The sequence below is a fragment of the Mustela lutreola genome, chromosome 18 (genome assembly GCF_030435805.1).
Source record: "Mustela lutreola isolate mMusLut2 chromosome 18, mMusLut2.pri, whole genome shotgun sequence".
NCBI classification, from domain to species: domain Eukaryota; kingdom Metazoa; phylum Chordata; class Mammalia; order Carnivora; family Mustelidae; genus Mustela; species Mustela lutreola.
The window spans coordinates 40,702,609-40,843,325 of record NC_081307.1 but is presented as its reverse complement, the minus strand read 5'-3'; the positions used below and the strand labels follow the sequence as shown (position 1 = coordinate 40,843,325).

General features: G+C 55.8%; 1 protein-coding gene across 1 annotated transcript; it reads left to right on the top strand.

The window, feature by feature from the left end:
• Positions 1–22,177: 22,177 nt before the first annotated feature.
• On the top strand, positions 22,178–95,290 carry MYOM2 (myomesin 2). The gene is made up of 37 exons (XM_059156156.1): positions 22,178–22,288; positions 26,702–26,820; positions 28,019–28,177; positions 30,008–30,146; positions 30,297–30,454; positions 31,454–31,546; positions 38,437–38,525; positions 38,605–38,655; positions 40,818–40,982; positions 42,944–43,105; positions 45,303–45,444; positions 47,541–47,740; positions 48,396–48,449; positions 53,110–53,237; positions 56,088–56,271; positions 57,022–57,196; positions 58,478–58,599; positions 60,040–60,227; positions 61,749–61,875; positions 62,975–63,153; positions 64,193–64,307; positions 65,271–65,427; positions 65,508–65,614; positions 67,635–67,679; positions 68,209–68,345; positions 72,529–72,673; positions 72,784–72,843; positions 73,768–73,835; positions 76,688–76,801; positions 76,996–77,083; positions 77,591–77,629; positions 82,904–83,009; positions 90,272–90,435; positions 90,668–90,704; positions 92,239–92,261; positions 93,304–93,359; positions 94,548–95,290. The coding sequence occupies exons 2-37, from the start codon at positions 26,714–26,716 to the stop codon at positions 94,863–94,865; spliced, it is 4,401 nt and encodes a 1,466-aa protein (XP_059012139.1). The 5' UTR covers positions 22,178–22,288; positions 26,702–26,713; the 3' UTR covers positions 94,866–95,290.
• The last annotated feature ends 45,427 nt before the right edge of the window (positions 95,291–140,717 follow it).

Below are 140,717 nucleotides of genomic sequence, written 5' to 3'. Positions count from 1 at the left end.
TTTCCAGGCATTCTGGCTGCCTCGCTGCTCCCCACACAGCACTGACCCTGGGATCCCCTCTGTCTGGGCCTCTGCCCCCTGGGCTCCCCGGGGCTCCTGGCCTCCATCCCTCCCTCAGGAGGCCTCTGACAGCAGCCCACTCCCTCCGCCTGCATCGGGCTGCGTCTCCTCACGGGAAGGCTTTGGGTTCGTTGATGGATCTTATCCGCGTGCAGCTAGAGCTCACTGTGCGTTTATCCCCTCCCGCCCGTCAGCGCGGGCTTGTCTGCTGGGCTGTCCTCCCCGAGCCAGCCCGGCTTCCCTTGCCCTGGGCCCGGCTTCTCCGTCGGGGGGGAGGGGGCTGGGAGACCCCCGGGCCCGGGTGAGAGCCCTGCGGGGAGCGCGGTGTGAGCCCCACTGCCCGCACGAGAGCGCGGAGGCTGGTCTCGGAGGACCCGTGCGCGGCCCCGGGGAGCGCTCTGCACCATCAGCCGCGTCCCGACACATGCGCGTTCTGGCCCTTGTGTACCTCCCAATCAGTGTTCCTTTCAGGGCAATTGTTATTTATTTGCAGTTATTTTATTTTATTTTTCATCCCGGCGCGCGCCTTCCTCCCCACCCGTTTCCACTGTGCCCCCGCCCCGTCCCCTCTGGGGACCAGCAGGGTGCTCTCTGCGGTTAAGGGTCTGTTTCTCCGTTTGTCTCTCTCTCTGTTCTCCTTTGCATGTTTGTTTGGCTTGTGACATTCCACACGCGGGTGAGATCATCAGGGCGATCTGTAGGAAGCGTTCGCACCCTTAGAGCACTCGACTTTAGCCAGCAGGCCCCCCGTGGGTTTGTAGGACAACCCGCCCGACACCCAGCTGCGTCGGACGCGTGCGCTCCGTCTTCGCGCGGGGCTTGCTCTCCCCTCAGCCTGTTTGTCCACGTCTGTGCTCAGCGGCCGCGCTCGCCGAGGGGCATGGGGTGACCGCACCCCAGGGCTCGGAGTTCCTGCTCCGCCCCGCTGGAGCCGCTCGGCCCGGAGGAGCCTCTGGATTCCACCCATGTGTCCCTGGGTGTGTCCCGAGGCGCGCAGACACACAGACGTGTTCGGGGTGTGTTTAATCGATCTCCGTCTTTTCTCACCGTCTCTACACGTTTAAGAAAGAGCCGCCCCTGGTGCTTCGTGTGGCTCCCGCGGCCGCTGCCTGCGACACACAATGCCCTTCGCAGCGACCGCTCCTTCGCCGTCCTGTTGAGGGACTCGCCTCCCCGAGCTAGCCGTGGGGAAGGAGCAGCCCCCGCCCCGCAGCCGGGATGGTGCCCTGCCCGGCTCTGAGGCCAGACGCACCCGGGAGCCCACCGATTCTGTGAGTGAGGACGGGCCCTGCACCAGGAAGCAGTGAGGTCTGATCCAGGGTCTGTGGTGTGCTCGGGCCACGGCTGTGCCGGCCCGTGTGGACGCAGGTCGGGGCAGGACACTCGTGGCTGCCATCGGCAGCTTCTCCGCGTCCAGCCCGGAGCCCGTCCTCCCGGGAGTGCTCCCGCCTCCTCATTCCCGCCTGAGCCCCAGGACCGAGAAGGGAAGACCTCGGTTCTCCTTCCGTCAAGAGCTGCCCCAGGGGTTGTTGCTGTTTAGAAAACGTTTTTACTCCTCAAAATGCCAGGTGGTTTTTCTGATTCGAGGGGTAACCGTCTGACTTACAGCCTGAGGGCGTCCCCCGTGTGGCTCTAGAGTCAGTGTTCCCGTGCGTCCGTCTGTCCGACCGTGTTGGAGAGGAAGTGTGCAGTGTGCTGAGCGGTGCCCAGCCCCCACTACCCCCCACGGGACCGGGGCCCCTGCGGGGCCAGAATGAGCACACAGGCCTGGTTTCCATAGTTCCCGTCTGGCGGCAGAGCCCCGCCAGCTCCTTGGACGCCGCCGTGGGGCCAGCAGCAGGCAGGCAGCGCCGAGAGGTGGCGGGCCGCCTACCGCACCGCCTCTGCGTGTTCCGGGGGGATGGGCGCGGCCTGGGCAGCAGCCGCTTGTCCGCCGTGTGTGCTCCGGCCGTTCGGCCCTCGCTTCCTTTTCCTGGAAGGATTTCATACGTGATGTCACTGAGTTCCCAGGCAGTGTTCTGAGCACAAGCTGCTTTCTCCACCCCCCGTCTTGCCTGTCACAGATTCCCTCTGTACATCCTGGGAACAGGGACACAGAAGGCCAAGTGTCCATTGTCTGTGTGTGTGTGTGGAAGTCCGCGGACAAAGGCCCTTTCTCCCCGCCGGCCCTGCTCTGACTCTCCCGCTGTTCCCTCCTCCTGCCGGGCCGCTGTCCAGGAACAGACGGGAAGACCGTGGCCTCGGCGGCTCAAGGAGGCCGCTGGACTGGAGAAAAAGAACATTTATTGTTAGTTCCCCACCATTTATGTTGACAGAGCGTTTTCTTTGATGTTGCTCGCTGTGTTTTTTCCAAAGAGCTGCAGGTACGAGTGATGTGTCACTAGAGACACGGCGGGCTTTGATTCCCGGCCCTGCAGGGCGGCTGCCCCCACCCTGTCTGTCTCCGTCTGCCTCTGTCTTGGTCTCTAGCCGTCTCTCGCCGTCTAGGTACTGATCGTTTATCTGGCACAGTTCAAGGGCCCCCGTGCTTGGTTTTCCTGCACCCGAGATGCAGGCTCTCGGAAGGGAGGGACAGTGCAGCGGTGTCACGGCCGTCACTCCGGCAGACGTGGGGTGTGTGTCCTGGGAGAGCGGAGAAGATGCGGAGCCACAGCTGGGGGGGGTGCACAGATGTGAGACCCCCCCCGGGCAGTGAGCGGGGGCAGGATGGACAGGACAGGGCCTGAGAGTCAGGGGAGGCCGCCCTGATGCCCCTTAGATTGTGAGCCAGGCTGGGAGGAATTACAGTTACAAACCGGAATGGAAGAATGAAAACCACCCGAGCTTAGCCCAGGATGTGAGGGGAGATGACTGTCACGTGTGCACACACACTCGCACACACACGTGCACAGTGGACGGTGACACACGTGCACACGCACAGAGCAGACAGTGCACACATACGTGCATACACGCACGCACGGTGGACGACGGTCACGTGTGCACATGCGTGTGCACACACTCACACTCGCAGTGTGCACCCTGGCCTGCAGGCAGTGTGTGTTCCTTACCACAGGTGTGCAAACCGTCGAGGAGCAGCTGCTGCCACAGCAGAGACCCCACCCTGGCCGGGTGATGGGGGTCTGACCCCTGCGCTGCTTGCCGTCGGCGTCCGTCTGTCTTCCCTCCTCCCCGGACCCGGAGATGCGCTCCGGCACGCCTCCCAGTGTGCCGGCGAGGATGCAGTATGCTGTAGGCTCCCCGGAGCCACCGAACCAGCAGGAAGCCTCTATTTCTAGAAAGCGGTTTCTGAGGAGGTGCTGGCGGCCACGTCATGGGGCTGGGACGCCGAGGGATCCTGTCCTGCAGGCTGGAGGCCCGAGGCCGGGCGTGAGGGTCGAAGGCCCCAGAAGCAGGCGTCTGTTGGCAGAAGATGTGTGATCCTGTCGAGCAGAAGGGCCCCGAGGACGGCATGCGTCCCACCCGCGCCAGCGACGGTCCTCACTCATCTCTGACTCAGTGCTGGGCCCGTAGGGAAACGCCCTCAGCCCTTCCGCGATCGTGTTTCATCTGGGCATCCTGCAGCCCAGTCACCTTGACACGCAAACCCACGGAGGCAGACAGAGGACGGGGCGGCAGCGGCTGCAGAGCGGCCCAGGGACCCAGGCCAGCGGCTGCAGAGAGACCCAGGGACCCAGGCCAGCGGAGCTCGGCCACGCGGCCCGCCCCGTCCCACGCCGCCGAGGCTTCGTCAGGGCTGCTCTCCTGCTTCTTGCTTCGGAGTGCCGCGGCCGTGTCTGTGCACACGCGCACATCGGGCCCCGCCCCTGACTTGAAGCCGTCGTGAGAGAGGTTTTGTCTTCTCCTGTTTCTGTCATGGTCCAGGTGACCCTGAGGCCATCAGTGCCAGCTTTGGGGTCTGGATTCTCACGGCAGGACGGGCGGGCAGGATGCCGTGCTCAGCAGGGCCCTGTGACCCCAGGGTCGCCCCAGAATGGCGAGGACCGCGTGGCCCACGGCGGGCTGTCCTCCTGCACTACCACCATCTGCTGGACAACATGGAACATTACACTCTGGGGACGGACGGTGACACTGGGGACATGGAGTTAGGTAAACAGCAAAATATTTGAAATGACGTTACAGCCACTGTAGAGTAAACCAGCACATGTCATGTATTTCAGAATTCTTTTCCATACATGTCACGTTATTTTAAATAGCGTCGTGCGACAAGTGCTTGTCAACGCAGGCACGGAAATGTGCGCTTCTTTTCAAAGGTGATGCATGTCCCGGACGGGTGACCCAAGTCCTGGGGCGACACGTGTTTGTGATAATGACCTAACACGCGAGGGCCCCTGTGTGTGCCTGTGAGGAGGGGTTGGAAGTCATTCTCGTGGGTGACGTAAGTGGATTCCTTTTGGAAGAGCCCAGCTGTCAGCCTCCGGTTATTAGAAACAGTCCAGAAAACTTCCACCCAGTGCGGGCGACGTAACCAACCCGCCGGAGGGGACGCCTGCACAGAACGTCACTTCCCGCAGCCAGTGTCACCGAGTGTCGAGGACGACAGGCCTGCGTCTCGTTCACACCCTGCCCTGGAGGCTCCTGGGCGCCTTACCTGTCTGTCCCCAGCACAGCCCGGGTCACCAACCGTGGCAGCTGGTTCGTGTGGACAATCGTGGGTTGTGTCTCGCTGTGGCCCCTCGGAGGGCGTTTCGAGGCCAGCCTAGATCCGGGTCCCCTGTCCTGCAGTCCTCATGCCGCAGGCTTTTCCCTCACAGCCATCGCGGCTTCGACGCTGACCCTTCCGCCGTGTGGTTGACACTGAACCGGGAGGGCCGGTACCCAGCAGGGCGTGTGCCCGAGCCCTCCCGGGAGAGGCACGGCGGGAGCCTGGGTGGGGGGCGGTTGTCAGAGCGCGAGGCTCTCTGGGCAGCTGGCCGGGCCCCTCGCTCTCCTGGAGGCTGAGCCAGGCTGAGGTGGGGCGGCGAGCTGTGGGGCTTGGCCCCGGGATGCCGGCTCCCAGTCTGGGCACGGACACAGGCTCCGGCCAACTCTTGGGTTAGTTTTATCCTACGGGCGTCCCGGGCGGCCTTTAGCAGGAAGACCCGCGGGTTTTGACGCCATTGCCTTGACGTGAGCGTGGAGATAAAACGGACGTCCTGTTTGGGGTGGCACCGGCGCCACGGCTTGACTGTTTCAACTGTATTTTGCTGCTGGAAGAATCGAGGGAAGAAGCCAGCTTTTCCCTTTGCCGCAGGAATCACCGAGCGGGGACACGGCCCCTGGACTGCGGCGCGCACGGTGCTAGTGCTGTGTGAAGGAGGCAGGCTAGTGGTGTGGTCTGCGGGCTTGTCTGAGCTCGTTGTGCGGCTAAACCAAGCGAAGGTTTTCCGTGTGTGTGTGTGTGTGTGTCCATATATTTACATAAATTTGCATACATTTGTGTATATTTGCATGCGGAGTATCCGTGTCGGGGAGTTGGACACGAGACCGTTTGCTACACGAATCTAAGGAACAGTGAGTCGAATCGAGGTTCTGGAGAGAAGAGTTAATACTCAGGATCTTGTTTTCTCCCCTGCCAGGGCCTGCACACGCGTGTGTGACGCGTCATGGAAATGGGGGGTCGCTTGTGATTTCACTAAAGCCTGGTGGCGGCCCCAGAAACGGACGCTGATGTGTCATGGGAATGGAGTGTTCCTCAGTGAATTTACAGCGTGTGCGCGTGCACGTGTGTGCGCATGCATCTGTGTACATGCGTGTGCGCGTGTGCATGTGCATGTGCATGTGTGCGTGTGCATGCGTGCACAGAGCACTCTCAGGTCACATTCTGAGCATCCTACGAATCCTGATCTCTAAGCACTTGCACTTGAAGTTGTCGGGAACACGTTCCCACGCACCGGCAGTTGTGCCCCGCCGTCCGAGCTCCATGTGCCGAGAAGCTCCCTTGCTGTGTGGAGCGCGGCCGCTGGTGGGGAGCACGGCAGCCGGAGCCTCTCGGAAGTGCCCGATGACCGTGTCCGCAGAGGAAGGACGGCACGTCCCCCCTCGGCTCCTAGGGTGGAATCCGTGAGTCAGCCCCTCCCACACACTCCCACAGAGAGCGCAGAGTCTGTGCCTGAGAAAACAGGCGCTTTTAGTTGAGAAACAAACAGTTCTTTTAATTGAACATGTTTTTGCATCAACGACAGAGAAGAAAAGAAATACCCCCCCCCCCCCCCCCCCCCGCCAAATACCAGGTAATTTAGATAATTGAAACCAGCAGTCAGCAAACTCTTTCTGGAAAGGGCCACATAGTCAATATTTTAGGTTTGGGGAGACCATGGGTTTTTCTTTGTTTATGTTCGGTTTTGTTTTTATGACCCTTTAAAACTGTAGATGCCGTTTTGACTGAGGGCTGTGTGCAAAAAAACCATGTTTGGATTTGGCCCCAAGTAAAACCCGTCAGTCTGTGCACATCTCCTCTTTCCCCAAAATAACTAAGTCCTGCAGATGAGGGATTCCAGCGCGGTGGGCCGTAACCCGTGATCAGTAGCTTCTTAGGACATCACAGAAGTCTTAAAAAAAGTTCACCCCAAATAAAACCAATTTTCCATGAATTTTATGAAGTGACATTTCTATAAAATTGGGGTCATTCGTGAATTTCTTTGTTTATTTTTTTTTCTCTTGCAGGTTGCCCCCCTGGAGTCACTTTCCTGTCCGAATCACACCCATTAGTGCTTTCTGCTGGTGGCAGAGTCTCCGGGTTTCTGCTTGTTGAAAAACCAACAACTTTGCCTTCGATCTGGGGAGAGATGCTGTCTGTGTATCAGAGACGGTCCCAGTGGGGCGGAAACCTCTGTGCCACTGCTCTGGGGTGGCCAGGGGACTGTGCTGCCCCCTGCCCAGACTCCTTTCTGCCTTCTTAGCGAGGTTTTCTCTCTTTCTTTGCTTTCCAGATTTCTTTTTCTTTGTGCGATCATTTAGGTGTGCATTTCTTTGTGCATCTTCTGCTTGGAATTTGCTAGGATTGTGGAATCTGTGGATTTGGTATTTTTCATCCTTTCTGGAAATATTTCATTGTCCTTTTATGTTTTGGCTCTGTGACAGTCTCTAATAAAGCATATTTTAGAATGTCTTACTCTCTGCCTTTTGTAGCTCTTACGTCTTTCTCTATATTCTTAGTAATTTTTGTCTCTGGATCATGAATTCTGATTTATATTCTGGATCTTGCGTTGTGCCAAAATCGGCAGTTAAATCCCTGCATTTTGTGGTTGATTTTGGTTATTTCACTTTTGTTTCTAAAAGCTCTGTTTACTTACTTTAAAAATCCGATCTGTACCTATTTATGGCGTCCTGTTTCCTTAGGCACTGTTGGGAATGTCCTCTATTTATTTCAACGGGGCAGCACGTATTTGAGCTCTGGGAGGGCTTCATGGAGCTCTAACTCACACACCGTACGTTCACCTGTTCAGAGCATAGGGTTCCCTGATTTGCGGCACCGTGGCTGGGCCCCCATCACAGGGTCCCTTGTAGCACGTCCTCGTCACCCCCAAAAGCAGCCCCGTCCCCACCAGCACTCCCGGCCCACTGTCCCTCAGCCCCCCGGCCATGAGGCACCCTCAGCCTCTCCCGCGGACATCTCACTGAGTGGCGCTGCCCAGCGTGTGGTCTTCCCGGCGGACACCCCGCACTTCACGGTGCCTGCTGCCAGCTGGCGGGACAGTGGAGTTGCCGTGGGTGCCGCGTGCCGTGCTGCTGGGGTGTTCCTGCACTGGTTTCGCGTGGACGCCTGCTTCTGTCTTTCTGGAGCGCGTGCCTGGGAGTGGAGCCGGGGCACTGCTCTGGGCTTCCCGTGCACAGGACCTGCCGTTCCCTGACGTGCGGCCGTCGCTGGAACGCCCACCAGCAGGGGTGCAGGAGGGCTCCAGGTTCTTCCTCCTGCCTTTGCCGTCACAGCCCTGCAGTGGGTCTGCGGGGCTTTCCTTGCCGTGCAATCCGGGTTTCCCCGACGGTGGCGCTGGACGCATGATGGCGACGTGTTTCGTCGGGTGGGCGGTGACGGAGGTCTCTGTGAACCTGCTCTCCGGTCCTTTGTTCCTTACGCAGGGGCGCAGGGGCCGTTTCCACGGGTCGTTCCTTCTCTTTGACGACAGCCTAGAATTGTGTCTGGAAGATCCCCTGGAGGGAAAACTCTTTCCTGCCCATCGGGTTCCGTTTCCAGGGTTCATGGACATTATTAGGGTTCATGGCGTCTGGTGGGTGGGCCTTTACTCCGGGGGCGCCCGGGCGCCAAGCTCGAGCCTTAGTCTTCCCTGGATGGTGCTGATGGTTCGCCCCCAGCTCTGCTCCCAGCCCGAGCTGCACCCCTCTGGTTGGCGGTGGGGAGGTCGCCCACCCGGCCCCCACCTTCCTCAGCCGTGGGAGTTTAATTTCTGCCCCCGAGGTGAGCCCGTCAAATCAAAGCTGTTCAAGGAAACTGGTTCCAGGTTCACCTTGTAGGACTTCTTATTCCTTTCTGTTCCAGGCTGGTATTGCTTATGGGACTCCTCATCAGTTTTCAGTGTGTGTGTGTGTGTTGGGGGGGGGGGAGTTCCAGAACCAGCAGGAGGTGAAACACAAGATCAAGCGTGAAAACCAGGCCTGGAGAGAGAGTTGTTAGGAACTTCTCCCACAGTTGTAGGGGTTTGGCAAGTTCAAAATCTGTAGGGTGGGCGGCAGGCTGGAGCCCCAGAGAGAAGCTGCCGTTTGAATCTGCAGGTGCCACTGGCAGAATTCCTTCTGAGGGCGCCGGTCTTTGTTCTCTCAGTGCCTTCACCTGATGGGACGAGGCCCACCCACACCGGGCAGGTTCATCTGCTTAACTCCAAGTCTAGGGATTTCAGTGTTAATCCTGTCCAGAAAACACCTTCACAGCAACGTCTACACTGCTGTTTGATCAAGCATCTGGGTACCACGGGACGGCCAAACTGACACATTACAGTTAACTGTCGCAGTGTATACACAGCATACATGTGCCTTCGTATATTCCCAAACGTATTTTCGGTGTAGGAGCTGTTACAAGTGACTAACCTGCCGTTACTCCACTCGACGTCTTACACGGATGCGTCTCGGTTAGATACTGCGACTGTGACGAGATGGAGCCCAGTTGGGGTTAATATAATCTTTTTTCCAAAATTGCAAAAGATGGCTGGCAACACAATTACTTAAACGTGTTTCTAATTTTTCCCTCTGTCTTATAAAGCGGATTTGGATTTCTTCTCCAGTTCCGGGTATTGATGGATTTTCCCCTTAGCAGGACAAGGACAGTTCCGGTGGCTCGCGGCACCACCTAGTGGCTGCCGGTCACAGTCTCCCTTCCGCAAGGTTCCCAGGGCCGGGAAGGGTCGAAGCTTCCCAGGAGGCTGCCCAGCGCGGCTCGAAGTGTGACCTGGGGTCCCCAGGAGACCTCCGATAGCTCTTCGGGAGGCGAGGGGTCAAAACCATTTTCATAATACTCGTGAGATCAGTGATCGTTTCAGTGATGCGGCCGGGGGTGGAATTGGACGGTTTGCACAGTCCCGTGTGTGACGTTCCAGGCTCCGGCGGGGGGAGGACCCGGCCACGTGTGGGCGAGAGCCCCCGGGCGCACCGTGGCCCGATGAGAGCGCTGCTGGCGTGGCTTCGGATTCTGAAATCGGGGTCGTGGCTCACCCTCGGGATGTCGCCGTGGGGCTGGGCGTGCGGGGGCCAGTCCACGGCTCCCCGCTGGCTTTCCTCCCCACGCAGCCAGAGCTTGGACCGCCACAGCCGCGTGCGGCCCACGCGCCCACCGTCTTTCCTTGAGCCGGGCGTCGCGGAGGTTTGCAAAAATGTGGACGCTTGCCTCTGTAGCTGTTTTCTTGTTTCCAGAAATGTTGTTATTTTTCACAGACATGTTGTTTGTGTTAACATTGAACAGGTCTTTCATTTTTGTTACTTTGTAATGAATCCATAAATACGCATTGTAAAAACGTTCTGGCTTAAATTTCTAGTGTGGCAAGCACAGGTAGGTATGACCTACACGAATAAAAGCCGTTTGGGCATCAGTAATGTTTGAGGGTGCCGGGGCCCTGGGCGGATCTGACCCAAGAGCCCGAGGAGGTTTAGAGCGACGGAATGAGACTTGATAATCTCGGATAATTAAAAACAACATGTAATGTGGAATTCAGGAGCTGGGATGATTTGAGTCCAAGGATAATAAATACTGATTTATGGTTAGTTTTGGATACTTTATACCATTTCATTTGTATGTCCAAACAGTTCATGGCTGATCTTTCTATTTGTACTTTTCATAGTTTTAAAGCAGGTTCCGTTCCTGACTTGACCACACGTCTTACCTCTTTCCTTCCTTTTCAACAACCAAGTCAAAGAATACTTACTGGCTGTCTATTCTACGCCAGGCCCAGGGAGAACGGTGAACTCTACAAAGAGAAGGAGACTAATTTCTGCCTCTCCCGGGCTGGAATCGGAACAACTTGTTTATGTACACATTCAGACATTGCCCAGTTTTCTAAAATTACTCCCAAATGTAACAGGTCATGTTATGAGTAAGTTATGAGTAACGCAGCGCCCTAGGGCCTTAGGCACTGGGATCTGCAGTTTTATGCTCAACGGGCCGCGTGGAGAATTTTATCTAAATAGCCCGTCCATTAGCAGGATGCTTTGTCGCTGGTGTAGCATGTGTGTTTCCCCCCGCAGAGTCTTCCGTAAGTGAGGAAGTTCTGTCCTCATAGGAGAAATGCTTTTTGAGAAGAGTGACAGTCGGAGGCCCGAGTTTCGTGACGTGACCCGAGGGAAGCCGCCTGTAGTTTACAAGAGAGAACAACGTACAGAGCCCAAGGGGAAAAGAGGCTGAATGACATGAACTCAGCAAAAATACCGTGTTTTGGAGACAGAAGAGCAGTGCCACCGAGAGAAAGCCTTCCCCTTCCGTGTCTTATGTCTGTGCCTCGTGGCTCCTGGGTCACTGTCCCTCAAAGTGCACAGGGACAAGGCCGTCCTGTTCTTGGATGATTCTCCTGCGGGGGCACAGCTGGGATGTGGGACCGAGTCTTGCGGAGGAAGAGAACCGGTCGGATGCAGATGGACAGGGTATGTGAGAGATGGATCGTAGGAACTGGTCCCTGGTATTGTGGGGCCCGGGAAGCCCCCGGACCTGCCGTCCGTGAGCTGGATGGCCGGACCAGCTGGTGCTGGAGCTCCATCCAAGGCTGGAGGTCTAGACCAGGGCAGCCATTCCTGTGGTTCTGTTCAGGCCTCAGTGATGGCCTGATGGCCACCTGCCTTCCAGAAGGGGGGGTCTTTACTCAGTGTCCTGATTCACAGACACCCCAGAGGTTGGGTTTCACCAGCTCCCCCTGCTGCATGGTCAGGCATCTGGAAACTACCCTCCTGGGGTGACAGTAGGTACCTGCCTCTGACCCCAGGGTATTTGTTAATAGGTCCCAGTTTGGATCCTAAGTTGTATGGGCCCTGCATTCCCGCAGAGCCACGGACACTGGGAGGTGAGACAGATCTTAGTGACTCATTTGTTTGAAAGCTCTGCTCTCCATGACTTTAGTGGGTTAGGAATCTGCACTCCTGTGTCAGCCAATGTCACAGAGCTCATCGATGTCAGTCTTTGGGGTGCAAGCTTTGACCGTCAGTCCTGTACCAAATATATGGCCATTTATTTGTTGTTCTTATCTGGTTCTTCTGGTCAGTTTGCCGTGGATGAATGAGCAGCTTGGCACGACGGCGGTGAACCCAGACAGACTTGCCGGGAGCAGGTGCACGTGCTGGGGACCCCTCGGCATGAGAGGCCCCTGATGGCAAGTTCCACTGCACCAAACGGAGCCGGAGAGTCGGGGAGTGGTGAGGACCCAGTGCCTGAGAGTGCGGGAGAGCCGGGCCTCGGTAGCTGGGCCGGCCTCGTGTGAAGCCAGGGCGCGTTGCAGAGCTTCGCTGGGTCAGTGCTGTCTTGACCTTCGTTTAACCCTGAGAAGAAAATTCCTTCATCCCACATCTTCACGTGGGCTGCCAAAGCCGTGATCTTGTTGTGCTGGGACAACTGGGGACAGCTGTTAACGGCAGGTCTTAAAGGTTTCGTGGGCCAGCGGCGGAAGACGGAGGAAAACCAACACCAGCAGACTCTTGATCTCAAGTCCAGATCTCCCGCCCCTGGGGAGATGTTTCCATGCCTTGTGCAAAGGCCCGGATCTTATCCCCCAAGCCCCCTGCCCCCCTACAGCACCTCTGAAGTGCGAGACTCAGGCAGACCCCATGGCTGGGACCAGAAATGCCAGGGAAGACACTGGATTCTAGTGGCTGTTCCTGACTCCTGTGGACTGAAGACTTCGGCCCTAGAGCCTCTGCTGTGAGCCTGTCAGCTGACCTGACCCGCCTGCAAACGACCCCATCACTCACCCTGGGGTTTGGCCACCATCCTGTGCTGAACTGGACAATGGCCTTCACCTTGACCTTGACCTGGGAACCGCTTCTCCCTCAAGGCTAAAGGGAGAGGGGCTAGACACCAAGCTCTCTAAATTCTAGCTCAAACTCCCTGCATAGCCATGTAAGGCTGGACAGTTCTTTGTTTTTTTAAGTCTGTGTGGTCTTTGATCTCTGCACGCGTGGGGCGAAGCCAGAGGACCGGGCAGGCGATTGCCACTTGTTCCGTCCAGTGCTGAGAGTCCGCGGGGGGCTGGCCGGCTTCCTATCAGCAGCCCCCTCCCCCTGCCCACCGGAGCCCAGGGGCACTTGGCTTGTCTCCTGCTCGCAAGGGCAGGGCCCGCCCTGCCAGCCTCATGGACTCGCGTGCCCTCCGTCTTTTCTTATTTTATTACAACCACCATTCTTTCAGGCACATGGCTGGGCTGCATGGTCCGTAATCTCGAAGCCATTAAGGGCTTTCAGAATGGAATCCTCTTGGCGCGGCTGGCCGCGGCTCTGGTGCCTGTTTCCTGGATCCTGTCCTGCGCCCGGCAGCTGGTGACCCTGTCCCGGTGCGGTAACACTCCCTTCCCTGGGCCTGAGCGTTCCGGATTGAAATCATAGCATATGGGGGCTTAAACCAGGATCATGTCACCTAGACTCTCGCTTTACAGATGGGGAAGCCAAACCCCGGGGCGGTCGGACAGATTCTGCCTGGGTCACGAAGCTTTGACAGCAGATTAGCGAACTTAGCGGCCAGGCCTGGAGCCCGTGCCCTTGATGCCCGCCCCAGGCGCTGTGGCCAGATCTCAGCGGCGCTAACCTCCTCGAGATTACTTAATGACACCGTCGAGATAAACTTCCATTAATGGAGGGCCGCGTCTGTAAATAGAAACCTGTAAATAGAATCTACAGGGTAAAAAAAGGCGCTTCTTGCGTTCCTCCCCCATGCAAGGCACTATTTCAGTTGAGCTCGGGGGTGGTTCTGAACCCACTTCTGTGTCTACACAAGCCTTTGGCCCCAGGTATGGTCAGTGTACAAAAACGGCAGGTGGGTGGTTTTGACCCGCGCAGATGGGCAGTTCTCATAGGTTTAAACTGAAGCATGGAGATCGCATGAAGGGCCACACTGTAATCTTAAAAATACCAATAGAGTGGACACACCGTGTTCTGTGGGCTTCAGGTCTGCACCGCAGTGACCCAGCAGTTCTGTGCGTTGCTCACGCTCCTCTGGAAGGGAGCGGAGACGTGGAAATGCACGGTTGCCCGTACAGCCCGAGGGACCTCAGTCTTAGCTTTCCCTCCGCATGCCCGGGTCTTCGTATCTCCCGGGGGTTTCCTCCCTGCTGGCACAACGTCTGTCCTGTCACTGGACCAGAAGAGCCTTGTGAGTCACAGAGGAGCTTGTCCCCACTCAGTCCGTGGGCTCTGTGTTTCCGTGGCTCTGGCCTGTGGCTCCCAACACCCCCCATCTCACTGAGGGTCACAGTGGAGGTCACACCAGGCAGAACGCACATGTGATACAGCTCGGGCCTCCTGCCAGGCTTCCTAGGCTATGTTTTGATCTGCAAAATATGGAAAAACTTTGGGCTCCATTACAGAGACATGGAGTAACGCCTGAATACCAGACAATCCAGTTGCTTTGAAGTTTGGGAGGACTCTCGGTTTTGTCATTCTCGGTTTCTTGTTAACGCAGATGCGGGCACGTTAATGGCTCTGTTGGGCTTGTTCACCCGGGAAGTGGACGGTTCTTGAAATGTGTCTCTAGTCCCGTGGCGTGGCCACGGTGTGGGCCGTGAGACGGATGAGCAGGTGGTTGCCACAAGGAACGTGTGGTTACCGGCCGATACAGGGCTCTGGAGGAAAGAAACGTGGCTTTTGGGGTTGTGAACGGAGAGCCCTAACGTAACTCGGGGGTCAGAAGAGGTGTCTGGGGAACTGGTGTTCGAGGGGGAGCTGAGGGTTCCCCAGGAGACAGGCAGATGTTGCGGGAGGTGACCCAGCGGAGGCCCTGGGGCCAGGCGGGGTGCTGTGTGGGACCAGGGTGGCTCCGCAGGGCACAGCTAGGCACGACCAGGGTTGGAGAAGGTCTGGCCGTGATCCTGAGCCCGTGGGCAGAGGCGGTGGCAGAGAGGGTGGGGGCGGCCCGGTGCTCTGACACCGTGATGCTGCACGGGAAGGAGGTGGCAGGGGCAGGGGGACCAGCAGGGCTGAAGCTCGGGACGAGGGGGTGGAGGACGGTGGGCAGGGCTGACGGCTCGGCCCCCCAGGGGCAGGGGACACTGGTGGCGGGAAACATGGAGAGCCTGGGCCCGGCTTTGTCCTGCCGAGTCTGAGGTGCTTGAGGACAGCCTCCCACGCGGGCTGGTTCTGACCGACGGCAGAGTCAGCGTGGGCCTCGGGAGGCAGGAGCGGGCCCTCCTGGCTGGCGGCTCGCAGAGCGCGCCTGACCCTGTGTGACCTCGGGGGTTTCTGCACAAGAGGGAGCAGAGTCCACACACTGGTGGGCATGTGGGCCGTGGTGGGGGAGGAGGGAATGTTGTCGAGTCGCTGAAGCTCTTAAGTTCTTACCATTGGTTGTATCTGTCAGTTCTAGAATTTTCCTTTTATCCTTTAAAAAGATCAATTCCAGGAGAAAATCAAGATGACTTTGGGTATGACGATGGCGTTAGACTTCGCATCAAACATATGATCCGCGACGGGAATAATCGCTGGATTTCGTGACAACGGAGAACTGCTCCGGGAAGAACAGCTGAAGAGGTTGGGCAGAAGGTCACAGTTGGAGGCAAATATTTGCGCAAGACATTTGTGTTATCTAAAATATATAAAAAACTCTTAAAACTCAACAACAAAATGATCAAAACCTGATTAAGAAATGGGCAGAAGCCTCAGACACTTCCCCAAAGAGAACAACAGACGGCACGTGATGCCCCACGTCACGCGTCATTGAGGAAATGTTAGTGAGACACACCGCACGCCTGTGAGAACGGCCCACGCCGGAGGGCCGGCCACACCGCGTGCTGGAGAGGATGCGGGTCGGCGGGAGACCCCGCTCGCGGCTGGCGGGTGCAGAGTGGAGCAGACACCTCGGAGGACAGTTTGGTGTTTTCTCGCAAAAGGAAATGCGCTCTTCCCGTGGGATCAGCAGTGGTGCTGATGAGTTGAAAACCCATGAAAATGGGTTTCATGAGTTGCAGATTTATGTTCATGGAAGAGGCTGCACACGGATGCTTACCACAGCCTCATTCACAATTGCCACAACTCAGAAGTCACCAAGACGTCCACCAGTGGGTGCTGGGTGAGCTGTGGTCCCTCTGGAAATGGAACATCATTCAGCCCTAGAACGAGCCATCAGGCTTCGAGAAGACACGGCGGAACCTGCAATCCGTGTCATAAAGTCACAGACGTAAAGAACCTCCTGTGTGATTCCAGCTCGGACATCCTGGGAAAGGCAAAACTGCAGAGATGGGACAAGATCATCTGGCGGCGGTTGGAGGTCAGGGAGGAGGGACAAGCAGGTGGCACCGGGGGTTTCGGGCAGTGAGATTGTTCTGGGTGACACCACAACGAGGGGTACCTGTGATCACACGTTTGCGCAAATGCACAGTGTTCGACACCAAGGGTGTCCCTGGTGTAGACAGCGGGCCCTGGGGGATGACGACGGGCTCATCGGTGGTGACAAGGGCACCGTCTCGCGGGGGTGCTGGTGGTGGCGGAGGCTGTGTGTGGAGGGGCAGGGGCACATGGGAATGCTCTGTACTCTGAATTTCTCTGTGAACCTAAAGCCAAATCTAAAAAATAAAGTATTTCAGAAGAATAAGCAGTAAATGACAAGAAGTGTCTATGATATTCTCTAAAAAAGTCCCATTCTCTGATGAGATTCCCCATCTTAGAATCTTTTCTTCTTGAACATGGTCACAGCAGACATTTTAAATTGTGTATGAAAACTGCATTGACTTGGGGGTCTGTGAGCTTTTGGATTATTATTTTATCCTCTTGGTCCCTGCACTGGGCCGAATGGCTGCACCCCCCACCCCCACCGCATTCAGGTCCCGTGGTCCCAAATAATGTGACCTCATTTGGAAATAAAGTCTTTGCAGATATGATTACGGATTGTGCTAAGGTCATAGTAATCACAGGGGGTCCTAAACCTGGTGAGTGCCCTGAAGAGGGACAGAGAAGACAGACTGACAAGGTGCTGTGCAGACAGACGGAGCCTGGAGTACAGGGGCCCTCAGAAGCTGGAGGAGACGCGGAAGGGTCCCTCCTAGAGCCTCAGAGGCAAGCAGTCCCCTGGCACCCTGATTTTTGACATCTGGCCTCCAGAACAGAGAGGGATTAAGTTTCTATTGTTTTAAGCCACCAAGATTGAGATAATTCACAGCGGCTGTGGGAACAAACGATCTTCTTGCGTAATGAATTGTGCTTGAATGACTGAAGTTGCCTAAGAAATACCGTGCGGTTCTGAGTGAGGCTGGTCTCATGGAGTCAACGTTCGCTGTCCGCCCCGGCGGAGCTCGGTGGTGAAAGTCGGCGCTGGCCCCGGGCTCACATCCGTGCCCCTTTCCTTCATCCTGGCCTTGCAAATCCTGGATGCGTCCTCTGGCTCCAGCTCCAGCGGCCCCGTGACCTTGCTGAAAAGCTCCACTGTTCTCTCTGCTACTTAGAGCTGGTCTGTGTGTCTGGCCAAGAGTTGGACAACGTCCAAAGATGAAAAGCAGCAAGCAGGAAGACATAGTTCCCTCTAGGGCCTTTCCCTCACATCCTGGCTGCCTGATCTGTCTGTATGTCCATCCATCCACCACCACCCATATACCTACCTGTCTGTCCATCCATCCATCCACCACCACACATATACCTGTCTGTCTGTCCATCCATCCATCCACCACCACCCATATACCTGTCTGTCTGTCCATCCATCCATCCACCACCCATATACCTGTCTGTCTGTCCATCCATCCATCCACCACCCATATACCTGTCTGTCTGTCCATCCATCCATCCACCACCACCCATATACCTGTCTGTCCATCCATCCATCCACCACCACCCATATACCTGTCTGTCTGTCCATCCATCCATCCACCACCACCCATATACCTGTCTGTCTGTCCATCCATCCATCCACCACCACCCATATACCTGTCTGTCTGTCTGTCATTTATCTTCTCTCTCTTTTCTTATTTACCTTTTCTCTGAACTTTTCGTTGTTCTGTGTAAGAGTCTTGTCCTACCAGAAAAGCCGCTGTGTCTTGGGTAGGAGAGTAACAGAGCCGGTCCCTCGCACACCAGTGGAAGTCAACGTCACTCATCTCGTATCCTGCATGACCCACAGTGTAGAGTCCACGAGAGCATTAACGCAAGCAGATGTCTTGCGATGGAGTAGATGCTCCCTAAACACTAATGTACGTATGTGAAGAATAAATTTTAAAATCTCTCTCTATAAAGTTGAAGCAGGGAATTGCCAAACACAGCTTTGTAAACTCTGGATTTCTCCGCTGGCTCTGGGCGCCATGAACTCCTGTGTCGGCTCAGTGAGTTTCTCACATCTCTGGCCTCTTCGTTTCGTGGGTGCTTCAGGCGTCCTTTCCTGAGTGCAGGTCTGGGGCGAAGGCGGCAGGGAGAAGCCGGGGCGTGTGGTGAACCTGGAAGCCCGCCCTCGGCGATGGAAGTTGAGTACGTTGTACCAACACCGGCCTCGCGGGGGACACCAGAGTCTAAAATAAGGGCAGGCTCTTGTCAAAAACAGAAAAGGAATTTAAGGAAATCTAGCATTTCTTTTCCTAACTTCTCCTGAAAACGCCAGACGTGGGAGGAAGCGTAAGCGCAGTAATGTGAGTAGGTCGATGAACCCTCATCTCCAAGCCATGGCTCGTGGACCCGTGTTGGATGGACTCGGAGCGAAATACAAGGGAGGGTTTTTTCGCGGGATAGTCATCTGTTCCGTGGGTCAGTGGGCTGAGTGGGACCCCAGGGAAGCATTGGTTGAATGTCTTGGGGATGAAAACAGGGTATTTCCTTTCTCTGAACAAGGTCAGACTCTCATGATGGACTTCTCAGAAGGTTCCCACGGAAGGACCGCGACCCATTCACCTCGCCCACGGGGGTTTCTCGAGGTTTAAACTACCCCTTCACGGTTCTGAGCAGGGAAGGTGCAGGCTCACATCTTTAGGACGCAAGAGGCCGTTGTGATGCCACAACAGTGTTTGCTGAGCACGAGGCGGGTGTTGCCAGGGTCATGCATGTTCGAACACCCGGAGACCCGGCCCTGGGCTGGTGGCCGGAGACGCCAAGGCCGGGTTGGTCCCACCATCTGTAGGGAGCAGGGCTTTTCTGTGCTGTAAGAATACAGCTAACATCATCTAAGCCACATAAGTCCGTCGGAGATCAACAGCCGTCATAGGATCTCACTCATCTGTAGAATTTAAGAACCAAAACAGAGGATCCCGGGGGGAGGGAGGGAAAAGTGAAACAAGATGAAATCAGAGAGGGGACAAACCATGAGGGGCTCTCAGTCACAGGGAACAGTGCTGCTGGAGGGGAGGGCATGGGGGGCGGGGAAACGGGGTGACGGCACGTGACGTGACGAGCACGGGTGTCCAGGCGACCGACGAGTCCCCGACCTCTGCCGCGGACACTACGGATGCTCTCGATGTAATCGACTGAAAGTAAATTGAGACAAAACACCCCCCCCCCCCACATAACACTCAATCTACTGTCTTAACATTCTAAGCGAACGGTGCGTTTTCACCATGTGCAGCCGCGGGGCAAGAGCTCCCCAGACCGTGCCCCTCCTGCCTGACGGACTCCCGGTTTCCACGGGGCAGTAACTCCCCAATTCCCTGCTCAGCCCCCGGCGGCCTGCGGTCCGTCTGCCTCTGTGAGCTGGACCCCTTCACGTGCCTCCCGCCGCGTGTCCCGCCGCGTGTCCCGCCGCGCGGTCCTGGTTCCCCGGACGTCGCGGCACGGTCGGGTCACGCCGCAGCGTGCGGTAGGCAGCCTTCTGCTCGGGCCGAGCACCACCTGTGTACACCGCATGTTCCATCGGCTCGTGCGCTGAGGGACACGGAGGTCACGTCCGGGCCTCGGCTGCAGCGAGTCGTGACGCGGTGAATGTCGGGTGCCGGCGTCTCCTTCAGATCCGCCCCGTTCTTTCGGATGAAGAGCCAGAACTGGGCTTGGCCGGGTCACACAGGAATGTACTTTTTAATTTTTTGAGGAGCCTCCGCACTGTTTTCTGGAGCGGCTGCCCCGGCTTGCGTTCCCCGCGGCCCCGCACGGCCTCCGAAGCGCTCGCGCCCGCCGACGCTCGCTGTTCTCTGGGTTTCTGCTGTGCGTTGGTCTGAGCCCTTCTGGCAGCAGAAGGCCTCGCCTGGGCCGCGGATTGGCGTTTCCCCGGTGAAGAGCGGCCTCGAGCGCCGTCGCCCGTGGCTGCAGGCCATCGGTGTGTCTTCCCTGGAGAAGTGTCTGTTTGGGTCCTTTGCGCATTTTAAAAACCGGACTGCTTTTGGTAGCGCACCTCCTGGTTTAAGGTATGTCGGGCAGATGTTGGGTATTTTAAGCAGATTAAAATGGGACTGAGGCCCAGGCGGCCGTGCGGCTCTTTAGATAATCTCTGCGGGAGTTTTCCTACTGCAGGTGGGAGGCGTGAGGCGGCCGGGGGCGGGCTGGCTCTGGGTGGGCAGCCTCAGGCCCCCCGGGCTCCCAGGCAGGAGGGAAGGTGCTGAGACCCTCGTGGACGTGACGAGGTGGACATGGCCTGTGTGGCGGCGGCTCCTGGGGAGTGGGCTGAACAAGGTGGGGCCGGGGTCCCGGGTCCTGTCCACAGGCCAGGTCGGGGGGGTGTCTAGGTGGGGGGTGGTCGTGTGTCCCCCCACAGGCTGGGGTCGGGCAGCTCCACCACACCGCAACCTGAACGCCGGGACCAAATTCTTCCGGGAGAAGCGAATGCCGTCCACACCGGCAAGAACAGTCTGGGGGGGTCCGGGAGCCGTGGTGCCGGGATAAGTGGGGTCCGTGACGTCTCGTGGACGAGGCCGCATCCTGTGTCTCTAAGCGTGCTGGTGGTTTCCTAGTGGCTGGCGGGTTCCATGCACACACACACACACTCACACACACATGCACTGCCTATGGCTTCATCTGCAGAGGACAGTCCTGGACGCACCGAGGTAGCCGAGCCTGCACGGGCGGTGCGGGAGGGTCTTAGACCTGGAGGCAGTGACACTCTCTCCGGCCAGGGCCTAGCTCTGTCCCAGCTCTGCGTCCTGCGCGGCTGGGCCCGGCAGCCTCTTCCTCTTCGAGAGGTGGCGTCCGGGGAGGTCACACCCTGCTTGGGGGAGGGGCTGGAGCGTTCGGAAATTGACTGTCGCGGGGTGTGAGGCACTCGTACATCTCTGGTCTCTCCCTGAAGCGAGACTGTTTAGTCGGGAGAGGCTGGTTTCCTGGGACGCAGGTGACAGAGAAGCCATTTGACAAGAGGTGGGGCCTGTCATCATCCGTTTGTGCCCGGAGGGGCCACCCCCGTGGGCGGGGAGCAGCAGCCCGGGCTGCTTGCTCCCCCGGGACCTCCCCAGGGAGGGCAGCACGGGCTTCCTTCTGGAGGGGTTGCTGGTCAGCAGAAGTACCACGCAGCGGCCTGTTTATTCGATGCCCCGCACCACACGGGCATTCAGTGAAATGCTGGGCCACTGGGGGACTGAAGGGGAGCAGACACAAGGTGAAAGTAGATAGCCTCGGTTCAGTATGCGGGGGACACTCGGTGAGTCCGGTCAACGACCTCTGCTCTGGCTTTGTCGCGTTTTGCGGACGCATTCGCTGACCCCGTCTGCTGGGTGGGTCCTGGGCTGTGTTCCTGATCCACCACACGTGTGAACCTGGAGAGTTTTTGGCGCGTGGGCCCTGGGGCAGGGCATTTCCTCCGATTATCGCGACAAACTGAGCTGGTGTTACAGGTGGGCCGGACGGCGAGGTAGGCCAGCTGGCCGGTGGGCATACCCTCTTCACGCCGAGCTGTGGTTCGAACGGAGTCCTCTGGCTTCTGAGGTCCGGTCCACCCCACACGGCCCCTCCTCTTGGCGCCACGTGCCCGGGTCCAGACCACGGCCACGCCAGCTTGTGTGGGACACTTGTGCACAACGATGGACACCCCACAGTCCTCCGGTGGTTACATTCCCGGGAAGCACATCTGTGCTATTAACTATAAATAAGACGGAATTTGGCAGCCGGGCACGATTCCTCCGGGCACTCTTCCTGCTAAGTCAACTTCAGGGTGAGACCAGTGACAGCTTGAGAGTTTCTGGAGAAAAAGCAACACCAAGAAACCTCCCAAACACATCACCCCCGAGAGTCGGGTCTGCCGGCCAGTACTCAGCAAACGGCACCCCAGAACTCGGGCAGCTCTCGGGCTCATCCGGAAGCACCAGCAAAGGGCCTGGGGACCCTCAGCTCGCCAGGGCTGAAAAGAAGGCTAAGAATGTGTGTGGGAGCGTTAAACAGAGTCGGAGGAGCGTCAGGCATGGCAGAATGTCGGCCTTACGCGCCTGTCCTGGGAGGAGAGAGGTGCCCTCCGTGGGTCAGGACGGACACTTGGCACTTGCCGACTTTCATTTTTTCCAGCTTGTCGATTTTTCCCTCCTAAGATCAGGCTGATGACTGATGATGTAGGTCATGGATTTGGGGCGAGGCCGTCCCTGTGGCTATATATAGCATCTTCCCAGGCCATAAATGGGAGAGAGGGCTGGGCATTTGGAGGGAGAAATAGCTGTGCCTTCTTCAGCCAGAGCCGCGTCGTGGGTGCTCTGGGTGAGGCAAGGCTGCTCTCCGCTTGGTCTTTTTCCTCTCTCTCCGGGTAAGTTTCTTTTCTCCTTTCCTTTTCTGATTCGGGGCTTTGCAGGAAGGACTAATGCCGTGTGCCGAGGCTGGGGCCGTCTGGTTTCCTCGGTGGACCTGTTTCGGGGGAAGCTGGTGTGAGCCGGCACGTTCCCCAAAACACAGAAGGCAGCAAACGACTCAGCCTGAGTCTGTTTCTTGGACCGGATTTCAGGACTTGCTTTGTTTCCCGTGGTCACGACCTTCACCGCCACCACAGGCGGTCGCTGCAGAGCCCCGGCCCATCAGCCCCTGGTCTGTGGTAGCTCCCAGGGGACCCTCAACCCATGCGCCAAGGTCTCCACGTTCCCGAGAGTCTGAGCCAGGAAGGCGCCCGTGGGGACAGTGCAGGTGTGAAAAGGTGTGAAATGTTAAAACTGGTCATTTTCTGAAGAGAAGAAGGGTCAGTAGGTCATTTGCACGCCCTGGACATGGGTATCTGGGGGACACGGGTCGCCGGGCGACCAGGCTGCTCCCTGGCTCTACAGGCTTTCAGCTGGGAGCGACAGCTTCTCACGGCTGTCTTCTCGTCTGGGCTCTCCGAGGAGCTATAATCCTGCAGAGTCGCTGGGCTCCGTGCCCCCGCTGGCGCCTGGCGCCGTTCTCCGGGCCTTGGAGCTGTGCCTGCCAGAGGGCGGTGGGGCAGGGGCCGGGAGGCAGCCGGGCTCAGGCCAGCGGGGTGTCTCCCCTGGGAGGGCTCCCCTTTCCCACCTCCCGGGCTCAGCCCTTGCTTCCCAGGCTCGAGTGACCCAGGCATCAAAGAGTGAGGGGGCCAAGGTCACTAAGTGGGTTTTTTTTTTTTTTAAGATTTTATTTATTTACTTGATTGAGAGAGACCACAAGTAGGCAGAGAGGCAGGCAGAGAGGGGGTGGTAAGCAGGCTCCCCAGTAAGCAGAGAGCCCGACGCAGGGCTTGATCCCAGGACCCTGAGATCATGACCTGAGCCGAGGGCAGAGGCCCAACCCTCTGAGCCACTCAGGCACCCCACTAAGTGGGTTTTTAAATAAACGAGGTCCGGCCTCCGCTCGCGGCCGAGTGTACGTGGAGCCAGCGTTGACAGAGGGACGCGGGTCCCTTACCGAAATGAGAGAATCTGGGGGTAAACCCTGACTGGTGGTGACGGCAGCTGTGTGGGTTGCTGGAAGGTTCTCCTGTCCAGGAAGCCAGACATGATCTTGTCGCTCGATTGAATTTGATCCTGCTGGAGCGTCAGGACAGAAGGACTCAGGGTCCTTGGGGGCCGGAGAGCTCTGTGTCTGCAGGGAGCCTCCGCAGCGCCTGCCGCGGCCCCGAAAGCTTGTTCGGAGAAACACGGCAGAAGTCGAGCTGCCGGGAATCAGTGTCCCAGCTTGTTGGACTCCTCGTGGAGGATTTAGAGGGATTTTGTGCTCGGTGGTCATCTCTTTTGGTGCTGAGCATTCGGGAAAAGCTTCGGGGAAGGAGACCCCGGGGCAGACGAGCGTGGGTGGGGCCCGTCTGGGGTCCTGAGGGTTCAGTTCCTCGGGGGCCTGGGCCAATCGTGCGCCCTCCTCTCGAGAAGCCTTCATCTGGTGTGTTCACTGACTGCGAGCTTTTAGGTGTCCTTTATGAAGTGGCAGTCACGCATGGTCGCTGAAGTGTGTCTGTGAATTAAATCCTTGCTGTCCTGAGAGATGGGTGTGAGCAGGTCCCAGGCGCACGGCCCCCGGGCCGGAGGGCGGGCTCGTGTTTCCCGCTGGTGTCGTCGTTCTGACATGTGTGCAAGGCCTTCTGTGAGCCGGCGGGCTGGGTGCAGAGTCAGGAGGGTGGAGGCGGGACACTGGCCCCGGGTCCCACGGGCCGGAGACCTGGGCGGATGGTTTCCACCCCCCAGAGCTCTGTGGCCTCGCGGGGAAGGCCGGCAGGATAGCGTGAGCTCGCACACGTCGAGCTGTGGAGCGGCCTCTGGTTTCAGACGAGGGCCTGTGCCCAGGCTGTGACCGGCTGGCATCTGCTGAGTCCGCAGGAGCCGGTTTCCAAGAGAGCTCCTCGCTCTGGCCCGGGAAGCTCAGGGACAACAGGGAGAGGCTGTGAGACCCGCGGTTCCCCGAGTGGCCTGCATGTGGGCTCGGCTGCGCGGCGGGCCTGCTGCTCTGTCCGGCTTGCCCACGCGCGTGGGGGGGAAGCCAGCCCAGGCAGGGGTGGGGGCTGGCGATGACACACTGGGCCAGGAGCCCCCTGAGTAGAAGACGTGAGCTTGCAGCCGTCCGCGGAGGAGGGGCTCTGAGGCGTCCCGTCCTTGGCAGGCAGTGCTCCGTGATTCGGACCCGGTGCCCCCGGCAGGGGCCCTGCGTGTCCGTGGAGCGGGAGACGGGTAGGAACGGGGATGACCCCGTCGGCGGAGTCCCCGAAAGCTCCCGATGCTGGTGGCCCTCAGCTTCGTCAGGTGGGAATGAGGGCGGGGCATGTTCTGAGACGGCCGCGGCCCCCACTGCCTTGGGTGGTGGCGGAGGAGCTGTAGCAGGGGAGCGGGCAGAGCGAGGAGGGCAGGAGCCCCGTGCCCTGGGCTGTTCCGCGTGCTCGCGCCTCCCCAGGGCGGTGCTGAGGCCCCGCAGGCCTGCAGGCGCGTCGGCCATGGGCCGGGTCAGCGATCTAGTGGGGGCCGGTCGGCTGGGGCGTCGACCGGGCGCCGAGGGGCAGTTAAAGGGTCCCTGGGCTGTGAGGACAGCTGGCCTTTCACACTCAGAGCAAAAACACAGGCCCCCTGAGTGTGCCCGGCCCTCTTCCGGGGCGCTATCTCCCCCGGTTTAAACCTGTCGAGGTCGCCCACCCCGTCTTCTCACCTGGGCCATCGGGGACCCTTGGCCAGACGTGCGAACAGGTCTGAAGCGAAGTCAGTAAACGCGAGCGGGTGTCGAGGCGGGACACGACCAGGCCACCCCGAGCGCCTGTGGGGTTGCCTGGCGAGTTGATTTTTAGGAGGAAAAATTAGTTTTAGTGTGGCGAAGTGTGAAAGGCCCAGAAACAGAGGTCTGGGGGGGTCAGCCCTTTCTACGCGTTTCCAGGGAAATCCTTTCTCCTCTCTGGGGTCCTGCCCGGCCCCACGTACAACGGGTTTGGATAATCCCTCGGGATCTTTCCAAGTTCTGTGACCCGGTGCTTCTAGGAAATCACAGTCTGCAGGAAATGGGCCACCGGGAGTCTGCTCGGAGGGCGTTCTGTGTTTGCTTGGTTTTCTCACTGACTCTGTCCCCCGTGGTCTGCACCTCTGTTGTCCCTGGCGCTGGGCCATGGGGCCTTGCCTTGGAGTCGCTTCTGTAAACTGGGGCAGATTATTCTAATCTAAACACCAAGGACAAGAGGAGCTCGATTTGGGTTTCCTTCAGTCCTCTCTTTCGGGACTTGGTGATCACCGGGAATGAGGGATGCCGTCGATGCGGTGTTTTAGAGAGACTCGAGTCAGCCAGGGCTGGCACCCGGCGTAGTTGGGGTGCGCACGGGTGGCAAAGAGCCGGGTGTCCCGTGCCTGCGCTCCTCCATTCACAGACGCGGCGCCCTGTGGATCTCAGTCACTCCTAGTTTTCCAAGAATTTAACCAAAATGTGCTGGCTTGCCCACCTGCCCCGGCTTTCTTGCTGGCCCCTGCCCTGCTCCCTGCCCACCCCTGCCATCCACGTCCACACGTCACCAGTGAGATGCGGTTGTTCTGCACAGTGTCCTGGAGATGAATCCCCTTTCCAGCCGTGAAGCCCCCGGCTCGCGGGGAAGACACGGAAAGCCCCCGTGTGCGGCGGCAGCCATTCCGGACGGATCTCTTCTGGCATCTCTTCTAGCATCTCGAGATCCCGTGTTTTCTGGCTTCTTCCCTTTGCTTGTGGGGATGCCTGCCCCTGCCCCGTCTCCACCGGTCAGCCTGCCCATGGCCAAGCTTCTCCTCGAGGGTCACCTCCTCGGGGGCCTCACCTGGCGGCCCCTTCCCTGCCAGCTCTGCTCTGTCTGCACTTCCTGGAGCAGCTCGGGTCTCCCTCTGCTCTTATCTTGTATTCTAAGTATCTGTTTACGTCCCTAGTCCGCATTTTATTTTTGTCCTTATCACTCACGTGGCTTTTCACGCTGCCTGGGCCCAGCGGGTTTTCCAAATGTATTTGTGGAGCTCACACTGCAAAGAAACATAGTCCCCGTTTTGGATTTTCAGAGACACAAACCCATCATGATATCCGGTCCCGGGGGAACTTACTAGGGATCCAGACTGGAAGCCAGAGACTATGTTTGCTTGGACAGTGTTTCTCCCGTCCCCCATCCCCTGAATGAGCGTCATTAGTGGAAGCTGACTGTCCCCCTTGGAACAGCTGGGGATGCTGGTGCAGAAAGTCCAGCAGCAGGACCGCATGTGCGAGGGAGCTCGGCACCGTCTGACTCACGCTTTGCTTGCAGGTGCACACCAAGATGTCGCTGGTCGCCGTGCCTTTCTACCAAAAGCGACACAAGCACTTTGACCAGTCGTACCGCAATGTTCAGACAAGGTACCTTCTGGATGAATATGCTGCGAAAAAGTAAGTTGAAATCCAGCATTCGGACTGGTAGATCTTTGTTCGTGGGGTCTGGCATTAACGGGGCTTTACCTGGTCCCCTGCACCCTGGCCATGAACTGGTTTGGGGAGGGTCAGGGATGGCACATTCCTAGCACCGGTGGGAAATTCGGCTATCCTGGTGCCCAGCAAACTCCGTGTGGAGTGCTGCTGGGACCCTGGTGGATCCCGTGGATCCAGGGAGACTGGCTCTGAGCCCCTCATTTAGGTTATGATGGCAGAGACTTTTGAGTAAGTGCTCCTTGCCGGCTCCTCCTCATGCGGCTCGCATGATCTAAAAGTCACCGGCGCAGAAGGGCAGCCAGGAGGGCCAGTGGCAAGGAGAGAGGCTCGTGGGGGCAAACGGAGGTTGCAGAGAGGCTGATGTCAGTAGTTTTGCTCCCATAATAGTAGATGTAGCAGAAAGGTGAGTGTTTTCCTGCCTCAGGGGCTGGTGAGAAGCCGCAGGTCTTGTGCCCGTGTCTGAAGCCTGGGGTCCTCGGGGACGCGCCACACCTGCCTGGGACCACAGATGCCCGTGGTCTCAGGGGCCCATGAGCCGGCCGTGCTGCCAACCGAAGGCAGTGCCGGGCGTGCCGGGCCGCGGTCTCTGGAGCTTGAGCGTGTCACCAGGCTGAGGTTATATTTAGACCCGCCCGTGGCCTCGGGTCAGCTGCCGTCCCCGTCACAACGAGCTGAACACCCGCAGCCTCCCAGCGGCCTCTGGGAGCGTTGGATCCCCGGACACGTGTACGATCACAACCTTAGGCCACAGCGCGGGGCAGGCACTCGCGCGCGTGTGTGGAAAATGGCGCGAGAGAGGAGTGTGTGTGTGAGCGCATCCGTCTGAGGACGCCTGTGTGCTGATGTGCCAATGCAGGGACGTAGGTCTCTGTGTGTGTGCGTGTGTGTGACTGTGCACGTGTGTGCGAGTGTCTGTGCATGAGTGCACAGATGGGGCAGCGTCTGCGCAGGGATGTATGTGTCTGTGTGTGTGAGTGTGCACCTGTGTGTGCACACGTGCTGGTGTGCTCAGGAAGGCACACGTGTGTGCATGTGCTCATGCCTGTCCCTGTGCCGGCACGGTTCGAGGCTGACTTGCATGCAGGAGAGAGGCATCCGGTTTTGCCGATGACTGCACATGCCTCCAACACGCCTGCTAGTTTGTTCCATGGCCCTCCAGGCGCACGTCCACCCGGTCGTCCCAGAGGTCTCTCTCTCAGAGGTCGTCCTCCCAAAGAGCGGCCGGCCAGACGGCGTCCGGAGGGATCACCTGCAGCATCTGCGCCAAGAGACTGAGCACGGACGCGCTGGAAGAGGAGGAACACGAGAAGAAGCGGAGGTAACGCCTTGTCCTCCGCTCCCGCGCCGGCTAGCTCGGCAGCCTCGCGTCTCCGTGGGTGGGGGCTCCACGAGGGTGTGCGGCCACCGCGGGAACCGCGACAGGCCATTAGCCAGGAGCCTGGAGGGTCACCCCTGCTTCTCCAGAAGGCAGTTGCTGCTGTCCGGTGGCTGCTTTCTTCTCCCCAGTCTGTCTCAGTGAGTCCTACGGGATAACCGTGTGGGGCACTTTCTGGAGTGTTCTGCACAGCGGAACCTGCCCATGGGGCCACGACGTGGGGCCGTGCTGTGTCCGTGCCCTGCCCTGTCCCACACCGTGCCCACCAGCTTTGCACAAGGAGCAGGCTTCTCCTGTGAAAGCGCCGAGACCTGACAGGTTGAGGTTCATGTCGAGTTTCCACTGATGAGTCTTTAGCCGTGAACGCGGCCAGATTATTCCCCGATCACAGAGAAGCAGGTGGAGACCTTACAAGAAGCAAACAGTGAAGCAGCCCATGATGGTTTGTGTTAGACCGGCTCTGGTGTTCCCCCTCGCCTCCCTGGACTTTTCTAGAACATTTTCTCTATACGAACACACTTAAAACCTGAAGGGAAAAATGAGAATTCGGCAGACATGTCCTGTTTTGAACGCCGCCCTGGCAAGAAGGGACCCGTGTCCCAGCCACGGGCCGCCAAAGAGATCGGGCTCTCTTGTGCAAGCTTCGAACGGTCCTTTCGAGGCCTTGTGGGAACGTTGCCGTATACGTTTTATGGTAAAACGATGATTTCTTTTGTGAGAGAATCACTTCAACATGTACACGTGACCAAAATCTGGATTTTCTGTTACTGGACTATTTAAAAAATGGTTCTGTCTTCATTTAGGGTGTGGTTGTGGGGAGTGAGAAGCCCCGACCCTTATAATCTTACTAATGTTTCCTGGTGGTGACCTTGAACACGTCACAGAAACTTTCTATTCCCCGATTTCCAGTGAATTGGAGTGAATGGGGGGAGGTCGACTCGTACTGACGGGAGGGGCTGGGCCGTGGGATACTGTGATGCACGTGGTTGTGGTGATAAAGGCTCTGGGGACCGCCCCCGCGGTGGGAGGTCCTTCTGAGACCGGCGGGGCTCCTCTCCCGGAGCTGTCTGTTGACCCCCAGCATGTGTGTGGATTGTGGCCTGGGTCTCTCCGGCTCCTTGGTCCCCCAGCTCCCTGGGGCAGATGCTAGTTTAAGGTGTGGGACAAACCTGACCTTGAAAGATGGACCCGTGGTTGCATCGGTTTGAATCACTGTTGTGTCCTCATGTGAGGGCAAAGCCAAGGCGTCCTCGGCGTGCTCTGAGCTCCCGGCATGGCCCTCCGGAGGGTACGGAGGGTTGGAAATACCCCTTTGGTGCCTTTCCATCTGTCCTAGTGGAAGACGGGCCCAGAGGCATGAACAAGTCCGTTTTAGGGGCTTCAGACTCCCCTGTGTCGCTGCGTCCCGGCGCGTCTGCTCACAGCGACCCTTCTGAGAGGGCGCTGGCCTCGGGACAGTGCCAGCTGCACCCCGCGGTGAGGGAGAGCTGGCCCGTCTTCCCCATAACTGTTTTATTGGGGAGCACATGGCACATGCACACACCCCGTACACCTGCCCTTCTTACAGCAGCTTCGGGGGTGGTATTCGCTCACTAGCTGGGCCGTAGTCTTGAAAGAAAGACATAAAACGGAGCAGAAATAGCATCTCCCCCCTCCTCTCTGTGTGCCCCACTTGGGGAAAGTTGGTGGTGAGCGTTTGTGGCCTCCAGACCTCCGAAGGGCTCTCACCCTCTCTGCGTGTCATGACGCTCATGTCCCCTCTTCGTCCGGCAGGTACCAGTCTCTGGTGGCTGCTTACGGGGAGGCCAAGCGGGAGCGTTTCCTCCGGGAGCTGGCGGAGATGGAGGAGGACGTGCACCTGGCCCGCGCCCAGGCTCAGGAGAAGCTGGACAAATACGCCATCCAGGAGATGGTAGGGGGGCCCCGGGGCTCCGTGAGAGGCGCGGGTCTGGGCGTGGGCTGGCCACGCGACGTGCGGATGGCCCGTGAGCCGGCAGCCTTGCTGGCCTGGTCCGCACCCCCTTCCCGCAGCGCACTGACCTGTCCTTGCTTCCCGGGGCAGGTGGAGGACAAGCTGGAGGGCCACAGTCACTCGTACTTGGAGCGGATGCGCCGGGCCCCCGAGATCCTGGTGCGCCTGAGGTCCCACACGGTCTGGGAGAGGATGTCTGTGAAGCTCTGCTTCACCGTACAAGGGTTCCCCACGCCCGTGGTGCAGTGGTGAGTGCGGGGTTCCTGCCCCGGGGCCCAGGGGGGCCGTCCCGCACTTCCTCTTAAGGAGCCGGGAATGCTGGGGGCCAACGTGCAGAAGGGGTCCCCTGGGGGGAGCACATGGCACACACCCCGTCCCACTGCCCACCGCGTGGGAAGCTCCACGGGACGTACATTTAAACGTTTATAAACACTCCCGAACGTCCACTGTCAGCGCCGGACCAGCCCTGTTATTTTGACTCAGCTGAGTTTTCCGAGGATTGTTGTTCAAGAGGAAGTCCCTGCAGATGACCTGAATGCAGCGGGGCGGCATGTGGGGCCGCGGCCGAGGGCCTCTGGTGACGTCAGGGGTCGCGTCTCCAGGCCCCGCAGACCCTGTTTTCTGCATCTGTCGTGTACGTGTGTCTGTTTCCCGCTTGCTGGAAGCGATAATGATCTTCCCTGAGGTCGTAGCCTGCCGCAAAGGCCACACACATTTCCTCATAACCTAACCGGGTGCTTGGTGCACTCTGAGAATCAGCGCTGGGTCCTGTGGCTGTTGGCCAGGCTGGCTGGGGAGGCAGAGACCCATCGAGTCTCAGGTTCAGGGGGACGAGGTCCTGCCCTCCTGGGTGGGGCGCGGAGGCCGGCTTTGTGCCGTGGGGATCCTGCGCGACTCTGCCGAGAGGCTGGCCTGGGACCCCGCTAGCGCGGGTGACATTCTTTTCTCGGGAGTGGTTTATCCCGCGTTCCTCACGCAGTCCGAGGACACCGCGGCGCTCTCCGTCACAGGCTGAGCGTGTCCCCGACAGGCCGGGTCCTGCAGCAGCCGCTCTCTCCTGGGCGGACGGACAGACACGGGCCCTGGGTCAGCCCCCTGGTTGCGCCGCGGTGCACGGGCCCGAGGTCCTGGGAAGCGGGGGGGCTCCCAGGGCAGGGCGATAACTTCCCCGGGGCCCCAAGGAAAGCTGGGACAAAAGGTGGATGCCAGTCTGTCTTTGCGGTGACAGGCGTGTTTCCCTCGTGCAGGTACAAAAACGGTAGTTTGATCTGCCAAGCGGGAGAGCCGGGCAAGTACAGGATCGAGAGCAAGTACGGCGTGCACACACTGGAGATCAACAGGTAAGGCGTCGGGGCACGGCAGGCTCCCCGGGGCACTGCCTCACACAGCCACCGTCCAGACCCAGGGCACCCGTCATAGAAACAGTCGCTCAGGGAGCACCACGTCCACTCTGTGCCGTGGGACGTTGGTGGTGTTTCTGTGTTCATCTGTGGGAGAAGCTTCTGGAAGCTTCCAGAAGCTGTCCTTGCCGTCGGGTTCCCGGGAGGCAAACCCGCAGCTCTGTCCAGGCTCCCGCTCTGGGAGCAAAGAGAATACACAGGTGGTTTAAGGACAGATGTGGCCGTCAGGTGCGCAGGTGACCGCAGGGGCGCAGCGCGGGCCAGGCTGGGGACCAGTCCCCAACCAAAGGAATGTATGTTTCATAACCCTGCGTACTTTCTACGGTATCTTGTCCCTAGGAGAGGCTTAATAAATAGACTGCGTAAGCTAAAAAAAAAAAAAAAGAGAAAAAGAAATAGAACTACCTTTTTTCTCATGGACTGGAAGAAGTGGAGCGTACAGATGAGGAAAAGAGAATAAAAGTCTTCCCTGTTTCCCGCAGCATCAGTGTCGTCCCGTAAAGACAACACTTTGTTTTCCTTACACAGCACGTGCACACACACACGCACACTAGATTTTTTTTTTTTCAAAAGTGAGATTCTGCCTCTTCCTCTGCTTCTGTGCACACACGGTTTGCCTGTCATCAGACCACAACATGGTGCAGCCCCTTCTCTCCCAGGCCCTCACGACGTTTTCCCGCGCTCGGCTGGTGCTCTCTCAGGTACGGGGGCTCCTTCCTGTGCTGTGATTAGGGACCACAGCCAGACCCCTGGGTTTGGATCCCTGATCTATTGTGTACCTTGTGACTTTGGATGGGTCATGAACTCTTCCTGAATTGTGGTATTTTTATCTGAAATCATTATCAAGACATAGATGATAAACAATGGAACGATCGTGAAAACCAGATAGGACCGTGTATGTTCCTGTGTGTCATATAAACCCGTGGTGAGTGTGAGCGTGTGTGTGTGGTTAAGTCAAGTCGAGGCCTTTCTAGGAAACGACGAGGGAGACTAATATACGTACAAAAAGTCGGTGAGGCATCGGGGTATGTAACTGCATTGATTTTATTATTACTAACTTGCAGAGCGACTACATCGTCATTAGGCTGGGTTTACTTAGAGGTAAGATAACCCACAATAAAAGAATTGTTAGAAAATGGTCCCACCGAAACAGCCCCCAAGGTGACCCGGAGAAGTCACGAGTTAGCACAACAGAGCGTCTGTCACGGAACCTTCCCCCCGATGCCTTCTTACACCGAGGACAGAGTTTTTAGACACTGGTTCTGTTGACCCGTTTTATACACTGCTTACTCCGATGTGCTCCATGCGCGTGACCACCGCGTGGAGCCCAGGCGCGCACGCCAGAGGGGAGGGGGTGTGCACCCCCGGAGCAGGTGGGGGCACTCGGGGAAGTCACGGAGGGGAGACCTCAGGGCTTGGGGTCCTGCTTGGGGCGGTGGGATTCATCTTGGGGGGGTGGGAGGCCCCTGTCCAGACACGCTGCGGGCAGGGGGACCCTGAGCGGACCCCGCAGGCTTCCTGTACGTGAGGACGCGCCCAGGGCTGAGGATCGGTGGGGTCTGACCCACGCTGGTCCAGGACGGAGTCCGCCAACTCCCCCTTCCCACCCCACGGGAAGTCCGTGTCACCTCCGTTCTTTGCGCTTCTGCCTCGTGCTCGCTGGGGCCTCCTCAGTCTCCTGCCCGGGTTCCCTCCTTTCCCAACTTCCGACGTGGGTCCCCTCCAGGCCCTGCCTGCCTGGCGCTCCCAGGACCACACCCGCCGCCGCACCGCACGTGGGCTGGCTTTCTCACCGGTCAGACACGGCCTTGGATAAGCCTCTGGAGGAGGCCTGGCGGGTTCCCCATCACCAGAACCAGCTCTCCGCCTGCGGATTATGCAGAACTTGTGTTAGAAAGTTGTGATTGAGATGAAAATTTGTGACAAGTCATTATCCTGGTTTTTCAGGTAAATCTGAGGCTGTTTCATAAAGCTGGGGGTCTGGGCCTTCTGGTGCCATTTCTTGGGAACCTACTGGGTGCCAGGCACTGGTCCAGATGCTTGGGATACAACACTAAAACCAAGGTCCTCTTCTTTGAGGTCTTACAATCTGGCAAAAGGAGGTGAACCGTAAGAAAAATAGAAAGGTGAATTATATAGTAAATCAGGAGGCCACAGTGCTGTGCGTGGGGAGTGGGGCCCTGTCGGTGTGGGGGTGGGCTGGCATGTGGGGTGAAGCAGGGTGGCGGTCGGGCCGGCCCTCACTGAGAGGATGTCTTCAGAGCAAGGCTGTAGGAAATGCAGAATGGGACAGATCAGGGCAGTGAGCCGCGAGGTCTCCGGCCCAAGGGGGCAGCTCTGGCTGCGGAAAGCGTGGGTCCCAGCTCCTGGGGCTGGAGCGGTGGGTGGCCATCAGAGGCCGGGAGGTCAGAGGTGAGCTGCAGCTGTGTGGGTCAGACGACGCCGTCAGGCGCAGCAAGGACGCTGACATTCCCTCGGGGTTGGGGGATGCGGAGGGTCCGAGCTCTGGCTCTGAGCACAGGGCTGGGCTGTTGGTGGCAGGCGGGCCTGGCTGGGACGACACGGTTCTGCGCAGGTGCTGGAGGGAGACCAGCCGGAGGTGGATGGTCAGACGGGGTGTTGCTGAGAAGGGGCGCCGCTGGGGTGAGGCAGGCTCGGGTCTGCACACACGCTTGCGCAGAGGGTCGGGGGGCTCCGTGCCCTGGTGGGAACACCCGGCCCCTTCTGCATTTCTCAGAGAATCACTTTCTCTGCTTGGATTTCTAGAATGTGTTAGCTGTGTAGTAGCCCGAAAGCCACGCTGTGTGGAAGGAGAAATCGCCTTCGTTGTGGAGTGAGCTTGTGTCCAGGGCTGTCTCTTTTCTAACTGGGGTGCCCTGTGGCCGGTTGGGGGTCCCTGGTCAGCCCGAGGTTTCACCCAGCTTGCTTCTGAGTTACTAACTGCATTTACAAGGGAAAACCATTTCCCGTTCTCCAGTATGAGACGTTGACTCTTATCCTGGGGATGTTAGCAGCTTTGGACCTGGCGCACGGACAGACCCGTGAGTCTGTCGGCTGGAAGTTTGTAAACTGAGGCCCGGGACATGGTGGCCTGAGGCTCAGCAGCCAGGCCCCCCGCAGACGCACTCGGAGCTTGTGGAGACGGACGTGTGCAGCACTGGTCTGCCCGGGGACCCCGTCGGCAGCTGCCGGGCCGAGGGGAGCCCGTCTCCCGCCGTCTTCACGTGACTCGGCTGGTCATGCCGAAGCGCTGAGTCGCCGTCATTTGATCCGTGGCCGTTCCGAGCGCGGCGGAATGTGCTGCCGGCCCGAGAGGGCAGCCTGGGTGACGTCTGCTCCTATGAATACCCTCTGGCTGCTGAGTTCTCCAAGTGCTTCCACCCTCCTGTGCTGGTCGGATTAGACTGTAACCGACACGGGTTTATGTGCTCGTAGGACTCCCCCGGGGACTCATAACGCGAGTTCTGTTTCTTCGCAGAATTTTAATGCTGCGCTCGTGTTTTATGAAAGCGCGTGGAGCGACCTCGGGCGGGTTTTGTTTCCAGCACCCTGCCTCCTCCCGGTGGCTCGCAGCACGGCTTCAGGCCGACCTCCTGGCACTTGGGTGTAGATGTCCATCCTCAGACTCTCATTCGAGTTAGATTGTGAATCCAGGGTAGACGTGGCTCCCAGGGAAGGATGCTGGGCCCGAGTCCCCAGCACGGGACAGGGGTGATGTGGGCACTTGTCCGAGTGCCCTCCTGGAGGGAGATCAGCAGGCATGACGCTGTTCCGTGAAGCTGGTCTGGGGACACCTCGAGACTCAGAGATGTATGAGGGCCCCACGGACATGTGTGAAGATCGGGACCCCTGTCTGTTCTGGGAAGCCGTCCAAACAGAACACGAAACCCTCTGCCTCTTAACCACGTGCTTGCAATTTCTTCCAGCCGGAGGGACGGCCCGCAGCAGGCTCCGGAGGCTGGCTGCGTGCGGCCTGGGGGAGGAGAGAGGGAACGCAGTCCTGCTGGGGTGTGGGAAGACATGTGGGTCCCCGGATTACCTGTGGACAAGATTCTGAGACAGGCCCAGGCTCCTCACAGTCTGGGTGCCGGCGCCCCGGGTCCCGTCCTTCCCGCAGCCACACACTGGATGGCACAGGCTTCCCCCCGCCGTCCAGGCAGGTGTGCTCACTGATCTTGTCCGTGTGTCCCGGCGTGTTTCATGCCATATAAAACACGCACAACGGAGCGATGCAGAACAGTGTTGTAAGAGTGACACACAAGGACGGACCCGTACCTCCTCGCCTCGTGGCTGTCCGGACACCCTCCCTGGGACGCTCGTAGGGAAGCAGTGGGTCGGAGTGTCGGGGGGAGTGTCTGCCCTGCCCTACACCCCAGAGCGCGCCGCGGGGCCTCTCCGGGAGGAAGGCGCACCAGCGGACACCCCGGCTGCGAAGGGGTCCCCGGCCCGCCCCCCGCTGCGTGGTACGTGCTAACAGGCCCCTTGAGAAGCTGGTCTGTGCGAGTGCGTCCGGTGGTGCTTCTCGCGATCCGGTTCTCAGCTGGAAAACCGGCTCAGGATCTTGTGGGACAGGCCGCTGCGTGGGTGGGCCGCTTGTCCTCCCCGTGGGATGTTCGGTTTGAAAACTCCGGGGCACTGTCTGAGACCACTGGTGTTCAGTCCTGCCCAGAAGTGTTTGTGGCCGAGGGACCAGAACACGGTGCTGAGATTAATGGTGGCCGACTGGACAGTGCTGGGCGCCCTCGGGTCGCTCTGTCCGAGGATGCACGGAGCGTGTAGCAGGAGGAGCCTCCCCCCTCGGGAACTGGAGTGACACGGGCCGAGGGACCGTGTTGCGGCTCAGCGGGGTCGCCCCCTGGCCGGACCGGCCCACTGACCGTGCTCCCTGAAGTGTCGGCTGTGCCGCTCCTCCTCTCTGAGACTCGGTCCCTGTGAGGTCGCAGTCGGGCTTCGGGTCAGACTTCCGTCAGGTGGTTTTCGCAGGGTGCTGGTGGCTGTGCACGTGGCTCGGTCCGGAGGATCCTCCCGGCTGGGGCCGTGGCGTGCCGGCGCTCCCTCCTCTGACCTGTCGTCATGGAGCCTGTGAGGGTGTTGGTCGTGGGGACAGTTGTGGGGCTAATCCCAGAAGAAGGATCCCTCCTGTTTGCAGAACGCATTCATGAAAATATAATGGTTCATTGTTCACAAGAACTCACACAAGCACGCACACACACAATAATAATAATGATAATTCAAGCAGTGCCTGAGGGCCAGGGAGAGAAGTCATGGTCCCTTCCGTGTAGAGCCCCGCCCTGCCGCCGCCTACGGTCTGTGCGCCCCTAGGGTAGCGGAAGGTAATGCTCAAGGGGGGAGAAAGCCCCCGGGTCTCGGAAGTTTTGTGTTTTCTCCAGGGAACAGGCTGCACTTGCCGTGAGTCTGGACGGTGTGTGGCCAAGCAGCCCCTGGGAGGCCAGCCTAGGTCTGCAGCCTCAGCGGTGGGCTTTGTAGCTGGGTTCACGTGGCCACGCAGGGAGCCTAGGGCCAGGGTGCCGTGTGCCCAGCCACAGGGGCGGAGCTCTGCCCGTGCGGCTCCGGGAGCCCGGCGCCGAGAGCCGGCGGGAGGAGCCGGAGGGAGCTCCGCGGAAGCAGGGACCCGGTTCTCAGCAGAGAGCACGGCGCTCCGAAGCCTCCCCTCCCCGTTATCGGAGACACTGTGTGCTTTTTGGTCAAAGGAAATATTTTCACCTCCAAGGAAGAAAGTCAAGTTACTCACGAGCCCCTGAGAACGGGTTTGTCTCTGAGGCACAACTTCCTGATGCATTTGAAAAGGAAGCCTGGGGTCAACTCTCTCTTTTGTTCCTTGCGAGTGTGGTTTTGTGTGTGATTTCTCTCCCCGGATTCGTGTCACGGTCGTGATGCCCACTTCTGGGACAGGCAGCGGGCGCTGCCAGAAAGAGCGCAGGTCCGGGATTTGCGCACAGCTCATTTACCCAAGTTCTCCACGTGTTGGCCTTCTCACCACGCTGCTACGTAGCGGTGTGTGTTCTCTGGGGGCTGCGACACAGGACACTCAGGTCGAAGTCGCCGCAGAGCGCCTGGCTTCTAGGAAACACTCAGCCGAAGGGTCCTCCCCTTAGGTCCCTGGTCCCGGGGACGATTTCCAGATTCTGCTGGGAACATAGCTCACAGCCAAGAAAATAAGCTTCGGCCTTTGTAAGGTCGATCTGGGGGTGCAGAGGAGCCCGCCCTGGAGGAGCTGGGGTCCGGGGTTGCGGGGTCATTTTTCTTACTGGGGGTGGCACGCCGCCTCCCCACGACTCCTGGAGGATGGCTGCCATGGGCAGGGCTGGTCAGACAGCTTCAGAGTATCCTGGGTGGCTGCTTCCTGTCTGGGGACCATCTGCTTTTGGGACTTGGGGAATAACCTCCATACACACGGGAAAGTCTGGTGGGGAGGGAGGCAGAGTGGATTTTCCTGGAGGCTGAGGTCAGTGGAACCTTCCCACTGGCCAGATAAAGCCACGAATTCCACCTCGGTAGGAAAATGCAGGCAGCGGGGAGCAGAGACTGCCCCTCAAGGACGAGACTGAGGCTTTTCAGGGATGTCTATATGGCCAGTTTCCCTCAGAGACAAAGACAAGCCGTGGTCTGGAACCAGCCATTGCCGTGTCCGGAACCGACAGCAGCTCCCGGGACGGAGCGGACACTGTTCTTAAACTGGTCGCTCGTGAACAGAGGATCTTGGTCCTACAAGAGGCTTTCAAGGAGCACCCCATTCGATCTGGGTCACGGGCTTCCAGGGCGGTCCCACAGTGCATTGAGAACACTGCCTTGCTTTCTCTCTTTCCAAGGGCAAACTTTGACGACACAGCGACGTACTCGGCCGTGGCCACAAACGGGTACGGGCAGGTGTCGACCAACGCCGCCGTGGTGGTGAGAAGTGAGTGTTCCTGCCCGGGCTGGGGGCACGCCTCGCGCCTTCTGCGCCTGTCGGCGCCCTTCACCGGCTTCTCTTGCAGGGTTCCACGCGGACGAGGAGCCGTTGCATTCGGTGGGACTCCCGATTGGATGTAAGTCGATGCTGTTCTTTGTTGTGCGGAAAAATGTGCAGCACTAGCATGCGATCACAGAGAAGGTGTTTCCTGAGGGTCAAATCTTAAAATCATATTTCAAAAGATTCTTTGCAATCGCTCTTGCTGGTGCTGGTCCACGGAAAGCCTGTTTCCGTGTCCTTCTGTGGCCAGGGGGCATTTTAAGACACTGGTGGAACCGCAGAGTTACATGTTTGAATCGGGGGGAAAAGCCCGAGTCCCAGTCCTTGAGCTGAATGCTGGCTCCTGCCACCGTGTCCTGCCCCGCACCCCGATCGTCCGTGCCCGCTCGGAGTAAGCAGCCGCGTGCACCAGGACGAGGATGAGGCAGTGTTGGCTCTGGCTGCCTCCCGCCTGCCTCCAGAGGGTCGGCCCTTCCCCTTCCTGAGTGTGTGACCTGCCCGTCGCTCGTGGGTCTGCACCCCGCTGTCTCCTGTACCACCCTCCCCCCCACCTAATGCCTTCCTTCTCCGCTCTGAGTGCGAGTGCAGGGCGGCCGGCTGTTGCCCGCCCATGTCCTGTTTGCAGGGCAACCTGCAGCAGCCCTGTCTTGGGGCGAGTCAGGGTGTCTCTGAGCCCCTGGGTTGGTTCTCAGCTGACAGAGGGGGACGCCGGGCTGACCCGAGCCCCGTGAGTGTGGGGAAAGCAGCCATGCCCGGAGCATCTCTAGGACCAGGACTTGGTAGACCCACATACTGTGGCTCCTTGATGGTTTGGGAATGAGGTTCAGGACTGACCTGCCTTTCCAGATTACAACTGTAGCATAATCTGGGTCCGGATGTTACAGGTCAAGTGTGGGTGAGGGAGGACCTGACCCAAACCGTACCCCTTTCTGGCAGCCGTGCACACCTCTGTGTCGTCGGCTTTGGGTCATCTCTGCATCGGTCATACTGGATTCTCGTGTGCCAGACAATCAGGAGTCGTGCAAGACCACGGATCGGCGAGCAGGACAGGGGCGGGGCCACGTGGGGGGAGGCAGGCAGCCCGAGAATGTGTGTGTCGGTGCCCCTGGGAATCCACGGACGATGCCGAGTCCGTGGGGAGGACGCCTGATGAGCCTGATGAGCCGGCGGCGAGCTCAGACGCCATCCCCGGTCTCTTCTTGGTGACAATTCCGTCTAAAGAAAAACTTGGCAGTATTCACACTGCACTGAATTGTACAGATCGTGACCTAATAGATGCCCATGTATTCAACGCAGGTGAATATTTTGCCACTTTTTTCCAATTGCTTTTTAAAAATTGAAGTCCATTTGGCATTGCACAAACTCGCTGTTTCAGAGATGCATTTTGGTGACCTTGGTAGGAGCTCAGGGCCTCCGGAGGTGACGGAATCCCCTCCCTCCTACCGGCCCCTCCCACCGGCCCCTCCCCCGCGCCCTCCCACCGAGGAACTGTCCTCTGGAAACTTCCAGCTCTTTAGAAAAATCTCCCCTGCGCACATGTTTCTAAATTATGTATCTTTGTTTGTTTTGAAAATTTACTGTGCATTTTCTTCTGAAATGTACCCCGCCCAGCTACAGTTATGTTTTGAGATTTAATTTTGCTGCCCCTGGATGTAGTTGGTTCATTTTCTGTGCAGAGTAGAGGGCGTTGCGCTGATGCACACAGCACAGTGGGTTCAGAACTCTGTGCCTCCGGCTCGAGGGCACCTTCCGGAAGACCCACAGGTTGGGGCTGACGAGGATTTCAGCCCTTTGGTCTCACCACGGGGCTCAGAATCCACGTGACCGCCCTGTGCCTGGAGGACGGGCCGCATCTCCGTGCGGGTCTTCTCATTCCTCGGGAGGGGCTCAGCCTCTACACCTCGCGGCTGGGGAGGAGTCAGAGCCCACGGTGCTGGCCAAGTGGGGGAGGCCCTCCTCCGGTGCGTGGAGGCACCTTCTCGCCTTTGCGTCTGCACACGGAGAAGGGAACCTGTCTCCTCGCGGAGCCCATGGTCAGGACTTCGTGCGAAACCTCATCACCTTCCAAAGCCTGAGCCTCCTAATACCTTCTCGCTGGGGCTGAGGGCTTTGACGTGTGAATCTGGGGAACTCGCTCTCTCGGGGGTGCGGGTGCGTGAGGTCCTGGGGAAGCGCCCCTGCCGCGTGGGTGCCGGCCTGCCCCCTGCCCGCTGTAACCGTGTTCCCTCGTCTGTCCAGTGCCCCCTTCGTCCGTGATTCCGTACATGCACTTCGACGTCCAGTTTCTGGAGAAGTTTGGGGTCACCTTCAGGAGGGAAGGCGAGACGGTCACTCTCAAGTGCACACTGCTGGTGACCCCGGAGCTGAAGAGGGTGCAGCCGCGCGCCGAGTGGTACAGGGACGGTGAGTACGAGGCAGGGACCGCCCCGGGGGACGCTGAGCTCCCGTCACCCGGCTGAGAACGAACGGTAAGCTCCAGGGGTGGTTTGGCGGTCGCGCCCACCACGGGGATGACCGCAGGCAGCACGGCCAGCAGAACAGCTTGACTCCACCCCGGGGACGTGGACAGGTTAGCAGGGATGCCCACAATTAGAGTTTTCTCTATAGCTTCACAGGAAGGGTCCTCCTGTGATTAAACAGGACAAGTGCAGTGTCTGTATCACCCGTTTTTCCTCGGCTGGGACAAGCGCTCACAGTTACTAGAGGCCGTGGAGTCCTGGGCTCTGTCCTGAGTGTGAGGTCTCTCTTCCACTGGGTTTGTGGGACAGGGTTGGGGCAGCTCCCTGGGGTCCGTGGGGGCTCCCCCGGGTGGGAATAGGGCAGACACCCCTTCCTCCTCAGTCTGCACCCCTCTGCGGGGCGGTCCTCCCCGCCCTGTGCGTGTGCGCGGTGCAGGGGCATTTTCCTGCGTCTCCTGTGGGCAGGGGCTCCTGAAGGTCTCTGGCTTTCTGTAGGGCCAGCAAGACTGTCCGGCTTATACTTACTTGGGACCTAACACTGTGCAAAGTATGACAAAGAAGCCCACGCCAGCCTGCCCAGACAATATTTATAATCGAGCTGGGGAAACCGTTTTCCCTGCAAAGCCCTGTCTGTTTAAAGTGTGAGAAATGTCCCAGAACAGGTGTGACGCTTTGCCAAAGGCAGGGCACTGACCACGTGTGCCGACCCTGTGGGGCCCAGCGAGGGGCCGAGACTCTCGGTGGCAACAGAGGAGATCTAATTTACCCTCTGCCTGCCCCTGGACGTGTCCTTCACAAAATAAGACCCCACACCCATGTCCCCAGGACGGGGGGCATCCTGTGCCATGGTCGGCTGGAGGGCCCCATGCCCCATTCCATGGTCCACGGTGGTCTGCGTTTGCCCCAGGGCTCAGGGCTGGAGTTGGTCCATTTTTTCCCGTTAGGAACAATCCTTTTTTTTTTTTTTTTTAAAGATTTTATTTATTTATTTGACAGAGAGAGAGATCATAAGTAGGCAGAGAGGCAGACAGAGTGAGAAGGGGAAGCACGCTCCCCGCTGAGCAGAGAGCCCGATGCAGGGCTCGATCCCAGGACCCTGGGATCATGACCTGAGCCGAAAGCAGAGGCTTAACCCACTCAGCCACCCAGGTGCCCCAGGAACAATTCATTCAGTCACTGTCGCGTGCCCGTTCGCTACCTCGGGGCCCTTTCTCGGAGCGTGTGTTGGGCGCCCAGACAACGTGCCCGCTGAAGGGGTTTGGCCCATGTTCCTGCTCCTGCGACTGGCCGTGTTCCCGCAAGCCGGAGTGGGCAGCGTCCCTCTGTCCCGTCCAAGCAGGGATGCAGCCGTGTGGCTCTATCTGCCCGACAACGGGGAGGCCAGGGGTCACTCCTCCTTTCGTCGGCTGCTCCTTGCTTTCCCACGCTGCTATTTCTTGCCCGGGCCTGGTCTCCTCCGCAGCGGCCGGCTCTGTCCTGGCTTTCGGCCGAAGGTTTACTGCTGCTACAGGCCGCTGTCAGGCACAGAGTGGAGGGCCGCCACTGAGCCAGCCCTGGGCACGGGAGGGTGTCGCCTCCACAAAACCATGGAGGTGCGCGTGGTGAGACACGGCGGGGTGTGCCAGGGGCAGGCAGTGGGCCCCGGCCACCGCGGTCCCCTCAGGCAGAGACACGCTCTCTCGTCCTTCTGACGCTGACCGTGGTCCTGTCCCAGATGCCCCTTCCCTTGCCATTGGCTGTCGTGTGTGCTGTCGTGGGGAGTGCGGCTCTCCGGCGGTTGCGAGGCTGCGGCTTCCTCCCCCCGCGTGAGGCTGGAAACCCCACTCCCGCCCCGGGCCCCTCTGCGCAGCTACAGTCCGAGTTCCCGGACGGTTTCTGACGCCGTCCCGCGTGGCCGCTCCGCAGATGTGCTGCTGAAGGAGTCCAAGTGGACCAAGATGTTCTTCGGAGAAGGCCAGGCCTCCCTGTCCTTCGGCCACCTGAACAAGGATGACGAGGGCCTGTACACCCTGAGGATTGTGTCCAGAGGGGGCGTCAGCGAGCACCGGGCCTTCATGTTTGTCCGAGGTGCGTGGCCGCGGGGGTGCAGGCGGGAGCACGGGACCCCCGACGAGGGCGGAGCCGGTGTGTGTGTGTGGGGGGGCGGCTCGCTGTGCTCCTTGCACACCTCCTGAGGGGGACGTCGGGGCTCCCGTCTTGGCATGTCTGACCCTCTGTCCACGACATGAGGAAGCTACCGTTGAGAGCAGGTCATTATCCTAACCTCTGCGTCTCTGTTGAGAACGGGTAGAATGTATAAAGCGACTTCTAAGCCCGAACATGCCCGTGTTGCTAATTCTTGAGAGATTTCAAGAATGAAGAGGGGTCCTGAGTAGGGAAGACCGGGGAGGGGCCCCTCACGCCCCAGCTTGCTTGTGAGGGGAGGCCCTGACGCTAGGACTGCTGTCCCCAGCACCAGCGACCTCGGTGAGCGAGCGTTCGCGGCACCAGCCCGGCCGCCAGCCCCCGCTGGGAGCTTCACGCCCAGAGTCCGTGTGCGCCCGTTTGCGACTCCTGCCTTCCCCGGGAGCCGCAGGACCCCCACGTTATGGGAAGGAGGACCGAGTCGTGACAGAGCAGGCGGGTTAGACGCTGTGCACGCTCTGTGCCGGGCACACGCACGCGTCACAGCCCCGCTGTAGTGAGCGGACACGGAGACCCGCCACCTGGATGAAATCACGTCTATCCTGCGTACACAGTGCCCGGGGATGTATCTCCACACACGTGTGTCTGTGCACACGCAGAAACACCTACTCGCGCGTGTGTGTGTATAACCTGAAACCCTGACACTGACCTCATAAGCCGGTGCCGTGATTATCTGTCTCCAGTGCAGACGTGGGGCTCAGAGGGCACTTCTCCAGGGTGGGGCAGCTGGGGGCCAGCTGTCTGGGCCTGAAGCTGGAGGCTTCTCGTGCACATTCCCAGCCCCCGGGCCCTTCTGGGCACCTGCTGGAGCTCCGCCCTGCCTCTACTCCCAGGCCCCCTGCGGTCTCTGGCTTAGGGACCCTCCTCCCCCGGGCCGGCTGAGCCACCCTGAGGATCCCAGAACACTTGGTCCTAGTTGGAGGGCTCAGCTGTCCCGAGCCTGGGGCTGGCCTCCGGCACTCTGACGGCCTGCCCGGCCTTGCTCACTGTTCCCCTCCCCTCCAGGTTCTGGGGCCTGGAACAGCCCCACCAGCATGTCACTGTTTCCAAATCACAACTGTCGGGTCAGAGCATGAAAGAGAGGCTGATCATCAGGGAATATTATAAAAAAAAAAAGGAATCATAGAAAACAAATCCACTCGCCCTCCCCACCCGCCCGAGACAACGTAAACTTGCTGGGCTGGGGTTTTAGACCCTTTATTGGGCTGGCATTAAAGCGCACCTTCCACTCTCTGTGCTGGCCTTCTGGCAAGATGTTTCGCCCCATAAAAAGGCACTAAGTACCACATAGCTGAGCTCGCCTGGCTTACTCAGCACCCACAGCAGGAAGAAAATAATGCATGTATGAGGGAGTTTCACTGTCCTGATTACTTTTTGAGGATTCTGATATCAAAAGAATACATTTGGCTCAACGTCAAGGAATCCTTAGTTTTAATATGTTGAGGAAAATCGAACAAGACAGTACACAGTGTTCATGGCCACCCAGGCAGTACAGACTGCAGATAAGAAGTTAACGGTGTGTGTGCCCTTTGGGACCAGCGCTGCTGGCCTTTGGGGCCCCTGTAAGAACGTCTGAAAACCAGATGTACCCGAGGCGTGCTCACCAACGGTCATGAAAGTGCTGTACGGACCCAACGTTTGTTCACTGTTTGCGGAAAAGAAAAAGCTTAAGTCCTCCATCTTGTGAGGACTTGGAAAGACAGAAGCGTCTAAGGTAATAGTTCCCAAGTGTTGAAAAGGCCACCTTCTCAGTTTCATTTCTTTGGTCAGTTTTTGGCGTGACATTATGTGACAACCCTCCCTCCAGAGAAGGGGACCTTCCATTTCAGAATAAATTATGAAAAATCATGGACTTCAGTATTTTCTAGACGACAGAATGTTTTTGACTTTGAGAACTCATAAATAGGTTTATATTTCTTGTCAACAAGCCATCAGTCAAACAAATAGTCAAGTCATTGAGACACGAGGAGCAGGTCGAGTGGACTCGAATCGGGGAGATGCAAGTCTGAGTTTGAAGAAGTGGGCAACAGGCTTTCCAGCATCCCAACCATGTGCCTCTTCTCCACTCCCACCACTGCAGACGCTGACCCGCTGGTCACTGGGGCTCCGGGCGCGCCCATGGACCTGCAGTGCCACGACGCAAACCGCGATTATGTCATCGTGAGTTGGAAGCCGCCCAACACCACCACCGAGAGCCCGGTCATCGGCTATTTCATTGATCGGTGAGTGCCTGCTGCCTTCCTCCAGGGCTGGAGACGCTCCTGAAGCTGAAGCTAAGGTTGGCCCAGACGACATCTTTGGAGAGTTCTCTAAGCTCAAGTTCATGGCACTGTTCTTGTCATGGGGGATTTGGTGGGATCAGGTCCCTCTCTCTGGTTACTGAGCGGCCATGACTGAGCAGTTGGAACACCGTGGGGTTAGGGTAAGTAGATTTCTGAGTGTCGTAATTATTTGCCTGTTCAACACCCTGTATTCAATCCACCCCCAACTTTTCTAGACACACGAAGCCCCAGTTCTGGGTTCTCTGAAGAGTTTAGTCCTGCTTCTCCCTCTAGAGAAGGAGAAAACAGGCACAGAAACGTAGCTGGGAAGGTCGCCGGCCCGTTTGTACCCAGGTCCCTTTCTTCCTCTTCATTAAACTGGGTTTTCTTCTTGCCTCCAAGAAATAAAAATACTGATATTTCAATGTCTAAAATATTGGAATTTACTTTGGAGCTAATCACTTAACTGTGAACATCAAGTTCCTTGACTGGGTGTGGAGCTCAGGGGCCGGGAAGGAAACCAAGCAGAGATGGTGAATTTATTGGACACACAATTTAGGCCCCAATTACACACTTCAATCACCAAGAGAAATTACAGTAAAAAGCAATGAATTCAGAAGTAACACAATCGTTCTGGGGAGGAATTTAAGATGTTATATGTATAACACACAGTAAAATAAGATGTTTGTTTCAGAAAAGCCATTCAAGTCTGATTGCTTTTTGGTTGGTTAAGTTCCCTTTTCCGCACCAACAGAGCTACTTGTTTGGGTAAAGCATTCCCTATTGGGTTAGTATTTGGAAATGCTAAGGTCAGATTTGTGGAGTGCATTGGGTAGGGTTTACCTTGAATTAAAACCAAGAAAAACAAAATAGAGTGATTTGCTGTGATATTTGAACATTTTTTCAGCCATTTGGCAGAAACACTTTCATGGCCCTTCTTACGTAGGGACCCACGTCCCTCCCTCCGTCATTAACAGGGACGAACCCAACAGAACCTTCTGGTCGGAGGACCCCACAGCGGCCACCTTGGGGGTTAGCTGAGGGGCTCCCCTGCCAGACTCAGTTTGGACCGTGTTCTGGCTGTAACAGGTTAGCACCTGTGGGTCACAGAACTTGCATTAAAATTCTGGATCATTAGGAGAAAGAGATTTGGTTCTCTCTAAAACAAATGTACAGCCCTGGCTTGAAATAGCTCCAAAAGATGACTTTTCTGACCTTGCTGTGTTCTCCTGGGGATTTGACGTGGGGTTTTGGTGCTGAAATTTCTCAGCCTGTGAAAAATGCAAGCTACTCTCTGCATGTCCACGTGTCTGGTCAGGACTTCATGTTTTCAAAAGCCATGTGAGGGGCGCCTAGGTGGCTCAGTGGGTTAAGCCGCTGTCTTCAGCTCAGGTCATGATCTCAGGGTCCTGGGATCGAGTCCCGCATCGGGCTCTCTGCTCAGCGGGGAGCCTGCTTCCTTCTCTCTCTCTGCCTGCCTCTCTGCCTACTTGTGATCTCTGTCTGTCAAATAAATAAATAAAATCTTAAAAAAAAAAAAGCCATGTGAGATGCTGGAAGGATCTTCGGCACTGGGACAGACTGAGCCTGCCTTCTGGACAGATTTCAGTGCCCAGGCTCTCATACCGCGGGGCGCGTGTGGGGGACCGGCGCTAAGGGCCCTTTCGTTCCATGCGCTGCGTCGGGCCTGCAGGGGGAGCTTAGGGCACTGCTGATTCTGCTGTGTAAGTTGGAAAAAGGACTGTCAAGGAAACATCTCACGTGACTTGTGGAGGAGATTTGGCCTAAATGTGGTTGAAGGCTAGAATGGGTCTTCAGGCTACAAATTATAAGGCTTCTATATAAGGAAATAGATATACTTTACATACCCTAAATGGCTCTGTCTTTTGAAGACTGCTCGTACTGCTGCTTATGTAAATCTAGTGCTGTAGTGCTTTGACTTCTACAATGTCATGTATTTCCGGTTAGAGCTGGAATGCGGGTGTAATGCACACACAGACCCGTGTGTATTTATTCGGCTCATGTATTTGTGGTTCTCCCCTCGTTTTGATTTCAAGATGTGAAGTGGGAACTGACAATTGGGTTCAGTGCAATGACGCCCCTGTGAAAATCTGCAAATACCCCGTGACCGGGCTCTTTGAAGGAAGGTCGTACATTTTCCGCGTGAGGGCAGTCAACAGCGCGGGCATCAGCAGGCCTTCCAGAGTGTCCGAGGCCGTGGCTGCCCTTGACCCTATTGACCTCAAGAGGTTACAAGGTAGGTTGTGCAGATTTCAAGCCCCAGAGGTGTCTTGGAATCTTGGGGCCATTTTTATGGGATTTGTTCTTTCTTTTCTACGCTCAGCTGTGCATGAGTTTTAAGAATGTCTTTGAGGACCGAGCGTGGTTCGGGGACATTTTACAGTGTCCATATGTCCACGGGTGTCGCTTTAGGAGAGGGTGTGGCCAGGCCGGCATAATCTCCGACACCAACCACGCCGCCTTCCCAGTGCTCTTCACTGGGATCCAGTCAGACTGGCTGAGAACTAGAGTTTTCTTGGTCCATCGAAGATGTAATTTCAACACATTTGATAAGACTCGGAAGGCTTTGAAACTAAGCCACTTTATTTTCGAATGGTAATTTCATGTGACGCAGATGCCCAACAGGGCTTGGACCCTTAAATGCGGTGTGAAGTCAGCCCCTACATTTCCCTTGCCCGCGTGGTCTTTCGAGCCCAGTGCAAAGGTCTGAGAAGCACTGGGTATGCAGACTGCTCCAAGTAGCATCTGAGTCCCTCCGAGTTGGGGGTGTGTTGTGGTCATAATACACATAACACGGGGCGGATTTGGATCTCGCGCCGAGTTAGGGAAGCTGGGGCTTTCTTGATGAAACCTTTGGACGCCAAATTCAGCATCTACTTTTCTCTCTGCAGCGGTCCATTTGGAAGGGGATAAAGAAATCGTCATCTACCAGGATGACCTCGAAGGTGAGTGGCCCTTGAGCACTGCGGCCCCACTGTCCGTGCCCTAGGGAGTCAGGACGGTGGCTAGAGACCAGAGCGATGGACAGCCAGCGCCCAGGGGCTGGGTAGAGCCTGCGTGTCAGCACCGCAGCCGTAGGTCAAGTCTGCAAGCGCGTGGCCTGTGGAAATTAGAAGACGGGGACGAGCTGGGCGGAGAGCAAGGATAGGATCCGGGGTCCTCCGGGGCGGCTTCACGGCTTCCAGGCCGGTCCTGGGTCCTCTTGGGGCCGTGCAGAGAAGATCAAACGGAACCCGAGTCTTTGTCACTGGCTGAGGCTGGGCCCTTTCTCTCAGCCGCCATGACTAGAGGACTATTTCAGTTTTTCTTTTTAAACAAAAATTTTTATCTTTAGTATTTTAGTCGAAATGGACGGTATTCTTCCTGTCAGTATCCCTGGCCTGAAAATTCACATTTCCCTCATTTATATTGGATTTTCTGAACACTTCTCTTTGCTATTCCTTTCAGAGATAGCCTGGAGGATCAATTTATTAGGGAGGGGAGCCTGGCATTATTAGTCAGAAATCCAGAGATTTTAAGCAGACTTATAATTAGAGTTCGTAGAGGACAACAAACAGGTTACAAATGAAGAAACATGAATTTGGAGCTAGTGCCTCAGGAGATGCACTTTGAAGCTCTCTTTTAAAAAATTGCTGCAATCTAAAAAATATATATATGTGTGTGTACATATATATATTTGTAAATAAAAAAAATAAAACTGCTGCGGTCCCAATGCTCTTTCCCCAAAGAGCTACAGACCTAGGAGTTCATTAGCTGATTTTCATGTTTGCCCCCAGATGGTCTCCAGACATTGGATCTTCTGCACCTATAATGGCTTTTCTCGAGTATCTCCAGAAGAACACCTAAATCCCAGAGGGACACTCCTCAGTGACATTTAAAGTCTTAGTTAAGACCCCCACTTCCAGGTATACTCAGAAGTTGGGGAAGGTGCCCAGTAAATAAACCACAAAAGAAAAATAATCCAGGAAAGGTTGACTTCCTATGACTTCTAAATAAAGGATTGAAGTGTAGGTATTGGAAAGTGTAAAGTCTGGCTCCTGCTTGCAGAGGAAGCCATGTTCCCATGCAGACCCACCTGCATGAATGTGCATTTTCAACACGAGAGCAGGAAGGGGAGTTCTGTTCGTCACCTCCAGCAGGCCCGTGGGATCGGGGTGGAGGGAACCACCCGAGGTCTCCTACGGGCGCGTGTAGGCATTCAAACAAAACTACCTTCCAGGAGGAGGCAAAATCTGCATTATGTAAAGGTGAGAGCAGGAACCGTGCCCTTCTGGGGAGCAGAGCTCTCTCTCCATGTACAGACAGGGATGCGCTGGGGGTAAATCCCAGCTACAAAGTGCCAAAGCCAGAGCTAACGCATCGTAACACACTTAGCTGTCTGATCGATAGAATGGAAGTTTGGTTTCCCAGACGCAGTAGATCTTTCTAGCCAGGACAGACTCACTGATGCCATTTGCCATCTTTCTCCTTACATTTCTTTTCCGTGAGAAGGCAGCTTTTCTGGCTGCCTGGAACCTGTAACTTCATTTTGTTTGATTCCTTCTCAAACTCGGCTGTATCCTGTTCATTTGTGGGTAACATTCCTGGGGCTCAGCCTGTAGCTGGTCATTCGAGGCAGAGGCAGAGACCCTCAGCTGGAAGGCTGTCTGGCTGCGACACTGAGCCTCCCGGGGCTCCCGCTCTCTGGGAAGGCTCTGCACGCCGCAAAGGGGTGGTCCCCACCATCTGATGCAGACCTGGGAACTAGGGTCAGCTCTGTGACCTGCTTTAGGGTCTGCGAAGTTCATGAGTTTACTTTACTCACTTTAAACAACAAATGCTTTCTCTAATTAAAAAAAAAAGTCCTTAGAGAAAAGGGATTTCCAGATGCTTTCAAGCAACCCATTTCTGTGTTCAGGCACCTGTTGTTAGGAATTTCTTCCCATCACTCGCCTTTTTTCTTCGTGGAGGCCCATCTGCTTCTTTTTGTGTTAGAAAAGGACTGATAAATGCTGTTCATTTTAAGGGAGAGGAACACTCCTTTGTTGGCTAGAAAAAAAAAATCACCCCTCTGCTATTTTATTTACTTATTTTTGCTCACTTTTTCCAACCAGTTTAATCTTTATGTCCTCCTCAAGGGTTTTAATTACCGTCAGGGCTCTTCTCTGAACATCATCCGACTCTCGCAGCCGTTCTTGCATTGGTCCCTTGAGAAATGCGCACTCTGCTGTGGGGCTGGCCAGAGCAGGCTTCTGCAGTGCTCGCCAGCCCCGTTTCCCTCTGCTAGTTAGTTCCACGTCCGGGTGTCCGGGGCTGGGGGCTGGCAGAGGCAGCCGTGTAGAAGGTACAGCGCGCTTTCTCCTGAGCTCTGTCATCCTGGGCAGCCTGAACATTCCCAAGACAGTTTGTGTTTTTGTGACTCAGAGAAAAATCTTCTGGCAGCCTGTTGTGGTGTCTTTGGGTGGGCAGGACAAAAGGCAGGATCTGTAACTGGGGGATGGAGGCCTGGGTCCCTGTCCTGCCCCTCCACAGCCCGGGGATCCCAGGGAAAGCTTGCGGCTTTCTGAGCTCCATCTTCACCCCATATGGATGTGGCTTGAGAGAGCGGGGTCCAGAGAGGTCCAGAGATTCCCGAAGCAGAGTTTCGGGCAGCACCCGTCACTCAGAGGCACCGGGTCCACGGGGAGCGTCTCCCAGGTGACATATTTGGAGCTGCCTCTCATGGTGGCTTCCTTCCTTCCTTCCTTCCTTCTTCTTCTCCTTCCTCTTTCCTTCCGATTTATTTATACGCGTGAGGGGAGGGGCAGAGGAAGGAGAGAACCTTGAGCAGATGCCAGGCCGAGCACGGAGCCCGACCTGGGGCTCAATCTCATGACCCTGAGATTACGACCCGAGCCCAAACCAACAGCTGGACGCTCACCCGACTGTCCCCCTGCAGGGCACCCTCTCTGCTTTCATTTGCTTGTCTGTCCGCCTTCTCCTCTCTGTTGGGGGCTGGGTAGCGGAGATCAGCTTGTGTCCCTGGCCTCTCCTTGCCCCCTGGGGCCCTCTGAGTCCTCGCCTCTTCTGTCCGTGGTTGGGGTCATCTGTGCGTCTCCAGGCCTCCTGCTGCTGCGCGGCCCAGGGCAATCCTGACAGGCTCCAGGCTTCGAGTCCCTGAGTCCAACTGGGGGCTCCCTGCTGACAAAAGCTGACTCTTCCTCCTTCCCCAGCGCAAATGAAAGGCTTCTTATTCTCGTGCTCTAGGCCTGGAATCCGGGCTGGGTCTGGAAACAGCAAGTTGCTCAGATCTGGAAGGCAGCTTTGCGCTCAGGCGCCTGTTCTCACCGCGCTTGCTACCCGCCTAGCTTCCCTCGGGTCCCCGGATCTGCTTCTCAAGCCCTCCGGCACCTTGGAAGGAAATCAGATTCAGCCCTGGGGACTCACCATGCATCGTCCTAGAACAATTTCCTGCCTCTCCTCTCTCGCATCTCTGTAGGTGTGGACACAGCCCTTGGGGCCAGTGCAGGCCTGTTGGGTGTCCGGAGGCCCCACCCCATTAGCCCTCACTGGCATTTCCCTGGAGACAGTCTGACTCCTTGTTTGAAACCTGACCCGCTTGCCAGAACGCTCCTAGATTAAGCCACGCTGGGTTTCCGTGCCTGTGGGACCTGTGAAACGGGTTATGCTCTGTAACGGGACTCCTGGGAAATAAAACCAGGCTTGTTTGTGTTGTCTCCATGGGCTTGTTCAATGCTGTGCCCGCGGCACAGTCCTCAGGGAGCAGCTGGATATTGAGAAGGGCTGAGATGTCCTAGGGACGTTCAAACCTTTTTAATCATGTGCTAATCTAATTGGAAGCTCGTAATATTTTGTATTGCAATGACAGGGACTGTGGGTCTGGAAAACCTCCACCTCGTAGGAAAAGTTCTCCTCTCCAAACGTGACGCCCTGACCCCTTAAGTCATATTAAAACACGATGTGCACCATGAGACAAGTAGAGCAGACCCCTCTGCTTGCACATGTTCCCTCCTAGTTATTTGCAAAGGGCTGATGGTTGTCACTCCAGAATTTCAAACGTATAGGTGTAGGTTACTGTGCTTGGGAACGTGGCACAGATCCACCTAGGGAGGGAGAAACGTGTGCTCTGGAGGCTGACCCACGGTTGCAACGCTGGGAGGGCGTATGAGGAGCGTAACCGGAGAGGCCGGCGGAGGAAGGATTATCTCATTCCACAAGGCTCTGAAATGCAGGACACAGACCGCTCGAACCTTCTCTGCACAGAGTCCCAGCTCAGCAAGAGCTCCAGTCCTGGTCAAATGCCCTGTTTTTCTGGGTGAACCTTCTTCCTCCCCTTCCAGCTGAAACTCTGGAAGATTTTTGGATCAGATTATTATTATTTTTTTAAATGGACTGGCTCATGTTAGCAACAAAAGTAATGAGGTGATCGTCATCAGTGCGTTCTACTTGGCTGGGAACAACAGTTGGCTCTAGATCCCAAAATAGAAGTGAGGCAAAGGACAGCTCGGCCGTGCCTGTCCCTAGCGCCTGGAAGCACACCCAAGGGGCGACGCTCCCACGACGGGCCCCAGCGAATGGGGTGACCTGGGCTTCATCCAGTGCTAACCGAGTTTGTCTCTCCTGCAGGCGATGTTCAGATCCCAGGGCCTCCCACCAACGTGCATGCCTCAGAAATCAGCAGAACATATGTCGTCCTCAGCTGGGACCCACCTGCTCCCCGTGGCAAGGAGCCGCTGATGTATTTCATCGAGAAGGTATTCTGTGGTCGCGTGTCCTGATACAGCAGCTCTCTGGGGGATTTCACGCTGTGCTACTCCGTGGGTTTTAGAGAGGAGCAACCGTGAGGTCAGTCACCGCAGACTCGACCGCTGTTCCTTACTGGGGACCTGAGGGCACGGTGAGCCCCGGCCCTGCATATGAGCATCGGCGGATAAGGTCCGGGTCCTGGCTTTGCAGCCTTCGTGGGAACAAGTGGGTCACTTCATGTCTCCGGCTCTGGCGCCCCTACCAGAACGGGGCTCGCTAAGTTCTTTCCTGCGGACACGTTCTAGCTCGCAGATTTGGAGGACCCCGTGAGACCCGGGGAGCAGGGCAGATGGCTGTAATAAGCCATGTGGCCACGTGGTGGCGGTGCTGCACAGGCTTCGCTCCGGAGGCTGCGGCCATCGCATGGGTGGTTTGAGGACTAGCCGGACCCCTGGATAGAGGCACACACGCGCGTGCACACACGCACAGACACACACGCGCGTGCACACAGGCACAGGCACACACGCACAGGCACACACGCGCGTGCACACGCCCAGGCAGCGAGAGCACAGTGACGTCCGCACTGCGCGCTCGGGCCCCGCTGCTTCAGTCCGTCCTGTTGCTCCAGGCCCGGGACCCCGTCCTCCCTGCAGACCCGCTGGGGCTCCTCCGGCTCGGCTCGGCCACGGGCTGCCCGCCGTGGGGAGTCACGGACCACGCGTGCGGCTGGAGGAGGGGAAGCGGCGGGCGCGGCCCCGGGGTGCTCGGCGGTCCCAGCAGGCAGCGAGCCGCGGGCGAGCCCAGGCGAGCCCGGAGCGGAGCCGCGGAGTGGGGGGGCCGGTGCCGGCCGGTTCGGCCGCGTCTCGCTGTGCCACAGTCCGCTCCCGGGTCCGTCCACCGCAGCCCGTCCAGGGCGCTCTTTGGGTGCCGTAGCTCCTCCCAGGGCCCAGAAGGAGCCCAGGAGCTTCCCTCCATCTCCGCTTCGCGCGGGGCCGGGGTGAGCGGGTGGGACCTGCCGCGCAGCGTGGACGCCCTGGAAGTCCTGGCGCATCCCGGAGCCGGTGGTCCGCCCGGCAGCCCCCGCTGTGAGTCCCGCCCCGTAAGGCCCCGTGCGGGGTCGCTGGACGTTCTGTGTCCCCGCGGGGCTCCCGGACGCCTCCCCGCCTGCTGTCTGCCAGCCGAGGCCGGGGGTCATCGCCCGGAGAGTTCTGCTTGCGGCCGGGTCGGCGGTGCGTCGCACCTGCGGTTGGAGGTGTCCCCGCGTGGGTCCCCGCCGGCCCGGACCTGCGCCCCGTCCTCCCGCCTGCGCGTCTCATCAGCAGCTCCTGACCCCACTGTGCCCCCCGCGCCTCGCTGGGGCTGCTGGAAGCCCGACAGGAAGCCCCTGATAGTCCCCCGCTGCCTCCCCGTCCGCCACCCTCCGCATGAGGCTCCCCTTCCCCGATGGGCCCAGCGGCGTGTCCCCCCGACGGAGAGCTCGGGACGTCCTGGGTCAGCTCCGAGAGCCTGGCTCGCTTCTGCTGCAACAGCAGAACGCTGCAAGCGCGGCCCTGACTTGGAGAAGCGGGGTCGTTTGGGGCGACTTCCCAGTCCTGGCGGCAGTCCCCGGGGCCGCGGGCACCTGCTGTCACTGCTCAGGGTCCCTCACGGAGGGGTTAGGTCCCGCGGGGAAGAGGGGAGCGAAACATGGCACGGAGGCTTTTCCAGTAATTATCAGTGATGCAACCCGGATGAGGAAAATTAACGCTGCAGCAAAGGTGCAGAGACCTTTGGGGAATAAAACGAGAATCACCCATACTTCCGTGGTTTGCAGTGGTCATCACACATTTTTTCCGGACACTCAAAAGCGACTTTTTTCCTTGCGTGGCTACTGAAACTTGCTTGCACACACAGGACTTTTGTAAGATTTAAGTCCAGTTAGTTAACATGGAATGTATTACTGGTTTCAGAGGGCAGGTCTGTGGGTCCTGAGCCATCCCAGTGTCCATCGCCCAGTGAGCCCGCCCCGCCACACCCCTCCCCTTCACAACCCGGGATACACATACTTGTGGTCTTTTTCTCTATCGTCTTTTATATACGTGATATGTCATAGGTACAGTTTCTCTCCTGGGTGACCTTTAGCTTCATGCTGTACTTGCCCTCATCTGGTGGGACCTTTTCCAGCTAACCCCAGCGACTGCGTCTTCAAGCACAGGAAGGAATCATGACGTGTCCTGTGCTAGTACAGCCCGTTATACAGATTGCTGTTACCTGAATACTACAACGATAGCTGCAAAATAGTGAACACTTTATTCTATGTATTTATTAGTATTTCAAAACAACTATTCATTTATTTCAGTGGGAGAAGCGCTGGGGGAGGGGAATATCTCCAGCATCTCCACACCCAGCACAGAGCCTGACACAAGCCCCGAGATCATGACCTGAGCTGAAATTGAGGGTCAGAGGCTTAACTGATGGGGCCACCCAGGTGCCCCTAAAATAGTGAAAATTTTAAATTGAAATGAGACCAGCTGAGTATGATGGGATTTTATTAATACCCCAAATTATCCTTAATCCCTTATAGTTCATTCTACTTTACTAAAACTGCAACCTATGGATTAATTCCCCTAAGTTTTTTTAGTTTATTTGTTGTCACGTAAAATTTTTACTGGTGTTTCCAGCTTTGGGTAATTTTTCATCTGCTTTTCCAACTGGTTTCCTTTTTCATAAAATTCAGAGAAGAGTTATTGATGGCCGGGGATGGGCTTCACTGCCCGGACATCCCTGGAGATTAATTTGGCCAGCTAGAGCAGAACATGCCTTCGGCACACCTTTGGGGAGCTCTAGCTTCCTCTTGTAAATCCTGTGTCCCTTTGCAGTCCGTGGTTGGGAGTGGGACCTGGCAGAGGGTCAACGCGCAGACGGCCGTCAGGTCCCCTCGGTACGCCGTGTTTGACCTCGCTGATGGGAAGCAGTATGTGTTCCGGGTTTTGTCAGCCAATAAGCATGGCCTGAGCGACCCGTCGGAGATCACCGTGCCCATCCAGGCTCAGGATGTGATTGGTGAGTACGGCCGTGCTGGTAAGCGGCCAAGGCTTGGGACAGGCCCTGAGTAAGGGACACCAGATGCCCTTCTGTTGTGTTGAAAAAGACAGCTAATGTTGCATATGAGCCAAAATGCCTTGAGGTCTCAGTTGACAAGGGATGGATGTCTCTCTGCTGTGTTGATGGCTACTCAGCATTTCTCCAAAGTTCCATCTTATTTTTATGGAACTAACAAATGGGTTAGAAATATTTTTAGGCATTGGCCACTTTTTGGAGAACCTTGAACACACTGGAGTTGCTTGTCCATGTGGCTTGAATTTCCCGCCCTGGAGATGCTGGAGGGAATTACAGAAATTTGGAATCGCCCCGTGGAGAACATCCAGGGTCAGATCACGAGTGGGTTTTAAATCCCCTTACAGATTCCGGCCAGTCTGATGGAAGTATGTCTTATTTTCTTAAAGTTGTCACTATCCTGTTAGCTAAAACATATGTGTCACAAGAAGGTGCTATTTAATGATTCTGGGGGCGGGTACAGGACACCGAGTGATTGTCCTTTCTTTCCATGTGAGTCAGGTGGGACTTGGGAAGACACAGAGGACAGTCCAGCAACTCCTGGGTGCCCCGGGTGGCAGGCCCCTGCCCACTTCTGCTGCTCGTCCCTCCTCGTCCAATGTTGGGGAGCCCTTCCCTGTGGACAAAGGGCTTGAGGCTGTTGGGTACAGCTTCTGGAACTGAGACACTGTTCTTCACTCTACCTCCTCTGTACAGCGGTCCCTTCTGCCCCGGGCCGGGTGCTGGCATCGCGGAACACAAAGACGTCGGTTGTGGTGCAGTGGGACAGGCCAAAGCACGAGGAGGACCTGCTGGGCTATTACGTGGACTGCTGTGTGGTGGGGTCCAATGTGTGGGAGCCGTGCAATCACAAGCCCATTGGCTACAACAGGTGCGGGGGCCCCAGACCCACTGTATGGGAAGGGCCGCACTCCAGCTGGGAGCCATGCGGCCCTCAGAGTAGCGCGAACGCCGGCAGACGCGACCGTGAAGCTCCTCCACGGGTGTCTGTTTTCTTTCCCGCTCGTGAGGGGCCAGGACTTGAAAGCCAATGAGTGGGTAGAGAGCACGGGGCTGAAATGGTTAGCGTGTTGATGAGAGAACTCTAGAACCTTGGTCCTTCTGGAGTTATTAGCAGTTAAGGCTTACCTTCCAACAGGAAAGTTAAAACAGCAGCCAGGACTCCTGAGGTGTTTTATTTTTCCATATTGAGTTTTTGAACTTTTTAAAATGGCTTTGCATGAATGAGAGTCGTCTGCTCCAGCCACTGATGGAGACAAAGCGGGGGACTGTCCCCTCTCTTATGCGGGGCAGTGGTGGGGGACGTCAGCTCGTGCTGGGCGGAGAGGAGCATCCTTGCCACCGGCATGCGTTTACCCCCCACTCCTGCAGGAGTCTGAATGTGCAGGACGTCTGACTTTAGTAGGTGCTCTCCAGGGTATGCTTCTCAGGTACGTAGAGGCAGCAATCAGATTCTCCACTGTGGATGGGTTATTGCCAATGGCTCAGCCATCTTTCCCTTTTTAATTTACTTAAAAACAAACAAACGAAACTTGGGAAAAGCCATGGCTAGGAAGGGAGAGACGTCACTGAGAACAGTATGGTTAGATATTTCAAATCCACAGGCAGCAGACTCAGAAAGAGATCTCAGGACAAAAACCTAAAAGCAGCATTCTCCAGATGAAGTTTTGTAAATGGTCACTAAAGGTCTGCAGGCTCTAAGAGGGGAGCAGACTTTCTCATGTGGATGGGGTGCTGGCCTCTGCTGAGCTCCTCCTGTACGGGTTCCACTTGATGCTTGTAGTGATGCTGGGAGGTGGGTTCTGTGGTCCCATTCTGCAGCTGGGGCGACTGTCTCACAGAGACAGTGACCCATAGAGAGTATCCGTGGGTGTTGCTTTCTGCACCCTCAGACCTGTGCTGCTCCTGTCCCTGGTGTAACCAGGCATCATGGCCTTCCTTGCTGACCCTGGGTGTTGATTTGCATCCATTAACTAGAATTGAAATGGGAAGTGGATATATAGCATACATATATAAAGAACTCAAACTACTCAAGTTCCTTTTAGTCCCAGTGAAAAAAAATTTTGTAGTATTCCCATAATTTTTACTCTGCTGAAGGAGAAGGGGAAAGGCTGAGGTGCGTGGTCATGCCCCTGACGGGTGTTTTGTTCAGGTTTGTGGTGCACGGCCTGACGACCGGCGAGCAGTACATATTCCGGGTGAAGGCCGTCAACGCTGTCGGCACAAGCGAGAACTCGCAGGAGTCCGATGTCATCAAGGTCCAGGCTCCCCTCAGTGAGTAACCGAGGGCCTTCGTAAGCTCTACGGGAATAAATGCTCACGGTGGCAATAACATGCTGTCCCGGGAGGGTCCTCATCCGCCGGCCGCATGTCCTGGAAACACGGGGCTGAGGGAGGAGAGGTGAAACGCCAGCAGGGCACACACTGGGGACACATGGCTTCATGGCAGGTCCCATGTCTCTGCACGTGTGTGCCCACCTTGACATGCGTGCTGTTGGGATGAACATCTCTTTCGAAGTCACTGCTAACCTAGAAAAACATCAGTGGCCTTTCCAGCTGGTCTTAGTTCAAGGAGCTTTTATCATCCCAGAGAATTCCAAATGTTGATGTGAACTTTGTGGCTTTGTTCATAAATGGTTATCGTTAGAATTGATTTTGGTCAAATAAAAACAATTTGGGACTTAATTTCAGAGGTGGGCCCTGGGGCCACGAGTGTTGTGATTGTCACCCTGGTGATTTCATACAAAATGGGCTACACGGCAAACACGTGCCCTGGGACATTTGGGGCATGAATGTCACATGCTACTTCTTTTGAGTCATACTGATAGCCTTTCATTCCTGAGAGAAAGGTTTTGCTCTTTATTTACTTTTGTCTCTGATTAAATTATTATCACATTTTCAGAAGTTCAACTTTCTCTCCTAACAACACATAAAGTCATGTTAGGGAACAACCAAGCAGTGCTCAACCTGATACTACTTAGGTGGTCAGTATAGCACAAAATCATTCTTTTGTTTGAGGGACATTATTCTGATCTGTCCGTTTTACCCAGGAGGGACTTCCAAATGTTATCATTCCTACTTATGACAAAGCAGTTGTCTGCAGTTTTATTCTGTGGTGGGAACAGGTATTTCCCCGGTCACCTGTCTCTTGGGTAACAGAGAATGACCAGACGCAGGTCACCTGGAGCTGGGGCCAGGGCTCGGGGAACAGAGGCACACCCTCCCTCAGGCCCTTGGAGAAGATGATCCGTTTCCAAACAAACTCATGTGAATTCATACTCACCGGAACCGATCTGATGTGGGAAATTAAGACCGCAGGGCAGTAACGTGCAGCGTCTCTGGTCATGGGGCACGGCTGTAATTCTTCATGGATGTCACAAGAAAGCTCCTCCTGGAGGTTTTCCCTAGAGGAGAGGGGAAATCTCTTGTTTCAACCACCCAGGCCAGATTTGAATAATGGATCGCCCCTGTGTTATTGACATATTGGAAGATGTGTGTGTGTGTGTGTGTGTGTGTGTGTGTGTGTGTGTGTGATTTCCTGGGGGAGGTATTTAGGAATCGCAGTGAATAGAGAGGACCGAGTTACCGTCTTTAAAGGAACAGATGAGAACATGCAGGGATGGTTGAGGTTTGGGGGCCCCTCCGCAGAGCAGGAGCGGCCCCAGGGAGGGCAGGGTGGGGGTGGGGTGACCTTCCTGCTGTGTGTCTTTGCAGCTGTCCCTTCGCACCCTTATGGGGTCACGCTTCTGAACTGTGATGGCCACTCCATGACCCTTGGCTGGAAGGTGCCCAAATTCAGCGGGGGCGCACCCATCCTCGGCTACTACATAGACAAGCGCGAGGCTCACCATAAGAACTGGCACGAGGTCAACTCTTCGCCCGTCACAGAGAGGATCTTAACGGTTGGTTCTTATGGGCCCACTGGTTTTTGCTGGGTGGTTTCCCATTCTGGGCAGAGTCCTTCAATCGTGACTCAGAGTTCAAGGGCGTTAAATAATGTGACACAGACACACAAGCAGGTTCAGAAAACTTCACAGCCTCGTGGGAGAAGGTCTAGAATTGGACCGAGGAAGCATTTTCTTCTGAGACGCAGGAGAGGTGGAGAGGCAAGGAAGCGGGTGGTGTGGGGGGTCGTGTCCCTGCTGGGAGCAGCCCCAGGCCCCAGCCCGTCACCGCGTGGTTGTACAGGGCTGGTGCGTCCGTGCTTAGCTGGTGTTCCGTCCGAACACGCTTGCCCAGGCTTGTTCCTCACGGCTCTGCTCAGAGAGGCTTGTGTGCACAGCCTCTGAGCGAGTCACTTGCCCAAGCACACGTTCTGCCCAGGCAGAGAGAGAAGGAACATCGACTTAGAGTAGGAATATCAGGGATCAAATCCAGGGGCAAACCCTCCCCAGCCACGGGCTTTCTCTCCACCTCCCTGAGCCTTCCGCTGCTCCGTTGTGTGGTTTAGGTCACAGGCACGTGTGTGTGAGTGCGTGTGCGTGCGTGTGTGCGCACGTTGGTGCATGTGCACGCACACACGTGTGGGAGTCTGTACGCATGCATGCGTGTGCCTGTTTGTGCACGTGTGAGAGATTCTGTGTGTGTGTGCACGCGCACGCACATACACGCGTGAGTCTGTGTACATGCGTGTGCACATGTGCGTGGGAGCCTGTATGCACGTGTGTGTGACTGTATGAGCATGTGTTGGTGCGTGTGCGCGTGCAACATGACCGATATGGGTGCACGGTCAGCCCCACCGCCGTGCTGAGCTGTGCTGGATGAGGGCCCTGACTCCCGAGAGAAGCGCCTTCTTGTTCCAGAATGCCGGGGGCTGCCGGGATGTGAGCTCCGTCCTGCAAGGAATGGAATGCTTGACTTCAAACACTTGCTCTCGAGGCTCTGTTTTTCCAGGAGGCGATGTCACCTGGATGCAGTGGGGCAGGGCTGAGGGCTCTGGTCAAGGCTTTCCCTGTACTTTTGGGGGCACAGACCCTCATGTGGCCGCAGGCGCGACCTGAGGGCCGCCGGTCTGTGCTGGGGGTCGGTGACGGGTTGTAGGGCATCACGCAGCTAGGCTAGTCTGGCTTCAGGCTCCAGCCGGGGGTTCTGCAGAAGGGATATGGGCTTAAGGGCAGGCCCCCACGCCTGCTACTCCACACACGCTCTGTGGCTTTCCTCTCCGTGAGCCTCAGAGGGGCTGCTGAGGGCGTCATTGTGCCATCCTCGTAGGCGCGGTGACGGGAGGAATGAAACAAGGTGGTCAGGTTCCCTAAGCGACCACAGCATGGCGGCTGCATTCACAGCCCTCTGGGACGGCACCGTCCAGTTTACTGGCCCAGCCCCCACCCTCACAGTTCATTCTAGCAGTTGGTCCTCCTCCAACAGGCAGACAGTGACGTGGTTTTTTCACTTCCTGTGTTAATTTAAATGCATCTCCCCAGGTGGAGGGCTTGACAGAAGGCTCACTCTATGAGTTCAAAATCGCCGCCGTCAACCTGGCCGGGATCGGGCAGCCGTCGGACCCCAGTGAGCTCTTCAAGTGTGAAGCCTGGACCATGCCCGAGCCTGGTGAGAAGCCCCACCCCGGACCATGGAGATGCCCTCCGTGTCATGATGTCACGAGCCCCAGAACTAGTGGGCGTTCTGTCTGCGCATGGTAGGGCGTCCCGCCCTGTGCCGGGCACGGGGCGCAGCTGCGGACAAGGTGGCCCTGTCCCCCGGCAGAGGCTGAGCGGTGACGAGCATGGGGTGGTCAGTCGGGTTGCGTGAGGGGACAGGGAAGGCGGACCCGGGCAGGAGGAGCCGGTGCTGGCCGTGAGACGACACAGTGTGACCCTGCGGTTCCAGTGTGAGAGGCCCCATCCTCCCGACCCGGGGGGACCTGGGCCCTCTAGTTCAAAAACGTAGGATAGTTGCTGATCTGCTTGCATTAGGACTTCACGTTTTAAGTCTGTTTTCATCAATTCTCAGAACCTGGGTCTTCACTGGTTACCTCCTGTCTGCCAGCAACCTAAACGGGATGGATAAAATGCTCCTGTTTCGAGCAAAACTGAAGTCGAAGCTATTCTGTGGGCAGAGAGTAGTGTCTTCTCCCTCCCTTCCTTCGGAGTGTCCTTGTGTAACAGAACAAATTTGGGCCCCTTAGAACCGCCAGTGGACGGAGCGCTCTCCCGACTTCCGGAGACTTTCTGGGGCTCCCCCAAAGGGCTTAGCAACCCCTGATGTGGTTGATGCAGTTCAGGCGCAGCCCCTGTGCATTTTCCCTTTGCCGCCGAGGCCACTGGACCCGGGAGTCCGCGCTGCCCCCGTGGAAGGCTCCAGGGTCTGAGCCGGTGATGTGCCTGGGCTCGAGGAGCAGGCGTGTGTCAGGCGGGGGTGCGGGTGCCACGCGTGTCCCTGGTCTGTGCACCCGCTCTCTATGTGAGCCGCACCTGCCAGTCCTGAGCGCGGACAGGGACTCACAGTGACTCCAAGGTGCCGCGGTCCCCAGACGCCGGCCCGACTGTCCCCTCTCCGTGCTCCACACGTTCTCCGGGACGTGCGTAAGGAAGGCCGATGTGATACGTAGAGTCCTGGGCTCTGGGAGCCGATGAAGTCATGTGTCCCGCGGCGGCCGATGCCCGGGGTTGGTGCATGCACACACGGCCGACTACGTCTGCCTTTTCAGGTCCTGCCTATGATCTGACGTTCTGTGAGGTCCGAGACACGTCCCTGGTCCTGCTGTGGAAGCCCCCCGTGTACTCCGGCAGCGGCCCCATCACGGGCTACTTCGTGGACTATAAAGAAGAGGACGCTGGGGAGTGGAGCACCGTGAACCAGGCAGCCACCGCCAACCGTTATCTGAAGGTGACGCTGTTCCCTCCCGTGTCCCCCACCCTCCCGGGACGGGGTCTCTGGTCCCTTCTGGACGGGCTCGACGCCGCCAGGCCAGCTGCTCAAGCAGCTCAAACCGTCCTTTGTGGCGCTGTGGACGGTCCCCGCGGGGGCGATGGCCGCTGTGTGTCTGTGGTCAGGCCTGTGTTGTACCCGTGTCCTTCGTGACGGCTTGTAGAAGTCGCGCGCATAGACACACATGCACGCGCAGCTGTAGGACGTCGGAGAGGAGGGCGTGTGCACGTTCCTCTCTCCTGTCCTCCTAGTGGTTCTGTTCTTAGCGTCGACAGCCGACCCCTCACTGGGGCAGTTGTGACTCCCATCCTCGGGTGGGCCAGCCACCCGTCCTGGCTCTTTGTCCCCGCCGCCCTCCTGCAGAGGCTTTGCCCGCTTGCTTGTGAGCTCTGTGGTGTGGTGTAGACGGCGGCAGCTGACCGGAAGCCCACACCTGAGTCGTGTGCACGGCTCCATCCTCTGGGCAGCCGTCCAACCCCGCGAGACCAGATCAGCTTCTGATCCACACCGAGTGAACTGATCAGCTTCCAGAGATCTGGCCCAATCAATGACCGAGGGAATAGCTGATGTGTATGTTACGTATCAGCACAGATCGCGGTTCACAGAAGCTACACACATGCAAGGACAGAACAACTTAATTCTGCTGTGTCCGAGCAATGGGAACTCTGGCCCGGTTACAAATCACATTTGAAGTAATGCTTCCTCCCATAGCGTTATGCTGACTAGGAACGCTCGGCGGCCGGCGGGGTATAGGATTTTAATTCTGCTTTGAGATGGCGGAGGAGACAGGAAGCCTCTCTCGACATGGAAGAGAGTCTGTTTCTTCTTGCCAAGTCGGACTGTGAATGAGTGTGTCTGTCTCGCCTTCCGCTTTCCCAGCTCACTGTGCCGAGCTCTTCCCTCTTTCCGAAAAGGGGCGTGTGCTTGGTAAAAGGTGAAGACTGGAAGTCGTTTTCCCTTATCGATTAGTGTGTGACAGGCGCTCCGTCTTTTTCAGGCCTGTGACCTGCACCAGGGCAAGACCTATGTCTTCAGGGTCCGGGCTGTGAACGCCAGCGGGGTGGGGAGGCCGTCGGACGTGTCTGAGCCGGTGCTCGTGGAGGCCCGACCGGGTGAGACGCGACCGTGTGGCTGCTGAGGACGGCGGGGGGCTGAGGGCCGCCAGGCGTGGGCGATGGGTACGCGTGTCTGTGTGCGCGACGCAGGGAGCTGGCTCCTGCCGTCTTGTCCACGGTGTCGAGCGGCAGACAGGACAGGCTGCCCTCCGGCCCTGCACGGCCCCGGCACCCCGAGCCACGCTGCGGCCCCTGAGGCCATTCGCACAGTCGGTGGGGTCCACATTTGGAGCAGTGAGGCTGCATGCGGAGATGATGATGGTGTCTCTCGTGACTGCTGGATTTTGACGGGGAACCTGGGGGCAGGTGGCGAAGGCCCACGGAAGGGACGTCAGCGGAAAGTGCTTCCAAGGGTGAGGTCAGCTCACGGGGTACGTGGGGACGGAGTGGTGGGTCCGCGAACCCTGAGACCCTGTTGTCTCCTGCATTGCTCCTCTCTGGGGACTGACCTCACGTCCTCTGCCGCTGGCGCTCTGCGCTTCTGCCTCCGTCGTAACCGACAGCATCTGTGCCTGCCCAGGCCGACGGTCCTCCCCAGCCTCTGCTTCCTCAGGGACAGATTCTGACGGGTCCGTGTGGGGCCGGCCTCCACCTGGTCAGAAGGGACAAGCAGGTCCCCTACCGTCCCCCCAGGGGAGGAGGCCACGTGCCGTGATATCGGGGGTGCCCGGGGCCCTCCCAGTGGCCAGGGGTCAGATATCGGGGAGAAGGAGGGTCTTTATGGCCGACATGTCCTCTACGGCGGGACTGGATGCAGAGACGGGAACAGACGGAGACATGACGACTTAAAACCCTGTCCACTCCGGCCGCCACCTGCTCCGGGAGCATCTGCCCTCCCGCGGGTCCCACTCAGGTCCAGGGGACCGTGCAGGGGAAGCCGATGGCTCGGTGGGGACCAGGCCGTCGCCTCCAGACGGAGGCCGCGTGCCTGTGACACGGCGCTCCCTGCCCTCTCCGCAGGCACGAAGGAGATTAGTGCCGGCGTGGACGAGGAAGGCAACATCTACCTGAGCTTCGACTGCCCGGAGATGACGGACGCGTCCCAGTTCACGTGGTGCAAAGCCTACGAGGAGCTGGTGGATGACCAGAAGTTCCGGGTCGAGACAGTGGGAGACCAGTAAGTCCCCTCGCGGCCGGCCCGGGGGCCACCGGGGCCGCTGACTGACACGTAACCTGCCCCGCGGTTCTTCCTTCTAGTTCGAAGCTGTACTTTAAAAACCCGGACAAAGGGGACCTGGGCACCTACTCGGTGTCCGTGAGTGACACGGACGGAGTGTCCTCCAGTTTCTCCTTGGACGAGGAAGGTAACCTCGGGGACTCGGCGACGGAGCGTGCGGGCTCGGGGGCTCGGCAGGGGACACGGACGCTAGCGTGGAGAAGATGTGCTTGGGAGACGGGCGCCTGTTCGTGGGGGGCCGGGGCGCAGGGCGATCGCAGAGACGAATGCGCCCTCAGAGGTGTAAGGAGCGCTCTGGCGTTTGTGCCCTGTCCGGCACCCAAGTCACCGGGCCGGGGACGGGGCTTCTAGAGCCCCCCGTAGAGCCCAAGGTGGGTTTGCGCTGCATTTCAGTAGCTTGGCAAGCGGAGGGGAGCGGATGGGTAAGTACGGCCGCGAGGTTCTCGTGAGACCACGGATGGGGGCTGCTTCCCTTCCAGCACGGAAGAGTCAGGACGGTGAGAGAAAAAAACACATGTTTTCTGTGCGTGAACTAAGATTGAGCCGGCAGAGTCAAAATCTCTTGCTCCCTTGCAAGCAGGAGACGGCAGAAAGAAGAGCCAGGACACAGCCGGGGCCCAGGGACAGGCAGGTCTGTCCGGGCGGACTCACGCACCTGCATCCCTGGCCAGTGAGCGGGGCTCACGCGGCAGACGCTGGTGCTGCTGGGGACTGTAGTGATTTGTGTCCCGTGCTTGTGACGGACCGGCCCACAGTCAGGGTCAGCCTCACGGTGAGGCAGAGGGAGCCCCGTCGTGTGGGATAGCTCGGTCAGATGTCAGGCGTTCTCCAGGTCTCTAGAGCTGTCTAGGGGCTGAGAGTCCCCTGTTAAAATACAGGGTCTTCTGGGAGGCCCGGCGCCTGGTGGGACGACCCAAAGTTCCCCGCTGGTGTGTTGGGCGGGGGCAGGTGAGAGTGTGATCCCGCGGACACCTGACTCAGAGGGTCACTAGGCGTGGGCAGGGACGAGAGGCAGGGACGAACGCCAGGAGGCCCTGTCCTGATGCTCAGGCCGCTGCAGGGCAGGAGCCGACGCTGGGCAGACGGGGAAGCTCGTGCGGATTCCATGAGACCCAGCAGGAGGGCGACCGGGGGTCGGTGTGGACGCGGCTGCCCAGGGTCCTCAGGATGCATGTGTCCAGAGACAGGCCCGAGCAGGTCCAGAATCTGCTCCAAACGCCTTGTAAGCTGCCATTTCTGACCCTAACTCAGTGGTCTTCTGGTTTTAACTCAAAATATCCTTAAATAATCCTGAAAAGAGTTCTGTTTCTCTGCACCAGTTTTAAGTTTGTAGGTGACGTTTTCACTCTAATTTTAAATAGTTGCAAAGGACGAAAACCTCCAGCATGTTTTAAAACGTAGGTGGACTTTAAAAAATCTTTTAGAGAAAACCTTGGAGCTGCCGATTTCGCTCGTTTGACTTATGGACGTTCCCACCGTTAGACCTAACGGGGAAGCCAAGCCAAGCCCCCAGTCAGGGAAAGTCTGACCTCATTTCTCGGTCCAAGTGAGCGTGTTCACACACACCTTCGTGACCGCCGTCTCTTTTCTAAGTTCCAGTTAAGAAGGAAGGAAGGGGGGAGGAACCTTCCGTTTTTCTTGGCTTGGTCGTGGGCCTCTTTCCGGAGCGAAGCATTTATTTTTATCGTTTTATTTTTATTTTTAACTCGTGGCAGTAACGCAGCACAGTGAAATCCTGGGTGGGCAAAGCATTTTGAGGGATGTCTTGCAAAGGGAAGGGCAATCACAGACCCCCGCACACTCTCGGTATTAGGAAGGAGTTTGTGTGGAATTTGAGGGTCTGGAAATGGGTGTCTTGAAAGTCCCCCCTGCAAAGCCTGCCCCCGCCCCCAGCCCCACTGTCCCCAAACTCTGCCTCACGTGCCCCCACCCCTCCCCTCACGGCAGGGGTGTTACACGGCGAGGGTCTCAGGAGAGAGCGTTCGAAGGTGGTTTAAACCCTGTTTGCCGTCTCACTCCCCCTTAGCCTTTCTTACGCAGTGAAACCTTGGTGGTACCGGATCTCCGCTCGGGGTTAGATTGTGATTGTTTACGAACTTCTGCATGTCTGGGTCGAAAACCAATGCACGTATCTTTCTCAATTTTAGAGCTCGAACGTTTGATCGCACTGAGCAACGAAATCAAGAACCCCAGTAAGTAAGCGCGGGACCCCGCCTGCTTGCAGGCCGATGGCGAGCTGGGAGGGCCCTGTTCGTTGTGGCGCAGAGCTCATGGGGAGCGCGTCGGCGAACCGACCGTTGCCTTTCACGCGAGCAGCTTCCACGCGTGTCACCTGCTGGCTGGAAGCAAACACGAGTGGATAGCACAGCTTGCAGAAATTTTATTGCATAGAGAGAGTTTTGGGGTTTCGCGTCACTGATCCTAATCCCAGCAAGTTGTCAGGTGGGGTCTCCAGTTACGGAGTTACACGCAGGCGAGCGTGTGCCGCAGTCCGTGGAGTGAGCCGGGAGGGTGAGCACGCGGCCCACGGGGCTTTACCTGCACCGGCAGGCTGACCTGCGGCTTGTTTTTGTTTTCCGGTTTTCATGATCCAGTTCAACCCTCCAGGGTTTCACATCCTCAGAAACCTCAGTAACCGGCTCGATGGTTTCCTCCAACATGCAGCCCTTCTCCGACAGCGACTCGTGCATTATTGACTTCCTATTTCTCTTCTTCCCATAGCAATTCCTCTGAAATCAGAATTAGCTTATGAGATTTTTGATAAGGGCCAGGTTCGCTTCTGGCTGCAGGCCGAGCACTTGTCACCAGACGCCAGCTACCGGTTTATTATTAACGACCGTGAAGTCTCTGACAGCGAGGTGAGCTCATGCACATGGGACTCCCGGGTTTGGGAGGCGGGGGAGGGCCTCGGGAGGTCAGTGACTCCGGGTCGGGTCCTGGGTGTGTTCTCATCCCCCTTTGAGCTGCAGAAATTGGGGCACAGCCGGTTGGCGAGATGAACGTGTGACGGCTGAGTCCTGCCACGCTTAGAGACTGGTCTGGGTTAGACGAGAGATCAGAGTCCCTGAAATCCGGGCCCGCCAGAACCAAACAACGGTCACTTTGTTTTAGAGACGCTGAGCCTGGTGCTATGAAAAGGTTCAGGTGACGTGGGGGGCACGGGATATCCTTAACGGACGGGCCCGCTCACTCTTGACCCTGGTTTCGAAGTTGTGCATTCTCACCCTATTGTGGGCGGGTCCTGCTCACCGAGCACGTCCACGGAAGGCGTCCACGGGGAGATCTGCTCCTACGCTTCCCTAACCTTTTAGGCTGCTCTCTTTTGTGGCTCATCTGGGCAGAGCGCGGCAGGACCGCCCACCATGTCTAGAATGCTACGACACAAGCACTCTTGCCCTGGGTCTGCTTTTCATTGTGTGTGAGGAGTCCTACCATTATTGTAAATATTCCCTTTCTGGCCGTGGAATACCAAGTACGCCTCTGGGTACTTCTCGTCCACGAATTCCGGCACAGCTGCTGGCATTTGCAGCTGAGGGAAGACCTGCTCCGTGGGCCCTTCCTTTCCTGTTGGCTGGAGAGCGAGGGGCCTTGACCCCCTCTGCTCGTGGCCCTCGGGGTTCAGTGTATGGGGTCGTCAGCCTGCTCAGCGCCCTGCCTTGTCCCTGTCGCTGCCCACACGTCCGCGGGACGCTTGACACGCAGGCATCGCTCGGGCCACACAGGGGCCCACTCACTGTGTCGCTGAACTGGACCCCTCATCTCTGGTCCAGGCTTTGTCCCCGCGGCTGTTTGGTGAGATTTACTTGGTTGGAGGAGCAGGTGTCGGGCAGACGGGAAGGACAGAGATTGTGTGAGTTGTCTTACCCCGAGAGACGGCGACGGCCGTGAACGGGAACAGGCAGCCGTGGCTGTCGAGGACACGCAGGCGTTTCCCTCCTGCTGCGGGGAAGCAGCGGCACGCATTCTGTCCCGGGGAGAGCGCGCTGTACGGTCGAGGACTTGGAGAAACCCTCTTCGAGCAGAGGCCGTGCTGTGAGATGAAGAAGAATTTAGTGTAATTGTGCTTATTTGTAGAAGGTCTTCTGATGGACAGTTCCTCCCTGCTGCAAGAGCTGGCTTTAAACACGGACGTCTTTGCTGCGTGGCTGGTCTGTTGGGATGGGGCTGCACTATTTCACCGGCTTAATTAGCAATCCACAGGTGACTTTTCCGGGGGGGAGACTGATGTTATTTTGTGTGAGTCACATCAAGGCCTGTATTTACGGTGCCCATAAAATCATTGAACTCTATCCTGCTGCATAACAGCAATCGCAAGAAGCCTAATTAATTTCTCAAACCTGCCCAGACCCGGCAGTGCCGTAGCCGAGAAAACCGGAGGAGCTACTGTATCATGAAGACTCAGAGTCCCACGTTCTTACTTCCGGACCCGGTGGGGGCGGCTCCTGGGGTCCTGTCCGCAGGGGCTGGAGGTGCTCGTGGATTGGACCGTAAGACAGCGCTTTGTCTCAGTGGTTTGACATTTGCTCTCCGTGGTCAGAAGCAAACGCTCAGAAGGACGGGGTGAGCCGCGAGCCAGCAAGCACCTGTCCGTGCGGTGTCTCGAGCCAGCAAGCACCTGTCCGTGCGGTGTCTCCCTTCTGTCCCCACCTGTCTGCCGCCCGCCGCCGCCCGTCTGCGCGGAGGACACACGCTGCCGCGTCCTGCGACCGGGACCGTTTCTCGGTGACCGCCCGCTCAGGAAGCGAGCTGAGGCTGGTGTGCGCGCATTTGTGTCTCTCCATCGCGTCCCATAGACCAAGCTCCGGGCTCTGTTTCCCATGCAGACACAGTGTATGACCGTAGAGTGTGTGTCACGTATGTGAAATCACAGTGGAAAGTCTAACTGTGAAGGTGGTGTCTGCTGGAAGACAAGGCCAGGGGGTGGGTTCTCGCCTCTTAAAACCTCAACGTCATATTGGCTCAGGCAGGACCAGAAGTGTCACGGTTGATCGTTGGGAACACGGTCACCCTCTTCTCCCCTGCGTGCATTTTACAGATCATTTCTGATTGTCCCCCAGAGCCAGCCAGGAGGTGGGGACCCTTGGGGGCGTGTGGGCCTGCGTCCCGGAGCTGCAGAACGGGCACCAGGCGACCGGGCGACAGGGGCCTTCCGATAGTCCTGCAAGGCCATCCGGGCTCAGGGACAGTGCTGGGAGGGCTGAGGTGGCGAGCAGGTTTCCGGAGTAGGGGTGCCTGAGGTGAGTCTGGAGATGCAGACAGGAGGCCAGGCCGGCCCGGCCGTGGCCTGTGCTGAGCACGAGCAGTGGGATAAACGGGGCCAGCCGCGGGAGGAGAGAGGTGTGCCGCGGGAGGAGGCGTCTGGAGCCTCCTTGGGCAGAAGAGATTGCAAGCGGTGCCCGGTGCTCGGGGATGTGAACTCACACATGGACGGGGCCACGTGGCTCTTCTGCTTGTATCTGAACGCTTGTGCCAGTGGCACTTGGAAAGCTGAACTTGAATGTGGGCTCAGAGACAGAAGGTCACCGTGGAAATAGCACAGCATCTGGCAGAGAGCAGCACTGTTCCCTCCCTCTGTTGACAGATTTTCTGTAAAATCACCTGCAGGGAGACATTCTGCGTTCTTAGGAGCGGGAGCATTCTAGGCAGAGTGTGGCTCCTGAGGGCAATGGAGCTTCCCTGGGTGGCCCTGCTTTCCTCGCCACTGACCACAGATCACTGGTGTTTGTTCTGCGCATCCCGGTCCCCGGGCCTCCCCTTGCCGGGCTGAGACCAGGATTCAGTTTGGGAAGACCCTGCCGGACCCCCTGTAGGGCTCACAGGGAGACGGAGAGTCTGCAGGGAGCGTCCTACGGGTTACCGGGGACATTTCGAGTCGTCACCAGAGAGAAGAACCCTGCATACTCCTTGCCTTTGAGATGACTCAGTCTTTGGATGTGATTCTTCTGCCCCCGCAATCCTGGCTCCGTTTCAGATACTGTCTGGCCCAAGGCTGGAAGAAGACATTGTCCATTCGCCAACCAGAAAACAATTTGGTGTCTGTGAGCCTGTCACGACCAAGAGAGCGGAGTGTGAGAGAAAGCTGAGCTTTGGATGGGCTCGGTGGTGCGGGGACGTGTCCCCAACTAGAGGCTGTTGGTAGGGAATTAGTTACGGTGCGGTTGTCGGGACCACAGCCAGTGGGGTGCCCCGGACGGCGAGATGAACTCGTCAGTGAGAATCCCACACACATCTCTGTGGTCCTCACTGCGTTCTGGGCACACAGGCGCTGGGTGGGAAGGGTGAGGACGGTCCGGGTTCTGGAGGCTCGCCGTCCGGCAGGATGTGTGGCAGGCGGTGGGCGGACACTTGGACGGGGCGGTGGTCTGCCCTGGAAGGCGACGCGTGAGCAGCAGGGATGTGACGGGAAGGGCCCCCTGCCGACTCCCGGGGCCGTTCCCAGTGGGTGCTCCCTGTTCCAGTCCGGAGGGAACAGAGCAGGGGAGCAAAGATGCTGCGTCAAGCTGGGCCTCAGGAGTGAGGGGAGCGCGAGGCACCGGACTTGCCTGGACACACACGCTCTTCCAGAAAGTCTCTGTGCACCTGACAGCCGGCTTCCGTGGCGCTGGTCCACGCGGTGGCCTTGAAGCCACGGTTCTGAGTCCTCAGAGCACAGCCAGCATGGTGCTTGACGGTGGGGTGCTGCTGGCCAGCTCCGTCTCACGGTCCGTGAGGGGTCCCTGACAGCACACAGCCTTTTCGTCATGTCCCGAGTTGCCTCGTGCCGGTTGCCGGTCTCGGGTGTGTGCTGTCCCTGCTGGAGCCTTCCTGGAGGAGGCAGCTCCCGCACAGCCCTCGGGCTGCCTCACCGGGGGGGGGGGGCACACGCGTCCCTTGGTTCACGCATGGGTCACCGAGCGTTTCCACGGTACAATCTCATTTTGTGTTTTTGTGTGTGTCACAGTCCCTTGGGCGTAGTGGTAGATGCGACGGTCAAAGTCAGAGACAAAACCGGGGGAAGGAGTCTCCTGGGCATTAATTCCCTGCCTCCACCACTGCTTCCAGAAACACAGAATGAAGTGCGACAAAGCTACTGGCATTATCGAGATGGTCATGGACCGATTCACGATTGAGAATGAAGGCACCTACACCGTGCAGATCCATGACGGAAAAGCCAAGAACCAGTCTTCTCTGGTTCTCATCGGAGACGGTACGCCCGCCCGCGTGCGTCTGTGCGCCTGTGGGAGGAAGTCCACGAGCTGCTCAGACCACACGGACTCAAACATTTCTCATTTCTTTTCCTTTCAATATCCACTTCAGCGTTCAAGGCTGTCCTAGACGAGGCTGAATTTCAAAGGAAGGAGTTCCTCAGGAAGCAAGGTAGGTCTGGGCTTGTCCCAGGAGCCGAGCAGACTGGGCGTTTCCAAGTGCGTTTACGGCAGATTCGGCGCGATGCCCATGGGCTGCAAACGCTGTTACAGACGATCACGAAGTCAGGCGTTTCCCGTCCGTGGAAACTTGGGTGTTTTTCTGTTCTTTGCACTTTACATTTATTTTCATCCGAGGTTTTGTCTTGCTTCTACCTTTGAAAGCCCCAGAACCTGCAGATTAGTGTTTGTATTTCCTGTTCCTGAGTCAAGGGCATGGTCAGGGTGGCCGAGGGGCTGACCGGCTCGCCGAGTCGTCTCTGTTGGCCGCTGAGACGGAGGTGGCCGCAGACCATTTCCTCTTGGTGCGAGGGACTGGGGCGAGCAGCACGGGACCGACGGTCACGACTGCGGGCTCGCTGCGTCTGCCCTTCCCGGGACGCGCATTTCACTCCCGCCGCGCCCCAGGCACCCCCCGGTCGGTCGGCTCCTCTCCTCGCCGTCGCCCTCGTCCACACGCACACTCCCATCTCCTGGGGTCTGGCCATCCCACAGGGACGTGGCTTTCCAGGGTCACCTCTGCAACTGGGGCACCGTCCGGAGTCCGAGCAGGGGCTTCAGGCCTCCCAGGACCTGTCACGAGTGTGCGGACCCCGCGGCGCCGCCAGCACGCTCCGCCCGAGCCGGTGTCGGGGGGCTGGGACCCGGCGCGCCCTGGGGACGGCTGCTGTCTGCGCTGTAGCTTCCTGCGGGCCGGAGCTCGGGACTTACCGCGGGAAGGACAGGCGCGTGCGGACGCGGCCCCATCCCGTCCCGTCCCTAGCGCAGCTGCTCTGCCGAAAGCGCTCTCAGAGATGCGGAAAGCACGCACGGACGCGGGTGCGCAATTTCCTTTTCTTTCCCTTCAAGGAACCATCTCTCTCCGTTTCCCCCTCAGGCCCTCACTTCGCGGAGTACCTGCACTGGGATGTTACCGACGAGTGTGAAGTCCGGCTTGTTTGTAAGGTGAGGCCTGGGCTCCAGCGAGGGGCGGTGGGCTCTCCCCACTGGGCTGTGACGGGCCTCGCGGGAAGCGTCCGCCGGTCATGGGATGCGAACCCGCGCAGTGTGCAGGGCGCCGCGTGACTTCGGGTCTCACCACGTTCTCCACGTAGACTCCGGTGTCCACGCCTCCCGGAGCGACAGTGCCGCGGCGACGTGCAGGGGACAGTCAGGGGTGATTTAAACTGTTTAAGAGTTTCAGCGAGGGGCCGTTTGGGAAGTTCGCTACGATGAAAGGCATCTGGTAATTTCCATGCTGCTCACATGGTTTCTTTAAGGAAAGAAGGAATGTTTTGGAAATAAGGAACTTAGATTTTGTCCTAAGAATCGAGCACTGAAGTAAGCCTTCCTTCCTGCGGAGGCTATAAACCTGTATGTGCGGGAACAGACCTCCAGGAGCAGGAGCTGTGGGAGCAGCGCTACAGCAGGGACCAGGGACCAGTAATGCCTGGTTTTGGCCCAGAAAAAGAGTAATTGCACGAGGGGACAGATGTGTTAACTAACCCAGCTGCGCTGGCCATGTCCCAGGACTGGGAGGTATCCCTTACACTTGAGCAATGTTAAATGTCAATTATATCCCAGTAGCTCAGGACAAAAGTAAGGTGCAGGCCAAGGAGAGAGAGATAGGCGTGGGGCAGCGTTCGCCTGAGGAGGGGCGAGCGTCCGGTCAGGACCAGAGTGTGGGGCTGGTGTGCGGGGCCGGACGGAGGCCAGCAAGCGTGTGCTTACACGGCTGTGGGGCTCGTGGGACTTCTCCGTCCCGGCGCGCTCGGAGATCATTCTGGTGCCCTCCCCCCTCTGTAGACACACGACGGTATGTCAGGTTCCCTGACCACAGCGAGGCAGAAGTTTTTAAACGCGGATGCTGGAGGGACCGAACACAGAAACGGACACTGGAGTGTTTTGCAGTTTGACACACTTAACTGGTGCAGTCGTGTCCCAGCTCCTGTGATGCTGCAAAGCATCCTACGTGGTCTTCCCCTTAGTAATACGTCAGATGGTTTTTTGAATGTACTTGTATCACGAAACACGGGGAGAAAATTTAGGCAAGGGTATGTACCTTGCCTAGAACTTCACAGAAAACTGTCTTTTATATTTGCTTATTTATTTATAAAACTATCTTTTAAAAGAAGAGTTTACCATAAAATAAATTTCAGTCAGACACAAGAAAATCCCCTAGGAAGTTCTCGTGTGGCAGACGTGGGGACTGGGGTGCTCCGTCTTGGAGACTGAGTCAGGCCTGTGCCACGTGATATCTCGGGGGTCTTGTCACTCTCTTATCTAGGTATTATGGACACTTTCGGTGCCTGTGTTTAAGGAGCAGGAGGGAGAAATCACAGAGAACACAGAGGGAAGACAGTGGGTCCTTCTGGGGCGTGAGAACCCCCAGCTCTAGGACCAGGCGGCCGGCGGGGTCTGATTCAGAGAACAGACATCGGAGCTCGCTAGACAGGCTCGTATTTAGGACGCAGGAGCCAACAGTTGAAAATATCTGGGAAAACTAGAGTGAGGGGGAGCAGCACAGAATCGAAGTGAAGGGGGTCAGGGTTGGGGTGGCCCTGGAGTCCGGGCACCAAGATCTTGAAGTGTCGGGAAGGAGGTCGTCTGCCGGACCATGTGCGGCTGTCCTTCTGCCGTCCAGTGTCCTCTCGTGGTCCCGACTGGAGAGCGGGGCTCCTGCCTCTGGTGCGTGGACTCAGCAAACATCTGTAGACCCACGGGGCATGCTGCCGGGTCCTGGGGTGCGAGTGGGAGCGGCAGCACATCCCGGATCCCTGTTGTCCTGGGGATTGTCTCTGGATTTTTCCCGGGTGACACGGGCTCGCGGCCGACGGGCGCTCTGAGCGGCGCTGACTAGTGCGCGATCAGAACCGGTGGCGCTGTCTGAATGCTTCTAGTTTGTTTGTTTGTGTCACTGACATCACTTTTGCTGAGTCCGCGTGGGGTGTAGACGCAGAGTCACTGGTCTCAATAGTCCACTGTGGCCAGTTCAGTCCGTTTGTAGGAACCAGGCTTGGTTCTCATCCACGGGTGAACACAACAGAGTGTGCGAACCAAAATGCTTCCTCATCTTTGGAGTTCCGCGAAGCTTCGTGTCCAACGTAAGCTCGTGTCACAGACTGAATTGTGAGTTTTAGTAGAAGGAAAGTTTCCATTCTCGTGGGGCGTATTAGCTGTGATGGCTTCATCCCTCCTCTGCAGACACACCTGAAATGTCACGCTGCCAAAAAGCCACTGAACGGTTTGATGGCCCTCTAAGAATACTTCCTACTGTTTATAAATTTAAAATACACTGCTTCCAACTTGTTTTTACTACTGACATTTCATATAAATCAAGAGCTCCTCATGCTATGTAATTTCACGGGCTCGGATGATGTGTCCTTCTGTATGCAATGGTGGGGGCGTAATGATTTCAACAGAAGCTGGAATTTAGAAACGTATTTGCCATTATTAGGACTGACAGCTCTTCCCCAAGACTCTGGCTGAGGCTATAATGAAAATTGATGGTATTTTTTTAAAACTCTGTGATTTAAAATCCAGAGACTTTGTTTCTTAAGCTTTTATTTATTTATTTGAAAAAGAGAGACTGAGAGAGAGTGAGAGAGAGAAGTCAGGGCCGGGGTGCAGTGGGGAGGAAGAAACAGGTTTCCAGCTGAGCAGAGAGCCTGATGCACGACTCGATCCCAGGACCCTGAGATCACGACCTGAGCCGAAGGCAGAGGGTTCACCCACTGAGCCACCCAGGTGCCCCCAGAGAGTTTTTTCTTAAAAGCCAGAGTAATTCACATCCTAACCAAAGGATTTCTGCCTCGTAGGTTGCAAACACCAAGAAAGAGACAGTTTTCAAGTGGCTGAAGGATGATGCCCTGTATGAAACCGAAGCGTTGCCGGATCTGGAGAAGGGGGTCTGCCAGCTCCTCATACCCAAGGTACCCGCTGTTCCCGGAGCAGGAGGGCGGCCGAACAGAGGCAGGGCTTTCAGATAACTTGGAAATCCTACATTAGCTCCCCCTTTCAATCCTGAATTTTCTGTGGTTTGCGAGAGGAGTGACTATCCTGCATTGATGACGCGTCCTGTCTTGGCATTGATCTTACGTGCGTCCGGGATGTGTTTTATCTGCAGCTGTCAAAGAAGGACCTGGGTGAATATAAGGCGACCCTGAAAGACGAGAGAGGCCAAGACGTCTCTGTGCTTGAGATAGCCGGCAAAGGTAGAATAAAGCCTTCCTCGTCCTCCCCCAGAGAAATCTGTCCTGCCGACCGGAGGCGGCGTGCTCGGAAGACACCTCCGTGCGCTCCCTGACGCTGCGCTGTAGAAGACCCATCTCTACCTGCCTTCACACCCGCGTCAGCGCTTTGGAAAAATGCGTGCTGCTACTTTGCGTTTATAGGAAATGTCATTTTAGTCCGTCATCATAAGCCAAGTTTTCTCCCATTAGTAATGGAGTTAGAACGATCGAAACAGGAGGGGGGTAGTGAGTCACTTAAATGTAGAGTTGGATTGATGTGGAGTCAGGTTTTCTCATTCCTCACGTAAAAAGGGAGCAGGTTAGAGGGATGTATGACCCCCAGGAGCCTTTTATGGATAAATGTTGCCATTTTAATGTTTCATTTTTCAAATGAACATCAGGACTTCCTGTATCAATTTAATTAAACATGAAACTGCTGCCTTGTGATAAAATTATAGTTTGTAACGGGATTTCCCTTCCTCCTTTCAGTGTACGAGGACATGGTGTTGGCCATGAGCAGAGTGTGTGGTAAGTAAGGGTGCGCAGGGTCTGTGTGGGGCCGCAGTCCCGTTTCCCGGGCGGCACAGAGCCCGGCCGAGGGGCCCCCGGGGCAGCCCTCCCGCTGCTCCCTTTCGCCATCTGAAGGGGTTTGAAGCACGATATTTAGGATCTGTATTTTAGTAAAAAAAAAAAAAAAAACCCACGCAGTTTGGGCCTCCGGATCAGCAATTAGATGATTGCCTTGCGCGCAGCTGCTCTCAGCGCCTGTATTACCGGTGTCGCACAGCTCTAACAGATGTGAAGCCTCTGGCTTCGCGTCCTGTATACGGAAGCCTTTCTTCAGGTTTGCGAATAAATCCTTCCTCTCCACGGAAACCGTGAGGACGAGGAGAGGGTGAGGAATTCTGGAACCACAGCTCCTACGTGGGTCGGGCTTTCTGCTAAGAAGGACATGTTATTATGGGGCTTTTTGGAGATGCCATAACTTAGATCCTCAGAGCCAGTGACGGGGGCAGGAAAGGGGCCCAGTGGCGGGCCCTCTGCCCCCAGAGTCCGGGCTCTAACCAGCCGTGACCACGTCCCCTGCCAAGCTTACCTGTGGCTCACGCGGGCTCTCCGACGTTCTGGAAACCTTGTGTTTGTTTGTCATCGCTCCCTCAGGGTGGCCCTGCAAGGTAGATCGTACTCGGTTCTACTTCGGCTCGGTCAGATAAACATGACTGTGTTTTAAATGTGTTTTGTGTTGATGCTGATTAAGGGACTGGGCTGTCCCCGGGGCTGCGGAGCCCCCAGCTGCAGGCCCGTGCAGCCGTCTGCGGGGCTGGCGTCCCGCGCTGCCTGGAGCTGCGGTTACCGTATCGCGTAGCGCGCACCGCGGCGGGGCTGACGGCCGTCCTGGCGCAGTGAGCGCGTGTGTGCGTGTGCGCAAAGTGGAGGTCCTCCTGCTCTCTCGCTGCTCCGGCGCAGGGAGGACTGTGTGCCGAGAACGGACGCAGGGCTGCCACCGCACACACGAAGCCTCGGTCCTCCAAAGAGGCCAGGTCCCCGCCATGACAGTCCCCACATGCAAGGGGCAGCAGCGAGCACCATCCGACGCCGATGCGTGTGTGTTGGCAGCACGCCGGGCTTCCCGCAGCCCCCGCCCCTGCTCCGGGGTTCGCAGCCCCTGCCCCTGCTCCGGGGTCCGCAGGCCCTGTCCCTGCTCCGGGGTCCGCAGGCCTTGCCCTCCCCAGCCCAGCTCCTGCCCTGCCGTCCTCGCAGCAACCCCCTGGCAGGCCGTAGGGACCTTGCTGGGCACCCCACGGCGTCTTGGCCGTCCTGGGTGCTGGGCTCGCTTTGGTCTTGGAGAGACAGACATGGTTCCCGCCGCGCCTGTGCGCTCGTCCCAGACCGCCGCCCCCCTGTGCGGCGCCGGTGCTCTTTCAGGAAGTGCCAGCCTTTGCTCTGGGGCCTGGGGAGGCACCTGCTTCCCTCATCCTCGGGGCAAACGGTGCCCCTGCCTCCCCCAGCTGCTTCTGAGAGTGTCCGTAGTGCCGTGTGCACACTCGTTCACACGCATGCAGACGCACACTCACGCACACACAGACACGCTCACACTCACGCGCACAGACTCACACTCACACGCAGACTTCAAAAGTCAAACTCCTCAGCTGGGTTTTAGGGACCTCCATGAACTGTGCCACAGAATGCCCCCAGGGCACCTGCTGAGTCCTGCGGGGTCCCAGGAGTGCCCGGGGCTGCAGGTGAGAGCTCACGTCCCTGAGGAGCTGTGGTTTGCTCTAGGACATCCCGTTCATGACGACTGGGCTATGCGCGAGAAGCAAACCCGCCCACATTCCCAGACCAGGAGTCCTGCCCTCTGCTAGGGGACATGCGTCTCTGAGGCGTCGTCCACACGTCTGGGACAGGAGCAATCATGCCCTTCTACAAGAATATCTCACGTGTATTGTTGTCTAAAGGGGCCCGAAGTATATACCCTGATTTTCGAGATTGATGGGACTCCTGAATGTGTAATCAGAGAACACCTGTTGGTGCGACGGAAATCTCAGTGGCAGACTTCGCTTGCGGTGTGGCATGTCTCATAAACTAAATACCCTGCTGGCTCGGCTTTGTGTCGCGGAGTAAGAATGCTCCTTACGGCTTTGGAATCAAGGCTTCACCGTGATGCATCTGGCAAAACAGGAGCTAGAGCGTCGGCGTTACTGTTCGCCCCCGGCGGCATCATTCTCGGAGACGAGGCTCTCGTAATCCAGCTCTGGGAACGGTGTCCAGGTCCTTTCCCGCTGCGGTGGCAGGGGCAGCGCCCGCCGGACCGGCCGGCTGGAATCAAGCCCGTCTGGCTCTGCGGAGTGTCCCCAAGCCAGGGCTCTATTTTCCGTCCTCGGGGAGTCTGCCCAGGGCTCGATTTTCCGTCCTCGGGGAGTCTGCCCGCGGCCGTCCGTGCTTCGAGTTGGGAGATTTTCTAGCCTGGCTCTTCCTCTGTCAGTCTGTGTTTCACGGGTGGCACGTTTGTTTTCTCTCTGCTTGACCAGAAAACCTTCGGGGTGTCTGATCATTTCCTGGCTCTGACTCTGGTAGTCTGGAACGTGACCCTGAACTTCAGGCGAGTTGGCCTTTCCTAAGACGACGCCGCTTCTGCTGTTTCGTGTTCAAGGATGTGTGGTCGAGGTCTGGGAGGGTTAGGGTTGGGAGGCGGGGCCTGAGCAGGAGGGAAGCTGAGGGGTCAGCCCGCCCCCTCCCCTCCGTCTTCAATGCGGGAGGAGCGCAGGGGAGGACACGTCGCTCCCTGTCCTTACCCCGTGGCCTCACTTATGTCCCCAACTTGCAGCAAGTGCAGAGCGTGCCGGCCACCTTGTGTCCCCAGTTTGCAAATTCCTCTTCTCGCCTGTTGCTTTCCATCACTGCCGTCTCTGTCCAGGAGGAGCAAGAAACAAGAAACGGATGGACAGGGAAGGAGGGGGCTTGAGCGCCGCTGCTCCCTGCAGAAGCTCCCTCGCTGGGCTGCGGCCGGGCCCAGGAGCACCTGCCCCCTCCCCCTCCCCCTCTGTCAGCCCCTCCTCCTTCCTCCTTCTGTCTTTCCATCGGGCTTCTGCCCCCCACACGCCTCCTCCGTGCACCCCTGCGACCCTTGGCCCTTCCAGGAGAATTGTCCTTCCTTGAGCTGAAGGCTGTCCTGCCGGAGGCCCGGGAGCTCTGACACATCTGGGACATGAGGCTTCGGGGTTGGGGGAGGCCCCGGGGGAAGCTCCTGCTCCCAGCACGGCCCCGACGCCGCGTGCGCTCGTGAGGGTACGCGCCTCGGTGAGAACGTGGGGGCTTTGTCGTAGCCTTGAATTAATGTGAGGGCCTTAAGCACGATGTGGGTTAACGAAGATGTTCTGGGATATTATTCAGCCCCAGAAGAAAGGAATCCGTCATTTGGGACAACGTGGGTGAGCCTGGAGGGCTCTGTGTGGGAGGGGCCTGGCACAGAGAGGCAGAAGCTGCCCGACTCTCCGACATGTGGCTCGGGGCCAGCCGGGCTCACGGGAGCAGGCGGACGGTGGGCGTTGGGCTGGGAGGGGGGCGGGGAGGTGTCGGAGGGCGCACGGTCTCTGGCTCGGAGCTCGGCGGTGCCCCGCTGTGCCCGCGGGTCACGAGTGCCCTGTTGGTCGCTGCCGCTGAAGGGGTCGTGTGCAAGGGGACCGGAGCAGGCGTCCCGGGGCGGGCAGGGCGGCAGACGCGCGCCCGCCCAGCTGCACTGGCTCCCCCAGGGCAGCTCCTGCCTCCCCGCCCCACCGAGCTGCTGTAGCTCAGGCTCTCGGAAGGTACAGGGAACAGGGGCGCACGGATGCGGGATGCGGGAGAGGCATAGGGGCTGGGGTGTCTCTGTGCCCTGTGCGGGTGTCCGGTGACCTCCCCGTGGGTCACCCCCAACCCTCCATTCACCCGGGCTCCAAGTCAGGACCTCATGCTGCACTCGGTCATCGGTTCAGCCCCTCTACGTGCTTCATGTCTCCGGGGAGCCGTGAGTTTCAGCAGGAGCCGAGGTCCCAGAGGCGACCCTGAGCGGGTGCACAGACCCTGCCTCGGCGACTTCTTCCAGTCGCTCCGTCGGGACAGCGGTTCCCCCCGAGTGTCTGTTGGCGGATCTTCCCTTACGGGGGCTCATGTGACAGGAAGTGGAAGTCAGGGCCACCACCGTCACGGCCGTTTTTATTTTGGTTTCTATTTCTTTACACAAAGTCATAAATACAATTTGTTTCTTTTTCTTTTCTTTCTTTTTTTTTTTTTTTTTGCCTGAGTTTATGATAATTATCCACGTTTTCTGTCGATGATTGCCCACAGTCACGTGCTGTTTCATGGAGCGGCTGCTCTGTGGTCCAAAGTCCTCCTTCCTGGGACGGCGGCCGCCGCTCACCGTTGCGAGCTGCCGTACGGTGCTCGTCCGCGGACAGAGAGGCTGTTTTCAGTATTCGGGATTTTCCCTTCGGGCGAGCTCCCAGGAGTATGAGAGTCGTGTGGGGTCTGTGGGTGTCTGCAGGGCTCGGAGCAGACGTCCTGGTGGCTTATCGCCTTAGCACGTGCTGCGCTGCGAAAGCCTCTTCTCCAACACACCCCCGTCGGTTGTTTTAACCGTATCGGTTTCTTTTATTTTGCTGATTCTGTAAATAGTATCTTCTGGGTGCCTGAGCACCATGGGTCCGTGTAAAGTCTCTGAGGTTGCGTGTCTGGTACAATCCCTGCTCCCAGCTCCCCACCCCCTGCCCCAGCGCCGCCGGCTAAGCTCCCACTCCAGACACACGAGCGGCGTCCTCACTCATTTCCTAGGCTCCCCGCGCCCCCGCTCGTGGCTTCTCCTGCCTCTTCTTCCCTCTTACCTGGTCTTTGCTCATCTCAGAGGACGGACCGTAGCCTTTCGACTCCTTGACACCTTCCTGGGTCATTTCTGCGGAGTCATGTGTCCGAGAATTTAAGTTCCAGATCAGTTAATGCGGAATTCACCGTGTTCCTGAGCTGTTTGCCAGAAATGTCCCTCCTCTTCTGAAGCTCAGCGGCCAAGGGGCAGATGTTGAGCCTTTCTCTAATGTTCCGTGTCCTTTGCAGTATTCAGCAAAGAGGATTTCGGACACATCTGGCCTTGGCAGGCGCTCGGGGAGTGAACGGATATGGTGTGGGAGGGTGAGAGGAACGTGTGGCCGGAACATACAGACCAGAGGCTGCGTTGACGCGGGACAGAGCAGCGTCCCCTGCCGTTGCACCTTTGTGTTCTGACGGCTGCCGTGCCACTTCTCTTGGTCTGAGTCTGTTTGTTTTCTGCAGGGGCGTCTGCTTCTCCCCTGAAGGTGCTCTGCACCGAAGAAGGAATAAGACTTCAGTGTTTCATGAAATACTTTACCGAAGAAATGAAAGTGAACTGGTATCACAAGTAAGTATGAGTGGGATTGACGGCGGCCACAGGTGGAGCAGTGCCCAATGCATACAGCTGGACACAGCGGTCCTGGCTGTCTGTCACGGCACTGCCCCTCCTCTCGACAACCCTGGTCTGGGGCAGGGGACATCATGGCCATAGAGGGGACCTCCAGGAGGGGAAAGACAGAGAAATCCCTGAAGGTACCAGAGACACATTTCTGCACCGTCTGGGTTTTACCAAATGGGGTGGCACACGTGTTATCTGCAGTGGAGCAGGCAGCTCGTGGAAAACCAGTATGTGGAGACCACAGTCCCCATGTCCAGTCTGCCAGCTCCTCACTAGCTTGATTAAGAAGAGAAGGACCAAAGTGTCCAGAGTTCAAGGAAGAAAGGAAGCGATGAGATCCCGTCGGAACGGCAGGTCTTCTGGGTTTCTCGCTGGCGGCCTGCAGCTTCTCCAGGTGTGTAGGGTTTGCCCCCGTAGCACCGGAGACTTTTGTCGTGGTCGCAATACGGGCGAGCCCTGGTGCCCGGCCCCAGGGTCTGGGTCTTTCAAACCTACACCCCAAGGGTGTCCCTAGAGCTGCTGCTCAGAACTGCAGGCCACCGAGCAGGCCGGACCGAGGTCGGTTCCCCCGGGAGCTGAAGACGGAGCGGGCAGGGCGCAGCCTCTGCTCCGTCTCTGCTGCGACCCAAGGACACAGGCAGCGTTCCTGGCCCGTGTTCTCAGTGAAGTCGGGGCACCACGCTCCTGGCTCCTCGGCGAGCTGAGCCCCGTGTTTTACGCTCATTGTATCTACTCTTCTCTTCAGCTTGAAACTGTTTCATCGAATCTCACATTTAGAATCATTGCAATCTCAGTGATACGCCTTCATTTATGAAACCCGTCCTAATGGACCACACTTTCTTCCTTTTTTCCTTTTATCGGATGTTCCGTCCGCCACAGCCCATCCTGCCTCTAAACGGGCTGCTTCTCGCACACTTCGGAGCGGAGGCTGTGCCCGCGGCCATCTCCCTTCTGAAAGGGTCGTCTGTCCAGGTGCCTCTGTTTGCGAGTCCGGTGTGAAGGGCGTAAGGAGCGGATATTCTTGGTTTTCTCGCCCGTGTGACCCCCGGTGGGCTGTGTTTCTGCCAGCGTGGCGTCCGGCGGAGGCGGGGTCACCGCAGATCCCGAGGGAGGGTCTGTGCCTCCGAGGCAGGGTCCTGTTGGCAAAGGCCCCGATAATGGGAGCCTCGGCGTAGTTTCGCGCTGTGACTTTCCCTGGAGGAGTGTTTTCTTAGACGTGTGCGTCCGTCTGTCTCCAGCTGAGCCCAGCGCTGCCCGGATGGGCGCATTCCTGACTTCCTTCCCGTGCCGCTGCGTCCCGGACGGCGTGTGCTGTCCTGTAGCGGGTCCTCCGTGCTTGGGACGTGTGTCCTGTGTTCCCTCCTGACCCTGGGCTGTCCCCGACGGGCTGCTCCGTCCTCCACGCTTTCCCAGAGCGGCACACGCCGCAGCAGGCACTGGGGTGCGCAGATTGGATGGGCCTGTGCACCTGCGTAGACACACAGTGCTCACGCCCGTGTGAGCACACTCGCACTCACACCCACACCCACAGGAACGCTCGCCCCAGCGTGGATGCACACACACACACACACACACACACACACACACGGGTCAGTAGACGTGTTGGCACCGGCACTGGCAGGAGGTCTGTGTCTCCATCACAACTGCTGTGCGTTAAGCACGTCGCATACGTGGCGTCATACATCCCGGGTTGGGTGTGACTCCCCACTGTCGTCGATGTGGACACGGAGGTTCCGGCCGAGGAATGTGATGGGTTTGCTCCAAGCCCCACAGCCAGGGGAAGAGCGGGGACCCGGGTAGTAGCCGGTCTGACTCTCACCAGCTCCCTGCGCGGGGTTGTCAGGCTTGTGGGGGCTCACACAGACGGGCAGACGGACGGACAGACGGAGACGTCAGTGCTCGGGTCAGGTGTGTGGCTCCTGGATGAGGAGGCGTCAGGAGAAAGGTTGCGAGAGCCCGCAGAGAAGGGGGCGGCGTCGGAGATCTCCGTGGACGCCAGGGGCCTCGTCTGTGTGTTTTCTCTCCTCCACAGACCCCGAGTCTTCCTTGTGCACCTCGAGGGCTAAGACAGACCTCGGCCTCGATCCTCCTCGACTGCCGAGCGATGGTGAACCTGGTGCTGCGGTCTGTGGCGCCGAGATACCACGCTGGGTCGTATTTCACTCTTTGACTATTCAATAAGGGATTAGGAAGCAGGAAAATGGAGGAGCCTAGGAACGCCCACTCCCTTGGAGACGCACTGCCCTGGACAGCCGCAGGGCGGCCCGGGGCCGTCACAGGGGCAGCTCGACTGGGGACGCCGGCTTCTTCGTGTCAGGGGCAGCCCGGGACCGACCGAGGCTGCTGAGGACCTGCAGAAGCGCGGGCGGGAGCAGGGACTGCCGTTCCTCGGTAAGAACACGGACGAAGGCGCCCGGGGCTGAAGGTGCCCTCCGAGGAGAGGCCTCAGACCTCTGCGGACCGACAGTGACGCCGAGCCACACCGCGCATCCGGGACAGGACTGCGCCCTCCTGCTCAGAGGAGAAATTCATGCGCCCTCCGTGGTGCGGGTCTCCCGGGTGCGGACCCCTAGAGGCCTAGTGACATCCCCACACCCAGGAAACCTCAACCCCGGACCCCAGCTGCCGCAAGTCTCACAACGTCTTACAACGTGGATTCTAATTCCGCTGGGGAAATTCCGTGCACGGAGGAGCCCTTGAGATCGAGTGACGCAGCGAGGGGAAGGGACCCCTGGCTGTGCGTCAGGCTCCAGACAGGCTCCCCTGCACCCTGACGTGTGCGGTCCCTCGGCCTGTCCCGAGGTGTGCAGGACGGGCTCCAACGGGAAGACCAGAGGGGCCGTCACTGGGGCAGGCACCTTGGTCCCCGGGGAGCGGCTCTCCAGCTATGGTGTCGAGTCCTTGGCGGGGCTCCCTGCCTGAGACAGATGCTTCCCGGCCCGTCCACCCGTGCACCTGCCTGGAAGCCCGGGGCGGCCCGTGTTCGTGCCTGTGGCTCTCACGGGGGTGGGAGTAAAACTTGCCGGATGGTTCCAGCCCTTTGCAGGCAGCGTTGTTTTGTGAGGCTCCTGTCTCTCAGGGCTGTGTCCCCTGGCCAGAGGCTAATAGCTCCTGACTTTTGGGGGTGATTGCCAGTATCTGCGTTTGCCTGCCCACAGGAGGCAGAATCCGGATGGAGGTCCCGTGACCATCTGACCAGTGGGAGAGGAGCCAGCTGTCACTTTCCTCCTGGGACAGCCCGCCCGTGCTGACAGCTCCAGTCTCTGGGAGAGCAGCCTTGGCTGGCCTGTCTTTGACTTCGTTTTTAGACTTTTGTGCTCGTGTCCCTTCCAACGACTTGTTTTAGCATATCATAATTTAAATACTTTCACTGTAAGATACAAACCACTCTGAGGCTTCTAGGACAGTCGCACACGTAGTACAGAGCTCCTGCGCGGCTGTTGCCCGGCTTCGCGGGAGAAAAACCGGGCGGTGGAGGGCGACACGGTCCTCCGCCCTGAGTAGCAGACCTGGCCCGGGTTGTGCCAGTTTTCCAGGACGCCACTGTGCACTAACCGTCTTGGCTCTTCAGGGTCCCGGAACCTGGGGCAGCTCCTCAGTCTGTCCTTTCTTGGCATTTGGGACCTGGGTGCCCCTGGAGCTTTCTGGTCTGCTGCTTTGCAGAGCAGCCGTCCACTTGGGTCTGCCTCGTGGTTTCCCATGATGAGATCGAAGGCGTTCCTTTGTGGTCGGCGTGTAGGGGAAGCGAAGCTGACACAGGTGCTCACCTGGTTGACAGGTGGCTTCCCAGGTCTGTCCCCTGCAATGTCACCAGCTTTTGCTTTGTAATTAGTAAGTGTCTGGGGGCAACACCGAAACTCCGCGCGTGTCTCCTGTGCATCATTCTCTGACTGACTGATTTCGCTCAGCATAACACCCTCTAGTTCCATCCACATTGCTGCAAATGGCAAGATTTCATTTCTTTTGATGGCTGCATAGTATTCCATTGTGTATATATACCACATCTTCTTGATCCATTCATCTGTGGACCGACATCTGGGCTCTTTCCATAGTTTGGCTGTTGTGGACATTGCTTCTATGAACATTGGGGTACACGTGCCCCTTTTTTCACTGCAGTTGTGTCTTTGGGGTAAACACCTACTTGTGCATTTGCTGGGACATAGGGCAGCTCTATTTTTAATAGAGGAAGCTCTTGTGGACCCTCCATGCTGTTTTCCAGAGTGGCTGCACCAGCTTGCATTCTCCCCAACAGCGCAGGAGGGTTCCCCTTTCTCCGCATCCTCTCTAACATCCGTCCTTTCCTGACTTGTTAATTTTAGCCATTCTGACTAGTGTAAGGTGATATCTCATTGTGGTTTTGACTTGTATTTCCCTGATGCTGAGTGACGTGGAGCACTTTTTCATGTGTCTGTCGGCCATCTGGATGTCTTCTTTTGAGAAGTGTCTTCTTAAGCATTGTTGAATTCAGTGTGAAGCAAGCAGAGAGGGCATGGGCTTGGGGGGCTATGTTGGCTCTGGGGAGGGGACCGGCGGTGGGGATTTGTCCCTGTGGAAGAGCTGAGCTGGGGTGGGCGGTAAGGCAGTGTGTGGCCATCTCCTGGCATGGGCTCCACTGCTACCTGGGGAACAGAATTAGCTCACAGCCCAGAGTGTGGGGCTCTGGGAGAGCTGGCTCCGAGCTCAGTCCTGGCAGCTCAGCCGGGATTGGGGGTGAAGGTACATCCCCATCCTAAGACAGCAGCTTCTTTCTGAGCTGGAGTTCCAGTGGGGAGCAGGGTCACTGCTGCAGAACCGTGGCACCCCTGCCTCAGGGAGCGGTGGGCATTCCTGGGGGTAACGCACTTGCCCCCCCCCCCCCCCCCAGTGCAGGGTCTTTACACTTTCTCCGTGCTGAGTGACGTCGCGTGGACGCAGATGGTCTTCACCCAAAGACACTCTCAAGGCTGCGGAGTGTTGCTTTCTGTAAATCAGACTTGAATGGCAAAGGGCCCCATGGCTGGGGAGCAGGCACCGCCGTGGAGGGCAGCGTGTCCGTCTGTCTCTGCTGCTGACCTGGCCGGTGGTGTTCAGCACATGGAAGCCGGGAGGCCGTCTGTACCTGCTTGAACTGCTCTGGGACGCTTGTTCTTCCCTGAGCACAGAAGACAGAGACACAAGGACACCGTGCTGTTGTCTCCTCCAAGCGGGCTGCTGATTTTGCAAACATATCACCATCCGAATGGGATGTATTTCAACAGAACCTTAACTCTTCTGGGGCTGAAAGTGTCACTATTTCCCAGAGCATGTGTATGGTGACCCTGGGGCCGCGTGAGTTCCATGTGTTGAAGAAAGCTGGGTCCAATGTGGCTGCTAACATGCAAATTCCAATCACGTTTCGTCATGGCTCAGGCAGCTCGTGGGCTTCTGGCCATGCCCCACGGAAGCCGCTCCAGACTCTCCGCCTCATCCATCTGTCCCCGTCCGTCGGTCTCTCGCACACACTCATGGACGCAGATGCCTGACCATCCTGACCTGTGTGCCCAGAGCACAGCAGTCTTTCTCTTTAAGGACGATGTATTTGAATTTGTGGAAGTAGAGACCAGCACCTCTGCAGCCCCCAGACCCTTGGAGAACGTGGCACAGGGGAGCCCCCAGGGCCGTCCACACCCGGGGCTGCAGGCGTGCAGAACAGGCAACCCTTCCTCTCCCCCAGCTGTCCCAGGCACAGCCTTTGAGGCAGAGCGCAAATCTTCGGTGTCGCTGAGGTCACCCCTTCTCAGCTGAGCTGGGGACATGCTGCAAATCCCTAAGCAGTATCCTGTCCCGTCCCGCAGGGAGGGGGTGTTACCGTTCCCAGCAGGGGACTAGTGCATTGGGATGGGTGCAGAGAGGCCTCATTCATGTGCGGGGCTCATGTTAAAATCCCCACCTCATCGGGGAGCTTCCGTGCGTGCTGAGTGCAGACGGCCGTGTTGGAGCCCCGGGGCCGTGGGTGGACCCAGCAGAGCTTGGAGGCCTCCAGGCTGAGCCTTAGCACCCGTGGCAGCCGAGGGAGGGGGCACAGCAGCACGGCCTGGGGCGTTCACGTTGGAGAGAGGGTGTCTCCTTCCTCTGCTTGGAAGAGGCTCTCCGTGCACGTTAGCTGTCCTTTACTCAGCCGTGGTGGGTCGGTCTGCGAGCTGTCACGGCGGGCTTAGCTTCCCCCCGGTCCACGCCGTAGGGTCTGCCATGTGGTCTGTCCCAATGCTGATCGTCGGGGCGTGTGAGGCGTGAGGAGGCCTCCTCTTTGTCCCGCTGCGACGTTCGTGTTGCATGTTACGGGCCAAAGTTTCTGCGGGGGAGTTTGTACACGTGGGCTCCTCACTGTCCTAGCGTTTCAGGCTTGGGGCTGATTGGCCAGCCCACAGCATGGTGTGTTTTCTTTGGAAGAGTATTTATGTCTGCAGAACTGAGAATCACTGTGTACAGGTGAATTTTCTGCTTGTGCACAGGAATGAGGCGGTCTGAGAGCTGGCATCCCCGGGAATGAGGCGGTCTGAGAGCTGGCATCCCCGGGTGGACTGACGTCCTGTTTCTCTCTCCCCAGCCCCCGGCCAGCACCATCCCTCTCTCCGTCTCCATGAACTTGAGTACTCCAGGGGCCTCCCTGTAGAATCATGGCAGTCTGTGTGTTTGAGGGTGACTTCTCTCAGCCCGCACAGGCCATCCACACTGTGGCAGGTGTCAGAATTCCCTCTGTTTTGGGCCGAACACTGTTGCGTTGTCTCTGTACCTGACACTGACATCTTCTTTATTCTCCCGGTGACGGACATCGGGGTGTTGTCATCTTTAGGGTCTTGTGAACGATGCTACGGTGAACGTGGTGCAGGTACTTGTGTCCCTGCTTTGAGTTCTTTGGGGTTTCTATCCAGAAGTGCTGACATGGTCATTAGAAAACTTTTGAGGAAAAAAAAATGTTGGTCTATAAAGAGCATTTTTGAGTCTATTATGTTGTGGCCAATAAGAATATATTAAATAAGAATGTTTCTTTAAAAACTAGGCATCAGGTTGAATTTTAGAGCTACTGATGTAGTTAATACTTTTATAATATTCAGAAAACTCTCCTGTGACACAAGCACTAGCCAGCCCAGTAGGGCTCCCCACCAAATGAGGGTCCCTAGCCCCATCACCATCTTGCATATAAGTTTCTAAGCTGAGATGAGTTTCTGTTGACTCTTTATTTGTTTTTAAAGAGATGCCAAGATTGCGTCGAGCGAGCATATGAGGATTGGCGGCAGCGAGGAGATGGCCTGGCTGCAGATCTGTGAGCCTACGGAGAAGGACAAAGGGAAATACACCTTCGAGATCTTTGACGGCAAAGATAACCATCAGCGCTCCCTCGACCTGTCTGGGCAGGGTAAGATCCGTCCTGCGGCCTCTCCCGATTTTGTGTTCAGGGATCCACTACAATGCCGGAAGAGGAAATGCTCTGATTTTATGCTTTTCATTCAGAGAAATTTTTTTCTGAATAATCAGTTTATCCCTTTGGCTGTTTGTCCTCATGAAGTCAGTTCATTGGTAAAGCACCTGAGTGAGAGAAAAGCCAAACACAGGGAAACCATTAAACTGTTTGCAACGTTTCCTTACAGCATTCGATGAGGCCTTTGCAGAATTCCAGCAGCTCAAGTAAGATTTGCATGTCCGCACGATTTGCACGTCTGCATGGTGGTCTGTCCCCCGGGGGCCACTTGGCCAAGCACAGAAACATGGGGGACCCTGGCACCCACAGAAAAATGACAGAGGGCAGGCGTCCTTCTAACCTGTGCATGTTTTTATAAATTAACTTTCTAGCGTCGTCATTACCCAGGGTTGCTTTTGATGATGAACATGACATATTTCTGAAAGAGTTAGAATTATGACAACACGTCTTACAGAGCAGTTTTAAAAAAAATTTTTAAAGATTTTATTTATTTATTCGACAGACAGAGATCACAAGCAGGCAGAGAGGCAGGCAGAGAGAGAGAGGGAAGCAGGCTCCCCGCTGAGCAGAGAGCCCGAATGTGGGGCTCGATCCCAGGACCCCGGGATCATGACCTGAGCTGAAGGCAGAGGCTTTAACCCGCTGAGCCACCCCAGAGCAATTTTTTAAAAGTTATATGTTTATGTTCTTTCTAAAGACTTTATGTTTTTGAGTGATTTTATCACAGCAAGATTGAGAAGGAGGTGCAGAGAGTTCCCGTGCAGCCCTGCCCGGCCCCTGCCCGCCCCCCTCTAAGCCCCCGCAGCACCCCCCAGATGGTGCACTTGTCACCAGCGATGGACCCGCAGGGACACGTCCTCACGACAGCCTGCAGGGGACGTCGGGGCTCCTCTGGGTGGGATCCATTCTGGGGGGTGGGACAAGTGTGTGACAGCGTGTGTCCCCAGCGGCAGGATCACACAAAGCATACTCAATGCCCGTCCACACGGGCAGTGTCTGCCCTGCGGCTGCCTGTCCACACCTCCCGCCCCCTGTCTTCTGTCAACCACTGCTCCTGGGCCTTGTCCTGTCTCCGTGGTTTGGCTTTTCTGAGCACGTCCTGGACTGAGGTCCTGCAGCGCCGACACCTTCACACTGGTGTCTTTCACGCACCGACCTGCATTTAGGGTTCCTCCCTGCCTTTGTGTGGCTTGAAGCCTCGTATATTTTTAGTGCTAGATAATATCCCACTGTTCCGAGAGAATTTTTAAGTAATCCCTTGGGTTTTTAAACACGAATCTGAATTTTGGAGCATCCAGAAAGGAGAGTGGACGGTCAGTGGCTGTACTGGGTCATTCAGTAAGTGAGTGTTGAAGGCACGAACAGGCAGCTAAGTAAACCAGGAGCCAGAGTTTTCAGAATTTATCTAAAAATCTCCAGTGCAATCTGATGAATGTGGTGAGAAAAGAAAATCTCTCCAAACTACATGCCCGAGCCCTGAGCTATTCCATGGGCGTCACCTGCCAAAAGACGGGGCCTCCCGCCACCGCCCGCAGCGGCGACAAGGGGAGACGCCAGGAAAAGTGCTCGGACCCGGCGCCAGCTGCTCAGTGCTGGCCGGGACGTGCTCCTGTAAGAGGACGCGGACACGTGTCCTCCTCGCTTTCGCTTTCCTGCCCAGCGACGGTCCGAATCATGCGATGCTTGTCGAGGTCGCGTTTTCTCACGATTTTCTTTTTATTCTCTCCCTTTGATGTTTAGGGCGGCGGCTTTCGCAGAGAAGAGTAAGTACCTGTCACATTGTAACAAGCGCCGCCTGTTCTTTAGGGGTGGGGCAAAGGGGCCACACTGTAGCGTTTGGATGTTGCGTGTTAAATGTGAAGTAGCAAACCTGCCGGCGGGGATGGAGAACCTCCCAGACTCCCACACCCACATCCCGACTCTGCCAACTCACCCCCTTCCGCCCAGCCCAGCCCGGCCCCCGCTGTGGCTCCTGGTTCCGTCCGGGGCTCCTCTCTCCCCTGCCCCCCCGCTCCGTGTTCTCTGAGATACGCGGCAGGTGCGGCCATAGGTAGAGCACGGAGGGCGGAGGCTCAGGAAATCCGTTCGTCACACGCACAGGTCCTCCAGACGGAGGCCGCCACCCGGAGCCACGCAGGGAAGGGCCCGGTCGGGAGGCGGGAGTGAGGGGCATGCCCAGACCCCAGCGTTTGTTGGGGTTTCCCCGGGACAGGCAGGCGGGGCAGACAGAGTAGGCCTGGCTCGTTTGAGTTATTTCACTGGGCTTTGGTTAGAAGGGGTGGTCCCTGGTTGCCTGTCCCCGGGTCCTGGGGTGATCACGGTAGAGGCTGCTGCTCCCAGGTGCGGGCCAGGTCGGGGAGGCGGGGCCCAGGAGCGTTGCCGTGGGTGGACCATCCGCGGAGGCCGCCTGGCTCCGGGCCGGGTGGTTGGCCTGATGCCGGCTGGGCCCTTAGGCGCTCCCTGAGACGGGGCACCCTGGCAGGGGCCATCTCCTCAGCCTAGGATGTCAGAGCGTCATAATACACAGAAAACGGGAAGCCCGGCTCTCCGGACGCACAGGACCCTTCTCCCCTCCAGGGTGCGTCTGGCTGGAGTGGGGTCCCCACAGGAAGCCCTTGGCGAGCTCCCGCACGTCCCTCGTTCCCTGCAGGGCCTTCACCGCCGTCCCCCGCACACCCGAGACTTTACGTCCACAGTGCAGGAGCCCCCAGGGTCGGCTTGTACCTACGTGCGGCTCAGCACGGGGCTGTTGGGGAGAGACGGCCCTGGGACAGTTGTCTGAACTGAGTCGCCTTCATGTTTCAGATCGTGGCAAGGTGATTGGAGGCTTACCTGATGTGGTGACCATCATGGAGGGCAAGGTAAGGACACGCAGCAGGACCCGGACTTAGGGCGGCGTGGGGTGTCAGCAGCGCAGGGCGGTCCCCCTTGTCGCAGTGAGCCTGGGGAGCCTGGGGGAGGGACTGCACGTTGCTCAGCCCTCAGAGGACGGGGAGCTCCTCACCCACCGTGATGCTGGTCTTCGGCTGTTTCTGTGACCCTGTGTCACCAAAGGATGGAGGAGTTTACCGTTCTGAACCCACAAGTAGCAGCTGTAGGAGCACAGGGACAGGGTGCACGACTCGGAGTCCCAGAGCAGGTGTGGCCACGTGGGTTCCAGGCCCCGGCATCCCCCCGATCCTGGATGTTTCCCCCAGTCCCGGGCCCTTCGTGGCATCACTACACAGGGACCGGGCCGACCACCGCCTGTAGGAGGACAGAAGCACATCACGGGAGAAATGAAACCGCCCGTGTTCCCCAGTTCAGACCATTTTGGAATTTGTGATGGAGGCACTAAGTGGAGGTTTAGTTTGTGGCCAGTCCATGGAGCTCCTGACATCGAGTTGGTACCTCTCAGGTCTCCAGTTGTTCTAGGTCCATGTCCCGGGGACGCAGACACCTGAGAGGGTATTATCAGGCCAAAATACTAAAATGTCTAGGCCTTCTCTCTAGCAGCTAAGGCAAGCCTAGAGGGCCCCTGAGCCAGGGTCATCGTGGGTCTCCCAACAAGGATGTGTCTGAGCGGCGAGCAGCAGCGCCGCTGTCCCCGGGGCTGAGCGTGTGGTCACGTAGTGTCCCAGTGCCTTGGCTGCACCCGATGCCTCCTCATAAGACACTGTGTTCTCTGGATTTGCCGGAGGACCCGGCAGACGGGGTCCGCGAGCTGGAAGGGAGGGGACATTGGGAAACGGGCTAAGCATGTCTGCTGTAGAACGTAGAGTGTGATTTCCTCTCCTGCCTTTCGAGACATAGACCATAATTAAAACAGGAAAAAATAGGAGAAATGATCCTTGCTCTTTCTCACGAGCTGCCCATGAGGCTGCGAGCTTGTTTGCTTCCCGCTGTCTTTGGGTCCCGCGTGTCCAGCTTGGCGCTCGCGTGCAGGAAGTGTGCGGACTGACCGAGCCTCGTGGAGCGTGGGTCGACGGCGCGGCCCCGTTCCCATGGGAGAGGCAGCCTGACGTCCGTGTTTCTAAGCCTCCCTTCTCTCCCCCCCCCCCCCCCCAAAGACCTTGAACCTGACCTGCACGGTGTTCGGAAACCCTGACCCCGAAGTGGTGTGGTTCAAGAATGACAAGGACATCGAGCTCAGCGAGCACTTCTCGGTCAAGGTGGAGCAGGCCAAGTACGTCAGCATGACCATCAAGGGCGTGACCTCGGAGGACTCGGGCAAGTACAGCATCAACGTGAAGAACAAGTATGGGGGTGAGAAGATCGACGTCACCGTCAGCGTGTACAAGCACGGCGAGAAGATCCCCGACATCGCCCCGCCGCAGCAGGCCAAGCCGAAGCTCATCCCGGCCTCGGCCTCCGGGCTGGCCCCGTGACGCAGCGGCTGCCCGGGGGCGGGGCGGGGCGAAGGCCCCGCGAGTGCGGTGTGCTTGCTCAGACGGGTGACCGTGAGTGAGATCGCGTGTACCGATGGGCCAGCATGCACCGACGCTTTTGAATTTAGCATTTAGTTGTCATTCTTTCATGTCCCTCCAGGGGCGAAAGCCCGGGTTGTTAGCTGCAGGCTACAACGTACGTCTGCAGATGCCAACAGAGTGGGTTGCAAGGAGCCCACTCAGGTTTCCACGGATGCTGGGACGCCTAGCCCCCGGCGTGCTGCTGCTTCCCCTCTGTGGGGCAGACAACCTAGCAGCTCCGAAATCCTGGTGCAGAGCCTTGCATGCATGTGTTACCTGGTTGCACTGTTTTCTCTTGCCGTAGACGAATAAAGCTTTAAAAGGCAACTTGTGTGGTCTCCTGTATCAAGCCATACCTGACTCCATCTGTTTCCTCTCCGGGCTCAATTACAGATTACCATTTGGTGGCACAGCCAGGGGCCCGCAAGCGTGCCATCTAGAGACAGGGAGGGGGACGCAGATCACACTCATGGCATCTACCTGCCCGGACTTCGTGGTGGCCCCACAGCTGGCGGGGACAGTGGCCCCACACGACCATTGTTCCCGAAAAGGCGCGTCTCTCGTGTGGACTTAGAGATGTTCAGAGCACAGATCTGAAACTCTCTGTAGAGGAAAACAGGATGCCTGGATGGCTGTGGTCCTCTTAGGGAGCTAGTTGACTAGTTAGGGGTTTCAGAACGAAGAGAGGCGTCACTCGAAACTATCAGAGCGGTGGCCGTGGAGGCACATTGGAAATTCGGCTGACACTGGGTCTCTCGGTGAAGTGAAGCAAAACGTTTGGCTGAACACAGCCTTTCTTTGAACCCTTTCTTCCTTGTTTGGGAAGAGGCTGAAATTCCTTGCGCGCCAAATTCTTACTTTAACATTTTAGCTTTGTATTAAACATATTGCTCGTGTCAGAAAAAACTTTTGGGCATTTCGGAACATTTTTATGTCTCTGTCATTAAGGCTCAATGAGATTGTGTTATATTTTCCTAAGGTCGTAAACGAAACCCTGAAATTTCAATATGTCCCTAATGATGCCAGCCCGCTGAGCAGGTTATTATAGGAGGTAAAGTGAGTATCAGCAAGAATTTTTAAAAAGTATCGCTCCTTTCTCCGTTGTGCAGGTGAACTTCAGGTGACTTGGTCGTCACTGTCGAGCAGGGCAGTGTTTCTGGAACATCTTGGCAAAGGGAGACCCATACAAATTTTCCTAAAATTAGTCTTTATTTAATTCAACAGGACTTCCTTATTTTATAGTTTAAGGGGTCATTTTTTGTTTAGAGATTATAGTTCATGGGAGACAATGAATTTCTTAAAGCCGTATCATTTCGGGGGAGGGGGTGTTGAATTTATACTTTTAGAGCATTTTTTGGTTCACAGCAAAGCCGAGGAGAAGGTGCACAGGTTTCCCGCGTTCCTCCCTCGCCCGCCGTCGGCAGCCGCCCCAGATGGTGCACTTGTCACCGTCCATGGTCCCATGGACACGTCCTCATCGCCCCCAGTCCACAGTGTACACCTCCGTCGCTCTAGACCATGCATGCCCGGTTGGCACACACGTGTGATGACACGTGCCCTCTGTGGCAGGGTCACACAGGGTCGTCTCGCTGCCCTAAACCCTGTCTGCTCCGCCTGCTGGTTCCCCCGCTCCCCGAGCCCCGGCAGCCACCGTCGTTACGTCTTGACAGTCCCCGCGGTTTTGACTTCCGTCTTTTAAAAGCAAGTGCGCTCCTTCTGAACAGGCTCTGGTCTGTACAAGAGCCGCGAGCACTGCGGGGTTCCGCGCGCCCTTCCCGTGGCTCTCCCTGTGGGTAACGTTATGCTTCCACGGTACCTTTGCCAAAACAAAGGAGCTGGCGTTGGTCTGCCCGTCCTAACCGCAGACGGCTTTCGGGTCGCCCTGGATTTGCCCTCCACGCTCTCTCTGGGCGGTTCATGGTTGCTTCTGCCTGGTCCGGTCTGCCGTAGTTCCCGCCTTCGCTCGTGTTTGAAGATGGTGACAGTTCTAGGAATGTTCTCCTGTCTGGGCTGGTCTGACACGCTCTCGTGACAGTCTCGGCGACGGGCTTCGGGAGACCCAGCGGGGAGGTGCCTGACACCCACACACCGGGGTGACACCGACCTTCGTCCCGCGCGGAGACGGTGCCGGCCGGCTTCTCCTGGTAGCATCACTGACTCTCCCTTTCCTGCTCTACTCTTGGCTCCGGGTCCTTTGGGCCAGACCACGTGCAGGGGGGTGGTGGGGGTCCGTGGAATGAGCTCCTGCTGGAGGGGACAGCCGCCGCAGCACGCAGGAGTCTTCTGGGGGAGGACGCACCCCTTCTCTTCCCTCTGTTTCTCCAGTCAGGCCCTGTGGACACCGGTGTGGACTCATGAGACTTACGTCACACTCTGGGTTATCATCCAACACTACGCTGCTTGCCTTGTTGCTCAGATCGTTCTGGCTTTGGTCCCCAGGTCCCTTGTCATTGGCTGTTTGAGTGCTTTCTGACTTCCTGCGCCAGTGGACCCTTGGGCTCCGCTTTGCTCCTCCCCGCCGCAGCCCGGGGCTCAGCCATTTCTCTAAGGCCCCTGGCTCCTTGTGCTGGAGAAGCGGACGCAGAATCCAAGGTCTGGGTGCATTTTTATCACAGTCCTTCGCCTGCTGTATTTATGCAAATGTCCCACAGTATGGGCAATCCCAGTCTGATTACCAGTTACTCCCTGGGAGGCAGAGTGTAAGGAAGTAGCCGGGGAAGACATCTGGGTCACCCATTAACTGTCTGGAAATCCATTAAGTATCTGAAGAATGGCCGTCTGCTGTCCTAGAATCCACACCTGATGTGGGAGCAAACACGCCAGCCTTGGATCAGGAGATGGGGCGAGAGAGCTCATTGCTTAGTCAGAGAAAGCCACTCAGGGTCTGGGATACCTACCGGCTCCCTCTGAAGCCTGTGCCCGTGTGACAGTGTGAGGACAGAGGGGGCTGGCGGAGGCACGGGTTCCGTGAACAAATATATACAGTTTGTTTCCAGAGCCACAAGATGGCACAGTCCCTACACGTCCTGCCTCTCCATCGCTTCATGCTTTGGTTTATGTTTCCTGAGAACAAGGAACAAGGTATCTTTATGTTACCATAGTCCAGTCTTCAAATAAAGGGACTCACCTTTGATACAAAACTGTAACGTATAACCCATATTCTGACTCCGCGAGTTATCCCAATCATAAGCTCTAGAGTTTCCCGTCCATCCAAGAGCCAGGTTGGGGTCTTGGATCACATTTCGTCGTGTCTCCTGACTTCTCGCAAATCTGGGACAGTTTCCCATCCTTCTTTATCTTTAATTATGTTATTAGTTTTGAAGGACAGAGGCAGGTTATTTTACGGAGCATGTCTTAATGTGGATTTGCTGATGTTTCCTCATGATAAAATTCAAGCTGTGCATCCCTGGTTGTGCTACCCTTTGCATTAGTTAGGTTCTTCAGAGACACAGAGCCAATAGGAGACAGATGATAGATACATGAATGGATCGAGGTGTAGACAGATAGATGATGGGTGGGTGGGTAGACATGTAGATAGACTGGTGGATGACGGGTGGATGTCTAGATACACGGATGGATGGATGGACAGATATGCAGACAGATTAAATAGATGTGTAGACAGATGGATGGACAGATGGATAGATGGACGGACAGACAGATAGCTATGTCAGCAGATTAGATAGACATGTGGATGGGTGGATGGACGGATGGGTAGGTACGCAGAGTCAGTATAAGTAGATTTATTACACGACTAGCAGACGTGGTTGTGGAGGCTGGGAAGCCCCACCATCTGCATCTGCAGCTGGAGACCCAGGAGAACCGGTGCTGGAGTTTGGCCGAGTTGGAAAGCCTGCGAAGCAGGAGTACCAATGTCCAAGGGCAGAGGAAGGCTGTCTCATCTCAGGCAGAGCGAGTTCATCTTCCTGTGCCTTTTTTGCTCCATTCGGGCTGCAGCAAATTAGATGATGCCCACTCCCAGCGGGGAGGAAGGGTTTCTGGGCTCAGCCCCCTGAGTCACATTCCGATCTCGCTCAGATACCCTCACAGGTTCCAGCTTCCTGCAGCCCAGTCAAGCTGACATGTCCACTGACCGCACGCTACTGCAGTGATGTGCTGTCCTCCCTGGGTGGCACGCCCAGAGGCCTTCTGCCTTCACTTCAGAATGCCTCCATCCCACGATGATGGGGCCGTCAGGTATCACTGCATGGCTGCCATGGTCCCCTGCAGCCACACACAATCCGTGGGGTTCCCTCAAGACCACATCATGTCCTGGGCATGGTCGCCTTCTTGTCTGTGCTGCTTTCCCACAGGGGCTCCGGGGGCGCAGTCTGGTCCAGTGGCTCCCACGGCCCAGGTCAGCTGCTGCTTGTCACTCACGCGCTCACTCGTGCCCACACCTCCCGTTCCCGCTCTCCGTTGCGCGGCACTCACAGCACCTGCTTCGTCCCCGGACGGGACTGCTTCCCTGCTTCCCTGCCCCGCGCCACGGCTGTGCCCCGCTGTCCGCCTCCAGCCGGGTCTTCAGCACTTGGGGCGGGCATCCTCCTTCCCGGGCAATCTGTCTGTGCGCCGTCTGTCTCCAAGCTCTCCTCGTGCGCCCCAATAGCTTCTCTGCTGGCATCCACGGGCCGGTCCCTGGGCGAGCGGACACTTCCCTGGTAAGGCCCATGTCAGGGTTCACACAGGGCTTCCTCTGATGCTTGTTGTAGTCAGAGAGGCCTGTGACCCAGACACAACCTCCCCCTGCGCACACCTCTGGCTGCTGGCCGATGACAGCACCCGGCGGAGGACGAGCAAGGACAGGGGTACCCACGCCTCCTGGCCCGGGGCCTGGCTCAGTGGCTGAGCAGCTCTGTCACCGGGGGCGTGTCACTTGAACTATTTAAGCCATGTTTCCTTTTGTCTGCAAAAATTGAGGAAATGATGCTTTTTATGAGAGAGTGCATATGTACTCAGAGCTCTGTTACAGAAAGAGTGAATTTTGGATTCGTCTGATTATGAAATATGGTGGTCTGGGGTGCATGTAGGGCTTTTACATAAATCAACCATCTGTTGAAAATGTTTCTAGGGTCACCTCATGAGAATAGTTAGATACAGATTCATTTAAATCGGCCCCAGATGTGGGCTTCGTCTGGGACTCAGAGCCAGACAGGAAGACAGGAGCGTGTGTGGAAGCGCAAGCAGCCGAGATTGGTTCAGCATTTACAAAACTCGGGCTCTTCCAGCCAGTCGTGTCTCAGGCCAGGAGCTCCCAAAACAGAGACAAGGGCTGAGCAGGGTACAGGAGACCCAAAGCTTTTTTTTTTTGCAGCTTTACACATCCAGCGGGCAGCTCAGCACTCACGCTCGAAAGGTAGAGGCCACAGAAGGAGAGTGAAATGGTCATTACCAGGGCCTGGGGAGGGCAAGTGCGGGGACGTTGGCCCAAGGCTACAAATGTCCCTTATATGATGCATGAACTCTGGGGGTCTAGTTCACGGTCGGAGACTACAGTTAAGCAGACTGATCAATGGAAGCTGCCCAGAGAGCAGACCTTAAAAGTTCTTCCCACAAAGCGGGAAGAGCAGTTATGCGATGTGACACTCTGGTGGGAATCATTTGGAGAATGTGAGCGTCTTAGATCGGCACCGCGTGCACCTCCCATGTCGTTATGTGTCAACTGTGTGTCAGTTGAAGCTGGGGGGGTGGGGTGGGTAGTACTTGTAAACCTGGTCAAGTCACGGGGGAAATACAAAGATTTTGCATCTTCTAAAATTAAGATTTTAAGATTGCCCATATCTTACTTTTAAAGAAGCAATTCACGGATTTCCTCCTCTCTGCTCTCAGGCCTGGCCAGCATGAGGTTGTGTGAGGTCAGAAAGTGCGCTGGAGACCCCTTCTGGGAATGCTGTTTTCTGTCTCGTTTTTGTTTTAAAGCATCAGACGGCACGCTGGCAACGCTAGCGCCTGTGGGGCCAAGACCGGGGAGCAGGGAGGTACCACTTATTTTGTACGATTTAGTACAGGTCCCTTACGTCAGATGAGTCCCGATCGTCAAGATGCGCGGCCGGTAAACCAACGTGGGCCCCGTGCACGGAGAACACTGCTCCCTAAGGGACACACGCTAGTTCCTTAGTCAACGGACATGACGGTGAGGCGTGTCTCTCACGCAGCTGCAGAGCTGCGTCACCGTGTGCGGGGAAGGAGACCCATCCTGGGATTCACGTCACTGGCCGAGCGTGGGACAGCTGCCACAGGAGGCCCGTGGATTGAGTCCACGTGCCTCCCTCAGTGGGTAACAAGTGTGCTGCTCTCAGCAAAACGTGTATGTATTTTTTTTCTATGAAACGTTTTAACCCAGGAGCGCAGTGGGAATCCACATGTGAACGTTAATGGCTTAGAAAATTAAAAACCATAAATAGATGTAGAAATTGCATTTCATGGAGAGCATGCACAGTAACCGTGGCGTGGAGCAAATGGACGATGCGCATTTGGGGCGAAAGGTCCTGAGAGTGTTTCATTAGCGGGTGGAAATTTGTCATGAAGGTCTTTTTTTTTTTTAACTGATTCAAACTATTTGTTAGCAAATGAAGGTAGGTTCGTGCGTATGTCGATGGGGGAGATGTCTGTACCCCGAGCGCTGCGCAGGAAGCTTTCCTCCCGTTCTGGGGTTCTGGCGCGGCGGCTCTGTAGGAGGGTCTTGCAAGCAAGGGACGTGCGCGGACCGCCTCTCACCTCCCCCCGCGCGTCGGGTGGACACTCGGTTCCCAACGCAAGGGGGCGACTGCGACAGGGCCGAGCAACGTGGCTCTGCCGTGTTTTTCTCGAGAGAATGTGGACCGAAGGGAAGCTTGCAGGACCCGGCAGGCGTCCCCCGCGCTGCGCAAGAGGCGAGGAGAGGAGCACGAGCAGCCCTGAGCTCCAGGAGGCAAACCCGAGTCCGCCCAGGGACCCACCTGCCAGGACGTCCTCCAAGACATGCCCGGGCTGACGGGGCTAGTTGGTTCTGGAGGAGCCTTCTTCTTGTCCCTCTCCCGGCCCCGCCCCCGTGATACGCCTTGTGCCTGTTTAGTCTCCCAGCCCGTTGGCAGGCCTGCGAGGTCCGAGTGCCCAGCATGGACGCCCTGCGAGCCGGCCACCAGCCTTCGCCTCTCGCTGTCTCCTTCTTCAGCTGTCCCTGGGGGACGACGATGGCGCCCACTCCCAGAGCACCCATCTCCTGTGGGGCGCACGGCCATATGTATGAGACCCCAGGTGAGGTACTCTGGACGCAGCAGGTGCTGCGTAAGTGTATGTGTACCCAACACCACTAGAATCGATGCTGAACGTTTAGTATTTTCCCTAGATTATTTTTATCTGGACTTTCCCACCTTTTTCCTCATCCACACTTTGTTGCTTTTCCCCACCGTCTTCTCTGCGATTTCATTGGAAGTTTTAGGCCTTTTTTGACTGTTTTCTGTCCGGGGAGATTTCCTCTGGACCCAGGACCCCTTTGCCCATCCTACACAGAACACCTGTATGCAGACTCAGGGGTACTTATTTCTTGTCCTTACACTGACTCTGGAAACATCCACTTTAAAAAAAAACAGGGCTTCCTGGGAAGACAGGATTGTGCCCCATTTCTTTCAAATTATGGTTTTGTTGCTCTAGTGGCAGAAAACTGGATTTTGGAGAGATGAGTGGCCATCACTGAAATAACAGACCAGTCAAACCCGTCTCTCTGTCGCGTATGTTCAACCGAAGCTCAGGTAGCTGGCATGACTCTGGCGTGACCCTGGTCCCCTCGGCGCGCCTCACGGACCTGACACCCGGCGGGCACCCCACTCGCAGGGTCACGGGCGCGACGCACCTGGGAATCCTAGCCCGCAGTCCGTGACCTCTTCGTCAGTACGGACGGGGCCTGTGCTGGCCTCCGGGGCCCGGCTGCCGCGCGAGCCGGTCTGTGGCCAGGGGTCGGGGGGGGGTGGTGGTCCCAGCGCTGCTGAGCCCACGGGCTGCAGAAACAGGCTGCCCGGCTGCCCGGCCTCCTCTGGAAGCCCTGGTCTCCCACTTGCTTGTTGGAGGAAGAACTCTCTGTTAAAGGCTTCCCAGGGCCGGGTGCTCAGTGGCTTCGAGGTTAAAATCAAGGGATGCTGGGGCGTGTGGGTGAGGTTTCACCGTCCCAGACCCAGGCGGGTCCTCAGCTGAGTGGCTGTCGGTTCCCCCGGGAGGGAAGTGGCCGGGATGCTCGTACCCTTGGAGGCACCCCTTCCCAGCCGTAGGAACACTTCCGAGTGCGGAGTTCAATCAACCTGGGAGCCGCCTTGCGGGGTCTCCCTGGGTTCCGGCCCCGTGACGCCGCTAGATGGCGCTCGGAGAACAGACACGGATCCCGCCGGCCGCCAGCCCAGATCTATCTTTTTGATGCAAACACATCACTTCGTGAATGGGAGATTATTAAAGGCATTACACTTACCCGGTGACAAGGACAGGTCCGGCAAATTACTGTTTCCAGGAAATAGCGGGTCATTTTGAAGGCAATAATATAGCCTCTTAATCTTCACATGATACACACGAGAAGGAATAAAACACACCTAGTGAGGTATTACAAGGCTCTTGTTACATCAGTGAAATCATCAAAATGTGTGATCTATCTATACATTAAGTTTGGGTATGAATCTTAAATATTCCATGTGTCAAAGAGGCGTGTCACACGCAGCCGGCTTGGTCATTTGTCAAAGCAGTAAATTACCCAGCATGGAGATGCTTCACATTAAGCTTCTGATCCTGGAGAAAGATCGGTTGGGGTGGAGGTTGCGGATCTGAGGAGTTTCTGGATCTTCAGGGAGCTGTGCTCCCCCAGGTGACCTTGGGTGACCTTGCACATTTTCTCAGTGGTTGTTCTACTTCTTGATTTTTTTTTTTAAAGATTTTATTTATTTATCTGACAGACAGAGATCACAAGCAGGCAGAGAGGCAGGCAGAGGGAGAAGGAGAAGCAGGCTCCCTGCTGAGCAGAGAGCCCGATATGGGGCTCGATCCCAGGACCCTGAGATCATGACCTGAGCTGAAGGCAGAGGCTTAACCCACGGAGCCACCCAGGTGCCCCTGCTTCTTGATTTTTAAAGACGTCTCCATAATGGGCATTTGGGGGATGGAGGTTTTGGGAAGCATCGGGGAGTCCTGTCACCCCATCTTTTATGGTGAACAAACATGGTTATCTGTGTGGCCTCTATTTTTTCCACATCTTAATTGCTCCCTTGAGGTATGGTTAAGTAATGGGAAGGTCCCTTTCACTGGCTCAAAAATGGATAGAATCCATCTAATCATCGTTTTACCTGTGGAACTGCAATGATACTTTTAAAAAAAATTAATTAATTTATTTCACAGAGATAGAGACAGCGAGACTCTCATGTGGGCCCACCTCCCCAGGACCTGCCCCCTGTCCTGCAAGGGGCCCTTCCAAAAAGACGGCTTTCCAACGGCCGGTTGGAACTGCGCAGTTTGCAGTTAGGGTCAGCAGTTCTCTGGCTTCCGGAGGTCCTTGTCATGGCAGACGTGTTAGGACATCAGCATTTGCATCTGTTGCGATGAGGAGTCCGTTCTACATCTCCGCGGCCGAGCCTCCGGTGCCTCGGGCCCAGGTGGGCGGCCACCTGCGTCCTCCGGCCTGGCCTGGTCAAGCGTGCATGGCTGGGCTGCGCAGGGCTGCTCCCCTGGTTCAGCAACGCCGTGGGCCGCCCTCGGTGTGGGCGTGAGGTTGTGACAGCAGCCAGCGTGTCCATCGCGTTGAGTTTCTTCCCGTTTCCTCATGGAACCACAGAGAATGTTGAAGAGCCAGGACCGAACAGCTGACCCCCGCCCCCCGCCCCGCCAGGACGGAGGCTAACAGATCACATTTGAGTGATCTCGCAGACGCCTGCGGAAGCCACTCAGAAAGGCTGGAGTGTGCCTGAAGGTCCGCGGAAGGCCCTCTGTGCGTCCCAGCGGGTCGAGCGCCCCTGTGTCAGGACGGGGGTGGGGACAGCCCAGGCCAGACGGAGGACTGTCCTCCTAGGATTCCCGCACGCAGCCCAGAGCCCGGAGAAGCACTGGTGAGCTGAGGCCGGGGCATCTAGCAGGAAAGGTGCATGTCCAGCTCCACCTGCCCGGACTCTCATCAGATGGGCAGGGCCTGTCCCCACAGGGGTTTGGGGCCTGCTCCAGCAGTGGGCGGGGTCAGCTCTAGTAGGTGGGCAGGGCCGTGGTGCCTGGGGAACAGCGGGTCAGGGCCTGGGGCTGGGTCTCCTCCAGTGGGTGGGCAGGGTCTTGGCACCTTCAAGGCCTTCCTCAGGATCACCTTCGACGGGCGTGGAGGGATTTCTGTTTTATTGAGGTATTGTATTTCATTCCATTTTATTTCCGTTATAGCTAGCATCCGGTGTTATATTGGTTTCAGGTGTGCAAGACAGTGATTCAATGATTCTGTACCACACCTGGTGCTCATTGGGACAGGTGCACGCCTGCTGCCGCATCACGCATTTCCCGGCAGGCACCGGCCTCCCCTCTGGTGAGCATCGGTGTGTTTGCTGTAGTGTCTGTTTCTTGGTTCGTCGCTCTCTCTTTATTTTACTGTGCCCCTTTGTTTTGTTTCTTAAATTCCACATGAGTGAAGTCAGAGGTATTTGTCTTTCTCCGACTGATTTGTTTGTTTAGCGTAACACTCTCCGGCTCCATCCATATCACCGAACATGGTAAGATTCCGTTTTGTGTGTGTGTGTGTAGTTGAGTAATTTGCTCCAACACAAAAATGTTAATTCCAAGGGTTACAGGCACAGCAGTGTTTATAGCAGCATTATCAACAGTAGCCAAATCATGGAGACAGCCCAAGGGTCCATCATCGGATGAGTGGATGCAGAAGATGAGATACAGCATATATATATATATAATGGACTATTATTCAGCCATCAAAAAGAAAGATTTTGTTTTTTGCCCAATGGAAGAAAACTCACGGGCATATATTCCCATGTTTCCTCTACTAAAGATTAAGAGAAGCAAAAGGAATAAAAAAACAAACAGTGCTCCTCTTAATCAATTCGGCCACCTAAGTAAAAGGTTGCTTTTAGGGTACTTCCTACCCCCCCACGCTATGCCATTGCTACTTGCCTTACAGTCTTGTGAAAAAGTACACCCGGCTCTACTCAAATAATCATTAAACCGTTCATTCGCTCGGCCGTTCGTGTATCCCTCCTTCGGCAAACAGCTGAACCCGAGAAGCGTCTCGCTCCCCCTGCACCGCACACGCTCTATCACTAGACTCTCGTAAAAACAATACTAAGGGCTGAACATTGCATTTATCCATCAAGAATTCACTTCAGTGACTGATACAACAAAACTGGTGAAGTCTGACTTTTTTGGAGCCCTTTAGTGAAATAACCCAGTTTGGCACCAAAACAGCTTTCATTTGGAATTATCTATGAGCAGAGGCTTTATTAAGCAAAGTAATGAATGTGGACAAGATCGTGGGAGACATATTCGCACTAAGTCTATGTCCGAATCAACTGAAATCTCGCTTTATAAATATGCCAGCAGTTGACAGAGAAAGCCCCGTCTATCTGTTCTTCGAAGCTTCAGGAGGGCAGGACACCCTCGCTCTTTAGGGCTGTCTCTCCGGCCCCGAGTACCATGCCTGACATGGCGGGTGCTCCGAGGATGTTATGCAACATATAGATGAGTTGTAGCAAACCACATAAGGGCCTCTGCTGGATACTTCCTCAACATGCCTCCCCCCGTTTCGAATGCTAGTCAAGATGTTAGAGAGGAGAAGGGAGTTGGGGGAAATTGGAAGGGGGGTGAACCATGAGAGACTATGGACTCTGAAAAACAATCTGAGGGGTTTGAAGGGGCGGGGGGGTGGGAGGTTGGGGCACCAGGTGGTGGGTATCGGAGAGGGCACGGATTGCATGGAGCACTGGGTGTGGTGCAAAAACAATGAATACTGTTATGCTGAAAATAAATAAATTGAAAAAATTAAAAAAAAAGAAAACATCTAGAGAACCACTTTTGTCATGCAGTCCTTGTACACGTGAAAAGAAACCTAGCTGCAGATTGTCATCTATCGCACAAGTGGGGCTTGTGTCTGGCTGCGTTAGCAAATCCAGGACAGTCAAGCTCTTTGTAAACAGTGAGGGATAATCATGGTCATTTCTGGATGGGTTAGTCCCTCTCTTCCTCTCTCTCTCTTCATTCCTTTCATGTGTACTCTGGATGGGTCTATTGTAGTTTTGTAACTAAAAATACCAGACCCCTAGAACACTTCAGAAAACTGGGTATCAGGTGCACGTGGGCCCCTCCCCTGTCTTCTCCCCGCCCCCCTGCAGAGGGCACCACCTTGTCCTAAGGTCAGCATCCACTCTCTGGCGTATCTTATTCCTTGTCTGTAGCTCTGCATTTTCCTGCTCAGAAATAACCAGGGTGTTTCTAATTTTTGATATTGTAAACTGTATCGAATGAGGATTTTTAATAGTGCATGTTTGCGTATATCTGTGAGTTTTCTAAAGTACGTATCTGGAAGTGGAATTGCTGGGTCGTGGGAGCTGGCACCATCACCGTTACTAGCCGTCGTCAACTGCTCTCCAAAACCGTTATTAAGCTTTGGCTGGGAGCCCCAGCACATGGAGTTCCTATTGCTCCAAATTCCCTCAAACATTTGCTACAGTGTGATGTGCTATGTGGCCGCGAAATACTATGTTTTGATTGCCTCGCTCGCCCCGTGTTCTAACTGGTCTGTAGATTTGCTTGGATTTTCAATGTTGAAAATGGTATTACCTGCGGATATCATCCATTTCCTTTGTTCCTTCACGATTCTCCCAGGTTCGTCCGCAGGCTACACCCCCAGGACAACAGTGCAGAGGACACGGGACCCCAGCAGGTGTGTCTGAGTCACGTTCACAGCGGTGTGTGAGGGGACAGTCATGGTGAGTCCTCATAGGTACTGCTTGTCAGGCTAGCGAAGTTCCTTCTCATGCTTAGTTGCTACAAGTTGTATCTGTTTTTAGATCTCAAGGAATTGCTGAGTTCTGTCAATATTTTTTTTAAAGATTTATTTATTTATTTGACAGACAGAGATCACAAGTAGGCAGAGAGGCAGGCAGAGAGAGAGGAGGAAGCAGGCTCCCCACTGAGCAGAGAGCCCGATGTGGGACTCGACCCCAGGGCCCTGAGATCATGACCTGAGCCAAAAGTAGAGGCCTAACCCACTGAGCCACCCAGGTGCCCCGAGTTTTGTCAATATTTTATCTGCATCTGCTACAATACTTCAATTCTTATTTTCTCTTTTGGTCTGTGAATGTGTTGAATTCTATTCATGGACATTCCAATTAATCTGTTCTTGTAATTTTGGAATAAGCATTTCTTGGTGTGTTTATTAATACACATTGCTGGGTTATTTGCAAATATTTTATCAAGAACATTGACATTTATATTTCTTATAGTAACTTCTGCTACTGTCTCGGGTTTGGTTTCAACCCTGGATGATGTCTTCTTTGAAACATTGGTAGAAATCCCCAGTAATGTCCTGTGGCGCTTACATTCTCTTGTGATTTGTTCTCATAAAAGGTTGTAGGACTCCTCAGTATTTTAATGTATTTTGAGACAGTTTTGTTTTATTTTGAAAATGTTCCTTTTGTACAGTTTGACAACTGCGTTGCAACTGAATTTACGTGGTATTATCTTGTGCTTCAGAAAGTTCATATTGCCCCGTAGTTAAAGTCCCCTGTTGATTAATATTTGGGGCCACGATTTTTCAATTACATTGCCAAGTATTTGTCTCTTCTCTTAGTTATTCACTTTTTTTTTCCCCTAAGAGCCAGCATTTGTTTTGCTCCCCCGATCAGTGGTTTCCTCCATTTCCGGTTCCCGGTGCTGCTCTGGGTTTCACCGATCCGGCTCCCTCTGCTCCTGCTGCCTTTGCCCTGCGAGCCCTTCCTTCCAGTCTGCGGAGCCGGGGGTCCCGTTCAGTCCGTCTTCCTGACCAGCACGAGCGCTTCCAGCCGTGCGTCTCTGCCCACCCGTTGTAACTCACGGGAACTTCTCCTCCCACAGGCATCTTGTGCTTCAGAAAGTTCATATTGCCCCGTAGTTAAAGTCCCCTGGCTTCGTCCAGCCCCTGCCACCAATTCATGGGCTTTCTGGGGTGACAGTTTTGACAGGGGCTCCATTAAGATTCCTTCCTTCCGTAGACCTAGTGCATTCTCCTAAAAAAAAAAAAAAAGACTTTACTTATTTTTTATAGAGCAGTCTTAGGTTCATAGCAAAATTCAGAGGAAGGCACAGATAGTTTTCATGGGCCCTCCTGCCCCACCAGACACACAGCCTCCGGCACCATCGGCGTCGCCACCAGATGGTGCATTTGTTACGCCGGACGAACCTCCGTGGACACGTTGTCATCAGCTAGAGCCCCTGGTTGCCTCAGGGCACCTCCTGGTGTCGTTCGTCCTGAGGGTCTGCACCGATGTCTGATGGCAAGGATGCATCATTGAATACCGCGCAGAGTAGTTCCACGGCCCCCCAGATCCTCTGGGCTCCCCCGTCCCGTCATCGTCCACCCCTGGCCATCTCTGATTTGTTTCACTGTCTCCGTAATTCCGACTTTTCCAGAATGTCACACCATTGGAACCACATGGAGCGCAGCCTTCTTGCTTTGGCTGATTCCTCTACGTCTTCTCGAGGCGTGACCGTTCCTCCCTCCTCAGCACCAGAGACTACCCCGTTGCCTGCGAGGACAGAGTTCGTCGACCCGGCGCCGGCTGAGGGACATCTTGGTTGCTCCCACGCTTCGGCAATTATAGATAAAGCTGCTATAAACGTCCATGTGCAGGTTTCGTGTGGACGTAAGTGTTCTGCTTCTTTGGGTGACTACAGTGGACCATGGTTGCTGGGTCGTGCGGCTGTTCGGTACGAGGATGTTCTGTTCTGGAGGAAACCACCAAAGCTCCTCCCAAGCCCTCTGACCACCTTGTACCCCTGCCAGCAGCTCGCGGGGCCCCTGCGGCTCCACGTTCCCGCCGGCACTCGACGGTGCTGGTCCGTGTGTGGTCAGTGCTCTGGGTTTGGGACCTCCTCGTGTCTCATGCTGTCCTCCAGCGTCCGACCCTGTCCCTTCTGAGCCCCAAGGCCCCATGCTGTCAGATGCTGTCAGATGCTGTCAGATGCTGTCAGATGCTGTCAGAGTGTCTTCCCTGCCTTCCAGGCTCTCTATTCCTGCCACCAGGCAGCGCCTGCGCAGTCCTCTGAATTAAAAAGATAATAACAAACACTAAAAGCATTTCTAGGTGTTGGTAGACAGAGTTTTTCTACAATAGCTACAGGGCCCCTGTCTGCCATGTTTCTCAAATGGGAGGCCTCGGGGAGTGTTGGTGTAAATCAGTGTGTGTGTAAATATTATTATGTCAATAACAAATGTGTCAAGTTGTGTTTTTAGTTCATCGTGAGCTTACAGGTGGGACCGTGGACATCATTCCGTCTCACACACAGATTCCCTCATACAGCAGGTCCTGTTGGTGAAGTCTAATTCACGGTCATTATTTTTTAGGTTCTACTATGACTTCCAGCAGCAATGTCCAGTATGAGCTTTCTCTGACACCCAGACGTGTGTCAGACACAACTTCAGAAAGTGGTGGTTTCCATGTAAATTTACCTTCTCAAACTTCATGCGATTTACCCAAGTTATTTTCCTTGTCAGCCCATGTCCTTCTTAATATTTTACTTCCACGTCGATGAACCCCATCCTGGAAGGGACTCCTGTGCTTGCAGCTCGGACGTGTTCTAGAACGAGGACCCGGCACCCGTAAGAGGGGGAGATCGTGGAGCAACACGGAATCTCTCACCGTCCACAGTCTATGTTCTCGTCACATGTCTCTTTGCTACTGTTCTAGCTCAAGTCCTTAAGACTTGTACCGAGACCAGCTGTTGGCGTCCTGCCGGGGGCTTTCTTCATCTGGCTTCCCTCCACCCGACCCGTCACTCTGCGTAAAGCCAAGCAATGGTGAAGAAAATCCCTTGTCCGAAAAGCTTTGCAGGAGTGCCTGTTGCCTGCGGACTGACAGTCCGCTTCCTCCAGCCCGACTTGCATTTGTGCGACCCGTCACTGTGCTCCACGCACCGGTGGCTCCAGCAGCCCCCTTTGCTCTCAGGCCACCCTCACGACGCCTTCCACCTCCCTGCCCTGTCCTACAAGGATGGTTTTCTCTCTGCCTGGTCCCCCCCTGCCCTTTCTCTTGTGGAACTTCCTCGAGCTGTTTTGTTACCTGCAAGGTTCCTGGGCTGTGTTTCTGCCTCACCAAGCCTCAGTGCGGGACCCAGCTCGCACCAAGCCTTGTCCCCGGAGCCATTTCCTTATTCTTGAAGAAGCTGAAGCACCTTTATCTCAGTCCTTCTTCCTCGACCAGTTCGCGCTCATATTTTATGACATTTACTTAATCTGACGGCGTAGTGCTGATCCCACACTTTATTTCCCGTGGTGACGGGTTCCTAATCCCTTGAAAGAGGTACGTCTTCTTACCCAGCTCAGCATGGATTGCGTCACCTTTCCTGCACAATTCTGTCATCCCACATTCTTACTTCAGTGCCAGACAGGCGCCGGGGAGCCTGCCGGAGTCTCCCTGGTGTTCAGTTGGGCAGGACAGGAGCCGCTGGGGAAGCGTGTCAGACCCACAGAGCGTCCCCTCCTCCGCGCTTGGGGGTCCCTTACGCCATTGCCTGTGCCGAACCGTGATTCCTCACGATGGCATCTGCTTAATGTCGCCTGAAAAGATCTTTATTTAGAGGACTAGCCACAGAGCTTCAAAAATCTTACAATTCCAACCGCTTTCTCTCTGTGTCCCTTCCCCGTGCCCTTCCTGCCGCACTCACAGCCGCAGCCCTGTCCCGCTCCCCGCTGGTGGTGGGACACACACTGCCTTCTGCACATGCGGCTGCTTCCATTCTCCCCTCCTGAGGTCTCCCGTCACCTTTCCTCGACAGCACGTTAACCATGCACATATTTTTTTCCCCTGAGAACATACTTTTTTTTTCCATTTGTACCATGGAGGAGGCTCTCAATCTAATCTAATGAAGGAAATGAGATTTCGCCCTAAATCGCCGTCAAATGTTCCACCAACGCCTACCGATAGGGTGACACAGAAATCGATTTGTTTATAAATAAAGAGCTACTTAAACCTTAAGGACTATTTACCAGGGGCACCTGGGTGGCTCAGTGGGTTAAAGCCTCTGCCTTCGGCTCAGGTCCTGATCCCAGGGTCCTGGGATGGAGCCCCGCATCGGGCTCTCTGCTTCCCCACCTCTCTCTGCCTACTTTTGCTCTCTCTCTGTCAAATAAATAAATAAATTTAAAAAAAGAAAAAGAACTACTTCCCAAATGAATGTATAAATGAACAGGAGGAAGACAAAGAAACACAAGGAAAGAGAATGCAGCTCTGGAGGGTGACAGGCTCATCGGTTGGATGTGTGGGTTTTCCCTTGATGAACGCATGTACCAGAACACGGATCTGCGCACCCACGAGACATACGGAGTTTATCAGTTATACCCGGGAAAAGCAAAAGAATCAGGAACTGGAAACTCGGCATCAGCGCGTCCACTCAGTGCTAGCGACGCGTGCTTCGTCTTTAAGACGGAGACACTGGCTACCTCTACCTGTTTTCTCCTGCGAGCGCTGATTTTCCTTCTACCCTACTCACGCTTCAGCTTAATGCTATCATTTATTTTGCATTATTTTTTGTCATCATGGTTTAGTGGGACCTCTCAGAATGAATATCTACTGTAAGTGTGATCGAATCTTATTTTAGCTCTTGACCGGAGCAGATAAACATCAAGTGACACACAGTCCCTCCAAGAAGTGAGCTCAGCAGAGGCCAAGGTCCCCTGGATCACTGAGTGAACACGGGGTCCAGAAGACGACCTCACGTCAGCTTTCTTGAAATGCTCAGGAAGGCGCTGGGGTAGCATTTGGTGTCGCAGATGGAAGCTGCGCCTTCACATATCCCAACGATCCCGCCAAGTACTGCAAGACGGTAAGTTTGAGCTGCCTCCTACCTAGGGGGGCGGCTGGCGGTGTGTCCTCCCCGGGGAGCAGGGACCTGCGGGGACGTGGTCCTCTGCAGGGGGGAGGGCTGGGCGTGGCCCCCAGGACAGTAAATTTTTCTGTTCCCTGAATCGGTCACTGTAGCATCTCTGCCGCTCAGTCAGCACGTCAGCCGACTCGAACGTTCCCACAGGCGTCTGCGATCTGCGCGTCTGTTATTTTCCAGGGAGGCTTACGAGGCAGGACCTCTGCCGTCCAGCTGCTCTTCAAGCACGTCCGCGGGGAAACGCATTCCCTGAGCGTGGGTCTCCAAGCGCACCGTGTGTTCGGGCAGCCCGTGCTCCCCTGCACGCCCAGTGGATGGTGGCCACGGTCCCGCCGGCCCAGGCTCGCTGGGAAACCAAGACTGTGCTGCACCCTGGCTGCTGGAAACGTGCCTTCAGCCGGGGAAGATTCCAGACAGCGTTCCTGGGCGTTGTGACCTTGTCAGGGTCCAGGACTGTCAGGAAGCCACGTCCCCCCACCTGGCCCAGGGCGAGCGCTCCCTTCACGGACCCTCACCCCACCTTCCGGCACTTACTGCCGGCATCGCCATATGAAAGTGGCGTCTGTTATGTGCCTGAAAACAGCACATTCCTTAGAGACCTTCTGGGAAGAGAAACGTCTTCCAAATTCGGTTCCTGACTTCGAGAGGCTTGCAGAATCTTTCCCTCTGGCCACTTCACACCCAGCCGGCAGGGCTCCTTTGGGCTGTGTTTCATGACGATACCGCGCAACACCATTAGGAGCAGTTAACCTCATCCGTCAACAATTGGTACCTTATAATGATCTCTCTCAGGTCTACAATAGCCCAAGCAACGGATTTATCCTATTTCTTAAACTTTAAACCTGTTGCGACCCAATTGTCAAAGGCTGGTTTGCGCGAGCTGGACCAAAGAGGAGAGGATTTCTTGAACCCTACAAGCGGAACTGAGCGCAAACTCTGGAACGTTCACGCACGGCCATTTAAGGCATCGGTTGTCAGACCAGGAAGGCCGAGCTTGTTATTCCCACCGGGACAGCAGCTTTGAGGTCTTGTGGGTGCTTGTGCCAAAGCTGGCCTCCCCTCCAAGGCACTGCTTTCTCAGGGCTGTGCACCCCAGGCCCGGCAAGGCTTGGGGACAGCGCCGGTTCTAGAACCCGCGGAAGCAGTAAGACAGGAGGCTTGCTAAGTGGAGATTCAGCTCAGTGCCCTGAGGACACAGAGCAGGAGACAGTGACCTCCAGGACAGCTGGCCGGGGAGCTCGACAAGGCACTGACATTGGCTGTGGTCCAATGTTACCCTGCGGGTGGTAAGGAATGTACCAGGGGCAGAAAAGATGGGGGAAAAGAGATATTTTGGCACAGGCTGACTACTGAGAAGATGCTTTTATTTTATTTATTTACTTTTGGGGGACAAAGTTATTTAATGTCATTTTTAAGTTCAGGGACTTTTAGAGAAATGGAGTTTATATCATTTTCTGGCCCTTGCAGATTCCATAAAGAAAAGACAATATAAGTCTGACAGGCAAAGAGGTGATCTCAAAAGAAGGAAACTGGAAATAGAAAAACAAACAAAACATTTACTTCACGGTGAGAAATACACCGTGAACGGATCGAACCACGCTACGCAGCTCTGCCTCCTACAGCATGAGCAAAAGGGGCCAGAGGACATTGCGCCGCCGCCTCCCCGATGTCTGGGAAGAACCCTGAAGCTGATAAAAGGCATAAGGTTGTGGCCACATCACCAAAGTTAGACAGTTTCTGGGCATAACGTAAGCGAGAACTCGTTCTGTTTGTTGTTGAAGTTGGCACCACTTTGCTCAGCATTCGTGCTGATCCCTTTGGAAGGTCTCGCTGAGCACGTAATTCTCCTGGTCCTTCCCCAAACTGGAGGCAGAATGGCTTCCTGATGGTGTCTGACCGTATGGAGCATCTCCCGTGAGTCATTTTTGGTGGGATGATTGGAAGGTGGTTACACAGCGACGTGGGGACGGGGCACCTCGCCTCAACCGTTCCACTTGCTGGGCGGGAGGTATCGGCGTAGAGTGGACGATTTCTGGAACCTTGTAGAACCTGGTCTAGCTTCCCACGGAACCGTCTTGTTGGCTCGTAGACGGAGAAGAATCCGAGTTTGCAGACTGTGGCTCCACGCTGCTGTTTCCCGTTTCAGGCTCCAAATGCCCAGAGCAGGAAATAGCAAACCTTCCTTTGTGTTCGTCACCACGAGCGCGGATAACAAAATGCTCTGAGTGGGACCAGTTCCGTCCTTGTCAAGGTGCTCTTGAAGGAAACCATCTCTGTTCTCTGTGGCTTCATCTCCCCGTGTGTAAAACCGAGATGGAAGCTCTTTCCACGGCAGCTGAGCGGTCGGATGACACTTGCCCCAGTTCACAGAGCAGAGATGTGGCCAACGTGGTCTCGAAACCCGTGGCTCTTTGCCTCAGTCCCTGATTCCCACGGACGTCGCCAGCGCAGAATTTCCCACCCTGCCAGCTTCAGACATGACAGGCGCTTGGTTTCCTGCTTCCCCTCTGCAGTCCTTCACCCACTTCTAAGAAGCTGAACGTTACCATGAACGGGCATCTTCTTGACTCAATTCTCCGGAGGTGGAACAGGATGCTGCAAGAGCAGACACTGATCCTTCTTAAAAGGAATATGATTTCTGTCTCTTCCGAAGCGTGAGCTATTGTGAGAGGCTGAGCTTGGCGTCTGGTGTTGATGTGCCATGGGAGAATGTGCAGGTGGACACCTTTATTTTTAGATCATCCACAGTCCTGGGTCCTGAAGGCTGATGGAGAGAAGCTGTAGACGAGACAGCTTGTGCCGACTCTCTGCCACTGGGGGTTTGCGGGGTCGGAGGGGTGGGCAGGGCATGGCTGGCACGTCCAGAAGGAGCTTATGCAACACGGCACAAGTGACCCAGCACACGCCAGGTGTCCGGGCCGTTCCCACGGATAGAATGCGCTGCCCGTGTTCTTCCCTAATGAAATTGAAATCTTCATGTCTTATGTAACTCAATATCCTATAAATACCCCTAAGTCCAGGGCTGATTTGTGAAAGCCAGACTTCCCTAAGCCTCCAGGGTGTTAGGACTCTGCATTTGGCTGCAGAACTTTGGGATAATCAGCTTTTAAAAAGCAAATGCCTCCATCTCCTGTGTTCTTCTGTGCAATCCAGGATAATTCCTGTTCCTTAAATAAAGTGGTATTTTGATGGATTGTATAACAGCTGTAAAAAAATTGCTACTTTAAGATTATTTTTCATGTCAAATTTTATACATGAAGTTTGCGCCCAAATACATGAAAGTGGAGACATTGGGAGAAGATGCAGATGTGAGAAGTGTGTGTGCCCTGTGTTTAGATTTTGTGTTTGTTTATATGCTTACTTTTAAAGATTTAAAAAAAGTCATTTATTTGACAGACAGAGATCACAAGTAGGCAGAGAGGCAGGCAGAGAGAGAGAGAAGGAAGCAGGCTCCCCGCCGAGCAGAGAGCCCAATGTGGGGCTTGATCCCAGGACCCCAAGATCATGGCCCAAGCCAAAGGCAGGGGCTTTAACCCACTGAGCCACTCAGGTGCCCCTATATACTTATTTTAAAAATTTATTCTATGGACCACAGTTTTCCTATAGGTAACTTATTTTTCATTATTTAAAAATAAAGTATCTGCCAAATACATAAGTATATCTATTCCTAAAGTATTAATACATTGTATTTTAAAAGTCTCATGGACTCTAAATTTATCATAAATCACATATATTAAGCAAACAGAAGCAATTAATTTAACAAAATAGCTAATCATTATACTCTTAATATTTTACCATAAATTCGCAGGACACTACAAATCTCTAACTTCTTTTGTGGAGAGCAGGCTAAAAACCACTGTAGTTCTCTTTCTGCTCTGTCTCCAATCTTAGATAATCCATTTATGTTTCTATCTTCCAAATACCAAGTGGGTATATAATGAAGGAGTCTTTTGAAGTATGTCAATAGATCAGAAATTAGGTTACCAACAGGGGCTGGTGAGGATGTCCCTAAAAGGGAATCCGTCCGCACAGTGGGTGGGGATGCACGCCGGTGACGCCTTCATGGCATTTCACATGTAACGTTTAGGGACATATTACGTATCAACCCTATATTTACTTTGTGTTTATTAAATTTCTAATATTTCATTTGTGTAGCATCTATGTTTATAGGGTATATATATATACTTCTATTACTTTGCATTTTTTTTTTTTAGATTTTATTTATTTATTTGACAGGCAGAGATCACAAGTAGGTGGGGGGGGGGAGGCAGAGAGAGAGGAGGAAGCAGGCTTCCCGATGAGCAGAGAGCCTAATGCGGGGCTCGATCCCAGGACCCTGAGATCATGACCTGAGCCGAAGGCAGAGGCCTTAATTCACTGAGCCACCCAGGCACCCCTTACTTTGCATTTTTAAAATACTGAATATAGTCAGTGCTCTTTGCAAAAAATCAAATAATATAAAGTGGAAAAAAAACCCCAATCTCTTGCTCACTTCCAGTTTTTAGTTACTGTGCTGCTGAAGCGAGCGCCTCCTGCTCACTTCTATGCCAGGTTCCTCTCCTGTGTTCACTTCCTCTACCCTCGAACCAGGCAGCCAGTGTCTCTACTTTGTTTTTATTCTTCCACCTGGAAAACGAGTACTAAGTTACCCTTCCGTCCGATCCGTCCACCCTTCCTTCTCTCCATCCGTCCATCTGCTCATCCTCTGATCTTCTGTCTATCTGTCTAGCCGTCCGTCCATCTGGTCTTCCGTCCATTTGTCCAGCCTCCATCTAGTCTGTCATCTCCCAGACAGCCAGACAGCCAGTCACTCTCTCCTTTCCGTCCTTCCAAGTGCACATCCAGCTCTTGTAAACTAGGGGTAGTTCACACACAGCACAATGGCATCAAGGGAAATTGGGCCGCAGAGACAATGAAGAGGGGATATGAAGATTCTGAAAGCTAGTGCACAGAAGTGCATGTCCTGGTGATGGCAGGGACATGACGTAGGGAAACGGGCGTAGCTCTGAGCTCAGGAGCACCCAGCGATGACAGGGACAGTGGAGCGAGCCTGAAGGAAACACCGAGAGATTCTGGGGATGCTGTACGTGATGTGCTGGGAAAGGCAACCAAAGGGAAAGTAGCTTTGTTCTCAGCCGCTTTGGTGTATGTCTAATTAAATAAAGCCACGGGGCGATGGTTCCCTTGAACCACAGTCTAAGTGCCCAAAGATCCATGCTGAACCAGTCCTCAGATACAGAAATATGAAATCGGGAGCCAAAGGACCATTCTTCTCAGCTCCCTTGATGGGCTGTTGGTGTTTGCCGGTCTTTTCATCTCTTTATAAATCCACGTTCATTTTCTCTTGGTCCTTGTGTGCCACCTTTACAGGTGGTGTCGGGAAACCCGCCCCCCAGTCTGAGGAAACTGTCCACAGCAGCACGGAGGACGTCTGTGTGAAATGCCCGCTACAAAGCCAGTGGACAGCAGGTCCTAGCAGAGGTGCTGGAAGGCTTCCGAAGCCACGGCTGCACAGTTAATGATGTTCCCAAAGTGCTGAGTACAGAGGACTTCCCATCCGAGATGTGAACGGTGGAGTATTAAGAGAAAAAAAAAAAAAAAGGAAAGAAAAATACCCAAAGTGCTCAAAGTGTGCAGCTCAGCAAAATCTACACACAGCACATGCACTCTCAAGGTCAGTTATAATTTATCTGACTTTAAGAATAAACTGAGGTCTTTGACAAAACACATGTCCAAAGAACAAAAGATGTGCATCTGTTTGCACAAACGGCGGCTTCCTCCCTAGCTGACAAGCGGGGCTGGCGAGCTGTGCCTGTCCAACAGCTGGGTGGGCTCCAGCGCGAACCCCTGAACTGTGCAACGATCCTACGAGCTCGTGCCCTGCCAGGAAGCCACTCTGCCCCCAGCGCTGGGTAGGAAAGCCCCAGGATTCCGTCAATTCACAAATCTCATTTCCCTCGGTGCACGCGACAAGGTTTCAAGTCCCAGAACCAGTTCTGGGGGACCCCGCAGGCAGCGAGGAGACCCCCTCACCTCCAGCGGCACAGCCCCTGCGCCCTGGCTCCAGGGGTTGCAGGGTTCAGGGCGGCTCCCTCCGCGCATGCTTGGCTACTTCCGCAGCCTGCCGGACCGGGGCCGAAGGAGGACTGACCACGACCACTACTGTCCCCTCCTTGCCCACAGTCCACACGCTGGCTGCCTCCTTGTGCCGTTCAGACACAGAGGGTCTGGTTGTGTCGCTGTCTTTCTTTGGTCCGAGTGCTGGTTTGACCGACCTTCAAGTGGAAGCTGCTGTTTGGTGAGTCAGAGGTGCTTTACCCCTCAGAGACTCAGGAGGTGGCCCAGGGTGCCTGCCACTCTTCTCCTCAGAAGGACGGAGCAAGGAGATGCCACAGTGGCCGTGACATCTGTCTCGCTAGCAAACTGTGGGTCTTTGCGAGCTCTGCTGCCCTTGGATCCAGATAGGGGCTACCTGGACCTCTGCCCTGACCCTCTCTGGCTGCTTCCTGACCCACAGAGTTAAAGGGACGTGCCCATCAGGGTCCTCACATTCTCTGGTGATTGCTCTTTGCGTAGAGAGTCTGGGGCTTCTTCCCCAGGTCCTTGTCACTTCACCAGTTTGTACCCAAAAGACACCTGTTTACCGGGATCAACAGGTGCATAGAACTTTGATCAGGGGTGGGTATCAACATGGCTGTGTGATGCCACTTGCAGGGTAGGAGGTGGGAAGTTCAGGGTGTTAGATGAGGCCAGGGCCCTGGTTTCCTCGTAACCCATGTTCACACTGGAGGCAGAGCTCTGAGAAGAAGGGGGGGTCTCTGGAAGAACCAGACCCCCTGGATATTATGAAAGTGTATTTGCAGAGGGCGGGCTTCAGAAACATTCCACTTTCCTGCTAGTTGGCTTGATTTTAACTTTAAAACATCTAGTGGTGTGATCTGTGACGTCCACTTCTGCTCTTGCTCTGACTTTGCAAGTCATGCAAAACGTGCAGAAAATTGATTTCCTGAAGCAGATCTGTAGTGTATTCTGAGCTCTTGCCAGGTGCAAAGGAATTAATGGCCTCTAAGCTTTGGGCCAAGTGAGAAGAGCTAGGATTTAGTGTTCGTTCCCCTGCTACAGGGAGCAGACCCAACTGGTAATGGGATAATGTCAAATCAGGCAGGTCAGATGTAGTAGCCTGGAAAGGATGACCACATGATAGGTGGATTCCAGGAAGCACTTAGCGTCAGGAAAGTCTAACTGGGGTTCTGGATGGACAATCTGGGGCGTGGGATGTGGGCAGTCTTGGGGGAATCCTGACTGGCCAGGAGACGTCAGGACCTCCGTCCCAGATTTCCCAGGTAGCGATGACAGAGAAGTCACAAGAGCTTTGAGGGATCCTGAAGGCGTTTGTGGAATGAGTCCAAGTGTAGGCAATTAATGGTGGGACTCACTGAAGAACCTGGTGGTCGAGGTGGTGTGTGAGGAACCTGAGAACAAAGCTATGACTCATCTACGATGCCTCGGGCCACAAAGCACAACAGATGACCAAGAAAGAAGATTCCCTGAGTATGGCTCCTGGGTTTCTCATCCCATCCAGACTGCAATGTCGCCAGACCCCAGGCATATACCTGGATGGGATTTAGTCTTACTATGGAGAGAGGAGCACTGTTCGAGCAGGTAAGCATGTGAATGAACGATTTCTAACAAGCAACTACATGAATATCTGGGGACAAGTTTACCCCCTGAAATGAAGCTGGTGAAAATTCAGCATTATGAGTGAGGTTAAGGAAGGGCACGATGTGGTGACCTAAGAAGTCATTTATGAGCGGTTGATGAGATCATACACTGTTGCCCAGGTCTATGCCAAGAAACTAAGAGACCAGGGTAATGGGTCGGTCGGAGATGACTAGAATAAATCAAAGCTAATCTATATTTTTAATTAACTCGTAACTTTTTAAGCAACAGATAGTTTTGTGAAGGGTAAAAAGCATCATTTACTAACGACCCTTCATTGAATAGAAACCAGGGAGAAGGATGTTACTTTCTCGTGGAATCCTTAATTTACAGTCACGGTGTTTCTGTGGGAATAGCGGCATGAGGAGGACGGGGAAGATGATGGAGACGATGAGGAAGATGATGATGATGAGGAGGAGGAGGAGGAGGGACAGCAGGGGGAGGGCGGCGCCAGTGTGTCTCCTGGGATGAAGCCTACAAGGATGTCGGTCCCTGGGGTCGGCCTGTGGTCCTCCCCACCGCTGGGGGTGATGGAGAACAGAAGAGACATGGGTCCTGGAAGTGAAGAAGCGGGGTGGCTGCTTCCGCTCAGCACGGCCCAGAGGGACAGCCTGATTTGGGGGATGCTCTTTCCTTGGAGCAGCGGGGGCTGGCGGATGCTGCTCTTGGACACGAGGCGGGATCTGGGCATTATGCTGGGCAAAGTTGCTCACGTAGGACCCTATCCAGCAACAGATTTCCTATAACTTTTATCGTCCAACCATCAGTACTTTATTTAAAAAGAAAAAAAAAAAAAACCACCTGACAGTGTCTACACATTCTGACACATCAACAGACACCAGAAATCACCAGGCTTGGAAGTAATTAGGTTAGCGTAAGTGCTCTGAGCAATTAGGATTCTCTCAGGAGGGACGAGCCACACTGGATCACATTATAGTTAACCTTTTCTGGTTTCATTTATCAAGCCAGCCTGTCAGACAGATGGGGCTGCCTGGCTTTAACCTTGCTCCGTCTCACAGTCTCAAGGAGAATTTTTGTACATTTCCTTTGCTGATAAGGGTTTCCCCTCCCCCCATACTGTTGATTTACTCACTTTCATCTCGAACTTAAATTGCTTCCCTCCACCACAGGGGCATTTCCATAAAACTTACACTTTCCACAAGCGGAGGTTGTGCTGATCCGGTCAGAAGCATGACGAGGAAGTGTTGTTGGTCAAATTCAAGACCCGAGGAGACACCGGATTCGTTCGGGGCTCTGTGCGCATTAAGGATGTTTTCCCCGATGTAGTGGGGGACTGACATGCAGCTGGTCCCCGCACCGTGGGTTTAGGCGGGGCTCTTAGGAGCTGCCACCTCTCCTCTCCTGCGTGTTCCGAGGAACATTAATCCCAGCCCCTCCCCCGCACGGGAGGCACGTGCACCGTCCCCCTGGGCCTGGCTCGCAGCCCCGCACCCCTGCCCAGTCGCCGCTTCTGCAGCAGGAGGCAGCGGGGGGGGGGGGCGGATTCGCTCCTTTGGGCCCACACAGCTCAGCGAGGAGGAGGCAACGTTTCACAGATAAAGATACACACTTTGCAAAGGCCGAGCCGGCCGGCGGGACATCGCGGCTCCTCCCGCCCCGAGCTCTTCCCTCCTTTCCCTCAGTCCCAGGCCGTCCCCAGGCCCGCCATCAGGGCACAGCGCCGTCCCCCTGCTGCTGTGAGAGCAGAGGCCACGGGACCCTCGGTCGATCTCGTCCTGCCCCTCATAGGCCTTTTCTTTCTCTTGTTCTGTCCTTCGTCTCATCTTTCCCGTGTGTGTGTGTGTGTGTGTGTGTGTGTATGTGTCTGTGAGTGTACGTGTGTGTGAGTGTGTGTGCGTGTGTGTTTTGGGCATTTCTTAGCACTCGACTCTATTTCTGCAAAATCCAAGTAAGCAGCAAACACACACAGAGCTCCCTCGCGTAGTGCCCGAGAGGGGCCGTCAAGCCAATGACATGAAATACCGACCGGACCTCCTCCTCCTTCTCCAGACAAATAATAATAATAATACATAAAATTTAGCCTTTCATCAAGCCGCTCGTTTGGAGACCCCGAGTACGAATCACGGGCGTTTCCATATTAGCCCCACGTACGAGCTGCGGTCGGTCCCGCTCTGCTGTACAGACGAATGAATAATGCAAGGGCGTTTTTTATGTTTCACTGTACGTTCGTGGACATTCTAAATGCTGCCAGTATGTCTCTGCAAATTAATATGCTGAATTAAAAAAACAGAACGGAATGATTAAAATGCCATTAAAATGATCTATAAATCTTTCATTCTAAGAAAGGGCAGCCCGCATATTACATTATCTGCACAATCTAAGTGGGAATAATTAGTCTCACTCCAATTAAACCTTGAGTTATGTGTATGGGGTAGATGCAGTCTGATATCTCAGTGTTTTTTAAAGGACCGTAAAAGGCTAGAAGAGTCACAGAACCGAAGCTTTGCCGCAGAACATGACTCTATTTAGAGGTCGTTAGATCTGATAGACGTAGCAGCCGCTGGTGAGCTCCCGAAAGGCCGCTCTATGACACACAGTAGCTAAACATGGCAGTTTCGGATCCTGATTTCTGGCTCGGAGCGTGGCCATTCAGGGCAGCTGAAGGTTCCCACTGCAGAGGGAGCAGCCCGAGTTCTCCGACAGCAGGAGATCTGCTGGTTGTTCATGGTTTTCCCCGTGCGGGTCCTGGGAGGTGGAGTGACCTCTGCGCAGAGTCTCTGCGGGTCTTGGGAGGTTCCAGATTCGTGGAGAACCAGAGCTCACCGGAGACACCCCTCCTTGTCCCAGGCGTCCCGTGGAGATGGCCCTGGTGCGGAAAGCAGGTGTTCTGAGCAAGGCAGGCGAGCGGGACGGCAGCGTCGGGCGAGAGGGCCCTGGGGACCAAAGGGGCTGGTCCCTGTTTCTCAACAAACGGGAGTTCCTTTTCTTGGCGCTGGTTTGTTCTCGGTCGAGGGTGTTGCCCTGGATTCATAGCAGGAGGCCTAGAGAGCCGCAGTCCCTGGGGGCGCCCGCCAGCCCGGGGAGCTCTCCCGAGTCTGTCCCCCACCCCCACCTGTCAGGCAGACACACTGGTCTGGGCGCTGTCCTCTTTCTGGAGCGTGGCGAGCTAGTCACCGAGCGTGCCCATCACGCTGGCTCCTGCTGGCGTCAGGGCCAGAGGGCTCGGAGCACAGGGTGACCAGCGAGCAAATCAGGGGTTGTGGAGGGTTAGGAGGCGCGTGAAGAGGGCGGGCTCGGTGTGCACTGTGGCCCCCGTGGGCCGTGCAGGTCCGCGCCCTCCACACGGTACCCCGTTTCCACATCGTGGGTATTGTGGTTACTGCTGTGGTGAACACAGTTGTGCAGATAGCTCTTTGAGATCCTGATTTCAGTTTTGTTGAATAAATGCCCAGAAGTGGAATTGCTGGGTCATAGGGTAGGGCAGGCTCCGCACTTCTGCACCTAGGAGAAGCCTGCTGTGGGAGCCTGCGGACACCCAGGGACGGCCTGGGCTTTGTGGCTGGCCCGGCGCTGCTTGTCTGTCCCGCTCGCTTCAGCTACGGTCAGCCAACCCGTGACACCGACTCTGTGTCGGCAGGTGTCATTCATCATGCGGACGAAGCTCACTTACTGAATGTCACTGCAGTGCCGGGGCTGCTCTATGAGAAGGAACCTGTAACAGGTAAGCAGTGGATTCTGAGGGCGGGTTTGCTCTCATAGAACCAGGTCCTGTCTCCCTGGGGCCATCTCTGATGCCCTGACACTGTGGCCTCAACTTAAATAAAGACCTCATATGTGTATATTTTTTAACAGTACGTATTTTTTCATGAATTTAGTACGCAGTGAAGGAGAATTTAAAAATAAAAACAACAAGAAGATACATAAAAGGTCATTTAATCTAATTCATACCCAATTAAAGTAACACCGAGAGAACTAGGTACAAGGTCTGACACGTGATGACCAATGATGCTCACGTCTGTGGAGAAATTACTGAAGTTCTTTGTGGTGGAGTTTCGTGAATGTGATGGCGCTCGGGCTGGAACAGAATCTCAGGGAGTGACCACAGTCGCGTTTGCTGACTCCCCACATCTCTTCATCTGATCTACACGCTTGTTTTAGCTTTGTCCCCGCATGTTTGTGTCGATAAAATACCTCTGAGTTCACAGTTCATATACTTTGTAATCGAGGCGTTGCTTTGGATCTCCGAGCTCCGTTTATTTCTACGGTGGTAAGTCACGGAACAGGGTGTTTACCGCGCTAACAGTTTTTACTTGTCTAATTCCGTCCTGTTAAGCATATTGACATGGTTGTGTGATCGGTCTACAGACCTTACTCATCCTGCCAAATCGAACCTCAGTCCCCAGGAGACACCGATTCTCCCCTCCTCCGCCCCTCGTCCTTTGCAACTGACTTGCTACAGTTTCGGCTCCTTCAGATACTTCGTATCAGTGGAATCACCATATTTGCCTCTTTGTGTTTGCCTAGTTTCAGTCAGCATGGTGTCCTCTAGGTTCACTGTGGGGTTCACAGATGGCAGGAGTTCCCCCTTCTTCAAGGCAGCATAATATTCCATCATGCATACGTGCACATTTTCCTTCTGCATCGTCCTTCGCTGGACGTGTGGTTTGCTTCTCTATCTTGGCTGTTGGGAGTCATGGCGCAAGGAATGTGGGGGGGAGATACCTCTTTGAGATTTTAATTTAAATTCTTTTGAATAAGTACCCAGAAGTGGAATCGCTAGGTCGTAGGTAGCTCTACTTTTAACTCTTTGAGGAAGCTCTGTACTGTTTTCCAGGGTGGCTGTCCATGTTTTCCTTCCCACCATCAACGCACGAGAGCTCCCCTTTCTCTGCATTTGTCACCGGCCTTGTTCTCTTCTGCTCATTTGATAGTGGCTGTCCCCGTGAGCAACTCCATTTCCACGTTGGGAAAACACCCGGATGCATGCACACCCGCAGTGCGGGCACGGCGCTGGTTTGCTGTGAGGAGAGGAGGCCCCTAGCATCTAGCGAGGTGGGCATGGTGGGTGCGGGTCTCAGCGGGCTCAGCGTCCTAGGAGAGCCCCTCAGGGACCCATCTCTTCTCTCTGTCCTTAGCAAGAAGCCGTGAAGGACAGGAAGTGGCTCGCAGAGCTGCCGTGGGCGCGCACTCAGTGGTAGGTATGAGGACGCTGCAGAAATCACGGCGCTCTGGGAGCAAACGTGACGGGAATCTCTGACAAAGGTCTCCTGACTTAAGGATGTGTAGGGTGTAATAATGTTTGTTAAATTACAAGTAGTAGTTGATGTGCTCCTGCCATAGGTTCTTGCTGTGATGCCCTCCCGACCTCACAGCTGTGGGGTGCTAAAAGCTGAAATCGGAGGCACCTGCTTTCCTTTGGGAAAGTCAGGGTGCTAACGTGTGTGTGCTCCCCTGGCAGCCCTGACCCTTCATGCAGTCAACTCCACACTTTAGCAGCTGTTCCTTGTAGGACACTGTTCTGGCTGGCAAATTCTGCCCCAGTCAGGAATACGTGTACCTACAAGTAAGGTGTGGCAAAACTCACCTTTGCTTACAATATAGAGTTTTTGTTTTTAAATTAAATTAATTTATTTATTTTCAGAAAAACAGTATTCATTATTTTTTTACCACACCCAGTGCTCCATGCAATCTGTGCCCTCTCTAATACCCACCACCCGGTACCCCAACCTCCCAGCCCCCGCCACTTCAAACCCCTCAGTATGGACGGGACTGGAAGAGATTCTGCTGAGTGAAGTCAGTCAAGCAGAGAGAGTCAGTTATCATCTGGTTTCACTTATTTGTGGAGCATAACAAATAGCATGGAGGACATGGGGAGATGGAGAGGAGAAGGGAGTTGGGGGAAATTGGAAGGGGAGGTGAACCATGAGAGACTATGGACTCTGAAAAACAATATAGAGTTTTACTTCTCTCACATATCAAGGAGATGTGAGGAAGCTCCCCCCCCAAAAGAAAACAATTTAAAAAATACTCCTTAAGGACTAGTAAATTAAGCCATGTGATGCTAGGTAAACCCTAGATCAAAGAAAACCCGAAACTGAGATTTGCTGCGTTACCAAGTCCAATGCAAATCACCAAAAACTATACTCAGGGGAACGTACACCCTTAAAATCACATCACTGGTGAAGACAAAAAGCCCTGTAGAAGAACTTAATATCAATCTTGATAAATTTAATAAAGAAATAGCAAAATAACTAAAAAATTAGGAAAGGGGAATTATTAATTAAAAAGCGCAAATTAATGGAGTGGAGAAAGCTTTGAGGAAAGTGTGATTCCCTTTAAAATTATGGACTTTGATAAACTTTTCAAAGGCTGATTAAGGAGCGAAAATGAGCAAAAGTGTTTAAGATTAATAATGAGAAATCGTAATATTAGGTTGGGTCGGAAAACTTAATTAAATATTCTATGTAGATCTATTGAAATATATTTGGTGGAGTCTTTTGGGTTATCCACATAGAACGTCATGTCACCCACGAAGAGTGAGACTTTGACTTCCACTTTGCCGAATCGGATGCCTTTCATTTCTCTTTGTTGTCTGCTTGCAGAGGCTCGGACTTCTAGTACTGTGTTGAGCAACAGTGGTGACAGTGGGCGTCCTTGCTGTGTTCCTGGCCTTGAGGGAAAAGTTCTCGGTTTTTCCAGATTGAGGATGATATTTTTGGTGGGCTTTTTGTAGCTGGCTTGTATGATGTGGGCATATGTACCTTCTATTCCCTACATGACGGAGAGTTTTTATCAAGAAAGGATTCTGCAGATGCTGGCGAGGATGCAGAGAAAGGGGAGCCTCCTACACTGGGGGTGGGAATGCAAGCTGGTGCAGCCGCTCTGGAGAACAGTGTGGAGAGTCCTCCGTGCTGCCTTATGACCCAGCATGTGCATTACTCGGTATTTACCCCCCAAATACAGACATAGTGAAAAGAAGGGGCACCTGCATCCCAGTGTTCATAGCAGCATGTCCACAACAGCCAAACTGTGGAAGGAGCTGAGCTGCCCTTTACCAGACGAATGGATGAAGAAGATGTGGCCCATATACAGAACGGAGTCTGACTCCGCCGTCAGAAAGGACGGACACCCATCATTTGCATCGACATGGACGGGACTGGAGAGGATTCTGCTGAGCGAGATACGTCAAGCGGAGAAAGACAATCACCACATGGTCTCACTGATTTGTGGCGCGTAAGGAATAGCGCCGAGGAGCGTAAGGAATAGCACAGAGGACCACAGGGGAAGAAATCAGAGAGGGAGACAGCCAAGGGAGACTCTGGACTCCGGGAAACAGACCGAGGGTCGCAGAAGGGAGGGGTGAGGCGAGGCGGTGACCGGGTGACGGGCATTAAGGAGGGCACGTGTGGGATGAGCACCGGGTGTTACACGCAACTGATGAATCCCTGAGCTACGTCAAAAACTAGTAATGTACTCTATGCTGGCTAACTGCACATAGTAAAAAAAAAAACTAGAAGAAACAAAAACAAAAACAAAACATGAATTTCATCTAAGCAGGAAAAATACTAAAAGAATTTCAATTAAAACCAGGAACGACACTGGTCCTGTCATGACTGCCATTATTATTTAAGGAAATTTTCTAATAACAGCAGCAAGACAAAGGGAAACCATTCAAATTAAAATAAGAAAGAGATGTTACACCCTCTACTTGTGCTGATTTTATAATTTTATGGATAACATACTCAAGAGGGTCTTGTTAAAAATAAACTAGAATTAAGATATATCAGCCTGTTTGTATTCAGAATAAATATGCACCCATCAATAGCATTTCTTTAAACTAAACATCTAGAGACAGAAATGAGGAAAAAGATCATTCAACTTACAATAGAATTAACAACCATTTTTCGTAATAAATCTATGTAAATAAATCAATTTACATTATTTATTTACGTAATAAATAAATATATAAATCTATAAATACATTTATAGATTTATGTAATAAATCTATGTAAACCAGAGGAACTTGATAAAGAAAATTTTAAATATTAGAAGAAATCTTCAAAAAGAGGTCTGCCAAAATTTAAAGATGTCTTCCTTCAATTCTTGGAAGGGAAGAATGAAATATTCACTGTAATAAAACCAATTATTTTCATACACCACTGGAACTTCATTGGAACACTATCTCTTCACATTCTTTGCTCATTTATTTAAATCGAGCTATTTGGTATTTTTGCCATTAAGTTGCAGGAGCTCCTTTTACATTTTAGATATTAACTTCTTATCAGATATATGGTTTGCAGATAAAAATGCTCAGGGAAGTGCAAATCCGAACTCCCTGTCAGAAAGGCTAGAATCAGGAACACCAGAGACAACATGTGCTGGCGAGGATGTGGAGCAAGGGGAGCCTCCTGCACGGCTGGTGGGAATGCAGGCTGGTGCGGCCGCTGCAAAACAGTTCTGGAAGTTTCTTAAAAAGTTAAAAAAATAGAACTACCCTACGGTCCAGCAAACCCTCTTCTGGGAGTATATCCAAAGAAAACGAAAACACCATATTGAAAAAATTCCATATTCAGTGCCGCAGTATTGACAGTAGCTGAGCTGTGGGGGCAGCCCAGGGGCCCATCACAGGACGAGGGATAAAGAAGATGTGGTGTATACACAGTGCAATATTATTCAGTCAGAGGAAGGAGAACATTTTGCCATTTGCAACAACCTGGATGGATCTTGAGGGCATTATGCTGTGTGAAGTAAGTCAGAGAAAGACAAAGATACTGCATGGCCTCAATTCTAAGTGGAATCTGAAAAACAAAACCAAGCAAAACCCTCGTGGAAACAGAGTAGAGAAGCGGTTGCCAGGGGCTGGGGTTGAGGGAAATGGGGGAATGGAATAAACTGGAAAAAAAAAAAATCAGTTCTTCCAAAATTCCCGTATGTGTACGTCAGTTCCCAAACAAAGCTCTGTCGGGACTTTTCGAGAAAATGAAACCCTTCCAAACTGCCAAGGAGTGAAACTGCGCAGTCGTTGAGGTAAGAGGAAGGAAACGTGTGTGACCCGAAGCAGGCACAGCTGGTGTCACCTCGTCAACGCGCGGAGGCATGGGACTAAGCCCCGGTCATCCGTGGGCAAAGCTGTGGGCAGCAAATGAGGTCTCATCCCATCAGGAAGGGACGGTGGGGCAGCCCGCGTGAACGGGGAGCAACTGGGGGAAACCCTGCCCCACAGCGCCGGGGAAAGCCCCAAGCCCCCAGAGCTTTAGGGATAATAAACCTGAATAATAATAAACCTGACATAGTAAGGTACATTCTAGACACCCAGAGTCATTCTATACAGAACATGTTTTCTATACAGAAATGTTCTATACATAGAGAGTGCGTTCTGGACGTTCTACACAAAATACATTTTCCCTTCCTGGTGTGTTACTCTGCTTGCTGCCCCGACAGGCTCCCGCAGACAGGAGGCTTCCGCAGCCGACTGCCACAAACTCCTGGTCCCGGAGGCTGGAGGTCAGGGAGGCAGGTGTGGACGGAGGTGGTTCCTCCCTCCTCCTGCGTAGACACTGTCTCACCCTGAGTCCTCATGTGGTCGTCCCTCTGGGTGTGTGTGTGTGTCTCATCTCTTCTAGTGAAAACAGCCCTTGTACTAGCCCAGGGCTCCGTGCTCAGAACCTCATTTCACCTTAGCACTCCCCTAGAGCTTCGGTCTCTGACGTAGAACGTGTGAGGGCTGCACCGTGTGGACGTGGGGCCCTGTGTGTGTGTGTGTGTGGGGGGGGGCGCAGTGCAGTCCACAGCACAGTGAGAAGGGGCAGGTAAGCATGCGAAGAGGAAGGTCAAGACGATGGAACATGGCGTGCGGAATGGAAGCTCCTTGAGGTGAGGAGAAGCAGGGCACAGGGAGGAGAGAGCTTGCTGTCGCAGACCTGTTGTGCTTTGAGCACGGGACAGGGGAGTGTGGCCACGTACCCAAATACCCAAGTCAATAAATGCAGGAGGAGCATTCAGAAAACAAAGCTCAGACTCTTTCATGAATTAAGGGTTATAAGCAAACCACATTGCGCTCCTAAGATTAAAAAAAAAAAAATCCCAAAGTACATTCCTACGTGGAGTTTCGAGATAATGTCTCCGCCGGTAGCAGACCATCAGAGTCGTGAAAAACAACGTTCAAGCCTGACAAAGAACGCCACCAACCAGGTCAGTGAAAACTTAGCGGGGTGGAAAGACATACTTGGAACACAGATGAGAAGCAAGGGGCTAATGTATGATCACCCACGAAGAGTTTTTACAGATTCAAAGGAAAAAGCAAGTCACAAAATAGAAACACAAGCAAAAGGTGTGAGTTAGGTCACGGAAGAGGGACTCGCAAATGACCATCAGACAGACGCACAAATGTTCCACGCCTCGAGTAGACGGGGAAATTCTGATCAAAATAGCAATATCGCTTAATACCTACCAGTGAGGTAAACATAGTAAACAGCAGTAATGCTCATTGCTGCCAGGAACACGCGGAAGAAGGCGTGCGTAGACGTCGTTGCCAGAAACGTACATTGTTGGGATGATTGTTTTAGAATAAGCTACCAAATCCTACCCAAATCGAACTTGCCTGTGCCCCGTTACCCAGCAGCCGTCTTCCGCAGCTGGAGCTCACCGAGGCACAGTCGTAGGGAAGGCTCCATGAGCAAGGATGTCCGTGACAGTATTGTTCGTGATGACCGGAACTGCCCTCGGAGACACGCGTGCTCATCGGGAAGGGCAAATACACCTTGTGATACCATACAGAGTTTTCTTTTAATCTTTAATTTTTGAAAAATATTTTTATTTATCTATTTGTCAGAGAGACAGAGAGAGAGAGAGAGAGAGAGAGAGAGAGAGGACACACACAAGTAGGGGAGTGGCAGGCAGAGGGAGAAGCACACTCCTTGCTGAGCAGAGAGCCCGATGCAGGACTTGATCCCAGGACCCTGGAGTCATGACCTGAGCCAAAGGCAGACGCTTCACTGACTGAGCCACCCAGGGGCCGCTATCCTGTAGTCTTTCAACGTGCTTTTGAGGTCTGACAACGAATCCAGTGGGCGATCTGCACATTGCTATTGAGTGAATAATGTCAAGATAAATATGGACAGAATAAGCCCATTTTTGTAAAGAAGATATTGGTCCCAGACCCTTGAAGCCAGTGTGACACAGCAGTGTGAGTACGCAGACCTGGAAATCGAAGTGGTCGTAATTAAAGCAGCGTGGAGAAAATCGTGAATGGATATACCAGGTTGCTCACTGGGTTTGCTAGAGGAGATCGCTGGGTGGGGTCCGGAGGACACTAGTGGATGTCGGGGTCGCAGGGGGAGAGAGCAGACCAACACGTAAAATGCAAAATACAGGCTGTGGACCCACTGACATGGCATTACGTGTGTGCGCATGTGAGCGTGCACACCAATCTGGGGATGGGAAGACAGGGCCGTCTGCCGCAGCCTGTTAAAAACACAGCAGACTTGCTCTATAATGTATGCGGTACGGCTGCATTTTATTAAGCACGAAGGAAGGGACAAAGCCCTGTACGTGCACATATTTGGAAAAATGTTCTGTTCGTGTCTCAGGTTTGGTGCCGTTAGGATTAGTTATGATTCATCATTCTAATGCGTCCTCCAGGAATTACTGAGCATGATGGGTTTTCAGAGGGCGAACAAGCAAACAAGCGAGAGACAAGCAGAGCCTTATTACGGAAAACAACAAAACAGGATTTGGAGGGAGGCCTCTGCGCCACGTAGCTCCTGATGCCCCGACTCCAGGCCCGACCGCGGCCGCGCCGCCTCTTGTCTCTTGCTGGCTCCGTGCGCTCCTGAGAACGCGTCGATCCCTCCTCCAGCGCGCCAAGCGTGCTGAGTGCGGGGCTTGCGGGAGACTGTGTTCCTCCTGCGAGCCTGGAGCGGACGGAGTCCGCGGGAGAAGTCGCGCGCCACGATTCATGCGTGGCACAGATTTCGGCCGCACAAATCACACCCACGATTCGCACGCCCTCCTTTCAACCCAATGTGAACAGAAGCACATCTGTTATTTATGGAAACAACCACGAGTCACCTCTCAACATTTTCCCCCACGTTCCCAGTGGTGCCACGTCTCTTCATATTTATGGGCTATTTTTGCAATGAGATAACGATGTAGTGAGCCAGCAGCCTGGCTTGATGGGGAAAGTGGGTGATTTCTTTTTTCTGGGCTCAGTCACTCGGCGACGGGGGAGTCCCTACTGTGTGCTGCCGGCCCCCGCTGTGTGGCCGCGGGAACGCATTCCGGAGCGCGGACTCTGCGGAGCCCAGCGTGAGGTTCCCCAGGGCAGGGCGGCGGCGACAGCCCGTATCCATGGTGCCGTTCCGAAGGCTGAAGCCGTCTTTCTGCAGGGACGGCGGATGTACCACAAGTCCTGTGCTGATAGTCTGGTCCCCGCTCACCCCGCTGGCCACACCCGACACCCACAAACCCCCGCTGTCCACACCCGATCCCACCCCCGCTGTCCACACCGGACCCCTGCACTCCTCTCTTCTCCGCAGCCGACCCCCACTCACTTCCCCTGTCCACACAGGGCAGCGGCCAGCCACGCCGTGCTCCCCAGGCCCAGTGAACGTGTCTCCTGCAGTCCTGCCTGTGGCATCTCTGGCGCCTTGTGGCCCGTCACAACCTGCTTGTCCTTCCTTCCTGACCTAGTCTGTGGGCTTTCCTCGCTGCTGCCCAGCCACGGGCCTGCATTCCGGCCACTCGGGCTTAGCACACCGTTTGCACACAGCGGGGGTTTTCGCGTGAGCAGGCTCTCGTGGGGCGTGCGTGGGGTACGTGTGTCCCTTACGTGCTGCACTAGGGGTCGCTTGCTCTGCAGGTCTCAGAGCTGGGCAGTCAGAAGCTCTTGGAAGAAGTGGGCCCAGGGTTAGGATGAGGGGTGCCCTCAGCCCTGCCCCTCATGGGCTGCTTCTCTGGGGGCCCGCAGAGTGGAGGCAGGGGACCACAGGCTGCCGCTGCAGACCGTGACCTTGGCTGGCTGGCCGCGGGGCTCCCGGGTGCGGTCGGTGAGCGGCTCTCTGTCCTTCCACGGTAAAGCCCCTGAAACAGGTGCTCAGGGGCAGGAGACCGCCCGTTTTCTTCACATCTGGCCCTTCTGATGATGCGTTTCAGAAGGCGACCAGGGCAGAGGCAGCGAGCCCCCTGCTCCATGGAGCGAGTGTGGGGGTTTCACGTGGTTGTCAGCCCGCAAGTGGGCGTGGGGGGCTGCGGGGTCAGGCCCGAGGCTGCGGAGCTGGCTCCTCCGGGCTCTTCGGAAAACCCGCCGTGAACCCCGCACCGGAGAACTGGCAGCCCTGAGGTCTCGTGGGGGAAACCGAGCCCCGCACCTGCCACGTCGGGCCGGCCCCGCTGGCCGGTCAGGAGAAGGAAGCTCCTCTGCGCTCGGGTCCGCGAGAATCAAAGACGCTTCCCGCCGGGTCCGGCTCAGGTGGTTTATTATCACCGCCCGACCCCGGCCGACCTTCCTTCTCTTTGAGATCCTGAATGTGTTACATCGCGTCTCTGCTCAGGCGGTTAACGGAAGCACCGTGGGGTTCTCAGCTGGCGGGGGACCCGGAGCTGCACCCCCATCTCCACCGGAACGAAGCAGACTGACGATCCCACCGGCCTCCCGTGTTTCCAGTGGCCGGTAACCCTGGTTTGGGGACACCCAGGCCGGGCCTGTGGGGGCCATTCCCATAAGATGGGTGTGTGATGCCTTGAGGGCAGAGACCTGGGGATCACTCGGTGGTGTGACACGTCACAGCAAAAAAAAGCTTTGCACAAACGTCACCAGCCAGTAAGTACAGCTGCGCATGCTCAGAGCCCAGAGACCGTCGCCGTGGCCAATCCTGTTCCTACTCTGCTCGCCTGGGTGGTGAGGACATGCCAGGGACTCAAGTCTAGGTTTCTTTCTTTCTTTCTTTCTCTCTCTCTCTCTCTCTCTCTCTTTCTTTCTTTCTATTTCTTCTTGCCTTTAAAATTGTTTATTGGCATTTTTTCTCCTTTCATGGACTTGTCTTAGATATTTGACAACAACAAGGACTGAACAGACAGACGGTGCCCGGTAGATTCTGAGTCCTTTAAGCACTTGAAGTCATTTTCATGACAGCCCCTGGCGAGGGACTGTGATCACGGTCACCCTGTGGACAGGGACACCAAGGCCGGAGACTCTGCCCTTCTCCCAGGGGCCGGCAGCATTCGGGCCTCCCCTTGCTTGCCTGTCTGAGTAGCATGACCTCCGGGGCTGGCACCGGATTTCTACCAGACCGTCATGTTGAGGGCATCAGGGTGTTGTCGCCCTGGGGCGAGTGGTAACTGGACATGCGTGTGCCGTGTGGACGCATGTGGACGGTTTCATTCTCCTCTCTGTCCGGCGCGGGAAAGATGCCTTCAGCAGGTGGATGGCACACACCATGCAGCGGACGCCCCGGCAGCAAGGGGTCAGGCCGGCTGCTCCCCGCTCACCCCCATGCAGGTCTGCGGCCAGCCTCGTGAATCCAGCCATGCCGGCTAAGTGCGACAGGATGGAGGCCATCGCCCTGAGTCCTTCGGGCCACACATGTGTTTTGGCAGGTGGTCTGGTTGCTTTCAGCTGCGCAGCACAGTCCAATACCTGCGGCAGAGGTCGGGGAGTCCGCAAGCCTGGAACACGGACTGTTTACGGGAAAAGTGAGACGACTCTGGCTTAGGTCTTTATTTATTTATTTTAAGATTTATTTATTTATTTGACAGAGAGAGAGAGTGTGCACGCACAAGCAGGGGGAGAGTGGCAGGCAGGGGGAGAAGCAGGCTCGCCGCTGAGCAGAGACCTGGGACTCGATCCCAGGACCCCGGGATCACCACCTGAGCCAAAGGCAGACGCTTCCCCGAAGCAGCCCTCCAGGCACCCCTGTTTTAGGTGTCTGATTCCGGCCCTAAGCGCTGCTCTCTGCTGCCCACCCCTCAGGGTGTGATATTGGCTTGATCTGACATCTTGGCTGGGGTTTGGGGGCAGATAGAAGTGCCCCATTTTGTTTGTCTCTTGTGGTGATGGTCACACCAAAGGCCAGTGTCTTAGGCTAGGGTTTCTCGGGAAGCAGAATCGGTAGGACACAGACGGCCGTGGGTGAGGGTAGAGAGGATATCTGTTATGGATCAGGCCCATGCGGTTTTGGAGGCCGAGATGGACTACGATCTACCATCTGTCGGCAAGTGCGAGTCCGAGGAGGGCCAGTGGTGTTTAACTCGGTCTGTCTGAGCCCAGAGGCCTGAGAGCCAGGAGCGTGCACGTCTGAGGGCAGGAGAGGCAGATGCTCCTGCTGGAGAAAAGAGAGTTGGCTCATTCTGTACCATGTTCTGTGCAAGCCCTTCACAGTGGGTGAGGGAGTCCGTGCACCCCGGCGAGGGAGCACCTGTTCCCTCCGTTTCCTGACCAAAACGCCGATCTCTTCCGGAAACATCCTCACAGACAGTGCCCAAAATAATGTCTTACCGGCCACCTGGGCCTGCCTCACGTTGATGCACAAAAGCTGGCGTCACGGCCGGGAGCCCAGGGGTGGTGACTGCCACGCGAGCATTTCAGTCCTGCACGCTGGGGCAGGGCGTGACCCTTCGGCAGAGCCCCCGGGGGTGTACCGCACACGGGACACTCGCCGGGACCCCCGCTTACTGCCTGCGTGTGCCCATCAGCAGCCTCTGCGGTGAGGGGGCTCTGACGGGTCGGTTCCCTCTTCCCCGCCCGTGAGCTGCATCGTTTGCTCCGGGGGACAGTCCGGCTTCTCGGAGACAGACTCATTCAGTGCACAAAGGGAACGAAGATCCCGTTCTTTGTCACTTCACACGATTCTCCAGGGCAGGAGGCGTGGTGCGCGGGGCATAAGCTAAGTGGATACCCACACCAGTGAGACAACAGCGTCCACCCCTGTTTTCAGAAATAAAGCTGACAATCGCAAGACAGCTTTCGTCCGGAAATTAGTGTCGCGTTTTCTCCTGGGTTGCAGGACTGAGCCAGTGATCCGAACCACCGTGCTGTCCCTCCGTCCGGGCCTGTGTCCAGCCTGAGCACCAGCTGTGTTTCCAGCTTTCAGGATTTCTTACTACTTTACGGACATCTTTTGCAGGGGGAACAGCACTGGTAATTTCAGCCGGTGTGACCTCCATTTCCAAGCAATCATGGCTATTTCAGAGGTGGGCATCGTTGCAAAAATGCATGTGCGCGACGGTTCTGAGGGATGGAAGTTACGGCCCAGTGCTGGGCTCTCGCTGCCTCTTGGAAGCACGGAAATCACTTTGTCAATCAGCCTGCACTTATCCTGTACAAGATGGGACCATGACACTATCACATTTTCCCCGAAAAGCAAGATGATAATCCTACACCTAGTGCTCAGGAGCATGTTACCAGCCCATTTTTTTTTTTTTTTTAATTCCCATAGAGGTATGAAGCGTCTAGAGGGGAAGAAAGGTCAGCCAGACCCTGTGCTGAATCATTAAATACTCGTTTCCACCCCTGCCCAGCATCTTCTGAGGCCACTCATCTCATATTTTAGATCTGCCATATTATTGTGAACAAATTAATGTCTCCCTAGATTTAAACTGAAATAATTGGAGTGATAAGGGTTGCTATTTAGTAATTTTATACTAATCCCAACCAGACAGGAACAAGGGACTTGGGTCTCATGGACGCGATTCTGATCTGCGGAAGGGATTTCCGACATGGGGATGAAAACGTTCACAGATTTAGCTGGTTTTGTCAGATTGCCTTTTTGAGTCATTAAAACAAGGATAAGCCTGTAACGGGTTGTTTGCTCGTGGCATGGAATGGGTCTTTCAAAGCCCGCCATGGAAGCACAATAAGCGTTTAGGCAAATGTCTAAATTTCCGCCTAAAGCGTGCAGTCAGCGGGAATGCAATACGCACCGGGGACTGTAGGTGCGATGAGCCGGGGTGTGGAGAGTCGCCTTTCTGGGTGTCCCCCTGCACCCTGTGTGACCCGCGGGCTCTGCCCCCAAGGACTTCGGGCTCCACTTTCCACTTCACGCCAGCGCCGGCGTCAGGCTCCTGCGTCTGTATGAGATCGCCGGCGCACAGCCCTGATGTAATGACGCCTCGTGGGGGGCAAGAGCAAGACCTGTGCAGCTAGATCTTGAGTGGGCTGAGGAGGACACTCAAGGCAGGAAGAGAGATACAGGATGATATTTCTTTTTTTACAAGAACCTTTTTTTTCTTGAAATGGAAGTGATTTTGCACGAATGCAGCCCACATACCGTGTTAGCTGGGGATTCCTTCTGGGAGCAGATTTGAACCCATGTTCTGGACCTGTCACTGGCTGGTCACAGACCCGTGGCTGAGGGCTGGAGGACTTTGTTGCCCAACTCTTTCAGGTGTACAGGGGGTGGAGGGGACGTGTGTGTGCTGGTAAGCCTCTCCCCCACCCCAGGGCTTCCCTGAGCGGGGAGCTGTCTATACGCGCTGTCTTAAAGCCACGGGCATCTTTCCAGCCAAAGCTCAGGCTACTCAGCTTGATCTTAGTCTTTCCTCCTTCCAAATAATGACGGCGGGCCTGTGTGGACGTGCCTCCCCAGCACGCAGGGAGGGATGGGGTGCTGAATGCAGCCCAGTTCAGGACAATAACTCCCAGAGCTTAGAACACGAACAGTCTAATTACATGTCGCCTCGGAGTGCTCCTGGCCGTGAAGGGAGATGAAAGTCTGTTTCCTGCTGATAAATAAGTATGTGTTCAATCCAAGAGTGGCCGTGAGAAGGTGGACCGAGCTTCACCGTGTAGGTTTTAAAAAACTTTACTAAAACGTGGGCAATTATCTGATAGTGTTGCAAGGGAGATGTCACAGCATGTGTAATTAGTAAGTACCAACCTGAGTATCAACTTAAGGTCATGCCATTGCCCCACTGCCTGGCCAACCGGCCGCCATGTTTTCTTTCCCCAGGCTAAGCCTGGCTCCTCCCGGACTGCACTTAGCACCGCCCCCCCCCCGTGGCTTTCCTTCCCGTCTACCGAAGTGCCGAGGACTCTCACATGGGGGCGTCATTTCTTGTGTTCGACAGGCGGGTCCCTAGGTTGGTCCTACAGGTGACTCCTGGATGCCAGTCACCGAACCTAGTGACCAGTTCTGCCATGGCCTCCCGCGTGCTCCTCGTCAGAGCTGGCTGCGAGGGGGAAGGGGGAGCAGCTGGGCTCTCCGGGGGTCCCTGCAGAAGCTCCTCTCGTGTTGGAAGGGCCAGCCTTCTTTCCGGGTGTGCACGGCGTCCACAGGGCTCTCTTCCTTCTGCAACAGTCCACTGAGCTGTTTTCTTAACGTGGCTTGTGCACTTGGCTACGGATTTTATTTCGATAGAAATGTTAATCATGAAAACACCCAGGAGCCTGGTAACACACACACACACACACACACACACACACACACACACACGGGTTCATAGAGACCGAATGTGTGTGCCCCCCAAATCCATACCTGGAGTCCCCACCCCCAGTGTGAGGGCGTCAGGAGGCAGGGCCTCTGGCTGTGATGACTTCAGGGAGTGGAGCCCCGTGATGGGGTCCGTGTCCTTCTAGGAGAGCCCCCACGGGAGGACACAGGAAGGGGTGTCTGTCTGAAAACGGGAGGGGTCCTACCAGAACCTGCCACGCTGATGCCCGATCTCAGACTTGCGCCTCCAGAAGCGCGGGACACGAGCACCCACGGCATAGAGCCACCCAGTGCGTCGTGTTCTCAGCGGTTGCAGCACAGCAGAGGTCGCTCGCTCAACCGAAGCTGTGGGGAGGGGGACCTTCTCTCACGTGACTCAGGTCCTTGTGCTCAGTGTCTGCCTGTGGCTTCATCATCTCAGGGCTCGGCTTCCAGTTCCCGGTGTGGGCAGGGGAGCAGCACGACTCACGTCCTCCAGCATCCTCGCAGCTCCGGGGAGCAGCCCGGACGCCGGTGATGCAGGACGGCTCGGGGACAAAAGCTCAGCGTCCCTGGCCGTGGTGCACGCTCGCCCCAGCACAAGCCCCCAGCTGAACCCGAGGCCAAGCGAAACTGTAATAATGAAACCCAGAAGGTCATGTCAGGATTTCCAGCCCCGATGCAGCTTCAAATCTAGGGTTCCCAGATGGATAATAGGAAACACCTTCAGCCCTAAAGGAGAAGCAAAGACACTGATGATGGTTTCCCTAGACCCGGGTGGACCGGTGTGGGGAAGCATGGAGGAGGAAAAGACCCCCCCAAGGTTCCCGGGGAGGGTCGGAGCCCTGCTGTGAACTGGGTGGGGCTTCTAGAAAGGAAGCGGAGCTCAGGGGTCCCAGGGGGCGGGGGGGGGGGACTTTTATCCGAGGCCCCATCTGTAGAGATAGGGCAGTGGTTCTGGCTGAGTAGTGGTGTGTCTGCGTGGGATTCTCCATCGCGGTGAGTCACAGAACTGACTGACCTGTCCGCGGCTTTGCTGCTTTTCCTTGTCGATGTTCCTGTGTCTTGCTCCATCAAGGGTCAGAGGGGCGTTGAGGTCCTTGGTCACCAAAGGGAGATGGTGCCGTTTAAGTGCCCATAGGATTATGAAGACCTGCCACCCCAGTTATGAAATTCAAAACCAACACACCACCAAAGAGATCAGTGCTGCTCTCCAAGTGGCGGGGCGTACACGTGCGCTCCCCCTTCCTGCCTTTCCTGGCGTCTGTCCTTGTACAGCCCCTCCCCCGCAGGCGCGTGTCTTCCTCCTGCGGGGACTCGGCCACCGGGTAACTCAGCACCGCTGGTTTTTGGAAAGCCCTCAGGGAGCGATGCTTGAGTCTGGGAATCCTTGCAATCGCCAAGGCTCTACGTTGTGTAGGATCAAAAGCCCCACGAGGACTGAAAACGTGCTCTGGTCGTCAAAGGGCCTGAGAACGGAGCTTGCTCCAGGAACAAAAGGAAACACCGTCCACCCTTTTCTCCAAGCGTCACCCCTCAGGCCCTTTGGGGAGAATTTCACTGTTGAATTGGAAAGGGTTGTTGGGAATTTTTCAGTCAGGGTGGACCAGCGGCTCCTGGTGAG

Excerpts from the sequence above, each read along its gene's own strand:
- MYOM2 (XM_059156156.1), top strand. The coding sequence starts at position 26,714 with ATGTCGCTGGTCGCCGTGCCTTTCTACCAAAAGCGACACAAGCACTTT. Across the intron at positions 38,526-38,604 it reads CGCCGCCGTGGTGGTGAGAA|GGTTCCACGCGGACGAGGAG; the intron begins GTGAGTGTTCCT and ends CTTCTCTTGCAG. Across the intron at positions 61,876-62,974 it reads CTGGACCATGCCCGAGCCTG|GTCCTGCCTATGATCTGACG; the intron begins GTGAGAAGCCCC and ends CTGCCTTTTCAG.